The sequence below is a fragment of the Bombina bombina genome, chromosome 7, assembly GCF_027579735.1.
Source record: "Bombina bombina isolate aBomBom1 chromosome 7, aBomBom1.pri, whole genome shotgun sequence".
In the NCBI taxonomy this organism is placed as follows: Eukaryota; Metazoa; Chordata; class Amphibia; order Anura; family Bombinatoridae; genus Bombina; species Bombina bombina.
In genome coordinates, this window is record NC_069505.1 from 457,934,439 (window position 1) to 458,078,617 (window position 144,179).

The 144,179-nt window shown below is 39.9% G+C and overlaps 1 protein-coding gene across 1 annotated transcript; it reads right to left on the reverse strand.

Moving 5' to 3' along the window:
- Positions 1-12,722: 12,722 nt before the first annotated feature.
- On the reverse strand, positions 12,723-105,682 carry LOC128666706 (gastrula zinc finger protein XlCGF26.1-like). The gene is made up of 5 exons (XM_053721448.1): positions 105,571-105,682; positions 95,904-96,030; positions 84,802-84,942; positions 52,397-52,501; positions 12,723-14,312 (listed from the first exon to the last, which is right to left on the reverse strand). Exons 2-5 carry the CDS (start codon positions 96,022-96,024, stop codon positions 13,165-13,167), a joined length of 1,515 nt encoding a protein of 504 aa, XP_053577423.1. The 5' UTR covers positions 96,025-96,030; positions 105,571-105,682; the 3' UTR covers positions 12,723-13,164.
- Positions 105,683-144,179: the final 38,497 nt, after the last annotated feature.

Below are 144,179 nucleotides of genomic sequence, written 5' to 3' on the forward strand. Positions count from 1 at the left end.
TATGTTTAACCTTTCGCTTGAGCTTGGCAGGGCGAGGTAAAGCACTAAGGGCCTCAAACATCGCCGTTTTTAACTGTGCGGTAAAGTCTGATGGTAAAAGGCTCCCTCCAGATGGAGGATCAGGCGTGCTACGGGAAGCTGCATGTGATGAGGGAGATGATTAATGTGCAAGCACCTCACGGGACGGCAAGTCCTCAGAGGTGGACGACTCAGTTGTACTAAAGGGGTTACGTTTCTTAGACATAACAACCTTTTCGAGGCATGCGGAACATAGTTGAGAGGGCGGGCATACCAAGGCCTCCTCACAATATAAACAGGTATTACTATTTGGAATAGAGGAAGTACACTCAAGAACATCAGATACCTCCATAGCTTAAGCTAATGACAGTAAGACACAGGATAAAACGTTCTTTTATTTCTCACGAAAACGGCACCTTTATACTCCTAATAGCTGGGGCACTCACCACCTCCTGGACCCAGACAAGACAGAGAAAAAGCGTCTGCTCCAACAGCCACCTCAGTCAGGAAAGAGGAAACTAAGTGCGACCACACCCGGTCACGTCATGCGCAGGGTAGGACCGCCCCTGCTATGAGAAAAAGCGCTACAAGCTTCACAGCATTCAAAGTGAAAGTAAAAGCCTGTGTGTTCCAGCACCATAACTAACAGTCTATGAGCCCAATAAACCTCACACATAAAACAGCATAAAATCAAAGCATCACATTTGATTAATCCCAACTGTTCAATAATCACCCTCAGGAGATATTAACCCATGATTCTAGTAAGATAAAAGGAGCCACACTGTGACCCTGTCTTTTAGCGTTTTCAACATATGTAAAAAAATGAAATGATCTTACCAGGATCTCTGCTGTGGAGCAAAAACACAGCCTCTCAAGTGTGACAGTCTTGTAGCATCGCTTCTGACATGGACTTGAGTGAAGAAACGAGCAGGCAGTGAAACTAGTCAACACTGATTGCTTAAGGAGCTGTTAGCAAGCAGTCTGGATGGGTTCGCAGAAAGACACTCTCTCTGCATCTCCAGACTCTAACTTTTGTCTATGCTCTCACTGAGAGGCTGACAAGACTACTTAAAACTTCAGTCCCATATCAAAGGGCAGATAACCCTCCTAAGGAACTACTCCGAAATCTTCTGACACTTCTATGCCATCCTCCTGTGATGAAAGGCAAAGAATGACTGGGGGATTGGGGAAGTGGGAGCCTTTGGCTGGGGTGTCTTTGCCTCCTCCTGGTGGCCAGGTTCAGTATTTCCCAACAGTAAGGAATGAAGCCGTGGGCTCTCCTTATATTAAGAAGGAAAAGTTTATTTATTTCATGTAATTGGCAAGAGTCCATGAGCTAGTGACGTATGGGATATACAATGCTACCAGGAGGGGCAAAGTTTCCCAAACCTCAAAACGCCTATAAATACATCCCTCACCCAGGGCCGCCATCAGGGGGTGACAGGGGTGACTCCTGCCAGGGGCCCAATGGGCCAGGGGGGCCCAATGAGGCAAGGATTAAAAAAAAATTTTTGGCAGCCACCAGTGGGTACTACAGCAGAGTGCTAATTGAGTATGGGAAATGTTATTATAAGGAGTAAAGTATTAGCATTTGAGAGGATTTATGAGTGTGCACTAAACCACTATGCACAGTGTGAGACAGACTTGGCACTTTGTTTGTACAGTGTGTGCCTGAGTCAGACGGCAGATCACTTTCATTTGCAGAGGTAGGACTTACTTAGCAAATGTTTTTTTTTATTTCTTTGTGCAATTTTGGCTTGTAACTTCAGTGTGGCAGTAGTTGTATGGTGGGGCCAGGGGTCCATAAAAACATATTTTTTTTTAGCAGCAGTGTATTTATGAATATTTGGCAATGCTGTAGAAATTCTATATTTAAAACCATGCAGAAATATTTCCTCCTCAATACACAAATGGTAGGTGCCCTTTTGGCAGATATACATACATATATATATATATATATATATATATATATATTATTCCAAATGGATCCCACACAGCTTCCGGGGTGCACTTTAAATATTAGTATATCAAAATAAAGCAAGAAAGGCACTCTCCGTAATAAACACCAAACTTTACTTCAGGTGAACGTTTTCGGAGTTGCCCCCGTCCGAAAATGTTCACCTGAAGTAAAGTTTGGTGTTTATTACGGAGAGTGCCTTTCTTGCTTTATATATATATATATATATATATATATATATATATATATATATATATATATATATATATATATATATATATATATATATATATATATTTACATTTACATTCCAGTTTACCGCCCCTTTTTGCAAGGACTTTCCAGATGCAAGGAGGCATTTTATCTAAGATTTTTACATCTGCATAGCATGTTATACTCTTAGACTAAGATTGCTCAGTGTTTGAAATGAGACAGGTTAACTTAAAACTGTTCAGTTTACACTACAGCTGACTTAATTTTGAAATACATACCAACAAACCTAAATCCTGCATTTAACCAGATCTAATAGTATGAGTACCACAGCTTATGGTACCACCAAGACCATATAAAGTACAGCATTTTCAAAATCCATAAGTACAGCTGATAGATGGGAACATTTGTACACTATATTTGTGGTGCTCTTGGTTGCGGAAAATGGGGAAAAATCAAACAAACAACCTTTTAAAAGTACTTTTCTTCATCTATCCATCTACCCAGATCATTAATGTACAATTTTGAATTCACAGAATTATTTTTGTTTGCACATTTACAAATATGATTCTTTAAAAAGTGACCTCTTAATTTCTGCAATTTTTTTATCATGCATGTCACACACTGTTGATTTAGGGGATGCAAGGTGCATAAATGTTTCCTCCTGTGAGTGTTTCTGTGGGTGCTGTTTATTTATTTGTGCTTTGGTTTGTGTCTCTATGAGTGTGTATTTTTTTTCTGTGGGTCTCTCTGTGAGGGTGGGTGTGTATGTATTTGTGCATTTTCTGTGGATGTCTGTGAGGGTGTGTGCATATGTCTTTGAGCTTTTTCTATGGGTGTCTCTGTGAGGGTGTGTGTATGTTTGTCTTTGTGTATTTTCTCTGGATGCCTCTGTGAGGGTGGTTGTGTATGTCTGTGTTTTCTGTGGATGTGTCTGTGAGGGTGTGTGTGTGTGTATGTATGTCTGTGTTTTCTGTGGATGTTTCTGTGAGGGTGTGTGTTTTCTGTGGGTGTCTCTGTGAGGGTGTGTGTATGTCTTTGTGTGTTTTCTGTGGATGTCTCAGTGAGGGTGTGTGTATCTATGTCTTTCTGTGTTTTATGTGGTTGTCTCTCTGCGTGTGTATGTCTTTGTTTTCTGTGGGTGTCTGTGTGTGTTTGTGTGTTTTCTGAGGCTGTCTCTGTCAGTGTTTTCTTGGGTGTATGTGCAAGTTTGAGTTTGTGTGTGTGTGTGTGTTTCCATTGACTGTTCTTTTTAGGACATTTTGACCTTACTACTGATTATTCACATCTTTCTACAGATTTTGAGACTGAGACCTTTCCGGAAATCACCAATCTACCATTTAACCTTTAAATTATTGTTTAGGCAGTTCAGGGCCCTTCCTTTCAGCCACTGCATGCTGTTATCGTCATTTAGTTGGCATCTTCCTTTACAAAAAGATAATCAGAACTCCATATTTTGTTTTCTAAATTTCCTTTTTTTACAAAACTGTAGTTTACCTCATTACTTGTCAGGTCAATGTAAACAAGTACTGAGTGTCTGTTTGGGTGTCTGTGTCTGAGTGTGTTTCTTTGCGTGTCTGCTAGAGTGTCTATATGTGAATCCTTATGTGCGAGTGTGCGTGTGTGTTTCAGTGTATGAGTGTGTCTGTGTGTTTGTATGTTACTACCTTTACAACATTTCCAAGTTTAAATAGACACTTAAGAATAAAGTGCATATAAGTTTTAGTCACTTGGTCAAAAATTGCACAAGTCAAAGGAGGGGGGCCTGATCAATGGTTAAGTCAGGGGCCCCAAAATTTCTAGTGGCGGCCCTGCCCTCACCACACCCACAATTCAGTTTTACAAACTTTGCCTCCTATGGAGGTGGTGAAGTAAGTTTGTGCTAAGATTTCTACATTAATATGCGCTTCTCAGCATTTTTTGAAGCCCGATTCCTCTGAGTACAGTTAATGTCAGAGGGAGGTGAAGGGAGTATCACCTATTGAATGCAATGGTTTTCCTCACGGGGATCTATTTCATAGGTTCTCTGTTATCGGTCGTAGAGATTCATCTCCTACCTCCCTTTTCAGATTGATGATATACTCTCATATTCCATTACCTCTACTGATAACCGTTTCAGTACTGGTTTGGCTATCTGCTATATGTGGTGGGTGTCTTTTGGTAAGTATGTTTTCATTACTTAAGACACTCTCAGCTATGGTTTGGCACTTTATGTATTTATATAAAGTTCTAAATATATGTATTGTACTTATATTTGCCATGATTTAGGTTTTCAGTATATTTCCTTTTGCAGACTGTCAGTTTCATATCTGGGAAATGCTTTTTTATGAAAATGTATTTCTTACCTGGGGTATAGTCTCTTTTTCAAATTGACTGTCTTTTAAATTCACGGGCAGAATTAGGCTCGCGAGGGCGCAAAATGCCAAAGTTTATTGCGTCATTCTTGGCGCAATATTTTTTGGCGCAAAGTTACGTTCATTGGCGCAAATTAGTCATTTCCGGAGTCTTAGTTGACGCCAAGTCCTTCACAAGGTTGCGTCATCTATGACACGAGTGGGGCGTTTTTGGCGCCAAAAATATTTTTCTGTTTGTTATGCGTCATACTTGGCGCTAAATATTTTCATTATTTAAGACCCAATTTTTATTTGCCTCTTGCCTTTTTGCTATGTCAAACGGCTATGCTGTTTGCATTTTTTCACATTCCTGAAACTGCCATATAAGGAAATTGATAATTTTGCTTTATATGTTTGTTTTTTTCTCTTACATTTGCAAGATGTCTCAATCTGATCCGGTCTCAGAATTCAGTGTTGGATCCCAGCTGCCTGATAATAGTTCTACCAAAGCTAAGTGCATTTCTTGTAAACTTGTGGAGATTATACCTCCAGCTGTGGTTTGTAATAGTTGTCATGATAAACTTTTACATGCATTACTTTTACATTTACAAATGTATCCATCAGTAGTAGTTCATTACCTGTTGCTGTTCCCTCAACATCTAATGTACAAGATATACCTGTAAATTTAAAATAATTTATTTCTGATTCTATTCAGAAGGCTTTGTCTGCCATTCCGCCTTCTAATAAACGTAAAAGGTCTTTTAAAACTTCTCATAGAGTTGATGAAATTTCAAATGACTGGCAACATACTGATTTATATTTCTCTGATGAGGATCTAAAAGATAAAGAGAACAAGAGGGGCGCCTCATGTGCATATCAATATGCTATATAGTGATGCAAATCAAGTAAGCCAAGTGGGTGCTCACATGCGACTATAGTAGACTTATGTACTGATAGGTGCAGGCTGGAGTCTTAGGGTGTACCAGCTAACCCTTTCAGTAGAACCAGATGATCTCACAATGAAGCAATTAGTTAGGCTGCTCTCCTCCTCATAGACAAAGCCAGAGCTGTATGGATAATAATAAAGAACAAGAGGGGCGCCTCATGTGTGCATCAATATATCCATATATGTGAAATCAAAGAAAAAAAGCCAAATGGGTACTCGCAATTGGCCCAAGTACACTTATGTACTAGTAGGAGCTGGCTGGTATCTTCAGGTGTACCAGCTAAACCTCTCAAGGTGCAGAGTAGATAGTGCAGGGGGATCTTTGTCACAATATGTACTGATGGATAGTCAGAAGCAGTGTGTAAAACTGCTATAGAAGGTAATGAACCAAAGCTTGCATAAAACAAGTTCAATTTATTAAAACAAATATTGATAAGTTTAAAACAATAGCAAGCAAAATTTAAAATCATGCAACACGTTTCTCAACCTAGCATGGGTTGTTTCATCAGGCATAGTAACTGACAATCCATTTAAAAAGAGCTTGATCCAATAGTGAATCAGGACACACCCCTAATGGGTGTTACTAATCTTGTTATTAATTAGTGTATAGCAGGCTAATAACATCAATGTATACATATATAAATAAATCACAGTACTTAATAATATTGGCAATATGGATAGTTGTTCACCATAAGTGTTAACAATATTATATGCAAGCAAACAAAACCTAAAACAATATGAGACAGTGCTTATTGATATTAACAGGATATATAGTCCTCCAGCATGAGTACTTATTTTAACAGTTTAAAAGTCTGTGAATCATTTACTGTACTGTACTGCACCATAGCAGCTCCAGCCCAGCACCATTTGTATTTTCTTGCATAGATTGTACTGTGCATCGTTGTCCACATTTACTCACATTGGCATAAACACACAGGCGGGACATGAACTGTGGAGTGAAGCATTTACATTTCCTGTATTTTGCTGATTGATTAACCATTTGTGTACCTCCACTTTTGCACACCCCGCACATTTTGTTTGTACCAGCAAACTTTATCCCCACATAGTACATTTTCTCATGGGGATTTTTTGACGGGACATTGCTGCCTACTATTCCTTCCCACTTTTTTGTACTTATTTTAACAGAAATGCAATATATAGCTTTCAGTGATTCTAATCATATATATCATGAAATTATTGCTTATGGGTCTCCACAGTTTTTAGCACCAATGATCTTACAAATATAATTAGTCTAGAATATACATTTGGTTTAGATATGTGATATATTGTGATTACTAGCATTAATACACACTTCTATCAATTGTAGATGCAGTGTTTTCTTTGTGGTAAGTTTTTTTGTAATCCTCATTCCTCTAGATATTTAACACACATTTGGGATTTGGGACTGTTCTAAGTGCTTTTTATACAAACTGTTTCTTGTGAAAAACTTTCTATATGTTTAGAGTGAGAGGTTAGGTGGTGTGCAGTACAATGCATGTACTGGATGTTTATATGATATTTGTCCAATCACTGAGTGTGAACTTAGACACACCCTCTATTCAGACAATAGCTTAGTGAGGTTTTAGTAACATTATTTGAAATAGTATATAATAGGCTTAGTCTTTGCAAAGTATGTGGCTCCCAAATATATTGGTATTATTGTTACCCCTCTAAAGTGAAACACAAATGTAACTACATAGAGAGATAATCAGCTATGCTTTGGAGAAGGTAAAATCAATATGATCGATATTCGACCAATCACGGCTCGTTGTTGTTAACACACCCCCTGTGTGGCCAATCAGTGCATTTTAGACTCCATTGTAGACCAATCGGCATATCCAGCATAATAATAATGTCCCATAAAATTAACAAGTGAATTTGTGGGAAAAATCAGCAGCTGTGGCTAGGTTCAAACTCACAACCTTTGGGTTGGGAGACAGTGTACCTAGCCACATTAAGATATTCTCATTAGTGTATATAATAATAATAAATAAATCCTGTCAATATCAATAAGCACTGTCTCATATTGTTTTAGGTATTGTTAACACTTATGGTGAACAACTATCCATATTGCCAATATTATTAAGTATTGTATACATTGATGTTATTAGCCTGTTATACACTAATTAATATCAGGCTTAGTAACGCCCATTAGGGGTGTGTCCTGATTCACTATTGGATCAAGTTCTGTTTAAATGGATTGTCAGAAGGATCACTATGCCTGATGAAACAACCCATGCTAGGTTGAGAAACACGTTGTATGATTTTAAATTTTGCTTGCTATTGTTTTAAACTTATCATTATTTGTTTTAATAAACTGAACTTGTTTTTTGCAAACTTTGGTTCATTACCTTCTATAGCAGTTTTACACACTGCTTCTGACTACCAATCAGCACATATTGTGACAAAGATCCCCCTGCACTATCTGCACCTGGAGAGGTTTAGCTGGTACACCTGAAGATACCAGCCAGCTCCTACTAGCACATAAGTGTACTTGGGCCAATTGTGAGTACTGATTTGGCTTTTTTTCTTTGATTTCACATATATGGATATATTGATGCACACATGAGGTGCCCCTCTTGTTCTTTATTATTATCTGATGAGGATCTATCTGATTCAGAAGATCCTGCCTCAGATATTGACGCTGACATATCCTCTTATTTATTTAAAATGGAGTATATTTGTTCTTTATTAAAAGAAGTGTAGGATATGGAGGAAACTAGTCCTCTTGATATTAAAACTAGTAAACGTTTAAACTCTGTTTATAAACCTGTGGTTATTCCAGAGGTTTTTCCAGTTCCTTATGCTATTTCTGATATGATTTCTAAAGAATGGAATAGGCCTGCTACTTCTTTTATTCCTTCTCCAGCAGTTAGATTGGAGTTTTGGGAAAAGATCCCCAAAGTTGATGGGGCTATCTCCACTCTTGCTAAACGTACTACTATTCCTACGGAAGATAGTACTTCTTTTAAAGATCCTTTAGAAAGGAAACTTGAATCTTATCTAAGGAAGGCTTATTTATATTCAGTTCATCTTCATAGGTCTGCAATTTCTTTGGCTGATGTTGCAGCTGCTTCAACTTTTTGGTTGGAAACTAGCGCAACAAGTATCAGATCATGATTTGTCTAGCATTGTTAAGTTGATTCAACATGCTAATAATTTCATTTGTGATGCCATTTTTGATATCATCAAAATTGATGTTAGATATATGTGTTTAGCTATTTTAGCTAGAATAACTTTGTGGCTCAAATCTTGGAATGCTGATATGACTTCTAAATCCAGATTGCTTTCTCTTTCTTTCCAAGGTAATAAATTATTTGGTTCTCAGTTGGATTCAATAATTTCAACTGTCACTGGGTGGGAGTTTTTTTGCCTCAGGATAAAAAACCTAAAGGTAAATCTAAAGCTTCTAACTGTTTTCGTTCCTTTCGACATAATAAGGAACAGAAATCTAATCCTTCCTCAAAGGAATCTGTTTCCAATTGGAAGCCTTCCTCAAATTGGAATAAATCCAAGCCTTTTAAGAGATCAAAGCCAGCCCCCAAGTCCGCATGAAGGTGCAGCCCTCATTCCAGCTCAGCTGGTAGGGGGCAGATTAACATTCTTCAAAGATGTTTGGATCAGTTCGGTCCAAAATCATTGGATTCAGAGTATTGTCTCTCAGGGGTACAGAATAGGATTCAGAGTAAAACCACCTGCGAGAATATTTTCTCTCACGCATTCCAGCGAATCCAGTAAAGGCTCAGGCTTTCCTGAAGTGTGTTTCAGACCTGGAGTTATCAGGGGTAATCATGCTAGTTCCGTTTCAGGAACAAGGCCTGGGGTTTTATTCAAATATATTTATTGTCCAAAAGAAAGAAAATTCATTCAGACCAGTTTTGGATCTAAAGATTTTGAATCGATATGTAAGAGTACCAACTTTCAAAATGGTGACTATAAGGACTATTCTGCCTTTTGTTCAGCAAGGGCATTATATGTCCACAATAGACTTACAGGATGCATATCTTCATATTCCGATTCATCCGGATCACTATCCGTTCCTGAGATTCTTTTTTCTAGACAAGCATTACCAATTTGTTGCTCTTCCTTTTGGCCTAGCAACAGCTCCAAGAATCTTTTCAAAGGTTCTCGGTGCCCTACTCTCTGTAATCAGAGAGCGGGGTATTGCAGTGTTTCCTTATTTGGACGATATCTTGGTACTCGCTCAGTCTTTACGTTCTGCAGAATCTCACGTGAATCAACTAGTGTTGTTTCTTCAAAGACATGGTTTGAGGATCAATTTACCAAAAAGTTCTTTGATTCCTCAGACAAAGGTAACCTTTTTAGGTTTCCAGATAGATTCAGTTTCCATGACTTTTGGACGTTTGAACTTGGTTGCAGCCTGTCGGAACCTTCAGTCTGTCATTCCCTTCTTTAGCTATGTGCATGGAAGTTTTTTGTCTCATGACTGCAGCATCGGACGTGATCCCCTTTGCTCATTTTCATATGAGTACTCTCCAGCTTTGTATGCTGAACCAATGGTGCAGGGATTATACAAGGATATCACAATTAATATCCTTAAATCCCAATGTTCGACTTTCTCTGACTTGGTGGTTAGATCACCCATCGTATAATTTTAGGGGCCTCTTTCATTCGTCCAACCTGGACTGTGATCACAACAGATGTGAGCCTTTCAGGTTGGGGAGCTGTTTGGGGATCTCTGACACACTAGGGGTTTGGAAATCTCAAGAGGCGAGATTACCAATCAATATTTTGGAACTCTGTGCAATTCTCAGGGCTCTTCAGTTTTGGCCTCTGTTGAAGAGAGAACCGTTCATTTGTTTTCAGACAGACAATATCACAACTGTGGCATATCATCAGGGTGGGACTGACAATCTTCAAGCCATGAAAGAAATATCTCAGATACTTGTTTGGGCGGAATACAGCTCCTGTCTAATTTCCTGTCTAATTTCTGCGATTCATATTCCAGGTATAGACAATTGGAAAGCGGATTATCTCAGTCGTCAGACTTTACATCTGGGAGAATGGTCTCTTCACCCAGATGTGTTTTCTCAAATTGTTCAGATGTGGGGGCTTCCAGAAATAGATCTGATGGCTTCTCATCTAAACAAGAAACTTCCCAGGTACCTGTCCAGGTCCAGGGATCCTCAGGGGGAAGCAGTGGATGCGTTGACACTTCCTTGGTGTTATCAACCTGCTTATGTTTTCCCGCCTCTAGTTCTTCTTCCAAGAGTGATCTCCAAAATCATCATGGAGCAATCGTTTGTGCTGCTGGTGGCTCCAGCATGGCCTCACAGGTTTTGGTATGCGGATCTTGTTCGGATGTCCAGTTGCCAACCTTGGCCACTTCCATTAAGGCCAGACCTTCTGTCTCAAGGTCCGTTTTTCCATCAGGATCTCAAATCATTAAATTTTAAGGTATAGAAATTGAACGCTTAGTCATAGAGGTTTCTCTGACTCAGTGATTAATACTATGTTGCAGGCTCGTAAATCTGTTTCTAGAAAGATTTATTATCGAGTTTGGAAGACTTATATTTCATGGTGTTCTTCTCATTAATTCTCCTGGCATTCTTTTAGAATTCCTAGAATTTTACAGTTTCTTCAAGATGGTTTGGATAAAGGTTTGTCTGCAAGTTCCTTGAAAGGACAAATCTCTGCTCTTTCTGTTTCATTCCACAGGAAAATTGCTAAACTTCCTGATATTCATTGTTTTGTACAGGCTTTGGTTCGTATCAAGCCTGTCATTAAATCAATCTCTCCTACTTGGAGTCTTAATTTGGTTTTGAAGGATTTGCAGGCTCCTCCATTTGAGCCTATGCATTCTTTGGACACTAAACTACTTTCCTGGAAAGTGTTGTTCCTTTTGACCATCTCTTCTGCTAGAAGAGTTTCTGAATTATCCGCTCTCTCTTGTGAATCTCCTTTTCTGATTTTTCATCAGGATAAGGCAGTTTTGAATTCTAACAACATTAGTAGAGAAATTGTTGTCCCTTCTTTGTGTCCTAATCCTAAGAATTCTTTGGAGAGATCTTTACATTCTTTGGATGTGGTGAGAGCATTGAAATATTATGCTGAAGCCACTAAAGATTTCAGGAACACTTCTAGTCTATTCGATTTCTTTTCTGGTTCCAGGAAAGGTCAGAAGGCTTCTGCAGTTTCTTTGACATTGTGGTTAAAGCTTTTGATTCATCAAGATTATTTGGAGTCGGGTAAAGCCCCGCCTCAGAGAATTAGAGCTCATTCTACTAGATCAGTTTCCACTTCTTGGGCTTTTAAGAATGAAGCTACGGTTGATCAGATTTGCAAAGCAGCATCTTGGTCTTCTTTGCATACATTTACTAAATTCTACCATTTTGATTTGTTTGCTTCTTCAGAAGCAGTTTTTGGTAGGAAAGTTCTTCGGGCAGCTGTTTCAGTTTGATTCTTCTGCTTATGATTTAAGTTTTTATTTTTTGAGACTAAACTTATATTTGGGTTGTGAATATATATTTTTTCAGCGAAATGGCTGTTTTTATTTTGTCCCTCTCTCTCTAGTGACTCTTGCGTGGAGTTCCACATCTTGGGTATTGCTATACCATACGTCACTAGCTCATGGACTCTTGCCAATTACATGAAAGAAAACATAATTTATGTAAGAACTTACCTGATAAATTCATTTCTTTCATATTGGCAAGAGTCCATGAGGCCCACCCTTTTTTGTGGTGGTTATGATTTTTTTGTATAAAGCACAATTATTTCCAAATTCCTTTGATGCTTTTTACTCCTTTCTTTATCACCCCACTTCTTGGCTATTCATTAAACTGAATTATAGGTGTGGTGAGTGGTGTATTTATAGGCATTTTGAGGTTTGGGAAACTTTGCCCCTCCTGGTAGGATTGTATATCCCATACGTCACTAGCTCATGGACTCTTGCCAATATGAAAGAAATGAATTTATCAGGTAAGTTCTTACATAAATTATGTTTTTAGACCAAACGAATAAGCACAACACAAGTACTGTATTTAGTAATGTGTCCCTGGTCTATAAGCACAACTGTGTAGTTATAAGGTTTTAAATTGCCACTTCATTCTACACAAACATTACACTTATAAAGTTTACATATAGAGCTCAGCTGCATTACTAGTCTGTAAAGTAATATAAACCCTTAATATACATAATATACTGAATTAATCATCTATATAGAAACAGTGGCTGGAATGAGGATCATTCCAGGTGTTATATTTCCCATTTTTAAAGACAATGACAGAACTCTACAACAAAAGGGGAAATGCATATTTTATTACAATTTTAATAAACAAGGTTGCTGGAAAATAAAACAATGCTTTTCTATAGAAATTAGCAATTGAACAATTTTTTTTACCACAATGCATTTTATGTAGCTAGAGGGATATCCTATTCCAGACAAGTGCTTTTGGAGCCCTCTTGTATTTATGTAGGACCTCACCCTGTAAACCTATTCACCTGGTCAATTTAAATTCCAGCTAGAAAAACACTGTCACCTCAGTGATCACCTAACTATAATGCCATCAACATTACCTAAATTTCATCATATAAATAAGAGCTTTTTGTTATATTTATAACTTCAATACAAAGGGGCTCCAGGTGATCACTTGGCTATTAAAACCTATATAGGAACCCTTGTAAATGCTTGAGGTGCAGAAGGGGTATTAAAAAGCTCCAAATCTGCGCACCCCAGGGGATCACATGTAGTCATCATCCGCACTAGGTATTGTGTGGGTGACAATTCCAGGATTTCCTTTATTATGAGTTTTCTGGTGCTTAATAAGAGTCGATCTCAGAGTAAAACATTTCCCACAGTCAGTACATGCATATGCTTTCTCTCCTGTATGAATCTTCTGGTGGCCAATAAGAGTTGATTTCCGAGTAAAACATTTCCCACAGTCAGTACATGCAAAGGCTTTTTCTCCTGTATGAATCTTCTGATGATTAGTAAGAGTTGATTTCCAAGTGAAACATTTCCCACAGTCAGAACAAGAAAATCCTTTCTCCCCTATATGAATTTTCTGATGCATAATAAGATTTGATTTCTGATTAAAACATTTCCCACAGTCAGAACAGGCAAAGGCTTTCTCTCCTGTATGAATCTTCTGATGATTAGTAAGTGTTGATTTCCGATTAAAACATTTCCCACAGTCAGAACATGAAAATCCTTTTTCCCCTATATGAATGTTCTGATGCATAATAAGAGTTGATTTCCGAGTAAAACATTTCCCACAGTCAGTACATGCAAAGGCTTTCTCTCCTGTATGAATCTTCTGATGATTAGTTAGAGTTGATTTCCGATTAAAACCTTTCCCACAGTCAGAACATGAAAATGTTTTCTCCCCTGTATGAGTTTGCAGATGTGTAATAAGCTTTCTTTTACAACTAAAACATTTCCTACAGTCAGAACATGAAAATGATTTCTCCCCTGTATGAATTATCTGATGCTTCTTAATATTTTTTTTATGACTAAAACGTTTCCCACAGTCAGGACATGAAAATGCTTTCTCCCCTGTATGAATTTTCTGATGCTTCTTAAGACTTTTTTTACTATTAAAACGTTTCCCCCAGTCAGGACATGAAAATGGTTTCTCTCCTGTGTGACTTTTCAAATCTCTATAGAGATCTGATTTCTGGTTAAAACATTTCCCACATTCAGAACATGGAAATGCTTTTTCTCTTGTATGATTTTTCTGGTGACTAATAAGTTGTGATTTCTGAATATAACATTTCCCACATTCAGAAAATATATTTCCAACTTGGCTTCTTTGATTTTGAAGAAGATTTAAAGAAGCTTCTGCACTCTGATTATAATGGCTAGGATCATTGCAGTTTATGAATTCACCTGTCAATAAGAAACACAATGGAAGTAACGTTATTTATTAAAAGTACAGTAAAGTTAAAATAAACTTTCATTATTCAGAAAGAGCAGCTGTTTTAAATAAACTTTCCAATTTACTACCATTATCAAATTTTGCAGTATTTTTATACACACATTCTCAGGCACCAGCTCGTACTGGGCATGTGCACAAGCTCACAGGGTATACATATACTAGTCGGTGATCGGCTGCTTTCTGTCACATGAAACAGGAGGCCTTATAATTGGAAAAAAAATACTTCAGCTAGAATAAAAATAATCTTCTAATTTTAAATTCAGAGTGTTGTTGTGAGCGAAAAATAACCAGCCATGACAAGTGGCTGGTTATTGCTACAGCGAGCTCGCTGTAGCAATTAGCGCTGAGAAAATTAAACAGAAATCAGATCTCGGGTTAATTTTATAAATGTCCACCAAATGCCCCCAAAATACAGTGTAATATACTTTGTTAAAAAATAGACAGTAGCATCTTTATTTTTTTAATAAAGTAACCGCACTGCAGTTTTTGGGGGCTAAAGTTGGCGGCTGTAGGGTGTTTGCAGTGCCGATTTTTTTTTCTGTCTATGGGAGCTGTGTGTTCCCTGTAAATATATATGTGTATGTATATATATATATATATATATATATATATATATATATATATATATATATATATATATATATTCATGGGTTAGAAAGAAAGAAAAAATCCTGGACAATTAACCTGGATGAAAGACAGGGAATTCAGCACTCTTTTTTTAAAGAATTTTATTAGCTCTTAAGATAAGTAATGTATCCAACCTCTGCTTAGGTCACTGAGAGAGAAGGTGGTCATAAACACCCCATGTACTAAATCTCCCAAATACTTTAGCAGACAGATTAAAAGTGCAGATGGTACAAATGTGTGTATATTACCTGCAATAATTAATCAACATTTAAACCTGACCGGTCAGGGAACTGCGTAAGTACCAGTGAAAAAAATGAATATAAATACATATATCATAAGTATTAGGTAAAATCTCAATCATCAATAGGTATCAAAAGCAAGTATAGGCAACATTATGTACATATGCATGAAGTGTATATAAATGGGGAACAGCGTCCAGGCTACTACACCCTGCTGCATACGGCACCTTTTACTACAAGGCTATTTACCGGGCAGGTTTTAAACAGTGGGATCTAAGTAGGTACTGGGAGCGTGTCCCCAAAATATGTACATAAATTTAAGACAAGCGGCAATAATGCAGTATTAACAATATTAGCAATGTTTACTGTCAGGTTATCACTAGAAGTGCAGATGGTCGTTAGTAAGACTTGAGAATTCTTGAATCAAGCATGCAGGCAAGTAACAGTTATCAGCCTTAAAGCGAAAAAAAAAAAGCAAGATGCAGGGGAATGCAAAGCCAGCGTGTTAGTATGCGGTTCATATGCATCGAGCATCCAATGCACTTTCATTTTCTGATTCAAAGACAGAAGTAAGACCCCTCGACAGGGTAGCTAGATATGCATATGGAAATGCTTGCCTATCAATCAGGCAACAGTCATGAAACAATACGACCTTAATCCAGATGTTTAGATATCCAAGGTGTTAACTTGCTTAGAGCCGTCTTGACCTCCAGAAGTTATTATGCTTAAGTCCATTCATTAAGCGAAACTTGCAGACATAGTGTTAGCGAAGTTTGTTCACCGGCATAAACACAGTTCACGTGTTCCGGTCGGCTGGACCAATGCCATGGCTTTAAGGCTGCCAGTTTTAATATAGGAATCATGTTTGGGAAGTTTAGTTAAACTTTTTTCTTACCTGGGGTTCAGTCTTTTTCTAATTTGACTTTCATTTTTTTACGGGCAAATCTAGGCTTGCGAGGGCGCAAAATGCTGTTTTTTATTGCGTCATTCTTAGCGCAAATTTTTTTTGCCGCAAAGTTTCGCCTTTGATGGCGCAAATTTCGTAATTTCCTGTGTCTCTGTTGACGCTAGTTGTTTTAGCGATAAATTGCGTTTGTTATGACGCGAGTTGTGTCATTTCCTGGTGTTATTTTTACAGCAAAAAATTTTAGCTTCTTTTTGCGTAATGTGTCAGTCTTGGCACCAAATTTGAATAATTTTACCCCTCTCCCTCTATTGCTCGCTGTTTTCATTAACATTGAAAGCTATTATGCCTGCTTTTGTTTTTCTATCTACTGAAACTGTTACATTGTGGAAATTGAATGTTTTGCCTAATGTTTTCTTTCTTTTTCTGTTACATTTTGCGAGATGTCTCATTCTTATCCTGACTACTGTAGAAACTGATGCCCTGGAACACAATTCTACAAAGCTAAGTGTGTTCTTTTCATTATTAAGCTGTTATTTCTTCAGCTCAATTATGTGTCATTTATGTATCATGTTTTATGCTAGCAATGTTTCTACATGTACAATGACATTTACTGTATTTTACATATTCAGTTCATGTACTTGATTTCATCTGCAAACATCACATGTTGTTGCTTATATCATAAAAGGTTATTACTGCTATTATGCCTTTACGTAAACTTTTGAGGTCTTTTCAAAATTAAGATTTAATTAATTTTGTTCTGACCGACAGCATACTTAAGTTTATTCTACTGATGAAGGTTTTTTGGCTCAAAGGATCCTGTATCAGACAGTTTGTTAAAAAATTCTCCTTATTTTTCATTTGAACATTTTTTGTTCTTTAAGGAAAATTTTCTGTTTATAGCTTTTAGGAGTCTAGTCCTCCTATTAACCTCAGCTAGATTACGAGTTTTGCGTTATAAGTGAAAAAGCATTGTTCTGCTTCATAACGATGCTTTTTCCCTAACGCCGCTATTACAAGTCTTGTAGCTATAGGTGTACCACACACCTTTTTGGCCGTCACACAACGTCAGTACCGCACTTTTAAAAAAGTCCTTTTTCAATGGGACTCCTAAAGCGCTGGTATTACGAGTTTGCCTGGGAGGCCAAAAAGTGAGCGGTACACTCTATAACCACAAGATCCATACCGCCATCTAAAGTCAGTAGTTACAAAGCTGTAGCATAAAACTCATAACTAAAATGTTATTAACCCCTAACCCTAACGTAACCCTAAGTCTAGCCCTAACGTAATACTAAGCCTAACACCCCCTAACTTAAATATAATTAAAATAGAGCTAAATTAAAGTTACAATTATTAACTAAATAATTCCTATTTAAAACTAAATACAAACTTACCTGTAAAAAAAACCTAAGCTAGCTACAAAATAACTAATAGTTATATTGTAGCCAGCTTAGGTTTTATTTTTATTTCACAGCTAAGTTTGTATTTATTTTAACTCGGTAGACTAGTTAGTAAATAGTTATTAACTATTTAATAACTACCTAGTTTAAAATAAATACAAAATTACCTGTAAAATAAAACCTAACCTGCCTTACACTAAAAACTAACATTACAATAAATTAAATGATTAAAATACAATTTTCTAACTTACAAAAAAATAAACACTAAATTACAAAAAATTAAAAGGCGGAATTATCAAAAATAAAAACAAATTAATTTAATAGCCCTATCAAAATAAAAAAGCACCCCCCCCAATAAAAAACCCTAGCCTACACTAAACTGCCAATGGCCCTTAAAAGGGGGGGTGTTTGTATTTTTTTTTTTACAGGTAAAAGAGCTGATTTCTTTGGGGCAGTGCCCCACAAAAGGCCCTTTTAAGGGCCATTGGCAGTTTAGTGTAGGCTAGGTTTGTTTTGTTTTTTTTGGGGGGGGGGGCTTTTTTATTTTGATAGGGCTATTAGATTAGGAGTAATTCGTTTTTTATTTTTGATAATTTTGTTTTTTATTTTTTGTAATTTAGTGTTTATATTTTTTTGTATGTTAGAAAATTGTATTTTAATTATTTTATTTTATTGTAACGTTAGTTTTTAGTGTAAGGCAGGTTAGGTTTTATTCTACAGGTAACTTTGTATTTTTTTTAACTAGGTAGTTATTAAATAGTTAATAACTATTTACTAACTAGTCTACCTAGTTAAAATAAATACAAACTTAGCTGTGAAATAAAAATAAAACTTAAGATAGCTACAATATAACTGTTATTCTGTAGCTAGCTTAGGTTTTTTTTTTTACAGATAAGTTTATTTAGTTTTAAATAGTAATTATTTAGTTAATAATTGTAAGGTTTATTTAGATTTATTTTAATTATATTTAAGTTAGGGGGTGTTAGATTTAGGATTACGTTAGGGGTTAATATATTTTAGTGTTAGTGATGTTGGAGGCCAGGGTTTAGGGTTTAATAACTTTAGTGGCGGCGACATTGGGGGGCGGCAGATTAGGGGTTAATAACTAGGTAGGTGGCGCCGATATCGGGAGCGACAGATTAGGGGTTAATAGTTTAATTTAGGTGGCAGCGATGTTAAGGGTGGCAGATTAGGGGTTAATAATATGTAGGTTGCGGCGATGTCGGTGGCGGCAGATTAGGGGTGTTTAGACGTGGGGTTTATGTTAGGGTGTTAGGTTTAAACGTATTTCTTTCTTTCCCCATAGACATCAATTGGGCTGCGTTACGGAGCTTTTGTTTCTGCGATCACAGGTGTTAGGCTTCTTTTTTTGCTGGCTCTCCCCATTGATGTCTATGGGGAAATCGTGCACAAGCACATCAAAGCAGCGCTTGTATTTGGGTGCGGTATGGAGCTCAACGCCACCATATCGCCCGTACAAGCCTGCCTTTTCAAAACCTGTAATAGCAGCTCTATAGGGAGGTGAAATAACGCTGTTTTTGTGGCAGTCGTTAATTTCTCTATATCGCTGAAAACTCGTAATCTAGCTGTATGTTAATAATCCTTTACAAATCTGGATTTTAAAATTTTTGCTTTTGAGGTTTTTTCCTAATGAATATACTATCTGTACTATATTCTAGAGAATGGTTATTCTGATTCCCTCTTGGGACTTTACTACTATTTCTATGGAAATTAGTACTTATTTTCAGGATTCTTTAGAATTTTAATATAACCTTAGTAGATCATATTCATGTACTGTTTATAATTTTAGCTCAGCTTTATCTGTGGCTGACATTACTGTTCTCTCATCCTTTGTTGAACAGTTAGCATAAGCAGTTTCAGATTCTTAAGTATATAACTCTGTTTATTTACTTTAGATGTATTCATTTTATTATGTTTACTATATCTATTTTTATGATTTCCAATATATTTTATTATCTCGCTCTTGTTAGGATAATAATTTGTTTGATTTTTGGAGGTTTAGAGTTTTTTTCTGCCCTACTTTTAGTCTGGTGATGTAGCTCAGTTGGTGAATGCCCTGACTACAAATGCTTGTTCTAGATCCAAGGATCATAGATTCATTTCCCGGCAGAGTTATACAGCTCTTTGGTCTTTGAGGCCAATTTATTGTATACCATTTATTTGGGCAATAATAACTAATGTTTTTATCAGTTGCTAATTTGGTTAACTCAGAGTGTAAGCACTGAAGAAGCATTTTTGTGTATCCTTCTGGGAGAAAAACGCTTTATAATTACTAGTTATTGGACTACATAAAGGTGCGGTTCTCAAACCAGTCCTTCTGGTGGGGGGCAGATTAAATTGTTTTTGGATGAGCTCAGTCCAAATTCTATATTATTCTTAGGATTTGAATAGATTCTTTGAATGAAACCTCCTTTGGGAAGAATCTTTCGTTCTCAGTACACTCTGATTTTTTTCTGGAGTTATTATTATGCCAGTTCTTTTTGCAGGAACAGGATTGGGGTTTCTATTCAAATCTATTTTTTGTCCCTATGAAGAAAGGTTTATTCAGTCCATTCTTGGATCTGAAAACTTTTATATTGTTTTGTTAGAGTCTCAACTTTTAAATTGGCGATTATAAGGATTATTATGCCTTTTCTTTTACAAAGATATTTTAGTCCACAGATTTCATCCTTACTTGTGGGATATTAACCTCCTGCTTACAGGAAGTGGCAAAGAGCACCACAGCAGAGCTGTATATATAGCCCCTCCCCTTCCCCTCCACCCTCAGTCATTCTCTTTGCCTGTGCTATACTAGGAAGACATGGTAAAGTGAGGTGTTAGTTTTAGTTTCTTAAATCAAGAAGTTTTTTATTTTAAATGGTACCGGTGCGTACTATTTTCCTCAGGGGGTATGGAAGAAGATTTCTGCCCTGAGGTTTGATGATCTTAGCATTTGTAACTCAGATCCACGCTGGTTCCCACAAGAATTCTGAAGGTAACCATGAGACATCTTCAGTGTGGAAACCGGTTTCATGCTACAAGCAGCATTAGGGTATGTGCAGCCTTTTTTTCTGACTTGGTGTATCAGAACTGGCTGGCATTATTTCCCTGTATGGGAATGGGGTAAGCAGTAAAACCTATTTTAATAAGAGGGGTGTTACTGGAGTCCCTATATTTTATTTATCATTAGTTGATATTTGGGCATTATGTGACATGGGAGACAATATAAAAAACGATGTTTTATGTTTTTTATTTTTGGCACTTAAAACTTATTGGTTTTATGTTTGAGGGTTGTATTGTGTGTGTATTTTTACTTTAGTGCAAAACCACATTCCCATGCGGTGTTGTTTGGGCCTACTCTGACTTTTGACCTTAAGGTGCGGAGCCTATTTTGTTGCACTTCCTTCAGGCTTAGCAGCAGCAAACAGTAACTTGGTGGCTCCTGGACTGTGTAGCTGGTCTGAAGGGTTGGGAACTTGATTCGAAGTACCCTGGGGGCAGTGTATTTTTATCTTTTGACTACATGTTGATATAAGTACTTCTAAAGCCTTATTTCTGCCCTTGCTTCTGGGTGCAGTATTTTTTGGATTAACCAATGATATGAAGTTAAATTTGGGAATAATTTAACGTTTTCTGTGCATTTTGGAAAAATTGTTCACTTTTTCTTTTCTTAAAGGCACAGTACACGTTTTTTCTAATGTTTATTTTATGCTATAAATAAGTGTTTAAACGACTTTTGTGGTATTACTAGTCTGTTCAACATGTCTGACATTGAGGTTTCTCATTGTTCTATGTGTTTAGAAGCTATTGTGCAAACCCCTCTAACATTGTGTAACTTTTGTACTGAAAGGGCTTTACAATGTAATGAGCATATTTTAAATTAAGTAAGTGTGCCTAAGGATGATTCTCAGTCTGAAGAGAATCAGGATATGCTATCCAGTTCTCCCCAAGTGTCACAACCTTTAACGCCCACACAAGCGACGCCTAGTACTTCTAGTGCGTCTAATTACTTTACTCTGCAAGAGATGGCTGCAGTTATGTCAACTTACCTTACAGAGGTATTGTCTAAATTACCAGTGTTGCAGGGTAAACGCAGTAGGTCAAGTATTAATGTAAATACTGAATCCCTCTGATGCTTTATTAGCTATTTCCGATGTTCCCTCACAGTGCTCTGAGTTGGGGATCAGGGAATTACTGTCTGAGGGTGAAATTTCTGATTCAGGGAATGTTTTGCCTCAGACAGATTCGGATGCTATGTCATTTAAATTTAAGCTTGTACACCTCCGCCTGTTGCTTAGGGAGGTTTTAGCGACTTTGGATGATTGTGACCCTATTGTAATTCCTCCAGAGAAATTGTGTAAGATGGATATATGTCTAGAAGTACCTACTTACACTGATGTTTTTCCGGTTCCTAAGAGAATTTCGGAAATTATAAAAAAGGAATGGGATAGGCAGGTATACCGTTTCTCCCCCTCCTACTTTTTGTTTCCCATACCAGACCCCATTCGGGACTTATCAAACGGTCCCTAAGGTAGAGGGAGCTATATCTACCCTAGCTAAGCATACAACTATATCCATTAAGGACAGTTGTGCTTTCAAGGACCTTATGGATAAAAAATTAGAGGGTCTACTAAAAAAATTATTTGTTAATCACGGGTTTTCTTTTTCAATCGATGGCTTGCATTGTTCTAGTAACTACTGCAGCAGCTTTTTGGTTTGAGGCTCTAGAGGAGTCTCTCAAGGTTGAGACCCCATTAGATGACTTTTTGGATATAAGGCTCTCAAGCTAGTTAATTATTTTATTACTGATGCCGCTTTTCAAATTACTAAATTAGTGGCGAAGAATGCAGGCTTTGCTGTCTTGGCACGTAATGTGCTGTGGCTAAAATCTTGGTCTGCTGTCTCATCAAAGACTTAGCTTTTGGCTATTCCTTTTAAAGGTAAGACCCTTTTTGGGCCTGAATTGAAATCATTTCAGGAGGTAAAGGCCATGCCTTATCTCAGGATAAGTCTGTTAAGATGAGGGGTATACAAAACAATTTTTCGCTCCTTTCGGAATTTTAAAGGAGGACTCTCAACTTCCTCTTTTTCCACAAAGCAGGAAGGGAATTTTTCAACCAGAACTGGAGTAAGGTAAACAATCCAAAAAGCCCGCGGCTGCTACTAAAAAAGCATGAAGGGGCGCCCTTTCTTTCTTCACCTAGGCTTGGGCGAGAGATGTTCAGGATCCCTGGGCACTAGAAATAGTGACTCACGGGTATCATTTGGTTTTCAAGATTGTCTGTAGACTAGATAAAAGGAGAGGTGTTCTTACGCTGTGTAGAAGACCTCTCTACCATGGGAGTAATTTGTCCTGTTCTAAAATTGGAACAGGGATAGGGGTTTTACTCAAATCTTTTTGTGATTCCCAGAAAAGAGGGAACTTTCAGACCCATTTTAGATCTCAAGTGTCTAAACAGGTTTCTCAGAGTCCCATTATTCAAGATGGAGACTATACGAACAATCTTACCAATGATCCAGGAGGGTCAATATATGACTACTGTGGACTTGAAGGATGCTTTCATGTTCCTATCCACAAGGATCATCATCAGTTTCTAAGGTTTGCTTTTCTAGACAGACATTATCAGTTCGTGGCTCTTCCCTTCGGGGTGGCCACAGCACCCAGAATCTTCACAAAGGTTCTAGGGTCTCTTCTGGCTGTTCTCAGACCGCGAGGTTTAGCAGTGGCAACTTTTCTGGACGATATTCTAATCCAGGTGTCCACGTTTTCACTGACAAAATCTCACACGGACACAGTGTTGTCTTTTCTGAGAACTCACGGTTGGAAGGTGAACATAGAGAAAGTTCAATAGTTCCACAGACAAGGGTTCCTTTCTTGGGAACTCTGATAGACTTAGTAGCTATGAAAATATTTCTGACAGAGGTCAGAAAATCAAAGATTCTATATATTTGCCGAGCACTTTAGTCCATTTCTTGGCCATCAGTGACTCAGTGTATGGAGGTAATTGGATTAATGGTATCGGCAATGGACATCGTTCCATTTGCTCGCTTTCATCTCAGACCACTGCAACTGTGCATGCTCGGACAGTGGGATGGGGATTATGCGGATTTATCTCCTCAGATAAATCTGGATCAAGAGACCAGAAACTCTCTTCTTTGGTGGTTGTCGCTGGATCATCTGTCCCAGGGGGACTTGTTTCCGCAGACCCTCATGGGTAATAGTGATAACGGACGCCAGCTTTTTTGGACAGGGGTGCAGTCTGGAATTCCCTGAAGATTCAGGGTGTTTGGACTCAGGTGGAGTCTCTAATTCCAATTAATATTGGAATTGTGAGCAATATTCAATGCGCTTTAGGCGTGGCCTCAGTTGGCTTCGGCCAAATTCATCAGATTCCAGTCGGACAATATCACAACTGTGGCATTTATCAATCATGAGGGGGGAACAGGGAGTTCCTTAGCAATGCTAGAAGTATCCAAGATAATCCGTTGGGCAGAGGCCCACTCTTGTCATCTGTCAGTGATCTACATCCCAGGAGTAGAGAACTGGGAAGCGGATTTTCTATGTCGACAGACTTTTCATCCGGGGGAGTGGGAACTTCACCCGGGGGTATTTGCCTCATTTATTTTCAGATGGGGCAGACCAGAATTGGATCTGATGGCATCTCAATAGAATGCCAAGTTTCCAAGATACGGATCCCGGTCAAGGGATCCTCAGGCCGAACTGATAGAGGCCTTGGCAGTGCCTTGGTTGTTCAGCTTAGTTTTTGTGTTTCCACCGTTTCCTCTCTTCCCATGCGTGATTGCTCGAATCAAACAGGAGAGAGCTTCAGTGATCCTAATAGCGCCTGCGTGGCCACGCAGGACTTGGAATGCGGATCTAGTAGGACATGTCCTCTCTGCTACTGTGGAAACTTCCATTGAGGCAGGACCTTCTCATTCAAGGTCCTTTCCAGACATCCAAATCTAATTTCTCTGCAGCTGACTGCATGAAGATTGAACAGGAGAGAGCTTCAGTGATCCTAATAGCGCCTGCGTGGCCACGCAGGACTTGGTATGCGGATCTAGTAGGACATGTCCTCTCTGCTACTGTGGAAACTTCCATTGAGGCAGGACCTTCTCATTTAAGGTCCTTTCCAGACATCCAAATCTAATTTCTCTGCAGCTGACTGCATGGAGATTGAACGTTTGATTTTATCAAAGCGAGGATTCTCTGATTCGGTCATCAATACTTTGATACAGGCTAGAAAGCCTGTCTCTAGCAAAATCTTTCATAAGATATGGCGTAAATATCTTTATTGGTGTGAATCCAAGGGTTACTCATGGAGTAAAGTTAGGATTCCTAGGATTCTGTTTTTTCTCAAAGAAAAATTGGAGAAAGGGTTATTTGCAAGTTCCTTTAAGGGACAAATTTCAGCTTTGTCTATTCTGTTTCACAAACGTTTGGCAAATTTGCCAGATGTTTAGTCTTTTTGTCAGGCTCTATCTAGAATTAAGCCTGTATTTAGACTCATTACTCCTCCCTGGAGTTTGAATTTAGTTCTTTGAGTTTTTCAAGGGATTCCGTTTGAACCCATGCATTCCATAGATATCAAATTGTTATCTTGGAAAGTTCTGTTTTTGGTTGCTATTTCTTCTGCTCGAAGAGTTTCTGAGCTTTCAACGCTACAGTGTGACTCTCCTTATCTCATTTTTCATTCTGATAAGGTGGTGTTACGTATCAAACCTGGATTCCTTCCTAAGGTTGTTTCAAATAAGAATATTAATCAGGAAATTGTTGTTCCTTTCTTATGTCCTAACCCTTCTTTTAAGAAGGAGCGTATGTTGCATAATTTGGATGTGGTCCGTTCCTTAAAGTTTTACTTACAGGCAACTAAGGATTTCCGTTAATCATCGTCATTATTCATTATTTATTCTGGAAAGCGTAGGGGTCAGAAAGCTATGGCTACCTCTTTCTTTTTGGCTGAGAAGTATCATTTGCCTGGCATATGAGACTGCTGGACAGCAGCCTCCTGAAAGAATTACGGCTCATTCTACTAGGGCTGTGGCTTCCACATGGGCCTTTAAAAATGATGCATCTGTTGAACAGATTTGTAAGGCTGCAACTTGGTCGTCCCTTCACACTTTTTCCAAATTTTATCTTTGGGAGAAGGGTTCTTCAAGCAGTGGTACCTTCTGTTTAGGTTCCTGTCTTGTCCCTCCCTTTCATCTGTGTCCTATTGCTTTGGTATTGGTTTCCCACAAGTAAGGATGAAATCCATGGACTCGTCATATCTTTGTAAAAGAAAACTAAATTTATGCTTACCTGATAAATTACTTTCTTTTACAATATGACGAGTCCACGGTCCACCCTGTTATTTTAAGACAGATTTATTTTATTTTTTGAAAACTTCAGTCACCTCTGCACCTTTTAGCCTTTCCTTTTTCTCTTTCTATACCTTCGGCCAAATGACTGAGGGTGGAGGGGAAGGGGAGGGGCTATATATATACAACTCTGCTGTGGTGCTCTTTGCCACTTCCTGTAAGCAGGAGGTTAATATCCCACAAGTAAGGATGAAATCCGTGGACTCGTCATATCGTAAAAGAAAGTAATTTATCAGGTAAGCATAAATTTAGTGTTTGTGAAGGTCATTTCATGTGCACTACATTTTCCAGGATGTTTATCCTCATATCTTATTTCATTCAGACCACTTGTGGATTCTGAGTTTTTCTTTTAAACTTTACCAACTTGTTGCTTTTCCATTTGGTTTAGTGACCACTTTATGAATCTTTTCAAAGGTTCTTGGTGCCCTTCTTTCTGTCTTCAGACAGTAGGGTATTGTGGTGCTTCCTTATTTGGATGGTATCTTGGTATTAGCTTAAACTTTTATTTTATTTAAGCCAGACAGATAGCTCAGCATGCTAATGCACTGGGACTGAGCTCTGTAGCAACCTGAGGGTTGCCGGTTTGATTCCCGACGAGTTCCATTTAGCCTTTCATCCTTTCCGAGGTCGATTTAAATGAGCAGCGTCTTGAGTCCCTTACGGGTGATTAGACGCGCTTTACAAGTACCCAATACATACATATGAAAGAGCAGTATTCAAATATATGGACTTTTCTTTCTGTGGAATTCCTTTTGAATCAACTAAGTTTTGTTTCTTCAAGACATGGTTAGAGGATTTAATTTATCTAAGAGTTTTGTGATTCCTCAGACAAGGGTCACTTCTTTTTGTGTTTATACTGTAGATGGATTCTGCGTTCATGTTTTTGTCTTTATCAGACATAAGTCAAATGTAAGTGGCATTAGCCTGTCTAACTTACAGTCTAGAACATTCCTTTCAGTGGCTATGTGCATGGAAATTTTAGGTCTCATAACTGTAGCTTTGGGCGTGGTTCCCTTTGCTCGTTTTTTTTTCATCTGTGATCTCTTTTTGCTTTGCGTACTGAATCAATGATACAGGGGTTGTTTTTAGATATCAAAGTTGATATTTGTAAATCCTAACACTCTACTCTCTCTGTTTTGGTGATTAAATAGTCTATCATTTTATTCAGGGGGCCTCCTTTTGTTCGTCCTTCCTGGACTGTATTCTTAATGGATACAAGTCTTACAGGTTGGGGAGCTGTCTGAGGGTCTTTTGACAGCTCCCCTCTTTCAGGCCTGACCTCTTTTAGAAGAGAACGTTTTCATTTTTTTATTTCAGACCGACAATATCACAAATGTGGCATATGTCAATCAACAATAGGGACTCCATAGTTCCTTATCAATTAAGAAGTATCTTGAATACGTTCTTAGATGGAATTCATCTCCTGTCTATTTTCTACGATTTTAGACATTTGGGAAGTGGATTATCTCAATTTCCCAGGTACCTTTTCAGGTTCAGGGGTCCTCAGGTGGAGATGGTGGATGCATTAGTAGTTTCTTGGTTTTGCAACCTGTCTATATCTTTTCGCCTCTGTTTTTTTTTCTTCCAAAGGTGATGTCCAAGATCATATTGGAACAGTGTCACGTGTTTCTGATAGCATCAGCATGGCCTCACAAGTTTGATATGTGGATCTTGTTTGGATGTCCAGTTGCCATGCTTGGCCGCTTTCTCTTTGGCCAGCCCTCTTGTTTTAGGGGCTATTTTTCCATCCGGGTCTCAAATAACTAATTTGAATGTATGGAAATTGATTAGTGTTGAGTCATAGAGGTTTCTCTGACTCAGTTTTTATCGCTATGTTGCAGGCTGATAAGTCTGTTTCAAGTAACATGTATTATCAGGTTTGTTCTTCTCATAAATTCTCTTGGCATTCTTTTAGAATTCCTAGGATTTAACATTTTTTCAGGATGGTTTGGATTAGTTTGTCTGCAAATTTTAACTTCCTGATATTCACTGTTTTGTTCAGGCTTTGGTTGGTTTCAAGCATGTTCATTTATTAATTTCTCCTTTTTGAAGTCTTATTTGGTTTAAAGATTTTGCAGGCTCTTTTCTTTTGAGACTATATTTTATTTGAAGATTATCTACTTTCTTGGAAAGTGTTGTTTCTTTTAACTATCTCGTCTGCTACAAGAGTTTCTGATTTATCAGCTCTCTTGTAAGTCTCCTTATCTGATTATTTTTTTCATCTAGATAAGTTGTTTTGTGGACTTCTTTTTTTCCTAAGGTTGTGAATTTGAATAACATTAGTAGAGAAATGGCTGTTCCTTCTTTGTGTCCTAATCCTAAAGAATTCTTTGAGAGTTCTTTACATCCTTTGGATGTGGTAATAACTTTATAATTCTATATCGAGGTTACTAGGATTTCAGAAGACTTCTAGTCTATTTGCTATTTTTCTGGTTCCAGAAAAGGTTAGGAAGCCTCTGCCATTTCTTTGGCATCATGATTAAAGCTTTTGTTTTTCAAGGCTTATTTCGAGGCAGGGCAGGCTCCGCCTCAGAGTTTTACAGCTCATTCTACTAAGTTCAGTCGCCTTTTCTTGGGCTTTTTCAGAATGAAGCTTCGGACGATCAAATTTGCAAATCAGTAATTTTGTCTTCTTTGCATACTTTTATTGTTTTTTACCATTTTGATGTATTTGCTTCTTCTGAAGCAGTCTTTTGTAGAAAAAGTTCTTCAGGCAGCTGTTTCAGTTTGATTCTACTGCTTTTGATTTAAGGTTTTTAAGAAAAACTTAATTATTGTGTGGATTTAATTTCTCAGTGGAATTAGCTGTTTTTATTTTATCCCTCCCTCTCTAGTGACTCTTCTGTGGACTTCCACATTTTGGGTATTTCTATCCCATACATCACTAGCTCATGGACTCTTGCCAATTACATGAAAGAAAACATAATTTATGTAAGAACTTACCTGATAAATTAATTTCTTTCATATTAGCAAGAGTCCATGAGGCCCATCCTTTTTATGGTTGTTATGATTTTTGTATAAAAGCACAATTATATTTCCAGTTCCTCTTTTTGTATGCTTTTTTACTCCTTATTTTATCACCCCACTACTTGGCTATTCATTAAACTGAGTTGTGGGTGTGGTGAGGGGTGTATTTATAGGCATTTGAAATTTGGGAAACTATGCCCCCTCCTGGTAGGAATTTATATCCCATACTTCACTAGCTCATGGACTCTTGCCAATATGAAAGAAATTAATTTATCAGGTAAGTTCTTACATAAATTATGTTTTACGTGTTGATGTGTCTATACGACAAATAACCAGAGACAGTCCTGAGACAGAGAATTACAGTTAAGGCCTCTTATTGTATATATGCATTCAGGCCTTTATACACTTAAATATGTAGAAATAGTTATTAGGAGGAGTCAAATGCCGGAGTATAGATGGTAGTAGTAATAATTAATATATAAAATGCCAGTAATACTGGAATTCTAGTGTTCAAATCTTGGCTTACCCTGCTTCAATCAAGACGACCCCTCCACATAGCGCCAAAGCGTGGGCATTGGGGGTATTTACTGCCGCCAGGAAATACTCTCTTTGCAAAGTGCGAGCCAAAGGTTCAGAGATCCTTGTAGATTCAGGGGGATCAACCGGATCGCACCGGGTCCACACACCTGTGATTCTCCTTTCAAGTCGGCTCCCTTCTCCGTCTGTGCACGCGGGCTAAGCACTGATACTCCAAACGCCGTTCCAGGTGACGCCAAGACGTGGGCGTATCGTAGTGCCGCTGCAGTCTCCAATCAATGGGTCCGTTTCAGGAGGCTTGGCTCAAGATCCAATCAGGGGGCGCTCCTCTCCGGCAACAAACAGGCTCTACTCCTTGCAGGGGCGAAAGGCTCAAAACATGCTGGACACAATATCAGATGAAAATAAAAGAGAGAACTGAGCCAATCCGTAGAGTTAAAACGTAGCATTTATTTAACCCCAAAGGGTAGATTAAAAGTTCAAATCCATCACCATAAAATACACAACAGTGTAAAGTTCAAAAGTAAGCTGTGTTAAGCATACGCGTTTCAGCAAGAAGCCGTAATCATAGCTTAACCTAAACACACATACTACTAGATTTTATTACCATAATAACACAGCCATTGGATAAAACAAAATTGGTCATAGCTTAATCAAACTAATTAATATATATATATATATTATACCGGCCCTCTGTTTAAGACAACTCCTAGTAAGGGAGGAACTTATGACTGTTTAACACTTTATAACACTGTGATTACTCCATTATTTACACTGATATTAACTGGTAGTTTCTTAATTGTGACTTATTGCAGTAAGTGTAACCCAAATGGATTAAATTGTGTGTTATCAATTCACAAAAATTCACTCAGTAATCTGAAACATTCCTATGATACTTATTGCTAAAGAATTATTAGCATCTTATCAAAAGAGATAAAAAGGTAAAAAATTATTATTGTTAGTATAGAGTAGCTATCTGGGGAATCGAACTCTCAACCCCTTGTCTCAAGGTAATGGGGACTACCACTAGTCTATGTGGGAAACTTGTTTTGAACAGAGTGAATAACTCAGTAATAGGCCATAATGTCCAAAACCTACTGATTTACCATATCAAGTGACATATTTTCCAAACCTTATGCTTAGGATAAAAATACACTGACTAAACTCTGTATTAAACTGAGTTAAAGAAACATGATTGTGTAGTGGCTCATTAATAAGAACTATGCCCCACAATAGGTACAAATTCAAATAGGAGGATGATAAACCCAGGCTTTAGAACTAACAAGTTTCCAAGTTTACCTAGTCTAGCCTCTAAAGCAAATGCACATGCAAAATGAAAATAAAGAGGAAATTCTAGTGATTTAGAGACCAAAGAGAATTGAACACATTATCTTCTGGTTGATAAGTGATAGATTTAATCCCCTAGACCATATCTGAAGTAGATGTTAAATAATTGACTCTGTAGAGAAAAATTAACTATGTAGAGACATTCCAACCGAACTAAATGGACTTAGTGAACATAATAAGATACCTAGCTATCTACGCATTAAACCTGCCAACCCCTTTGGGGTTAAATAAATGCTACGTTTTAACTCTACGGGTTGGCTCAGTTCTCTCTTTTATTTTCACTTGATGTGTCTATACCCATATAAACATAAATATATATGTATATATTCATATACATTTACAATTTGATTCTCATTCCTGCAAGGCATACCCCCTTCGCTGTGCTAGTTCTCATGCCGTGTAACTGTTTTTAAGTACCACTAAGTCAAAGACTAAATTAAATTGAAATTCATGTTGTTGTCATTTTGTACCTAAAGTATTTAGACCTTTCAAAATTGTGTTCACAGAAATTTTAGTAATACAATTATTTCAGTCCAAAAATAATCTTTATAAACTACTGCTTGTAGATAAAACAAGGACGATTCTAAAACAACAAAACAAAGGCCCCAGGTGGTATAGTATATAAAAGTAATATATAAAATCTTTAATTGAGAAAAAAATCTCACATAATGGGTGTCACTTTACCAAGTGTCAATGACACCTTCTGGGATAATTAACAGCTCCCCAGCTAGCTGTATTACTCAGGCAATTCTGTTATACCATACGGATGATAAGGATTGGTTACCTGGAAAGACTTAAAGAGACCCCAATACTGGTAAAACCAAAAGGGTATCAACTTGTGCAAAATTCTAAAATAATAAAATGTTTTTTTACCTGATAAATTATTTTCTTTCTTGGAAGTGAACAAATACTTAAATTCTGCTTACCTGATAATTTTCTTTTCTTCTGTACGGGGAGAGTCCACAGCTGCATTCATTACTTTTGGGAAATACAGAACCTGGCCACCAAGAGGTGGCAAAGACACCCCAGCCATAGGCTTATATACCTCCCCCACTTCCCTCATCCCCCAGTCATTCTGCCAAGGGAACAAGGAACAGTAGGAGAAATATCAGGGTGAAAAAATTATCAGGTAAACATAATTTAAGTTTTTCTTTTTAAAATGGGGAGAGTCTACAGTTGCATTCATTACTTTTGGGAAATCAATACCCAAGCTCATAGAGGACACTGAATGCAAATGGGCGGGAACAAAAAGGCTGCCCATTCTGATGCCACCACAGCCTGACACAACCCGAATTCCCGATAAAAAACTACTTCAACAAAAGCAGGAAGAACAAAAATATGGAAAGAGGACAAGGTAACTGCCCCTCAATTAGAACCATAAGGATACCAGTCAGAGATCACTCTAAATCATGGACTTCACTGAGCACAAAAGCCTCTGAGGAGACAAAAGTCCCACTCTCTAGAAGCACACAAATGAAAACATCTCCATGAACAATGGCAAGGGAAACGACAAACTCTCACACCACATTCTCCTCAACCGAAAGAAGGGAAGAATCTGATAAGAATGTTTCGAAAGAACCTCCAGAAACAATCCCTGAAGATTCAAGGACAAAACAGAGAGAAGCCCCTAGCATAACTCGAAAAAAAGAGCAGCTACCAGGCTGCAAGAGGACAAAGTCCCGTAGAAAAACTCTACCGACGGAGAAGAGCAAAGAAAGGAAAAATTCCAGATCACCTCCTACATGGATCTAAAAGGAACCAATATAAAGTCTTAACCAGAACCGAAGTCACAGAAGGTAGAACAAGACTACATTACCATAGACAGCTAACTAGCACAGAGAAACTGAACACCCGTAGGTCAGAAAAAACCCTGGGAGCAGAATAGGAACTGAATAGTAACATCCGTTTATGCCACAAATGAAAGCTGCAGGCTTCCATTGGATAGGCAGTCAGACTAAACGTCAAACATTAGTAACTAGACCGAGTAGCTAGCAAACTTGCACCAGTACATTCCTGGAAAGGAACAAGAGAAAAAACTCAGAAAGCAGGGTGGACCAGCTCCCCCCTACTAGAAAATGGGGAAAGGGAGGACAACACCCTGACCAATAAGGAAGAACCAACTACCCGCTAAGGGAAGGTTCCCAAACCAACTGCAAGGCCTCCCAACCTAAGTAAGGATCCTTCGGGAGACATGATACGTGGCCAATGCCTAACAGAGCAGTCAGAATTCCTGACCCCGACTCCGATCGAACAGTCCTATAACAGAAGCAACTGTCAATGTTCCAAAGGACAAGAGAGATTAAAAAAATCCCAGCATCGACAAGGCCCAGAGATCAGAAAACGAAGCTCCAGCCATGAGTTCCCAAGGAAAAGAAGCAGGAAAGAGGCACCGACACCCAGAGAGACTAATTTGGGATCCAGGATACCTATCCTCATTACCCCTCAGAAACCTGAAGGGAAGGTACACTGCAGACAAGAGGAACCCTCAGCCCACTGAGCTGCTGGAGTCAGATGAAGAAAACTACCTCAGGAGGAGCCAACTGGATAGGCGCAGTAGACCAGATCCTTCCAAATAGAAGGAAAGTGAAGAAACCCAGGAATATTCCAGTAAAGAAATTCCCAGGAAAAACTTCTCCAGAAGAGAGAAAAGAACCGCCCCAGTAGGAACAAGGAGATTTCCCCAGGACTGGGAAAACAAGCCTACTACTGAACGCCAGACAGATCGAAGACTATTAAAATCTGGAAAACAGATTAACCAAAATGCCAAGTTAAAGACAAGAACTAGGTTAAAAAACCGGACCCCCAAAACCAGGTGCAGGATCAAAACCAAAAACCATGCAGAACATCCACAAAGTTACCTGGAAATTAAATATGCACAAAATGTGATGCATGTCATACCCCCAAGGGGTCTTGAACTCTGATCTCTCATGATGTATCCCAGTGGCTGTCCACTCAGCCCCAAAAGGCTTCTAAGATAACACCCACAAAGTCTGAAGACAAAGGAAGGACCCAAAAGAGATCAGAAATCCATGATTGAGAAAATATGACAGTCTCTAAAGATCCAGTCTGGATCAACCCTCAGAAAACCTACAGCTCAAGGAATTAACGAATGAACGAGCATCCTAAAACTAACAGTTAATGGCAAGAGAGACTTCATAACAACCCCCCAGATCCCCAAGTATATAGGTTCAAAAAGAGGATACTGCAAGGAAAAATGGTCCCTAAGAACTGAGTCTCCTCAACCAGATGACCAAAAGTCCTACCCCAAAAGGCAAGAGGAAGCGAAAACTACAGCAATCCTCAAAAAGAGGAGAGAAACACTGGCAAAGGAGATGTGAAAATCGAACAATTCAATCCACCAGGAGTACCAATAGGGGGGAATAATCGCCTACCCCAGGTACCAGAGATCTCCATGCAGTCATCTGATCCCCCCCCCCCCTTGGAAAGGAGAACTCTAGCTTCTGTCCAAAGGACCTCAGGAACTACTATACTGCCATAGCAGAATTCGTAATCCCAGCAAACCACATAAGCTAAAACACTTACGCCTAGATTTAGAGTTTGGCGTTAGCCGTCAAAAGCAGCGTTAAGGGGTCCTAACGCTGCTTTTTACCGCCCGCTGGTATTTAGAGTCAGCCAGGAAAGGGTCTACCGCTCACTTCCTTTCCGCGACTCCAAGCTACCGCAGATCCCCTTACGTCAATTGCGTATCCTATCTTTTCTATAAGATTTGCCTAACGCTGGTATTTGGAGTCTTGGAAGAAGTGAGCGGTAGAGCCTCTACCGACAAGACTCCTACCGCCAAAAAAGTCAGTAGTTAAGAGCTTTATGGGCTAACGCCGGAATATAAAGCTCCTAACTACTGTGCTATAAAGTACACTAACACTCATAAACTACCTATGTACCCCTAAACCGAGCCCCCCCCCCACATCGCCAACCCTCTAATAAAAAATTGTAACCTCTAATCTGCCGACCGGACACCGCCGCCACCTACATTATAGCTATGAACCCCTAATCTGCTGCCCCTAACATCGCCGACACCTATATTATATTTATTACCCCCTAATCTGCCCCCCCAACGTCGCCGCTACCTAACTACACTTATTAACCCCTAATCTACCGACTGGACCTCGCCACCACTATAATAAATGTATTAACCCCTAAACCGCCGCACTCCCGCCTCGCAAACACTATAATAAATTGTATTAACCCCTAATCTGCCCTCCCTAACATCGCCGCCACCTACCTACAATTATTAACCCCTAATCTCCCGTCCGCAACGTCGCCGCTACTATAATAAAGTTATTAACCCCTAAACCTAAGTCTAACCCTAACACCCCCCTAACATAAATATAATTTTAATTAAATTAAATAATATTCCTATAATGAAATAAATTATTCTTATTTAAAACTAAATACTTAACTATAAAATAAACCCTAATATAGCTACAATATAACTAATAGTTGCATTGTAGCTATTTTAGGATTTATATTTATTTTACAGGCAACTTTGTATTTATTTTAACTAGGTACAATAGCTATTAAATAGTTTAATTTAATAGTTCCAATCAGCCAATAGAATGCAAGCTCAATACGATTGGCTGATTGGATCAGCCAATCGGATTGAACTTCAATCTGATTGGCTGATTGCATCAGCCAATCAGATTTTTCCTACCTTAATTCCGATTGGCTGATAGAATCCTATCAGCCAATCGGAATTGAAGGGACGCCATCTTGGATGACGTCACTTAAAGGTACCGTTATTGTGTACGAAGACTCCGGATGAAGAGTATGGCTCCGCGTCGGCTCCTTGGAAGGTGGCTCCGCTACGCTCTGGATGGATGAAAATTGAAGACGCCGCCTGGATGAAGACTTCTACCGGATGAAGGACCTCCTCTGCGCACCTTGGATGAAGATTTCGGCCCCGTTGGGTGAAGACGACTCAAGGCAGGGAGATCTTCAGGGGCTTAGAGTTAGGTTTTTTTAAGGGGGGTTTGGGTGGGTTAGAGTAGGGTTTGTGGGTGGTGGGTTTTAATGTTGGGGGGGCGTTGTATTTTTTTTTTACAGGTAAAAGAGCTGATTACTTTGGGGCAATGCCCTGCAAAAAGCCCTTTTAAGGGCTGGTAAAAGAGCTGATTACTTTTGTAATTTAGAATAGGGTAGGGCATTTTTTTATTTTGGGGGGCTTTTTTATTTTATTAGGGGGCTTAGATTAGGTGTAATTAGTTTAAACTTCTTGTAATATTTTCTTATTTTTTGTAATTTAGTGTTTGTTTGTTTTTTGTATTATAGATTAGTTTATTTAATTGTATTTTAGTTTAGCTAATTGTAGGTAATTTATTTAATTTAATGATAGTGTAGTGTTAGGTGTATTTGTAACTTAGGTTAGGATTTATTTTACAGGTAATTTTGTACTTATTTTAACTAGGTAGCTATTAAATAGTTATTAACTATTTAATAGCTATTGTACCTAGTTAAAAACATAATTTATGCTTACCTGATAAATGTATTTCTCTTGTAGTGTAGTCAGTCCACGGGTCATCCATTACTTATATCTCTTCCCCAACAGGAAGTTGCAAGAGGATCACCCAAGCAGAGCTGCTATATAGCTCCTCCCCTCACATGTCATATCCAGTCATTCGACCGAAACAAGACGAGAAAGGAGAAACCATAGGGTGCAGTGGTGACTGGAGTTTAATTAAAAATTTAGAACTGCCGTAAAAGACAGGGCGGGCCGTGGACTGATTACACTACAAGAGAAATAAATTTATCAGGTAAGCATAAATTATGTTTTCTCTTGTTAAGTGTAGTCAGTCCACGGGTCATCCATTACTTATGGGATACCCATACCAAAGCTAAAAGTACACGGATGATGGGAGGGACGAGGCAGGAACTTTAAACGGAAGGAACCACTGCCTGTAGAACCTTTCTCCCAAAAACAGCCTCCGAAGAAGCAAAAGTGTCAAATTTGTAAAATTTTGAAAAAGTGTGAAGTGAAGACCAAGTTGCAGCCTTGCAAATCTGTTCAACAGAGGCCTCATTTTTAAAGGCCCAGGTGGAAGCCACAGCTCTAGTAGAATGAGCTGTAATCCTTTCAGGAGGCTGCTGTCCAGCAGTCTCATAGGCTAAACGTATTATGCTACGAAGCCAAAAAGAGAGAGAGGTAGCAGAAGCTTTTTGACCTCTCCTCTGTCCAGAGTAAACGACAAACAGGGAAGAAGTTTGACGAAAATCTTTAGTTGCCTGCAAATAGAACTTCAGGGCACGGACTACGTCCAGATTATGCAAAAGTCGTTCCTTCTTTTAAGAAGGGTTAGGACACAGTGATGGAACAACAATTTCTTGATTGATATTCCTGTTAGAAACTACCTTAGGTAAGAATCCAGGTTTAGTACGCAGAACTACCTTGTCTGAATGAAAAATCAGATAAGGAGAATCACAATGTAAGGCAGATAACTCCGAGACTCTTCGAGCCGAGGAAATAGCCATCAAAAACAGAACTTTCCAAGATAACAGCTTGATATCAATGGAATGAAGGGGTTCAAATGGAACACCTTGCAAAACGTTAAGAACTAAGTTTAAGCTCCACGGCGGAGCAACAGTCTTAAACACAGGCTTAATCCTAGCCAAAGCCTGACAAAAAGTCTGAACGTCTGGAACTTCTGCCAGACGTTTGTGCAGAAGAATAGACAGAGCAGAAATCTGTCCCTTTAACGAACTAGCATATAAGCCCTTTTCTAAACCCTCTTGTAGAAAAGACAATATCCTAGGAATCCTAACCTTACTCCATGAGTAACTCTTGGATTCGCACCAATGTAAATATTTACGCCATATCTTATGGTAAATTCTTCTGGTAACAGGTTTCCTAGCCTGTATTAAGGTATCAATAACCGACTCCGAGAAGCCACGCTTTGATAAAATCAAGCGTTCAATCTCCATGCAGTCAGCCTCAGAGAAATTAGATTTGGATGGTTGAAAGGACCCTGAATTAGAAGGTCCTGCCTCAGAGGCAGAGACCATGGTGGACAGGACGACATGTCCACTAGGTCTGCATACCAGGTCCTGCGTGGCCACGCAGGCGCTATCAGAATCACTGATGCTCTCTCCTGTTTGATCTTGGCAATCAATCGAGGAAGCATCGGAAATGGTGGAAACACATAAGCCATGTTGAAGACCCAATGTGCTGTCAGAGCATCTATCAGCACCGCTCCCGGGTCCCTGGACCTGGATCCGTAACAAGGAAGCTTGGCGTTTTGGCAAGACGCCATGAGATCCAGATCTGGTTTGCCCCAACGATGAATCAGTTGAGCGAAGACCTCCGGATGAAGTTCCCACTCCCCCGGATGAAAAGTCTGGCGACTTAGAAAATCCGCCTCCCAGTTCTCCACGCCTGGGATGTAGATCGCTGACAGGTGGCAAGAGTGAGACTCTGCCCAGCGAATTATCTTTGAGACTTCCAACATTGCTAGGGAACTCCTGGTTCCCCCTTGATGGTTGATGTAAGCCACAGTCGTGATGTTGTCCGACTGAAATCTGATGAACCTCAGAGTTGCTAACTGAGGCCAAGCTAGAAGAGCGTTGAATATTGCTCTTAACTCCAGAATATTTATTGGGAGGAGTTTCTCCTCCTGAGTCCATGATCCCTGAGCCTTCAGGGAATTCCAGACTGCGCCCCAACCTAGAAGGCTGGCGTCTGTTGTTACAATCGTCCAATCTGGCCTGCGAAAGGTCATCCCTTTGGACAGATGGGGCCGAGAAAGCCACCATAGAAGAGAATCTCTGGTCTCTTGATCCAGATTTAGCAGAGGGGACAAATCTGAGTAATCCCCATTCCACTGACTTAGCATGCACAATTGCAGCGGTCTGAGATGCAGGCGCGCAAATGGTACTATGTCCATTGCCGCTACCATTAAGCCGATTACCTCCATGCACTGAGCTACTGACGGGTGTGGAATGGAATGAAGGGACGGCAAGCATTTAGAAGCTTTGATAACCTGGCCTCCGTCAGGTAAATTCTCATCTCTACAGAATCTATAAGAGTCCCTAGGAAAGGAACCCTTGTAAGTGGCAATAGAGAACTCTTTTCCACGTTCACCTTCCACCCATGCGACCTCAGAAATGCCAGAACTATCTCTGTATGAGACTTGGCAGTTTGAAAACTTGACGCTTGTATCAGAATGTCGTCTAGGTACGGAGCCACCGCTATGCCTCGCGGTCTGAGTACCGCCAGAAGTGAGCCCAGAACCTTTGTAAAGATTCTTGGGGCCGTAGCTAACCCGAAGGGAAGAGCTACAAACTGGTAATGCCTGTCTAGGAAGGCAAATCTTAAGTACCGGTAATGATCCTTGTGAATCGGTATGTGAAGGTAGGCATCCTTTAAGTCCACTGTGGTCATGTATTGACCCTCTTGGATCATGGGTAGGATGGTTCGAATAGTTTCCATTTTGAATGATGGAACTCTTAGGAATTTGTTTAGGATCTTTAAGTCCAAGATTGGTCTGAAGGTTCCCTCTTTCTTGGGAACCACAAATAGATTTGAATAGAATCCTTGCCCGTGTTCCGTAGAAGTTACCTCACCCCTCAGAATGTGTGAGAACAGCCAGTGGATCTTAGTTACGTCTGCTAAGATCATAGAAAACGCAGGCAGATTCTTCTAATGCTGCCTGAGAACAAACAGCACACTCCGGTGCCATTTAAAATAACAAACTTTTGATTGAAGAAATAAACTAAGTTTAAAAACATCACAGACCTCTCACAACGACCTATCTTTAGTTAGGTTGCAAGAGAATGACTGGATATGACATGTGAGGGGAGGAGCTATATAGCAGCTCTGCTTGGTTGATCCTCTTGCAACTTCCTGTTGGGGAAGAGATATAAGTAATGGATGACCCATGGACTGACTACACTTAACAAGAGAAATAAATACAAAGTTGCCTAAAAATAAATATAAATCCTAAAATAGCTACAATGTAACTATTAGTTATATTGTAGCTATATTAGGGTTTATTTTATAGGTAATTATTTAGTTTTAAATAGGAATAATTTATTTCATTATAGGAATATTATTTTGTTTAATTTAAATTATATTTATGTTAGGGGGGTGTTAGGGTTAGGGTTAGACTTAGGTTTAGGGGTTAATAACTTTATTATAGTAGCGGCGACGTTGCGGGCGGGAGATTAGGGGTTAATAATTGTAGGTAGGTGGCGGCGATGTTAGGGAGGGCAGATTAGGGGTTAATAAAATTTATTATAGTGTTTGTGAGGCAGAAGTGCGGCGGTTTAGGGGTTAATACATTTATTATAGTGGCGGCGAGGTCGGGTCGGCAGATTAGGGTTTAATAAGTGTAGTTAGGTAGCGGCGACGTTGGGGGGGGGGGAAGATTAGGGGGTAATAAATATAATATAGGTGTCAGCGATAGCGGGGGCGGCAGATTAGGGGTTAATAAGTGTAAGTTAAGGGGTATTTAGACTCGGGGTTCATGTTAGGTGCAGACTTAGAAAGTGTTTCCCCATAGGAAACAATGGGGCTGCGTTAGGAGCTTAACACTGCTTTTTTGCAGGTGTTAGGGTTTTTTTCAGCCAGCTCAGCCCCATTGTTTCCTATGGGGATATCGTGCACGAGCACGTTTTTACAGCTTACCGCTACCGTAGGCAACGCTGGTATTGAGAGTTGAAGGGAAGGTAAATTATGCTCAACGCTCCCTTTTCTGAGCCTAACGGAGGAGACATCAAAGTCAAGGTCACCTGTGAAAGCAAAAGGAGTGTGCGATTGGGAAGACGCCTCCTGAGGAACAGAGCTCCCGGAGGCCGATGGCTCAGCAGACCCAAGATCCCCCAAGCCCAAGGGACCCTGCAAACCATGCAGGCACAAGAGACAAGAGTGGTAGACTTGCGACAATAGGGCCAAATGACAATCCTCATCCGACTCATAATCTGATAAGACAATAGTCCCGGCATCAGAATCCTCCATGGCTAGGGCTAATATAAATGCACAATATAGGAAAAAACGACTGGCTCCTGACACACAATGGCTGGGGCACTCAACACCTCCTATGACCAGACCTCAGCAGAGCAGACTCTTTCCTCAGTCGCCACTCTGTCAGGAATGCGGAAGGGGAAGAAACGCTGCCCAAGCGTAAACACGCATGGTCAGCAGATGCCCCGCGAAATCCAAAAAGCACAACTAGGCCCACCTAAAAAGATAAGTAAGTCTAAACCAACAGGCATATACTCATAACCCAAAGGTTTTTAGTCCTAGGCTGTGCAATCACAAGCCCAGAAAAAAGCCACTATGCACCGAATAAAGTTACACTTCATGTCTCAGCCTCAGAGCCCATACACACATACCCAATGTAGGTTGAATCACATAAGAAACATGATAAGAGACCCCCTCCCCGTTCACTAATCCACCCTAAGGAGGAAATATCCCTTGATTCCAAGATCTGTACTGAAGGTGCCTCAGCGAGGCCCATACTATACTGTCATAATAAATCACATTACAGACAATGTAATAAAATGAAACGATCTTACCGGAATCTACGCCGTGGTACAGGAACACGGCCCTTCAAGTGTGACGAATAGTGGCAGTGCCTCCGTCATGGACTCGAGAGAAGACAGCAGGTAGAGATGGTGTTGCAGGGGAAGCTCCCACTGCATCTCCGAACTATAACTTTTGCCCAGGCCCTCCATGAAAGGCTAACAGGACTACTTAAAACTCCTGTCCCATGTCGAAGGGTAGCACCCTCCATAAGAGACATTAACATTAAATACAAGTATAAAAAATGGAAATAAAACTTCTGAGACTTCTCTGCCAATCTCCTGGGATGAAAGGCAAAGAATGACTGGGGGGGATAGGGGAAGTGGGAGGAGTATTTAAGGGTTTGGCTGGTTGGTTTTTGTCTCCTCCTGGTGGCCAGGTTCTTATTTCCCATAAGTAATGAATGCGGCTGTGGACTCTTTCCCATTAGGAAGAAAAGACAATTTACAAAATATCATACAAATATGTTCTGTACAATAATGAACACCAGGAGAGATACTAATAGCAAAAGAACAGCTTGCAAGCTTACTAACATTTAAGCACAAATACAGCAATAGGGCTACTTAGCTCAAGTATAGGCATAAGCTGCAATAACAAAGGTAGTGTCCTCTTTGAATCAGAGAGTTTAATTCTTAACCACCTATATGGAATAGTCCTCCTTGCGTGTTGTGGTGAAATCTTTGTTCGGTAAAGAAGAGGGAATCCTTCCCTTAGAAGCTGTTCAATAATCTCTGTATAGGTTCTTATAATGTTCAATTATCTGATATGGCAGCCCTAGGGGAGTGAACAAAATCTCAAATGTGGTCGGCAGCTAAGAAATCTTAACCGATCCAAACCATAGAGAAGTCGGGGTAAGTGGCTGATGCCTACTCCCACATCGGGCTCTCAGATATATTATCATTGATGGATGCAAAGATTAGTACTATACTAACTACACAGCCAAAGATGACTGCTTGTAGAGCACCAAATCTTCGTGACAGCCTAGTACATAGTCACTATGTCTGACCCAATCAACTGGTTACAAAAATCTAAAATTGATCCTGGTTGTTACCCTTGCAGATTGTGCAAAGCATGCAATCATATTGAGCATGCAAAATACTTTGCAGCAAAAAATCTTATGGGATATATAAGTAGGGTGACCATATTGCCGCTTTAAAAAAGAACACATATGAAAAATACATATGTCAGGGTTCTTATATAAAACATTTCTTTAAACAGCTGTAACGGCACCCCCAAGCATAAAAGGGCTAAACCGCCGTTTAGTAGATCTTCCCTCCCTCCCCCCAAGCATGAGTCAAAGCTCCATGGTGAGGGTCAAACAGATATCAGCCAGAGCTGTGGGTTTATTGTTCTTATATACACATTTTTACACATTAGTACCACCCACAGGGTTTTGTAAAACAACCAATAAACACATACAATACTCTCAGACACTCCCACACAAAATCCTCCCCTCTGCCTGATGCAATTACCTTACACAATGGGTGATGCAATTACCTTACCCAATGGTTGATGCAGTTACCTTACACAATGGTTGATACAATTACCTTACACAATGGTTGATGCAGTTACCTTACACAATGGTTGATACAATTACCTTAAACCAGTTCCACAGAGTCTTCTATCCTGGAGATAATTGGGAAGTAATACAATTATCACCAAGGACAGAGGCAAAACTCAATTGAACACATGGTAGCAAAAGACAATAATATACATAAAAATATATAACTGTGCAGCTATTGCATAAAACAGGTACAAATCCCCAAATAGCCTAGATCTGAGCGCACATTATTACTGAATGGCGCTCAGGTCACACACATACAGTTCAATTGCCATGGAGCCAAAGTCTTTCGTTATACAAATGGGCTACATGGCATAGCTATCTGGGGTATCACTGTTCAAATAGGGCAAGTACTGAATGACCCGGCTTTTGTGTCTTTGCAGGGGAAAAGTAAGCGTTTCAACATGGGGCCATAGTGTAAAGGCAGCAGGCGGGCAACCAGGCTCCTCCAATGCACAGTGGCGAGATTGGTCTCGTCACAACAGCCATGACATATGTATTTTTCATATGTGTCCCTTTATAAGGCGGCAATATATTCACCCTATATATAAGATACGTGAAAAAATTACTTGTAGAACACAGGGACTTGTATATTTAGCAAAATGCAGTTGCTCCCTGTTCTACATAGGTAAAACGACACAACCACTACGTGACAGAGTCTTAGAACACCTTAGAGACTTAGAAGGAAGTAGATAACTCAAGCATTGCACAACACTTCAAAATGACCCACAACTCAAATCCTCATGACTATAAAGTAATAGGCATAGATTGGGTTAGATTAGGTATTAGAGGTGGGGATCGAGAGAGAATCATTCTGCAACATGAGAGTAGGTGGATTTTCGATCTAGACAGACTTAGTCCCATAGGCTTAAATGAAGAATTAAACCTAGGGCATTTCCTCTAAATAGAAAGTAAAAACAATGCTTCTTCCCAAATGTCTAATTGCTGTCTACTAATGTTCTATTTATTTAAAATATTTTGTTTTTGTAAATAGCAAATTTTGTTCTATTTAAAGTTGTACCAATACTGCTGTAGCACTTTGTAATATAATTATAAAGTAATTGTAAATGATCTGTACTTTACTTTTAAGCACAAATAGTTATACCACATATAACAATGTTACTTTTTGGACTCATTTTAGCTTTCCTACATCAAATAAGAACCTATATTCACCGGCATACTGGAGGAGAAGCTTTGAAGTCCAGAAGATATCCCTGAGATATGATCTCCAACGCCCAGGGATCCTGGACATCTCTTGCCCAAGCCTGGGCAAAGAGAGAAAGTCTGCCCCCCACTAGATCCGTTTCCGGATAGGGGGCCCTCTCTTCATGCTGTCTTAGGGGCAGCAGCAGGTTTTCTGGCCTGCTTGCCCTTGTTCCAGGACTGGTTAGCTTTCCAGCCCTGTCTGTAACGAGCAACAGCTCCTTCCTGTTTTGGAGCGGAGGAAGTTGATGCTGCTCCTGCCTTGAGGTTACGAAAGGCACGAAAATTAGACTGTTTGGCCTTTGATTTGGCCCTGTCCTGAGGCAGAGCATGGCCCTTACCTCCCGTAATGTCAGCGATAATTTCTTTCAAGCCGGGCCCGAATAAGGTCTGCCCTTTGAAAGGAATATTAAGCAATTTAGATTTAGAAGTCACATCAGCTGACCAGGATTTAAGCCACAGCGCTCTGCGCGCTTGGATGGCGAATCCGGAGTTCTTAGCCGTAAGTTTGGTTAAATGTACGACGGCATCAGAAACAAATGAGTTAGCTAGCTTAAGTGCTTTAAGCTTGTTCATAATTTCATCCAATGGAGCTGTGCGAATGGCCTCTTCCAGAGACTCAAACCAGAATGCCGCCGCAGCAGTGACAGGCGCAATGCATGCAAGGGGCTGTAAGATAAAACCTTGTTGAACAAACATTTTCTTAAGGTAACCTTCTAATTTTTTATCCATTGGATCTGAAAAGGCACAACTATCCTCCACCGGGATAGTGGTACGCTTAGCTAAAGTAGAAACTGCTCCCTCCACCTTAGGGACCGTCTGCCATAAGTCCCATGTGGTGGCGTCTATTGGAAACATTTTCCTAAATATAGGAGCGGGGGAAAAAGGCACACCGGGTCTATCCCACTCCTTGCTAATAATTTCTGTAAGCCTCTTAGGTATAGGAAAAACGTCAGTACACACCGGTACCGCATAGTATTTATCCAGCCTACATAATTTCTCTGGAATTGCAACCGTGTTACAATCATTCAGAGCCGCTAATACCTCCCCTAGCAATACGCGGAGGTTCTCAAGCTTAAATTTAAAATTAGAAATCTCTGAATCCAGTCTTCCTGGATCAGATCCGTCACCCACAGAATGAAGCTCTCCGTCCTCATGTCCTGCAAATTGTGACGCAGTATCGGACATGGCTCTCCCATCATCAGCGCGCTCTGTCCTTAACCCAGAGCAATCGCGCTTGCCTCTTAATTCTGGCAATTTAGATAATACTTCTGTCATAACAGTAGCCATGTCTTGCAAAGTGATTTGTATGGGCCTCCCTGTTGGCGCCACAATATCACGCACCTCCTGAGCGGGAGGCGAAGGTACTGACACGTGAGGAGAGTTAGTCGGCATAACTTCCCCCTTGTTGTCTGGTGATAATTTCTTTACATGTAAAGATTGACTTTTATTTAAAGTGACATCAATGCAATTAGTACACAAATTTCTATTGGGCTCCACATTGGCCTTTAAACATAGTGAACAAAGAGATTCATCTGAGTCAGACATGTTTAAACAGACTAGCAATGAGACTAGCAAGCTTGGAAAAAACTTTCAAATAAATTTACAAGCAATATAAAAAACGCCTTTAAGATGCACAAAAAGCTGTCACAGTTGAAATAACAATGAACCAAATTAGTTATAGCAACCAAATTTTCATAGTAAATGTATTAAGTTAGCAGAGCATTGCACCCACTTGCAAATGGATGATTAACCCCTTAATACCCAAAAACGGATAACAATGATAAAATTAACGTTTTTATCACAGTCAAACACACTGTCACAGGTCTGCTGTGACTGATTACCTCCCTCAAAACGAATTTTGAAGACCCCTGAGCTCTCTAGAGACGTCCTGGATCATGGAGGATGAAGTAGGAAGATTGTGACTGAAATTTTACTGCGCAAAAAAACGCTAAAATAGGCCCCTCCCACTCAGATTACAACAGTGGGGAAGCTCAGTAAACTGTTTCTATGCAGAAAACAAAGATAGCCATGTGGTAAAAATCATGCCCCAATAAGTTTTATCACCAAGTACCTCACAAAAAACGATTAACATGCTAGTAATAGTTTTAAACATATATTTTAAAAGCTATGAAGTGTTATTAATAAGCCTGCTACCAGTCGCATTTACTGCAGTGAAGGCTCACACATTACTTCAGTATTAACAGTATTTTCTGAGTGAAATTCCATTCCCTAGAAAAATACTTCAGTGTACACACACTCATCAGCCTAATACCAGTCGCTACCACTGCATTTAAAGCTGAACTTACATTACATTGGTATTAGCAGTATTTTCTCAGTCAATTCCATTCCTTAGAAAAATAATTTACTGCACATACCTCGTTTGCAGGGGGGGCCCTGCATGCTATTCCCCTCTTTCTGAAGTTACCTCACCCCTCAGAATGTGTGAGAACAGCCAGTGGATCTTAGTTACGTCTGCTAAGATCATAGAAAACGCAGGCAGATTCTTCTTCTAATGCTGCCTGAGAACAAACAGCACACTCCGGTGCCATTTAAAATAACAAACTTTTGATTGAAGAAATAAACTAAGTTTAAAAACATCACAGACCTCTCACAACGACCTATCTTTAGTTAGGTTGCAAGAGAATGACTGGATATGACATGTGAGGGGAGGAGCTATATAGCAGCTCTGCTTGGTTGATCCTCTTGCAACTTCCTGTTGGGGAAGAGATATAAGTAATGGATGACCCATGGACTGACTACACTTAACAAGAGAAATAAATACAAAGTTGCCTGTAAAATAAATATAAATCCTAAAATAGCTACAATGTAACTATTAGTTATATTGTAGCTATATTAGGGTTTATTTTATAGGTAATTATTTAGTTTTAAATAGGAATAATTTATTTCATTATAGGAATATTATTTTGTTTAATTTAAATTATATTTATGTTAGGGGGGTGTTAGGGTTAGGATTAGACTTAGGTTTAGGGGTTAATAACTTTATTATAGTAGCGGCGATGTTGCGGGCGGGAGATTAGGGGTTAATAATTGTAGGTAGGTGGCGGCGATGTTAGGGAGGGCAGATTAGGGGTTAATAAAATTTATTATAGTGTTTGTGAGGCAGGAGTGCGGCGGTTTAGGGGTTAATACATTTATTATAGTGGCGGCGAGGTCGGGTCGGCAGATTAGGGTTTAATAAGTGTAGTTAGGTAGTGGCGACGTTGGGGGGGGGGAGATTAGGGGGTAATAAATATAATATAGGTGTCAGCGATAGCGGGGGCGGCAGATTAGGGGTTAATAAGTGTAAGTTAAGGGGTGTTTAGACTCGGGGTTCATGTTAGGTGCAGACTTAGAAAGTGTTTCCCCATAGGAAACAATGGGGCTGCGTTAGGAGCTTAACACTGCTTTTTTGCAGGTGTTAGGGTTTTTTTCAGCCAGCTCAGCCCCATTGTTTCCTATGGGGATATCGTGCACGAGCACGTTTTTACAGCTTACCGCTACCGTAGGCAACGCTGGTATTGAGAGTTGAAGGGAAGGTAAATTATGCTCAACGCTCCCTTTTCTGAGCCTAACGGAGGAGACATCAAAGTCAAGGTCACCTGTGAAAGCAAAAGGAGTGTGCGATTGGGAAGACGCCTCCTGAGGAACAGAGCTCCCGGAGGCCGATGGCTCAGCAGACCCAAGATCCCCCAAGCCCAAGGGACCCTGCAAACCATGCAGGCACAAGAGACAAAAGTGGTAGACTTGCGACAATAGGGCCAAATGACAATCCTCATCCGACTCATAATCTGATAAGACAATAGTCCCGGCATCAGAATCCTCCATGGCTAGGGCTAATATAAATGCACAATATAGGAAAAAACGACTGGCTCCTGACACACAATGGCTGGGGCACTCAACACCTCCTATGACCAGACCTCAGCAGAGCAGACTCTTTCCTCAGTCGCCACTCTGTCAGGAATGCGGAAGGGGAAGAAACGCTGCCCAAGCGTAAACACGCATGGTCAGCAGATGCCCCACGAAATCCAAAAAGCACAACTAGGCCCACCTAAAAAGATAAGTAAGTCTAAACCAACAGGCATATACTCATAACCCAAAGGTTTTTAGTCCTAGGCTGTGCAATCACAAGCCCAGAAAAAAGCCACTATGCACCGAATAGAGTTACACTTCATGTCTCAGCCTCAGAGCCCGTACACACATACCCAATGTAGGTTGAATCACATAAGAAACATGATAAGAGACCCCCTCCCCGTTCACTAATCCACCCTAAGGAGGAAATATCCCTTGATTCCAAGATCTGTACTGAAGGTGCCTCAGCGAGGCCCATACTATACTGTCATAATAAATCACATTACAGACAATGTAATAAAATGAAACGATCTTACCGGAATCTACGCCGTGGTACAGGAACACGGCCCTTCAAGTGTGACGAATAGTGGCAGTGCCTCCGTCATGGACTTGAGAGAAGACAGCAGGTAGAGATGCGAAGTTCGACAACACCAAGTGCTGAAAGGAACTGTTATAACGAGTCGAGATGGTGTCGCAGGGGAAGCTCCCACTGCATCTCCGAACTATAACTTTTGCCCAGGCCCTCCATGAAAGGCTAACAGGACTACTTAAAACTCCTGTCCCATGTCGAAGGGTAGCACCCTCCATAAGAGACATTAACATTAAATACAAGTATAAAAAATGGAAATAAAACTTCTGACACTTCTCTGCCAATCTCCTGGGATGAAAGGCAAAGAATGACTGGGGGGGATAGGGGAAGTGGGAGGAGTATTTAAGGGTTTGGCTGGTTGGTTTTTTGTCTCCTCCTGGTGGCCAGGTTCTTATTTCCCATAAGTAATGAATGCGGCTGTGGACTCTTTCCCATTAGGAAGAAAAGACAATTTACAAAATATCATACAAATATGTTCTGTACAATAATGAACACCAGGAGAGATACTAATAGCAAAAGAACAGCTTGCAAGCTTACTAACATTTAAGCACAAATACAGCAATAGGGCTACTTAGCTCAAGTATAGGCATAAGCTGCAATAACAAAGGTAGTGTCCTCTTTGAATCAGAGAGTTTAATTCTTAACCACCTATATGGAATAGTCCTCCTTGCGTGTTGTGGTGAAATCTTTGTTCGGTAAAGAAGAGGGAATCCTTCCCTTAGAAGCTGTTCAATAATCTCTGTATAGGTTCTTATAATGTTCAATTATCTGATATGGCAGCCCTAGGGGAGTGAACAAAATCTCAAATGTGGTCGGCAGCTAAGAAATCTTAACCGATCCAAACCATAGAGAAGTCGGGGTAAGTGGCTGATGCCTGCTCCCACATCGGGCTCTCAGATCTATTATCATTGATGGATGCAAAGATTAGTACTATACTAACTACACAGCCAAAGATGACTGCTTGTAGAGCACCAAATCTTCGTGACAGCCTAGTACATAGTCACTATGTCTGACCCAATCAACTGGTTACAAAAATCTAAAATTGATCCTGGTTGTTACCCTTGCAGATTGTGCAAAGCATGCAACCATATTGAGCATGCAAAATACTTTGCAGCAAAAAATCGTATGGGATATATAAGTAGGGTGACCATATTGCCGCTTTAAAAAAGAACACATATGAAAAATACATATGTCAGGGTTCTTATATAAAACATTTCTTTAAACAGCTGTAACGGCACCCCCAAGCATAAAAGGGCTAAACCGCCGTTTAGTAGATCTTCCCTCCCTCCCCCCAAGCATGAGTCAAAGCTCCATGGTGAGGGTCAAACAGATATCAGCCAGAGCTGTGGGTTTATTGTTCTTATATACACATTTTTACACATTAGTACCACCCACAGGGTTTTGTAAAACAACCAATAAACACATACAATACTCTCAGACACTCCCACACAAAATCCTCCCCTCTGCCTGATGCAATTACCTTACACAATGGGTGATGCAATTACCTTACACAATGGTTGATGCAGTTACCTTACACAATGGTTGATACAATTACCTTACACAATGGTTGATGCAGTTACCTTACACAATGGTTGATACAATTACCTTAAACCAGTTCCAAAGAGTCTTCTATCCTGGAGATAATTGGGAAGTAATACAATTATCACCAAGGACAGAGGCAAAACTCAATTGAACACATGGTAGCAAAAGACAATAATATACATAAAAATATATAACTGTGCAGCTATTGCATAAAACAGGTACAAATCCCCAAATAGCCTAGATCTGAGCGCACATTATTACTGAATGGCGCTCAGGTCACACACATACAGTTCAATTGCCATGGAGCCAAAGTCTTTCGTTATACAAATGGGCTACATGGCATAGCTATCTGGGGTATCACTGTTCAAATAGGGCAAGTACTGAATGACCCGGCTTTTGTGTCTTTGCAGGGGAAAAGTAAGCGTTTCAACATGGGGCCATAGTGTAAAGGCAGCAGGCGGGCAACCAGGCTCCTCCAATGCACAGTGGCGAGATTGGTCTCGTCACAACAGCCATGACATATGTATTTTTCATATGTGTCCCTTTATAAGGCGGCAATATATTCACCCTATATATAAGATACGTGAAAAAATTACTTGTAGAACACAGGGACTTGTATATTTAGCAAAATGCAGTTGCTCCCTGTTCTACATAGGTAAAACGACACAACCACTACGTGACAGAGTCTTAGAACACCTTAGAGACTTAGAAGGAAGTAGATAACTCAAGCATTGCACAACACTTCAAAATGACACACAACTCAAATCCTCATGACTATAAAGTAATAGGCATAGATCGGGTTAGATTAGGTATTAGAGGTGGGGATCGAGAGAGAATCATTCTGCAACATGAGAGTAGGTGGATTTTCGATCTAGACAAACTTAGTCCCATAGGCTTAAATGAAGAATTAAACCTAGGGCATTTCCTCTAAATATAAAGTAAAAACAATGCTTCTTCCCAAATGTCTAATTGCTGTCTACTAATGTTCTATTTATTTAAAATATTTTGTTTTTGTAAATAGCAAATTTTGTTCTATTTAAAGTTGTACCAATACTGCTGTAGCACTTTGTAATATAATTATAAAGTAATTGTAAATGATCTGTACTTTACTTTTAAGCACAAATAGTTATACCACATATAACAATGTTACTTTTTGGACTCATTTTAGCTTTCCTACATCAAATAAGAACCTATATTCACCGGCATACCTTTCCGGAGGGCAACACACCTGGATCTCCTTTATGAGGAGGAGCTTACAACATGATGATACAAATGCCCGGAAGAAGCCTTTTCAAAGGTGAAATGTACGTTGGCTTTATCCTCACACCAAGTAATATACAAGGAGTATACACTCATTTATCTGTTTAATGCTGAAGCTTTTCTACTTAGGTGTTGTATATACCCCTGTTAACTCAGTCCGAGGTGGGAGAAGGCATTGGGCTATTTAACCCGACAACTCAGCATATTTGTTTAGGCAGGGGAAACCCTGCTATGAGATTTAGCACACTCCAATCACCGACGGGACTGGCAGCACACACTTTCATTCCTAGTCTATCTGCTGTCTTCAAAAACTGACAGAACATTGTGGGAGCAGGCGTCGGCCACTTACCCCGACTTCTTCGTGGTTTGGATAGGTTAATATTTCTTAGCTGCCTACCAAGAACCTATACAGAGATTATTGAACAGCTTCTAAGGGAAGGATTCCCTCTTTACTGAACGAAGATTTCACTGCAACATGCAAGGATGACTATTCCATATAGGTGGATAAGGGAATTGGACTCTATATCAGACGTGGAGACAATACAACACTAGTATTCCAACAGCACCTCTACCTGCCATGGGGACAATACAGCACTAGTATTCCAACAGCCCCTATACCAGACATGGAGACAATATAGCACTAGTATTCCAACAGCATCTCTACCTGCCATGGGGACAATACAGCACTAGTATTCCAACTGTCCCTTTACTAGACAGTACAGTGCAATATTGTTAACATGTTTTATTGCTCAGAACTGTATGTAAGATACTCGTTACTATTACTTGTGTGTACAAATGATGTTTTATTTCTTTATATTGTTGTACTTTTAACGGTACCTTTATTGGCAACTTCATTACAACTGATGAATTAAACTACATCTAAAATATCACTAATAGTCTGGATCTGATTTAACAAAGGGGAGAGTTAACAACCCTAAGCTACACACTAAAATGTATCTGCCGTGTCTGAGCAAATTTAACTGTTAATTACATGAGGCCAAATTGGTAACAAATTGGTAACAAAAGTAAATTGGAAAGTTGTTTAAAATTGTATATTCTGATTCCTGAAAGAAAAAAATAGGTTTCATGACCCTTTAATTAGCGCTAATCACCTGTAGAGGTAGTTATAGGAACTTCATCCTCCTCAGTCTTCACCTGATCACACGTAAACAGATCTTCTGTTATCTCAACTTTCACTACATCAGTGTTTTCTGCGTCTGTAAAAATAAAGCACATTCCATTTTTATATCACATGATGTAGTGTTTATATCACATGGTCTAGTGCTTATATCACACAATCTAGTGTTTATATCACATGACCTAGTGTTTATCATATGATCTAGTGTTTGTATCCTATGATCTAGTTTTTATATCACATGATCTAGTCTTTATATCACATGATCTAGTCTTTATAACTTTACCATAAAACAGTTTGTGCATTTCCCAGACAGACAATAGCACCAAATACACACTGTGGTACTTCACCTCTTTACTTTTTTAGATTAAAGGGACATGAAACCCAATTTGTTATCTTTCATGATTCAGAAAGAACATACAGTTTCAAACATCTTTCCAATTTGCTTCTATTACCTAATTAGTTTTTGTCTCTTGGTATACTTTGTTAAAAAGCATACTTAGGTAGGCTCAGGAGCAGCAATGCAGTACTGGGAGCTAGCTGCTGATTTTGGGTTTCATTTCCCTTTAAGCCACACATAAAGTAATTGCCGTAGGATTTTGTGGCTTCTACACAGAACTTTAGATTCCTCAGTACATGAAGGTTGTTAAGAAGTCACTTCTAAGTATTCCTAGAAGCTGGGCACATGGAAGGAACCTCAATTTCCTAATTAGGTTCAAGTGGACGGGCTTGAAAATTCCCTAACCCAGTTTAAGACTCCAAGGAGGAATAACTGGCAGATCACAAGCTTTATTCTAATCAAGGCCTGAACAAATGTCTGAGCATCAGGAATTTTGCAAATTTTATTGTGATACAGAACAGATATGATCTTAAGAGTACTGGCTGAATTCCAACACTGTTTTTATACACAAAGCCAAAAAAGTTTTCCATACGTTTTGTCAGATACTCATCAACAGTTATGGCTTTAAATATCACCTCTATGCTGATGACACCCAGATCTACCTCTCCACCCCTGCTATCTCTCCCTCTGTCCTTGTCTCATGTCAGCAACTGCTTATCTGGTATTTCTTCCTGGATGGCCTCTCACCACCTAAAAATTAACATGTCCAAGACTGAGCTCCTTCTTATACCCCGCTCAAGCTCTACGCTTACTTGTGACTTCTCTATCCCTGTTGACGGCATTATCATTTCCCCATCGCCTCGGAGTTACACTTTATTCAAATCTATCCTTCGTCCCCTATATCTAATCGCTTTCTACATCCTGCCGCAACCATCTACGCAATATTTCCAAAATCTGACCTTTTCTGTGCGCTAACACCACAAAGCAAATAATCCACTCCCTTGTTATTTCTCGACTTGACTACTGCAATAATCTACTTAATGGCCTTCCTCTTCCCTGCCTGTCCCCCCATTCAATCCATCCTAAATGCTTCTGCTAGGCTGATCCACCTTTCCTGTCGCTCTGTATCTGCTGCACCTCTCTGCGAGTCCCTTCATTGGCACCCCATTCACAGCAGAAATACATTCAAAATTCTCACCCTTGCATACAAAGAGCTCACCAACACCGCTCCCCTCTACCTATCCTCTCTAATCAAAAAGTATACTCCAGCCTGCCCACTAAGATCCAACAATGACCTGCTCCTTGCATCTGCGACTATCACCTCAATTAAATTGCAGCAGACATATCCTATATTATAAAAGGCCAGGTATGTTTGTCCAATGCAGTCATGTGCAGTAGAGAGTGCAGCGCGAGAAAAACATACCTGGACATAAGGAAGGATCAGCAATGACCGCTGTGAGGATTAGACGGCAAAGAGGGTTGGCGGGAGCGGGGCGGGCGTGGCCGGACAGGCCTGCTGCACTGTAGAAAATGGCCCGTGTACACAGTCTTTAGGACTAGTAATCAATAATTTGCTATTATTAGCACTGCAGAATCTGTTGGCGCTCTACAAATAACCGATAATAATAATAATAAGAGATACTTTTAGAACAGGTTGTTTTATTGTAACTGCAGATGTACAGAATGTTTTGGGTCTGTGTTTCTCAGCCTTTTTGTAGCAAGTACCCATTTTACATTAGCAAAAAACAGAAATTATGCTTACCTGATAATTTTCTTTTCTTCAGATGGAAAGAGTCCACAGCTGCATTCATTACTTTTGGGAAATAAGAACCTGGCCAGCAGGAGGAGGCAAATACACCCCAGTCAAAGGCTTAAATACTCCTCCCACTCCCCTCATCACCCAGTCATTCTGCTGAGGAACAAGAAACAATAGAAGAAATATCATGGTGAAAAGGTGCCAAAAGAATAAAAATACAGACGCCCCACATAAAAATTAAGGGTGGGGAGCTGTGGACTCTTTCCATCTGAAGGAAAGAAAATTATCAGGTAAGCATAATTTGTTTTTCTTCATAAATGGAAAGAGTCAACAACTGCATTCATTACCCAAGCTATAAAGGACACTGAATGCCAAGACGGGAAGGTATAAGAGGCGGCCCATTCTGAGGACACCAGGCCTGAAACCACTACCCAACAAAACCCTGCTTCGTCCGAAGTCGAGAACATTGAAAGGAAAAGGCCCCAAGGACACTGACCCACAGATAGTCCGGAAGCCTAGCTAGAGACCGCAAAATCAGACTCAACTGAGCCAACAGTCCTCCAGGAGACGCGGTCGGCCCCCAACCACACACCCCTTACTAGCGAAGGGAACACCAGTCCTAAAACTCCCAAAGGGACAGGGCAAGAAAAAATCAAAGGAAATCAAAAGGACACCACAAAATTCCATAAAAGAAAGACCCCCAGAACGAGCCCAGCTCATAAAGACCCAAATGGGTCCAAGACAAATAGGACCGGGCATCCAAACAGCGATTTTTATTCTCAACGTCGAGAGGAAGCACCAAAACGACAACTGAAGACTTATCCCTCAAGTCATCAGCACTCAGAATACTAAAGTATTCAACACAACTACGTGTAGCAGACCCAGAAGAGGTAAACACCCGAGTCAAGAACACACATCCGTCATCAGGACGACCCAGAGAGAGAATACTTACTAAGAAGTAAAATGCAGCTAAACAAGATATCGGATTGTAAAAACTCAAAGACAAAGGGCACCCTCTAGGCAATCCCAGCCGCCAGACCAACACATAGGTCTCAAAAAGGGGAGAAGTATAGAACCTCAACTAGGCCCATTACACCCCCGATGAACAACAATCTCAGGACCTACTACAAGCCTCAGTAGGTCTGAAACAGGGGAACAGAAGAACCCCGACACCCGCTCATAAAGGAGTGGAAAAATGGCTTCAGCCATCCCACAGAGCTTGGGAACCCCCCGAAACTCCATAAAGACAGTCGACAAGGCCGAAGACCCAGAAGAGTCTAGCAAAGGCTACTGTGATCAGATCTACTAGCCAGACCAAAGGTCATAGCCCGAGTTCCTGGAACAGTAGAACCCGCCCTAGATCCTGAAAAGACCGGTAACAACCCACAACGGGATCCACAAGGGAAAACGCTGAGCAAAAGCCTCAGCAACCGGAAGAACCAGGGTGATGACAGGTCCGAGCCCTCAATTATTTAAAACAAACAATTTCCCAGGAACTGAAACACCCCGTCTGATATAGAAAACAGACCCACAGGGAGATATTAATGTAATAGCCAGGAGAACCCGGAGAACTAGAACACCTCGCAAGTCCCGACCCAAGGAAGAGACCACCCCATGCCGAAGTCCAACGCTCCAAAGGAGCTAGGCATCTTGAACCAAGACATTAGAGCACATAGGCGTTCGACTGACACCAGATGTCCAAAGCAAGGGAATACCACGAGGACAAGGCTACTCGATCAAAGGCTAATCTCCACCTCACCATACGAGACAAAGGAGTACCTGAAAACAAGGATGCAAAGCATCCCCAGATCCCCAGAGAGTCCAAAGGAACTCTCTCAAAGGGAAAACTAGATCTCCAAAGGAGACCCAACTCACATGGAGGAATGGACAAAATCCAAAGGGTCTCAAAGAAGAGAACAACCATCTCCTGAAGGGAAACCCCGACCCCATAAGGAGACCTAACCCACATGGAGAAACGGATTAGTCCCAAGGTCTCACTGACCATGGAAGAAACAAGTCCAAAAGGACAAATTCTAGAGCCTCAGAAAGGCCAAACCGCCCTAAACCAGCGGTAAGGAGGCGCTAAACCCCCAATCCTCCCACGTGAGGAAGAATACTCTAGGTCCCGAGAGAATTGGAAGCAAAAGGATTGACGCAGCGGAACGCTGCTGACCCAGTCAACCAGCTTGGAGGCTAAATAAGGACTGAAACAATCCTTCCTGCCTCACGGAACCACGAGTCCTCATTAGAATGCTTAGCTGAAACTTGTAATTAAAACAAGAAACACAAATAATAAAGTAAGCACTCGGCGCCTCGAATGGACCAGCCAGGCAGAACAGGCGCCACGTGTCTGAACAGGCCACGAGACAGAAGATCTGAACCCAAGCAGGACCAGCCTGCAAACAGGGCCATAACTGTCAAGCTGCCTAAATCCTCCCTCAGAGGGGAAGAGAATAACAGACCAAACATAGGACTAAAATGTCCCTTAACAAGCTTCCACAAAAGTAAACATTGAGAATCAATCCCAGAGAAAGTTCCCAAAGGAAACATATAATCAAAATAAGACATCCTAACCGGATAAAAGAAAATATAAGGCAACCCGTAGGCAAACGCCTAAAAAGAAACAGGTGTACCCGTAGGACCAGCCAAACGGAACCCTGATCTTCCAACAAAAACTGGGAAGGATCTCAACAACTGACAATCAGGAGATTACGCCATCCCCACATGTCTAATGAGGTGAGTAGAATACTGCAAATTCCCGTATCCGTTAAGGATAGGATCCTCTAATAACTCAAAAATGTGTCTGAGTAAATGCGAAGGCGCGCTATTCTGTAACGAAAGGCACAACACTCAGGGACAGCTACACCCCAGGGAACTTTATAGGCCCACCCAAGACCGGGAGACCTGGGACAATTGCGCACAAGCACAAATGCAAATAAAACATCTGGGCTTTGCAGACACATAATCGCCAAAAATATGTGAAAGTAAAAAGGAGCTTCAACCTCCAGGGGGAACAAGCAGCCCTGCAAGGAGGTATAAACATAATCTGGATTACCCGCATGTATAGTAGTAGGGAGCGGTAGGGAACTCACCTCTTGGAGGACAGAACCCCCAGAGGCGGATGGCTCAGCGGACCCTTGATTCCCAGAGCCCGAGGAATAAGGCGCTCTAATATGGCATATTGAACATAACCGATTGACCTGTGTCAACGGGGCCAATTTTCATTCTTCACAAGACGAAGAATCTGAATCTGAAATTTGAACAGTCTCAGCATCAGAATCCTCCATAACTGGATAGAGAATATAATAATACGGACTAAAGAACTAAATGGCACCTGACACCCCCAATGGCTGTGGCACTCACCACCTCTTAGGACCAGACACTAAGCAGACCCGAATTATTCAGTCACCACACGGTCAGAAATGCGGAAATGGAAGTTCAGAACGTAAACATGTCCAGTCACAAGGTGAACCGTACAGTCCAAAAAAAGCGTGCCCAACCGTAAGGTCGCGTCACTTCCAAAGGCCCCTATGTTCTAAGCCAAGAGCCCAGTTAACACTATACATAAGCAGATTGAATCACATAACAAACATGATTAAAAAAAAAACCCTGTTCAGTAACTCCCCTCGGGAGATATTAACCCTTGATTCCAAGATACCAAAGGAGCCTCACTGAGGTCCTATATATTATACTTAATAATTCCCGCAGGATAGTACCTTACAAGAAACAAATAATATACAGTGCAATCTGATGAAGTAACATGAAATGATCTTACCGGAATCTACGCCATGGAACAGGAACACAACCCTTCAAGTGTGACGAATAGTAGCAGCGCCTCCGCCATGGACTTGAGAGAAGAAAGCAGGCAGCAAAGCGAAGTTTGACAATGCCGATTGCTTGTGGAGCTGTTAATATGAGTTGGGATGGTTTAGCAGAAAGACTCTCCCTGCATCTCCGGACTCTAGCTTTCATCCAGGCTCTCACTGAGTGGTTGACAGGATTACTTAAAACTCCTTTCCCATGTCAAAGAGTACTACCCTCCATAAGAGACAAAACAAACTTCTGACACTTCTCTGCCAACCTCCTGGGACTAAAGGCAAAGAATGACTGGGGGATGAGGGGAGTGGGAGCAGTATTTAAGCTTTTGGCTGGGGTGTCTTTGCCTCCTCCTGGTGGCCAGGTTCTTATTTCCCAAAAGTAATGAATGCAGCTGTGGACTCTTTCCATTTTTGAAGAAAATGGATATCATATGTATCACTTGATTTCACAAGCTTGTATCAGATATATTAATGAAGTAAATATATTGGGATCAGATTATTTTTTATGTTTTATATTTATGTTTCTAATATTTTGCAATATTAAAACACAGATGTATAGTCCATTGATATTAATAATTGTATGCAATTAGAATGCTTCTTACATTTAATTATTATTATTATTCTTTATTTATAAAGCGCCAACAGATTCCGCAGCGCTGTGTTGATACGTCTCAGGAGTGTCCTCCAGTAATTTTGGTGTATTTATCTGCAGAAATTGCCACTAACGTGTTATGTATTATAAATATGAATATTAATAAATGAATAGCAGTATAAAATTATTGTCAGCCATATCTCCAAATAATATAGCAGAATCTTGTCAATACAGTTCAGTAAGATGCTAAATCTCTGTAGTGTACCCCAAAATAAACACTATTGAGATATCTATAAATTTGGCAACAAAATTTGTATTAAAAATTAATATTAATATTTGATCTCAATATATAATATTCCTAAATTCTGATCAGTTAATCTTTATATACACTTTGATTATATTTATGTAGCAACTGAACATCACCTATGACCAGTTATATCTATCAATTGATCAACACAACTTTAAAATATTAAGCAGGCTATAGAGATATTTAGATTAATTACTATTCAATAGATATTGTCTATTATCCTGTAAATGGAAGAAATATTTCTATAAATTAAACATCAGATATTACCATTAAACTTACACGACAATTTGTAATTAGCCAGCAGCACTAGTCCAATGCCAAAATATGGATAACTAACTTACAATGCTTAATTAACAGCAACTAGAGATTTAACCACAATAATAAATGCAATTTTTAAAATATATCACAGTAGCTCCAACAAATTAATAAATATTAATGCCTAACCCTTTTCTCAATAATAATTGCCTTAGCGCTAGTATAGTTAATATATGAAATACATTTGTCTATTTAATACTAGCGTTGCAACTATAAAATACCTCTTTAAATACCAGCTTTAATTAAACCACAGCAATAAAGAATATTTTTGCTTTAATACATTAAATTATAAAACACTGGGGGGGGGGGGGCTATAGTTGAAGAGGCAGGATGTGTTATTGAAGAGCCCCTGGCTTTATATTCTATTTTCAGCGATATATCACTATTTTATCAGTAGTTTTATACCACAGAAGGCTTGAAAGATACAGGAAAGCATTCCTAAACTCTGTGCCTGACCTATGCTCTTCAACTAAACTTTTCAACTGTCAAAAGACCTATATAGCAATGTGGCCTGTGAGGCCTACTCTGTTGATGAGACACGGTAGAGTTGGGGCTACCACATATTAACCCCCCCCCCCAGATCTTTGGGTTACAAGCTCAGACTGAAGCACTACTTATAGGATGGAATCCTTTGAAGCTACCTTAATGGCAGAGATCAGGGACATTCTGATGATACATTTGTCACAGCTTGAGCGCCATTTACTTGCAGCGTGGTGTACTGCTGGCGAGCATGAACAGCAGAGTAATGCTATCACAGATGACAGTGATATAGGCAGTACTGAGGAACTAGGAAGCCGCTTTGTACTTGCGAAACAGCTGTTTGAGGATTGAGCGTGGTGGTACCTATACAAAACTTTGTTTTACAATCAACTGCTTGTGTCTATTACATGGATCATTTTATTTTATTTGGGGACGGTAACGGGATTTGAGGAGTCTCTGGAATCTGTGAGTGGAGACCTCTAGAACTATAGTGAGACACTTAAACTGGATTTCCAGACCGAGTGAGCTGTATTTGAGAGCTGCAGCAAATTTGCCTTGAGAGACCCATCAGCTGGTCCCCAGTGCTTTTACCATACCTCACACGTTTGAGGTTCTATCTTGTGAGTGAGAAATTGTATTGTCTAATAAAATCTGTTTGAAACGTACATATTACACTTAGAGGGGATGCGCCCTGCTTCTGTTCTTTTTCTTTTGTTAATCCTGTTCCAGAACCGTGTATCAGTGGTGGCAGCAACCCATTTATGAGATTTGTGAAAAGAATCTTTGGAATTTGGATGTTATTCACTAAACATATATCCTTTTATTGTTACACTTGATGTTCAATTACTGTGAGCATTGGTGTAGAGTGTGGGGCACTTTGTAGTGTGTTGTATTCCTTAGATAAAAGTCTAAAATTTTGCCTGGTCTAGTATTTAAACTTTTTTGTTTAAGCCATATAGATGTGTCGTTATCTGTTTAAAACGGTCTGGCACTAACTTGCCAAGCTAGCTGGATGCTCCTAATATTTATTTAAACATATTCTGTTTTTATTCCAGTTCATTAGAGTTTATACACATTTGATATAAATATAGCCACTAGATGGCGCCAGCTACCTAGTAGATAAAGCAGGAAAAAGACATCCAAACTTCAAGCTGTTGAAAAAGCTGATACTCCTTCCTCAAGCTCCGGTATTGTAATTTGTCTTCGCTACTTATTAATGAGCTTGTCAAGCTCCGGTATTATACTATGTCTTCACTACCCATTAATGAGCTTGTCAAGCTCCGGTATTATACTATATGTTTTCACTACCCATTAATGAGCTTGTCAAGCTCCGGTATTGTATTTTGTCTTCACTACTTATTAATGAGCTTGTCACGCTTCGGTATTATACTATATGTCTTCACTACCCATTAATGAGCTTGTCAAGCTCCGGTATTATACTATGTCTTCACTACCCATTAATTAGCTTGTCACGCTCCGGTATTATACTATGTCTTCACTACTTATTAATGAGCTTGTCAAGCTCCAGTATTATATTATGTCTTCACTACTTATTAATGAGCTTTTCACGCTCCGGTATTATACTATGTCTTCACTACTTATTAATGAGCTTGTCAAGATCCGGTATTATACTATGGCCCCTAGTTATCAAGCCGTCAACCTCAAATACGCTGGAATTCCACAGCGTATTTGTGGCGAGGCTGATTCGCCTTAGTTATCAAGCCCTAGACACCGGCAAAAGTAGAATTTTGTGACGTAAGCTTTGATCCGCCGGACTCAGTCAGACACAGATCGATGCTTACGTCACTACAGATGTTCCGCACACAAGTGCGGCACAATCTGACTACTTTTGCTAGTTATCAAAAAACTAGCAGGTACGCTCGGCACTTTTCTGGCCCAGCGTACCTGGTTTTCAAACCGCCACCATGGAGGCGGCGGATCCCATAGGAATCAATGGGAGTCTGACCATAGCGAAAGTTCATGTTCGCTGCTGCCAGACATCCCATTGATTCCTATGGTAGTTTCTACACCTAACACCCTAACATGTACCCCGAGTCTAAACACCCCTAATCTGTCCCCCCCTACACCGCCGCAACTAAATAAATGTATTACCCCCTAAACCGCCGCTACCGGAGCCCACTGCAAGCTATAATAAATATGTTAACCCCTAAACCGCTGCTCCTGGTCCCCGCCACAACTATAATATATCAATTAACCCCTAAACCGCCGCTCCCGGATCCCACCGCCACCTATATTAAAACCTATTAACCCCTATCCTGCCCCCCTACACCGCCGCCACTATAATAAAGTTATTAAACCCTATCCTGCCCCCCCTACACTGTCGCCACCTATAATAAAGTTATTAACCCCTATCCTGCCCCCCTACACCGTCGCCACCTATAATAAATTTATTAACCCCTATCCTGCCCCCCCTACACCGCCGCCACTGTAATAAAATTATTAACCCCTAAACCTAAGTCTAACACTAACCCTAACACCCCCCTAACTTAAATATTAATTAAATAAAACTAAATAATATTTCTCTTATTAACTAAATTAATCCTATTTAAAAATAAATACTTACCTTTAAAATAAACCATAAGATAGCTACAATATGATTAATAATTACATTGTAGCTATTTTAGGATTTATATTTATTTTACAGGTAACTTTGTATTTTTTTTAGCTAGTTAGAATAGTTATTAAATAGTTATTAACTATTTAATAACTACCTAGCTAAAAGAAATACAAAATTACCTGTAAAATAAATCCTAACCTAAGTTACAATTAAACCTAACACTACACTATCATTAAATTAATTAAATAAATTAGCTACAAATAACTACAATTAAATTAACCCTTTAAGGACACAGCTTTCAGTTTGCTCAATTGTTTTATGACGGAAAAATTCCGTCATATGTCCTTAAGAGGTTAAATAAACTAACTAAAGTACAAAAAATAAAAAAAATAAGTTACAAACATTTAAAAAAGATTACAACAATTTTAAGATACTTACACCTAATCTAAGCCCCCTAATAAAATAACAAAGCCCCCCAAATAAAAAAATGCCCTACCCTATTCTACATTAAAAAGTTACCAGCTCTATTACCTTACCAGCCCTTAAAAGGGCCTTTTGCGGGGCATGCCCCAAAGAAAACAGCTCTTTTGCCTGTAAAATAAAAATACAACCCCCCAACATTAAAACCCACCACCCACATACCCCTACTCTAACCCAAACCCCCCTTAAATAAACCTAACACTACCTCCCTGAAGATCATCCTACCTTTAGCCGTCTTCAGCCAGCCCACCACCGATGGAACCAAAGAGGAGATCCGGAGCGGCAGAAGTCATCATCCAAGGGGCGCTGAATAAGTCTTCCATCCGATTGAAGTCATCATCCAGGCGGCATCTTCAATCTTCATCCATCACTTATATCACCTTGTTAATATATATATATTTTTATTTCTAATGATTTGAATAGTGACATGATGTGAAGAGTATAATCATTTGAGATTAAAAATTATATGCTTGTGACTGAAATTGAATCCCCATAGAATCATAATCATTTGAGATTATAAAATGCTCCGTTTGTGACTGAAATAGAATCTCATTCCTATTACTATGTTTACAGTGTCTGATGTCAACCATGAATATACATAACACTAGAGAGCATATATGCTCCGCTTTCCGTTTTTGACAATCCGTTTTTGACAATTGCTTTGACACTTGTTTTGTTTTGTTGTAAGACCCACAGCCGCTCCCCCTATAAACTGCAATTCGTCTCTGTTCCTGGTCATGTGACATTAACTGACCAATTATGGGAGGACACTCTCTATTGGTTCACACGGAGGTGTGAACTATCTACACAATTTGATTGGCTACTTGCCCTATATATGCTATGTGGCTACAGTCAGTCCGGTTAGCCTTTGAGAAAGCCAAGCCAGGCGAAATGTACATCAGGCACTCTTCCTACGGCTGTATCAACCACTAAGTGTAACTATGCAAGTCACATTTCACTAGTCAATGTGTTTATTATAACATATCTATAGAATCATATTACCTTTCATTCATCGTATTTTTGGTTTAATTTGTGTTTGTGAACACTTCACTCTTGCCTATATAAATGGGTCTGTGTAATATGCTGAATGTATGGACTATGTGAATTTTGCTACCTACACTTCCCCTCTTAGTCACTATACTAATTTTGTCATAGGGAATATTTTGGACAGACCTACAACGGTCCAGTATTGCACTAGATAGTATAATTTTGTTTGAGGTCAATCCTCTTTTTTAGATAGATTTTGGTGCAATCCGTGAACCATTTTTTGGTGTATATCTGCCTAAAAATCCCTCCTACTCTATTCTGAGTTTCTATGGTATACATTCTGGGGTCATTGTGGATATACAGCCGTTTACTATTTGTTTGTGTTTTAATCTAAGTATTAATCACTACTTATATAGTAGTTTTTTATCATTTTTTTTGAATAATAAATGTTAAGTTTTAATATTATATACCCACTGAATAGCCACTTATACTAGTCTCCCTTTGTGAGTGCTCTACTTTCTGTTTGCTTGTCTCCTATTTTTTCTACATTTACTTGAACAGTGAGCACCCTCCCCTGGTATTACTAGTCTATACTTCATTATATCAGATATTAGTATTATTGTCCCCAATTTGGGTGACTACTTTTATTGGTTAAATTGTGGTAAGCTAATACTTGACGGGGAATCATTAAATACAACTTCCATTACCACTATCCCTATCTTTATTATATAACCTATAATTAAGTTATCCTTGTTTTAACTAGTATACTGCTCGGCTTATAACTGAAATGAGTTTTACCACTAATTGTTAATAACAACAAGGCTTAGCTGATTAAAATAGAGGAGAGACAAAGCTCTCCAAGAGGACCCCTGACGCGCGTTTCACAAAAAATGCTTCCTCAGAGGAGGTGCGAGCCGCTGCTATTGCCAAATATTTATGAGTCTAGTAGACCCTCCTAGTGTTGTGATTGGATTACAACATACCTAAGGATTGCACAACAAGCATGTCATTTAACTGAGTTCACCAATAGAATCATGTATCCAAAGGTTCCTGAATAGCCGTCATGATCAGTGTCATAGGAGGGCGTGCACCTGTCAAATGACGTATGATGGGTATTCTCTATTGGACGATTCTATTTACTTTCTATCCGGCATAGAGTAAGTCTAGAGATAACAATTACTGATAGGTGTAAGATCGGAAAAATCCACTATTGTATTCTTGGCTCTGCGAGTATATTATCGGTCACATCTGGATTCCTTTATATATGAACCTAAAGGTTATGTAAATCAAAGTGAATTACGGGACTTTAATATTATCATAGCCTTCAATTGTATACAGCGATTACGATGGAAAGAGTGATGTGTTTATAGAGGTGCACTTAAACATAGCGATGATCGCAATAGAAACATATTTACAATTTACAAGGCATATTAGATAGTAGCGCCTATCAGTACCAATAGATAGACATATGATAATTCAATACACTATTGAAATCATATTAGTATCATGAACAGATGTCAGAAACGGGTCACTCCATCTATGCACTCCCTATGTTAAGTATAGATAATAAATTAGAGATAAGCTGAATATCCCTGAGCATTACTCGTTATTAGCTATAAGTATTGTTACGGTTACCCTTAGTCTCGCTGAGAGATGGACCGCTTAGTAGCCTGGATCCCTATTGCTAAAGAGGGGAGAAGCTGCTTTCCATAGTATTCTATATGAGTCTCGCAAATATAGAATAATCTCCCTTAGCTGCAGTACAGCTAGGATACCCTTCTGCCCACAAAAACGAGTCAACGCTGCGATTGAGGGTCAAACAAGAACTCAGGACTGGGATGCCCAGCCTGCTTTTTATTAAGGTTACATGCACACAGGGCACTCCCAGGGGGGGGGGGGAAAGCACAAAATCCCCCATCACACAGTTAGATAGAGAGCAATGTCCTTTGACAGGCCACAATAGGATTACAGTACTTAAGATAACAAGTTTACAAGTTCATCTTATCAATTAGCAGTCTGGCTCCAGAGGTGATTAGACAATAGTTTCTAAAAGCTGAAAAAAAGTTAACTCTTTATGAAATGATACTTGTTACGGTTTTCTTGGAGCCCTTCTTAGGCGCTGGCTTGGCTGGTTCAGGCATTGCTGCTGGGAAATAAGCTCTTCACAACAAAATAACTAATGCTTCTGTAACAGTGCTCCCTTTCTGTGGAACACTCTGGCAGACACGGTCTGACCCCTTTTCGGGGCAGACTAAGGCTGTCCAGACCGCTGGTTATGCGGGGCTGAGGTCGGTTTGTCTGGACAACCCGTCGGCGTTGCCATTCTGTTTCCCAGGTCTGTAAGTAATGGTGAAATTGAAGGGTTGCAACGATAAGCTCCAACGTAATAGCCTGCCGTTATCTCCAGAGACCCGGTTCAGCCACACCAACGGGTTATGGTCGGTGACCAGGGTGAACTCCTGACCATATAAATAGGGAGTCAATTTCTTTAATGCCCACACCAAAGCCAAACACTCCTTTTCGACCGCTGCATAGCTGACTTCGCGGGGCAGGAGCTTCCGGCTGATGTAGGCAACTGGATGCTCCCCTCCATCTTCGCCTACTTGGCTGAGGACGGCTCCCAGCCCGAACATGGAAGCATCTGTATGGACGATAAAACGTTTGTTAAGGGCTGGGGCCGCCAAGACAGGAGCGTTAATTAGAGCATTTTTGAGAGCCTGGAAAGCCGTTTCACAGTGGGGAGACCACAGGACCTGTCGAGGTAAGTTCTTCTTGGTCAAGTCAGTCAGGGGTTTGGCAAGTGTGCTGTAGTCTGGAACGAACCGTCTATAGTACCCTGCCATGCCCAGGAAGGCTAGGACCTGAGTCTTAGTGATGGGGGTGGGCCAATTGGCAACAGCTTCTATTTTGGCCGGCTCTGGTCGCTGCTTTCCACACCCCACCCGGTGACCCAGGTACTGTACCTCGGCCATCCCAAAGTGGCATTTTTCTGGCTTCAGAGTCAGGCCAGCAGCCCGGATCTGATCCAGAACCATTCCTACATGAGCTAAGTGGTCCTCCCAGGACTCACTGTGGATCGCTATGTCGTCCAGGTAGGCGCAAGCAAAACTCTGGAAGCCAGGAGCCTATCCACCAAGCGCTGGAATGTAGCTGGGGCATTCTTCATCCCAAACGGCATTACCCTAAACTGATATAAGCCGAATGGGGTGACGAATGCCGACTTGGGGATAGCTTCCGGGGCCAGGGGAATCTGCCAGTAACCTTTGCAGAGGTCAATAGTGGTCAGGTAATTTCCCCTGGCTATACGATCGAGTAGCTCGTCTACCCTGGGCATAGGGTAAGCGTCCGTCACGGTTTTTTCATTGAGCCTCCGATAGTCTACGCAGAACCGGGTGGTCCCATCTTTCTTGGGCACCAAGACAACTGGGGAGGCCCAGGGACTATCGGAGGGCTCAATTACCCTGAGCTGGAGCATCTCATCGATCTCCTTCTTCATTCCTGTCCTAACTGCTTCGGGGATTCGGTACGGAGCCTGGCGCAAGGGAGCTTGTCCCGGAGTATCTACCTGGTGGGTGGTTAAAGTAGTGTACCCTGGCTTCGGGGAGAAGGTGAGGTGTTTGGACTGGAGGAGTTGGCTGAGCTGCTCCCTTTCAGTGGGGCTAAGTCGGTCTCCTATCTGAACCTGAGCCACTATACCTGTGGGGAGACTCTTTTCTAAGAGGTCTGGAATGGGTAGACTGTCGGGGTCTTCCTGAGGGGAACAACATACGGCCGTCACGTTCTCTGGTCGCTCAAAATATTCCTTGAGCATGTTTACATGGAATGTCTTTCTAAGATTGTTGTCATGGCAGCTAGCTATCACATAAGTGGTGTCTCCCCTTTTCTCTACGATCTGGTAGGGACCCTGCCAGGACGCCTGCAATTTGTCTGTCTTCACCGGCTTAAGTACTAACACCTTTTGTCCTATGGTGAAGATTCTCTTTCGGGCCCCCCGATCGTACCATACTTTCTGTCTTCTCTGGGCCAACTGGAGATTAGCCCGCACGGATTTGGCTAATTGCTCCATTCGGTCCCTGAGTTCCAGCACGTATGGCACAATGGGGACACCGTCAGCCTCCATCTCTCCCTCCCAGTGCTCCCGGATCAGGTTTAGGGGTCCCCGTACCTTTCTTCCGTAGAGCAACTCGAAGGGAGAGAACCCTGTCGTTTCCTGGGGCACCTCCCGATAAGCAAATAGGAGGTGCGGCAGGAAGCGTTCCCAGTCTCGGTATTCCTGAGTGAACGTCTTGAGCATTTGCTTGAGGGCCCCATTGAACCTCTCACACAGCCCGTTCGTCTGGGGGTGGTATGGGGAGCTCAGGAGGGACTTAATTTTGCAAACCTGCCAGAGTTGTTGGGTCAATTCAGCCGTAAATTGGGTGCCTCGGTCGGATAGGATTTCTTTTGGAAATCCTACCCGGGAGAACACCTGTACTAGTGCATTCGCTACCGTATCCGCTTGTATGTTGGATAGGGCGACAGCCTCTGGGTACCTGGTAGCGTAGTCCACTACGGTAAGAATGTAGCGCTTACCGGAGGGACTAGGGGTAGCCAGTGGTCCCACTAGGTCAATAGCAACCCGGCTGAAGGGTTCCTCTACAATGGGCATATTTACTAGATGGGCTTTAGGGTGATCGCCTCGCCTTCCTACTCGTTGACACACATCGCAGGTGTTACAGTAAGTTCTAACGTCAGCGTGCACCCCTGGCCAAAAGAACGTGTGAGTAATGCGGTGTAGGGTAGGGTTACGGCTAGGTGGCCTGCTAAGGGGATGTCGTGGCCTATCTTGAGGATTTCTTGACGGTATTTGTGGGGCACTACCAGCTGTCGCCTACGCTGTCCCCTTTTCTCTGTCCAGCGGTATATTTTCCCTTTTTCCCATAAGAATGTTTCGTTATCTGCCCCGCCCCCTCCGGTCTCTGCTCGTTCCCGGTACTTTTGTAAAGTCGGGTCAGTCTTAGACTCTGTCTCGAAAGCATCTGGGGTGTCCCAGGGTATGGGGCCTAACATGTCAGGCAAGGTCGGGGTAGGTCTTACCTGTGTCTCCCGCACTGGTGAGAGCTCTCGCTCCATCCGGGCTTGGGCCCGTGTAGTCACTGGGTCCGCCTCGTTGTTGCATACTGGAGCATAGGCAGAAGTCATGGGGCCCAAATCGTTGCCCAGTAGTACTTCGGCAGGTAAATTATCCATTATGCCCACGTTCACAGCCCCCTTTCCCGCTCCCCAATCAAGATGCACTTGAGCTGTTGGAATTTTGTACACATCCCCCCCCGCCACTCTAACGGCCACAGTCTGTCCGGATCGCTTGTGCTCTGGCACCAAATGACTCTGTACCAGCGTGATAGTAGCCCCTGTGTCTCTCAATCCCTCTGTAGATCGCCCCTCGAGCCATACCTTCTGCCGATGGTGCTGGCGGTTATCTGAGGCAGCATATACAGGGTCCACCTCGTGAAGCGGCCCCACATATCCCTCCATAGGGGCCTCTTGGTTAACACAGAGGGCCCGGGCCGGACGATAGGACCCAGAGGGGTAATTGTAATTCCTGGGTGTCTGGTGCGTATTAAGGGGGCAGCTAGCCATGAAATGCCCTGGTTGCTTGCATCGGTGGCAAGTCGGTCTGGGACGCTCAGAGCTGTTATTGTGTGGTCCTGAGTGTCGGACGGGCCCTGTGGGCACCGGGGCTCGGAATTCAGCACGAGGGGGTGCACGGTAAACCTCTCTGGGTTCGACCCGTGCTGGAGCTCGGTAGTTCATGGGTTCGTGAAGACGGGAGTCATAATGTTCATCGGCCAATTTGGCTGCTTCTTCTAAGGTAGAAGGCCGCCTGTCTCGCAGCCATTCCTTCCCTTGCTGTTCCATGCCATTATAAAAATGTTCTAAGAGAAACAATTGTAAAATTTCCTCACCAGTCACCGCTTTACTTCCGCTCAGCCAGTGATTTGCCGCTCTCCGCATTCGGTGCGCCCATTCCATATGGGTATCGTTAGGCTTCTTTTTCATGCCCCGAAACTGTCGGCGATACGTGTCCGGAGTTACAGCGTACCGTCGCAACAGTGTCTCCTTAACTAGCTCATACTGTGTCACTTCCTCAGCACCCAGAGTATGAAAGGCTTCCAGGGCTCGCCCGGATAGTTTCCCAGACAATATCGTGGGCCACTCTCTGTTGGGAATCTGGTGCAGGGCACATTGCCTTTCGAAGTCCGCCAAATATTCATCAATCCCTGTCTCGCTCTCTAGGAAGGGTCGAAATGCCGCATAGGGTATCTTGGGCCTCCCAGCATTTTCGACAGGGATGATTACCTGCGGGGCTTCAGCATTGCGGTGTGCGTTCGCTAGGTTGAGTTCGTGGGCTCGAGTCTCTCGTATATCCTCGTCCGCCTCCGCCATCAACTGCTGTACCAATTCCATGGAGGGGTTCGGCCCGTATAATGAGAGCCTTTCCCGAACAATCCTGGTTTTTTCGTCACTAATCGTGGTCGGTGTTTCCGCCATTGTGAAGCTCTGATCCAGTTCGGTCAATTCTGCGATCAGCTCTCTCCTCGGCCGGTTGCTGGCGTACCCCCCTCTGCTTTCAAGTAAATCCTTTAGGGTTGTACGCTTCAATTTTTCGTAAGCGCTCTCCATCCGTTCTGTACCTCTCCTAGGAAATCCAGGAAAATCCCGCCGCTGCCGCCACTGTTACGGTTACCCTTAGTCTCGCTGAGAGATGGACCGCTTAGTAGCCTGGATCCCTATTGCTAAAGAGGGGAGAAGCTGCTTTCCATAGTATTCTATATGAGTCTCGCAAATATAGAATAATCTCCCTTAGCTGCAGTACAGCTAGGATACCCTTCTGCCCACAAAAACGAGTCAACGCTGCGATTGAGGGTCAAACAAGAACTCAGGACTGGGATGCCCAGCCTGCTTTTTATTAAGGTTACATGCACACAGGGCACTCCCAGGGGGGGGGGGAAAGCACAAAATCCCCCATCACACAGTTAGATAGAGAGCAATGTCCTTTGACAGGCCACAATAGGATTACAGTACTTAAGATAACAAGTTTACAAGTTCATCTTATCAATTAGCAGTCTGGCTCCAGAGGTGATTAGACAATAGTTTCTAAAAGCTGAAAAAAAGTTAACTCTTTATGAAATGATACTTGTTACGGTTTTCTTGGAGCCCTTCTTAGGCGCTGGCTTGGCTGGTTCAGGCATTGCTGCTGGGAAATAAGCTCTTCACAACAAAATAACTAATGCTTCTGTAACAAGTATGAACGATTCACTGTGTTTGTCTGCGCTCCTCCCGCAGTCCTGTGTAGTGAACAGAGCCCGGCACAATGGAGAGTGGGCGGGGGACACACCCCTTATGTAGTCCAATCAGATAGGCAGCCACTTCAGGCGTGTCTGCCACACACGCCCCAAACAGTAATAGAATACAAGGTGCAGAGATGGCGCTCTGATAGAAAGGAAAGTTATAATGTAGGCGCAATAAAAAATGCTAAATACACAATGAGGGATTCCAGGCAGCAAAGTAAAAAGTAAAAAACGAACTTTATTCCATAAGCTTAAAAAGGACAAAACCAGGATGTCCTATACAGAGCCAGCAGTGACTCTATCAATCAGGCAAGTGAGCAGATCCCCATGCAGACATGTTTTGTGCACCAAGTGCACTTGTTCACTGCTTACCTGGGGATCAGCTCATCCGCCCCTTTAAGGCTGAGCTAAATCATGACATCGCAGTAATTAAGTACCTGATTGGATACCTATATCCACAGGACAGGCAAACAAGTTTTTCAACATTTTCAAACAATTTCAAAAATACATGTTAACAGTGGATAAAATCCTATAATCATTTAAATATTCATCCTCTCCCTATTTTACTAGAGGAAACATTTACAACTTAATAAAATCATAGGATTTCTACATGATGAAAAGTATTCACAAATGAAACATAAAATGAGCGCAACTTATCATACAGTCACTAAAAAAGAAACAGTATAGATTCTAAGTGAAAGCAATATATAAATGCAGCTTCTTAATGTCAATTTAATTTATGGACTTTAAGTTGATGTTTTTAAGCAAACACTACTCTCAGTGGCCTATGTTCATGTTATAGACTTAAGTAAACACATCTAGATCACGTCTGATATTTAGCCCCTCTGGTTCACTAGTTTGTAATCTAAACATCCAAAAAATCTCCTTCTTGTTTAACTGTGTTTCCCTATTGCCTCCTCTCTTCCATTTAGTGACATGATCAATTGCCTGTATTTTAAGAGAAGAGACATCTGAATTGTGTTTTGTTTTGAAATGTCTTGACACAGGTGTGTCGCTATCTTCATCCTCAATAGACCTAAGGTGTTGCAAAAACTCTTTTAGGGACCTTTTGGTCTTCCCTGTGTATTGAATTTTACAAAGATCACAGGTAAGAAGATAGACGACATGTGTTGTGGCACAATTGATGAAAAATCTAATATCATACTCCATATTAGTTATACTGGATACAAATTTATCGCCCTCATGTATAAAACTACATGTCTTGCATATGGGACGACGACATTTGAAGCATCCCTTCTTCTGTTTCAACCAACATTTGTTTTTTGTAGGTTTTATATCTGAGGGCGACAGATAGTTGGCTAAAGTTTTCGCTCTCTTAGGAATAAATTCACAACCTGAATCTAGAATTTCTTTGATGATTGGATCAGAGTACAAAATGGGAAGAGATTCCTTGATTATATTACATATTTTAGTGTATTCTACACTATATGTAGTGATAAATTTGATCTTACTCATATCATCCTTATCACCTTTGTGTTTCTTGGGCTTATATTGAAGTAACTGTTCTCTGGGAATCTGATCCACGTCTTCTTTTGCTGTTAGGAGTATACCATCTCGATACCCTCGCTGTTTAAATCTGTTTGTAGCCTCACTAGCCTGGTGCTGATATTCACCTTCTTTAGAACAGTTTCTCTTAATGCGGATGTATTCCCCTTTTGGTATCCCCCTCAAAACATGACGAGGATGACAAGATTCAAATTATAGCAGGGTATTACCCGCTGTTTCCTTTCTATACATCTTGGTTTGTATGGAAGACCCAATTTCACCACCCTGGACAGTGAGATCTAAGAAATCCACACTACTTTGACTGTGTGTACCAGTAAATTCATATGCCCGCAAAAATAACATTATCACCCAATCTGTTGAGGAAAAATTGATAGTGTCACATCCGGTGACACCAATTTTTCATCAGTTGCCTAAACTTCACAAGGATCCCCTGTCCCCGCCTGGAAGACCTATTATTGCGGGTATAGGGTCTCTAAATGAAGCACTCTCTGAACTTGTTGACACATTTTTGCAGCCGTTGGTATGTCAGTTGCCTAGTTATATACCACATCTTTCATAAATAAGATTGCTAAAGTTAAATGGAAAATCACCTATAGACTTATGGTCGTGGATGTTACCTCATTATATACATCTATAGAGCATTCTAAAGGCCTTAAAGCTATAGAATTCTTTATTAATTCTATGTGTAACTTTGAAGAAGTCACCAAGACATTTTTGATGAGAGCAATTGAATACCTGCTAACACATAATTATTTTATGTTTCAAACAGAGTACTATCTCCAAAGGCGTGGGACAGCGATGGGGGCAAAATTTGCCCCTTCCTATGCCAACCTATTTATGGGCTGGTGGGAGCTGTCCCACGTCTTTGGAGATAGTAACCCATTTAAAGAAGAGATAATCCAATATCATCGCTATATTGATGTTCTGTTCTTCATCCTGGACTGTGACGCTACCTTGGCAGATCTTTTCTGTCAATACCTCAATTGCAACCAGCAAGGCATTGAATTACTGGTACACACAGTCAAAGTAGTGCAGATTTCTTAGATCTCACTGTCCAGGGTGGTGAAATTGGGTCTTCCATACAAACCAAGATGTATAGAAAGGAAACAGCGGGTAATACCCTGCTACAATTTGAATCTTGTCATCCTCGTCATGTTTTGAGGGGGATACCAAAAGGGGAATACATCCACATTAAGAGAAACTGTTCTAAAGAAGGTGAATATCAGCGCCAGGCTAGTGAGGCTACAAACAGATTTAAACAGCGAGGGTATCAAGATGGTATACTCCTAACAGCAAAAGAAGACGTGGATCAGATTCCCAGAGAACAGTTACTTCAATATAAGCCCAAGAGACACAAAGGTGATAAGGATGATATGAGTAAGATCAAATTTATCACTACATATAGTGTAGAATACACTAAAATATGTAATATAATCAAGGAATCTCTTCCCATTTTGTACTCTGATCCAATCATCAAAGAAATTCTAGATTCAGGTTCTGAATTTATTCCTAAGAGAGCGAAAACTTTAGCCAACTATCTTTCGCCCTCAGATATAAAACCTACAAAAAACAAATGTTGGTTGAAACAGAAGAAGGGATGCTTCAAATGTCATCGTCCCATATGCAAGACAGGTAGTTTTATACATGAGGGCTATAAATTTGTATCCAGTATAACTAATATGGAGTATGATATTAGATTTTTCATCAATTGTGCCACAACACATGTCGTCTATCTTCTTACCTGTGATCTTTGTAAAATTCAATACACAGGGAAGACCAAAAGGTCCCTAAAAGAGTTTTTGCAACACCTTAGGTCTATTGAGGATGAAGATAGTGACACACCTGTGTCAAGACATTTCAAAACAAAACACAATTCAGATGTCTCTTCTCTTAAAATACAGGCAATTGATCATGTCACTAAATGGAAGAGAGGAGGCAATAGGGAAACACAGTTAAACAAGAAGGAGATTTTTGGATGTTTAGATTACAAACTAGTGAACCAGAGGGGCTAAATATCAGACGTGATCTAGATGTGTTTACTTAAGTCTATAACATGAACATAGGCCACTGAGAGTAGTGTTTGCTTAAAAACATCAACTTATAGTCCATAAATTAAATTGACATTAAGAAGCTGCATTTATATATTGCTTTCACTTAGAATCTATACTGTTTCTTTTTTAGTGACTGTATGATAAGTTGCGCTCTTTTTATGTTTCATTTGTGAATACTTTTCATCATGTAGAAATCCTATGATTTTATTAAGTTGTAAATGTTTCTTCTAGTAAAATAGGGAGAGGATAAATATTTAAATGATTATAGGATTTTATCCACTGTTAACATGTATTTTTGAAATTGTTTGAAAATGTTGAAAAACTTGTTTGCCTATCCTGTGGATATAGGTATCCAATCAGGTACTTAATTACTGTGATGTCATGATTTAGCTCAGTCTTAAAGGGGCGGATGAGCTGATCCCCAGGTAAGCAGTGAACAAGTACACCTGGTGCACAAAACATGTCTGCATGGGGATCTGCTCACTTGCCTGACTGCTAGAGTCACTGCTGGCTCTGTATAGGACATCCTGGTTTTGTCCTTTTTAAGCTTATGGAATAAAGTTCGTTTTTTACTTTGCTGCCTGGAATCCCTCATTGTGTATTTAGCGCTTTTTATTGCGCCTACATTATAACTTTCCTTTCTATCAGAGCGCCATCTCTGCACCTTGTATTCCATTATTAGCTATAGATCACAACATAAACGTCTGCAATTTAGCATGATACAGAGTATTGATATGTGTTAGTTAGCCGTCATGATCAGTGTCATAGGAGGGCGTGCACCTGTCAAATGACGTATGATGGGTATTTTCTATTTGATGATTCTATTTACTTTCTATCCGGCGGAGTGTAAGTCTAGAGATAACAATTACTGGTAGGTGTGAGATCGGAAAACCCACTATTGTATTCTTGGCTCTGCAAGTATATTATCGGTCACATCTAGATTCCTTTATATATGAACCTAAAGGTTATGTAAATCAAAGTGAATTACGGGACTTTAATATTATCATAGCCTTCAATTATATACAGCTATTACGATGGAAAGAGTGATGTGTTTAGAAAAGTGCACTTAAACATAATGATGATCGCAATAGAAACTTATTTACAATTTACAAGGCATATTAGATAGTAGCGCCTATCGGTACCAATAGATACACATGATAATTCAATACGCTATTGAAATTGTATTAGTGTCATGAACAGATGTCAGAAACAGATGTCAGAAATGGGTCGCTCCATCTATGCACTCATATAAAGTATAGATAATAAGTTAGAGATGAGCGGAGTATCCCTGAACATTTCTCATTATTAGCTATGGATCACGACATAAACGTCTGCAATTGAGCATGATACAGAGTATTGATATATACAATATACAGAGTATTGATATGTTTTAGTTATGTTTTAGTTAGTATGTTTCTAATTTGATATATATTATTAAAAAATATATTTATTATAGGCTATAATAAAGAAATCCTCTTCTAGAATGGCACATGTGTACCAATGATCTTATATCTGTAATTTATCCACCAGAGATGTTAACAGGGAAAAGGATAAGTATTCACTCCTGAGCTTCAATAGTTTAAAGGAGAATATGTACATCGATTAAATAGTGGAGTATAAACTCAGGCCATTATATAAAAAAACAAATTATTACATTATCTAATTATATAAAGATTAGTGAAAAATATCAAAGTATATTTCAAATAAAAATAAATATCATAATAAATATAAAAATGAAGTGTGATTCTCCAGGTCAGACTATAAAGCTGTTATCTGAAGCATAAATAAGTGAGGGTGAAAACACAAAAAAAGAAAAAAACATAAAAAACAATGTGTGTGTAGAATGATGATAGTGACAAGTTAATAAAATGATAACAGTAATAATAAGTGACGTATGATCCCATATCAAGTAAATACTATTTCAGAGGGAATAATCATAAATTAAATAAATTATAATGAATGAAATCGGTGACTAATGTGAGAGGTGATAAAATGTGAATTATAAATATACGAAAAAGTTATTAAAATCATTCATACCATTTGGTTTCACTGAGTTTAATAAATATATCCACTTGCACTCCATTTTAAGTAGAACTTTCTCAAGGTTACCACCTCTAAAGATGCTCTCTGAATGACCATATATTTTAAGCCTGTGGAAGTGCTATTATGAAGTTGCTGAAGATGTTTTGCAACAGATGTCAATTTTTTGCCTCTAGCTTCATCTCTCTTTGCGTTTTTAATATTGTTGGCATGTTCAAGGACACCTGACGTCACGTGTAGTCATTCCAACGTAAATCATTTGGCAAGAGCAAAATAATGCATATATGACTCCTATAGATTTTACATGAAAAGTGCGAAGTTAGTGTATACTTGGCCAGTTCTTTCGGTAATGGTTTTAGTTTTTAAGACATATTTACATGCAGAGCACATGCCACAGGGAAACATCCCTGGGTCAGTATCCTTTTTCCTAACGTGTCTTACAAAATGGCTAGATACCAATTTGTCCCTATGGCTAATAGGTCTCTTGTATCCTATAGATATCCTATTACCTATTGTAGCACTTAGCACAGGGTCATTCCGTAGTATACTCCAATGTTCATTAATAATTTTAATTACTTGTGACATTTGTGGGTTATATGTTGTTATCAATCTCGGATGTACTTCAGTAGAGGTCTTATTCTTAGGGACTAATAACTGATCTCTTTTACTATAATATAAATAAATCCCAGCCAAGGAGTCTTAGAAATTTCAACACAAGAGAATTTTAATAATGTATATGACTACATACTCTAAATAGGAGAAGACCAAAAATGTGAGCTCACTCACATCCACACATACCCCATCCACCAAACATATCCGTACCATATACAAAATAATAATAATGTATTTCAAACATACAAAATAATAAAAATCAGCGTAATCTGAAATGTACAAACAACACCCCCCCCCCCCTGGGTGTCCCCAGGGAGTGAAGACTCACAACACCTGTCAAAAATCAATGACAGTATAGCTTTAAGGCAAGACAAGGATATTAAGCAGGAATGTTCTCAATCTTTAGACGCAACGGTATTGCATCAATTGTATCCAAGGTAAAAAAAGAAACAAAGTTCTATTGCATCAATTGTATCCAAGATGAAAAAAAGAAACAAAGTTATTATACATAGTTCAGGATGCTGTGAAAAAAATCAAACTGTAGTAATTTACACTTGTATCTGATAGCCTGTGGATATGGTATCATTAGACAGTCCAAGGATACTTATAAGTGCTGTTATTGTTTATAGTCCATGTCTTGTCATGTCATGAAGAGATCACAAATGGAAAATGGCACTCGTGAGAATATGGTACATTGCTAATAAAGACAATATTGTGCCTCTCAGTGTCCCTCCAAACAAACTGTTGTATGACTAGCCACAGTAGTGAGATGCAAATGGCTGTACTGAAGCGAGGTATACTCGCATAGCAAATCCAACCTCACACCCTTTATATTAGTTTCACTCACGGTATACTTATAACACAGCAAATAGTAACTCTGTTATCCCAATCTGGTTCATGACACAACATGAAATCTTAGCCATAAATACCTTATTTTGTAGTAAGAGTAACAATTTCTTCGATGCAGCTGAGATCAATAGAAAGGGGCAGTGTCACCTGGAACAGCTAGATGCTGGTATGTATGGTGTTACCGTGAGACTTGTCACTGACGTAGCCTTCGGTGTGGAAATGGACTGCTGTCACGATATACCCATCTCGCTCCTTCCGTCTAGCAAGCCGTTGCAAAAGTTTAGCGTGCAATGTGGCTCAGGCAACACAGGTAAGTTCAGCTGATGGTGTCTTTACTGGTTTCGACGCGCGTTTCGGGGACTCCGCCCCTTTGTCAAGGAATGTCCAGCTGTTAGTAAGGAGGTGTTATTTAAACAAATGCTACAGATTGCCTATTGGATCATACCTTCACACTCCCCCTAATGTCACATCATCTTCGTACACATAACTTATATTCATACTGATATGGAAAACGGATTTGTAAAACACTCACAAATACACCACACACACACAATATGTTCTGTAGATTAACTCTAAATATGCTCAGATAAATAAGTCACACACACGGTGTATTCTATAGAAAAAAAACAAGCAATCTACGCTAAATATATTCACTTATGAATTAGCCTGCAATTATTTAAATTCGCTTGAAGTTTAAATTAATCTGATGTGTACTTAATGTTCATATATATACTAGCCTATAATTAATTGAAACAAACAATCTAGTTTATCAAGTACGTATTAATATCAAAAATGTAACTAAACCAATAAATAATCCAGTGAACCTAACGACTCTAAGGGGATCATAACATTCGATAACCTGTGAAGTCAGAAGTACCTCTACACCAGATGGAGGTTAACTCCTGACTGTACCTACTGCTACACCAAGAATAAAGGAAAAATCATCCCATCTAAATAAAAGAAATAAAATTTGTAATGGATTGCCCAGATACAACCACATGACTGTATTATAGTTCATGCAAGAGATATGTGTACTCTCACAATAGGTATCTAAGGTGAACATTAGCGATGTTACTAGAAAAAGACAGAGATAGTATAAGTCATATGCTGGTTAGATAGAGTTCATATTAAATGGTCCCAGTCTATGAGTCAACATATTGTCTAACCATATTGGTGACATTGATCCAACCTAAGTAATCTAGTAATGCGGTCCCAACATGGGGTCCCTTATTGTGACTATTAGGTGTCATGACACACGATAATAATGTAGTCATAGCGAAATATCTGCGACATCACAAATACAGAATAGGATTATGACTCACTTATGAGTGGGGAGTTATTGTACCTACTCCCTGTCATAGGACCTAAATCGCCTATAAATGTAATTTAAATAGACCCCAGTGCTATCAACCCATCCAAATGAAGTGAAGGTAACCAATTAAATGAAGTTGCCCCAGGAAATATCTCTATTTAAACCTTTTGGTACCATAGTATCCAGTTTCCTGATCCACTGGGCTTCTTTCCTGAATAATAGTTTCTGTCTATCCCCACCTCTACGCAGAGGGGGTACCCCATCAACTATTTGGAACCTCAATTGGCTTTTGTTATGTGCAAATCTCGTGAAATGGTGTGCTACTGGAGCATCTTCATCATTCTTACCTATCGCTGCTTTATGTTGACGTATCCTATCTCTGGCCATTTGGGTGGTCTCGCCTACATAGGCTAGGCCACATGGGCATTTAATGACGTATATAACGTACTTGGAAGTACACGAGAACCGACCTTGAATAGGAATCCTTTTACCAGAGAGTGGATGGGTAATGCTGTCTCCTTGTTGCATTGAATGGCACAAGGCACAGTTTATGCAGGGGAATGAGCCTTTCTTAGCTATTTCAGTTGGTTTCTTTTTGGGGCCCCAATCAGCACGAATCAATTCATCTCAAAGATTTCTATTTCTTCTATATGAAACTAATGGAGTGTCAAGAAACATATTACCCACTTGGGCATCATCCCTCAGTAAATGAAGTATCAACCTCTTAAGATTTCTACTATGAAATCCAAAGTGACTAACAAATGGAACTGAAAACTTCTTGGGATCAGGATTCTTTTTAGATAATAGACTCTGTTCAAGAATTTTTTAGACATCTCATCTAATCTCTTAAGGCAAATTTCCGGATCATCAACTATTCTTTTTGTTCTTAATAATTGACCCAATGGGAGGTTCTTGATCAAAGAGGGTGGATGGAAGCTCTCATAAAGTAAAGTGTTGTTTCTATCTGTTTCTTTAGTGAATAAATCGCTTCTCAAGCAATGGTCCACAACAGATATCATGGCATCTAAAAAACTCACTTTTTCCTCTGTAGTCTTCCTTGTAGGACCCTTATGGTCATTCCTCGCTGTTTCCCTTTGTTTAGGGTGCTGTTGGTATTTATAGGTTAGATATATATTGCTCTCTTATGGTATATAACCCTCTCTATGAAGGGATATAGAGAGGGTTATATACCATAAGAGAGCAATATATATCTAACCTATAAATACCAACAGCACCCTAAACAAAGGGAAACAGCGAGGAATGACCATAAGGGTCCTACAAGGAAGACTACAGAGGGACAATATACTAATACAGGAACTGTATATATGTATACCCTAACACCTCTCTGGGAAACACACAATTTTATATAAGCTTTGATAGCCAAATCTTACCATTCTTAAAACCTATGGCAAATTTTTATAATAATTGTCACCTTGAAGTAGAGAATAGTAGATTATGTAGCAATGCATAGTAATTAGTAAATATACTAGCATTAATTACAATGTCAGTTTGTAACATGTATTGATGTAATTGCCGTATGATTGGTGTAATACTGTCATTAAGTGTGGGTCAATTTAATACCAAAGTATGATTGCATACTGTGTAGTGCCAATACATTACACCAGCAGAGGGGCTACAGTGTTTTTTAGAAAACATGTAGGCATATGTTATGGAATGCCATTCATACATATGAGACTAGTAGCAGATCCCCACGCCAAATAGTTCCGGCCGGCTACGGTCACTATGACAACCGGAATAACAAATACAGAAACCGGAACGGATCCTGTAACATATAACTTATACCCAGCACACGGGTAATATAATGAGGATCACAGTAAGTAGGTTAGATTGCCGATGAGAGTTAACATTAAATGTTATGATCGGGCAATTACATACACAAGAAAGGAGGTTTGACAAGCACAAGCACAGGGGATATGAACACCGATAGTGCACTTATAGTAAATAAGAATGGATGGCTTAAACACAAGAGGTATTGTGAACACTTGCACACATGTCATAAAGACTAGCACATTTACTTTAGATAAACACAGATACAAATATATATATTATTTGACTTTATTCACCGGAAGTGTCATTGATAGATACTTCCGGTCTAGCACAGATGGAACGCAAGCTATGCGTTCCACATAGCAGTTTGCCGCAAATTTTCACTGAGTGAACACAGGTATGAGTTGTTTGTTGATTGCACATATGTATATAAATTTCAATGTTTTTGCCTCACTTTGTTATGCTGATGAAGGGGAAGAAATCCCTGAAAACGTTACATTAAAGAAAGCTTTGTTTTTCACCCTAAGAAAGACCTGTAAGTGCATTTGTTTGCAAGGAGTATTTAATTCATCTCTGCACCCAGGCAGTTGTCCCTAGGAGGGTGACACGGTACAGTGGACGGTATTTATATATATATATATATATATTCCACTCCATACTCAATACAGCAGACACTTATCTAATATAGTATATCATGCATAAAGGTATATCTCCCAGACCTATTATATATATATATATATATATATATATATATATATATATACACACATATACATATACACATATGTATATATGTCGTATGCAGAAGATTAGGCACCACTGACAATTTCCATCATTTTCATTTATAAATAATTGGGTGTTTGGATCAGCAATTTCATTTTGATCTATCAAATAACTGAAGGACACAGTAATATTTCAGTAGTGAAATTAGGTTTATTGGATTAACCGAAAATGTGCAAGATGCAGCAAAACTAAATTAGACAGGTGCATATATTTGGGCACATTATTTACAGACCGGCTAACAAAAATGGGAAGGCAGATGCCTCATCACGAAAGGAACCTAAGCCTTTAATCCGTCAAACCCCCTCCGATATCATTCCAAGTGATCGTTTCATCTGTGTGACTACGAATCAAGGACTCAAAGATGAAATACGTCTTTCATTATTAAAAGACAAAGAGATCCCTCACTCCGAATTAACACTGAATGCAGATGGACTTTATTATCATCAGGAACAAATATATCTACCACATGATTTACTACCCCACATACTTCAAACCTATCATGATTAACCTATATCAGGACATTTGGGTATCAATAAAACACTAGAGAACGTCTCAAGACACTTTTGGTGGCCATCAATGAGAAAGTCTATTTCAGAATACAGAGCAACTTGCACAATATGTACTGCCTCAAAGACCGAGCGACAAAGACCTTATGGATTTATTATGCCAATAAAGACTCCAGAGAAGCCCTGGCAACATGTAGGTATGGACTTTATCATTGAACTTCCAACCTCCGAGAATCAAAAAACTATTTTAGTAGTGATTGACCTATTCACTAAAATGGCACATTTTATTCTGTATCACACAGAAACTGCAGAACTCTTCATGAAACACAAGTTAGGCTTCATGTGATTCCACCAACTCTGACCACGGATTGTGGTACACAATTTACTTCGAATTTCTGGAGGAAGTTGTGTGAGATACTCCAAATAGAGCACAGATACTCCACTTCCTTCCACCCACAAACAAACGAACAAGCTGAAAAACTAAATCAATGGTTGGAGCAATATCTCCGCTGTTATTGTTCTCATCACCAACACGATTGGGTTCAATACCTCCCACTAGCGGAATTTGCTTTCAACAATTCCGTTCTCTCTACAATAAATTGACCCCGTTTTTCGCTAACTACGGATACCACCATAAGATACTGTTAACAAATGATAATACTTCAGCTTCACCCCTCGTAGATGAATTCCATAATTCTCTCCTCTACCTTTTAGAATATCTCCATCAGAATATCCTGGCAGCACAATCTTCTCAAAAGAAGAATTATGATTTACGACGACGCCTAGCTCCATCCTATCATATAGGAGACCAGGTTTGTCTTTCTACCAGAAATCTGAAGTTACGTATACCTAGCAAGAAACTATGTGGTTTATTTATCGGACCTTTCTCTATATCCAAGATAATCAATGATCATGCAGTAATCTTGGACCTCCCGTCTTCTTTGAAAATTAATCCGACATTTCATCGCTCCTGACATGGACTTGAGTGAAGAAAAAGCAGGCAGTGAAACTTGTCAACACTGATTGCTTAAGGAGCTGTTAGCAGGCAGTCTGGATAAGTTGGCAGAAAGACTCTCCCTGCATATCCAGACTCTAACTTTTGTCAATGATCTCACTGAGAGGCTGTCAAGACTACTTAAAACTCCAGTCCCATATCAAAGGGCAGATACCCCTCCTAAGGAACAACTCCGAAATCTTCTGACACTTCTTTGCCTTCCTCCTGTGACGAAAGGCAAAGAATAACTGGCGGATAGGGCAAGTGGGAGAGGTATTTAAGCCTTTGGCTGGGGTGTCTTTGCCTCCTCCTTATGGCAAGGTTCAGTATTTCCCAACAGTAAGGAATGAAGCAGTGGACTCTCCTTATATTAAGAAGGAAAAAAAACACAATCTAGGTTCCATATAACAGAAAGCCGTCAACTCCAGTTACTATAAGAAACACATAAATAAAGTGCCCAGATATTTGCACTAGTAAATAAATAAATAAGTTACTACATACTGTATATAACATATTGTCAGCCCAATAGCACTAACTGTGCATCTTATTAGGAGAGCAGAACAAAAAGAATAACATCAGGTATCAGGAGAGGCTCTGGGGTTCTGTCCTTCCTCAGTAAAAGGGAACAACTCTTTGTTGGTGAGTGCTATTAGGGGGATACAAGATATATGGCCCTCAGTAAAAGGGAACAACTCTTTGTTGGTGAGTGCTATTAGGGTGAGACAAGATATATGGTCCTCAGTAAAAGGGAACAACTCTTTGTTGGTGAGTGCTATTAGGGTGATGCAAGATATATGGTCCTCAGTAAAAAGGGAACAACTCTTTGTTGGTGAGTGCTATTAGGGTGATGCAAGATATATGGTCCTCAGCAGATCAGTTTACTAAACAAGAAAAGTTACTTTATGGTAAACTGTCACATAGGAATTTATTACTCACCTCTGGTAATAGGAAAACTGCTCACGTATGGCTCCTCTCTGTGCTCAATCTGTCTAACAAGTAAAGGTCTCTCAGGGACATATCCTGTAGGGACATAAATCGCAATCTGTGTAACAAGTAAAGGTTTCTCAGGGACATATCCTGTAGGGAGATAAATCACAATCTGTGTAACAAGTAAAGGTCTCTCAGGGACATATCCTGTAGGGAGATAAATCACAATCTGTGTAACAAGTAAAGGTTTCTCAGGGACATATCCTGTAGGAACATAAATCACAATCTGTGTAACAAGTAAAGGTTTCTCAGGGACATATCCTGTAGGGACATAAATCACAATCTGTGTAACAAGTAAAGGGGTGACAGTTTTGTCAGTGTTTAGGAAGAGTTTGGGAAGGACTTCCGGTGGGAGGAGTTGTGCAGATTACCTGCATGCCGGTGTGGTGAGAGGACGCCGACACCATCAGCTCCCAGCTCTCCGCCACTTACCTGGAAGCTTGCCCAGGTTTGGAGTGTGGCGCTTGGCAGGGGTCAGACCTGCGCGAGAGAGGGAAGTCTTCAGTAGCCGGTCACGGCTCCAACTGTACCGCAGTTGGTTATCTTTTATTCCTGCTTTCGGCAAGCTGCACTTGGAAAGGGGTGTAGGAGGAATACGCCGGCGACTATTAAGTGAGTCCTGTGGCTCGGCAACCTGTCGTTTCAGGGGTCAGAATCTAACTCCTTGGTGCTACGTTACACTTGGCTGGGGTGCCCAGAAGGAGAACTCCGGGATAGCTTTGTTCCTGTGAGGCTGGTCCCTAAAATAGACCTAACCTGGAAGCTCAATGCCGCTGAAAAGACCCGTGTGCGGGTAAATAGATAGATGGCCGGAGTGAGGCTGGAGGTATACACAAGCACAGCATAAGCGACGGAGCATACACGGAGCTGCTTCACTATAAGGCTTGGTCCCGGATTACCGGTCATTCCCCCCTGGTGGGGAGCTGATCAGCGTGGAAAGGAGTAGTGGAGCAGTGCAGCTTCTGTACAGATGCCTTTGATCCTCGGTGTGCCGGCTTTGTTCAGGTGAAAGACGAGACTGTGTCACAGAAATCTGCAGCAGCCGAGTTTCGCTAAGAAGGCGGGCCGGCTTTATTCCCGGCTGTCTAGAGACTCATCGTTGGAAAACAGGGTACTTTATGTGTTCTTTCTACCCTGGTTGATGTCACTTGGTCATCCGGTTATTTGCAAAAGTTCCTCAGTGCCTATACTCCCTATCTAGTACTATAAGGCTGTGGTGTTCAGAGAGCCTGGCTTGTAGTAGTGACACTCCATCCCAGCCAGAATGTTAATGCCTTGCTAAAATGAGTTGCATTCTCCTGTGATATTTGGCTCTGGACTAGTGTGTGTGGGAAATTTATGATAGTTCCTTGCTCATTATAACTCTTTATGTGGGAGACTGCTTAAGCTAATTTCTTTTGCTTAGACAGCTACAGAGAGACGGATCCGGATGTCTATGGACCCACAACATTAATGTTACATGCACTTGATCAGTATTATGGCATAGTTTGTGTTCTGCCTCAAAATTTTCTTTATTGGTAGATGTCATTGTAAAGCAACTGTTATATCTTTGAATGCTTTTGCTTGACTTGGTGACAGTAAGTTACCTGGGTAATGAATGACTGTTGCACTGTCTTTTTCTGGAAAAAGTGCCTTCTTTATTTAAACTATTGATTGGAGAGTGAAGTGTGTATAGTTCTTTATTGGCAGGCACACTCTTTTGATAGGAGGTTTATTCTTAACTTAGTTTAGTTCAGGGTTTCCATCTAAAGGTTGCTCTTTGGCTAGTTGTGGTACGAATCTTATGGTTAATTAGTTCCAGGACACAAGAATTTATTAAAATCAGGCTAGGCTGTATTTGTGTAAGGGTAAAGTCGGTAGAGAGATTGCTCCCCTGATACAAGGGTGGTTTCTTGTTAAGTATTAAAGGCAGTTTCTGTAACCAAAATTATTTGAGGGCTCTGCCGGGCTGGTCAGAGTTGAATTTTTTGTGGCAGTTGTATTAACTCATTCATATAACGTTTCCTTTGTAAAGGGGTCTTAATTTTTTTTTTTTTTTTTTTTGTTTTTTTTTTTTTTCTGGTCCCCTTCCTATGCACTTTGTATGCACGGACGCATACTCTTAAAAAGTATGGGCCCTATTTTCACTTAACCAAGGAGGGGCACGGGCCCCCCCTCAGATCTTGTACTGTGTGGCTTGTTTTCTTTTTTTTTTTTTTTTTCCCTCTCTTCACTTTTTCACAGTTTGCACCTTCAATCCCCCAGGGTTTCCTAGGGCTTTATCTTTGTTGGCACAGGAGGGTCAGGTATTTTACCCTTACCTTTATTTTCACGCGTGTAATTTTCCTTTCACCCCACTTTGTGTTCTTTCTGGTCTAATGCCATTTCACATAAAGTTATATGGATAATCTTCTCCCAAAATGCCGGTCAAAGCCAAGGATAAAAAAGCTAAAGCCGCTGAGCTTGGCTTAGACACTTCAGTAGAACCTGTGACCAGCGTGGTGGACTCTCACTCACTATTTTCGCAGCTGTCTGAATTATTTTCACCGCAATTTGACCTAATTAGAAAGGAGTTAGGATCTATTTCATCTGAGATCACTGCCCTGTCAGTGGAAGTAAGACAGTTCGCACATAGAATGCAAGAGGCAGAAAACAGGATTTCTGACCTGGAAGATCAAGTTAGCACACAGGAAAATATAATATCCCAACAGGATATTAAAATTACCAATCTTCAGGGTCGTCTTGACGACCTTGAGGACTGGGCGAGACGTAACAACATTCGAATTGTGGGTCTCCCGGAAGAGGCGGAGTTTGAAGATCTACTGAAGTTCGCTTCGGTCACGCTCCCGCAGAAACTTGGTGTCCCACAATCAATGTTACCGATTATAATTGAGAGAGCTCATAGAATTGGGGTTAAAAAAAATGTAGGTACAGGATACAGTAGGAGTAGGATGTGTATATGCAAAGTGTTGAATTTTCAAGATAAAATTGAAATGATGAAACTGTTTAAGAAACTGCATGAACCTCTAATGTTTGGGAACAGTAAAGTTTTACTGTTTCAGGATTTCTCTGTTGAAACCTCAACGAAGAGAAGGATAATGGCCCCCCTCTGTACCCAAATTATTGATAAAGGAATCAATGCGCGGATGGTTTATCCGGCCAAAATAATAGTTGAGTACAGGGGAGCTCGCCTAGTCTTTACGGAGCTGGGAGAGGTGAAAGAGTTTCTCAAAGACAAATGAGAGCTAGTTCATTCCCTCTCACCTCAGATTATATAAGTATGGTTCGGTACATTAAAATGTGTTGCGCTTTCGTTTCCGGTACTCTCTTACATGTTTTTTTTATTCCCCCACCCCTTTTCATTTTCTTTTCTTTTCCTCTTTTTTTTTTTTTTCTCTTTATGTCCCTCCTGCTTTTCTCCCCCCCTCAGGATTTCTAGGTTTTTTTTTTGTGTTGTAGTACATGGAATTTAAGTTAACGTCGTGGAATGTGGGGGGGATCTCTTCACCCGCTAAACGCAAATTAATTGTAAAACTCCTAGCTAAACATAAACCCAACATTTCTTTCCTCCAGGAAACCCACCTAGTAGAACGGGAGGCTAAAAAACTTAAGATTAAATGGGTAGGTGAGGTGGTCTCCACTAACGCTGGAGCTAGGAAATGTGGGGTAGTGTTTCTCATAAATAAGAACCTAGATTATAGGATTACTCACACAGAAGTGGACCCAGAAGCCAGATTCATTATTTTGCACATCCATATAAATAGCATAAAATTTGTTCTCTGTAATATTTATGGTCCTAATAAATATGATAGGAAATTTTGGGACAAGATTAAGGGGAAATTGTTTCCGTTGGTAAAAGAAAATTTGGTCATTGGAGGTGATTTCAACATGACTTTACATCCGGAATTGGATCGGCTGGTAGGCAGAAATTTTCTAGAGAATAGGAGAAGCGCAAAACTTTTCCAATGTTTCTGCCAGAAGTTACAGGTTCATGACATATGGCGCAGGCTGAATCCAGATTTGCAGAACTTTACATGCGAATCCAGAGCCCATAGAACGTTTTCACGTATAGATTTATTTTTAGTTGCAGAGTCTCTACCAGCGGTTAAAATGGAAGCTGAGATTGGTGAGATCTTGGTGTCGGACCACGCTATCATCTCTTTAGGTATTTCTTTCCAGGATAGGAGGGATATTTCATCTCCCAGATTTGTCTACCCGAGGTATCTCTATAACGATCCAAGATTTTTGTCCTGGTTATTAGTTAAGTGGAAGGAGTTCTGTGGGTTCAATTCGGGGCACCTGTATAAAATCGAGGTTTTTTGGGAAACGGCCAAGGCTGTGTTAAGGGGTGATATTAAAGGGTATATGATCACGAGGAACAGGAAAGCGCGGTGCAGGGATATTCAGCTGTCTAATCAAGTTAGAAATGCCTTTGAGAAATACTGCAGGGATCGGTCTAAGGATAATTGGAATGTTTATGTAGATAGCAGGAGAGAAAGAGATGCCTTCCTGCATCAAAAACACCAGCAAGAGGAGACAAAAATTAATATGCGGTTTAGGGGTATTCATGGTAGCTCTGCTAAACACTTAGCCAGATTGGTTAAAGCTAGGAACAAGAAGAATCTTATCCCAGTAATACAGACAGAAAATGGTTGTACCTCGGATATTGATGAAATTTCCGGAACCTTTTTCCGATTTTATCAGCATTTATATTCTGAAAGGGAATTTAGCTTAGATAATCAGTTGGAATTTTGGTCCTCTATTTCAGTTCCCAAAATCCAAAAAGAGGAATTAGAAGTGCTAAATGCACCAGTTACGGCGGAAGAAATAAGTAAAGCTATTGCACGTGCCAAACTTAACAAAGCGGCGGGTCCAGACGGATTTCCGTCTGAGTTTTATAAAAGTCTTTCTGATCAGGTTATACCCATTTTAGAGAGATTGTTTAATAATTATTATATATCAGATAACACTATTTCTTCTCTCTTCGCCGCGGCCAACATCTCCCTGATCTTAAAAAAAGGGAAAAATCCGGAGGATCCAGCCTCCTATAGGCCTATCTCTGTCCTCAATGCGGACTATACAATCTTAGTGTCCATTATAGCCCAGAGACTAGTGTCATGTTTGGATAGGTTGATCCATGTCGATCAGGTGGGTTTTATGGCAAACCGTAGTTCCTCTAAAAATATAAGAAAACTAACAACCCTAGTGGACTATACATGGAATATAGAACAACCGGAAGAGAAGCCGGAATTTAAGGACATAGCGGTCCTTACATTAGATGCGGTCAAAGCGTTTGACTGCATCTCTTGGAGACATCTTTTTGCGACTCTAACGAGATTTGGTTTTGGGGGTAGCTTTTTTAATTTTGTTGCCAAAATATATCAGAATCCGGTGTCTTACTTGCTAGTGAATGGCAGGACTTCCCCTGGCATTCGCTTGCAGAGAGGTACAAGGCAGGGATGTCCACTCTCGCCTCTCTTGTTTAATATTGTCCTAGAACCATTGGCGATTAGATTGCGAGAGGTCCTGCCCGGGATCCCGTTAGGTGGGCAGAACTTGAAAATTCTTCTCTATGCTGACGATATTTTGCTATTTTTGAATAAAACATCAGTTATCATCCCGAGAATTGTTGACACGATAAAGCTTTTTAGTACATTTGCGGGTTATAAGATTAATATGGGGAAGAGTGACTTGATGTGGCTCGGGCGTCAGCATAGGGAGCGCCCCAATACACTATTTCGTAATGTCAATGCCATTAAATATCTTGGGCTAGAAATTAATAAAAACCCGAAACAGTGGTATCAGGCCAATTTTAGGACACTTTTTCAGAAAATTCAGGAGGATCTTAAGCTCTGGGCGGCTTTTCCCTTATCGTTATCAGCTTCGGCCAACCTAATTAAAACTATAATTTTCCCCAAAATCCTTTACTATTTGCAGAATTTACCTCTTATGATACTCAATAGGGATTTGAAGAATTTATCTTCTTGGTTTTCGAAGTTTCTTTGGAAATCGAAGAAACCCTGAATATCGATTAATAGGCTAACCCAGAAATATATAGAGGCAGGCGTAGCCCTGCCCAGTATTAAATTATACAATTGGGCAGCCCTGATTAAAATAGCATTGGATTGGATTGCTCAGTCCAACTTGGTTACTACATACGAATTGGAATCGCATATGGTTAAACCATGGTCCCTAGTGGCGCTCTTGCATTGCCCGCTGAAGGCTTTACCGACGAAGGTATCCTCCCTTAGTTCAGTTAGGAATATAGTGGTGATATGGCATAAATTTTGCAAACTGGCTAAAATAGACCCCTCTTTTTTGGACTTTCTGCCTATTAGTGGGAATCCCCTTTTTCGACCAGGAATAGATCATAAATGTTTTCAGGTTTGGATGGCTGGAGGGCTTGAATATGTGTATCAACTACTCGATAACGGTCTGCAGATACTCCCGTGGGAGACCATCAGGGAGAAATTCTCTCTACCCAGTTCTAATCGATTTGCTTATTTTCAAATCCTCCATTTTCTTTGCGCTCAAAGTTGGTATGCGTCTAGAGGATGGGAGTGGCCCGAGATCAAGATCTGTATCAGAAAATTTATTGGAGGGGATGCATCAATCTCTCTTCTATATGACATTATGCTTTCCAAACAAGGTATAGGAGAGAAGGATAAATTGAGTCAATTCTGGCGATTTTATTTCCCAGCCCTAGAGTTTGAGTTAATATCCAAAAGCCTGGCAACAGTTGTCAGATACCCGGTGGTAGAGAGTTGGAAAGAATCTCATTTAAAATTATTAAACAATTCGTATTATTCTCCGGCAACATTAACTAAATATTACCCTGGTAAACTATTTATATGTGAACACTGTTCGTATGTCCGGGCGGATATCTGTCATATGTTATGGACCTGCCCTAAAATTTTTCAACTATGGCAGAAGGTACAATATTGGTATAACAGAGTATTCGAAAGTACTATTTCCCTGTCCTTTAAAGAGGTAGTGTTACTATTTATAGAGGAGGGAACTAGTCTTACGCGGCGGGTCGTAAACACTATTGTAATGACGGTGAGATATAATATTTTCAAAAAATGGAGGTCAAAGTCTCCCCCCTCTCTTCCTTCAGTGTTGAGAGATATCCAAGCTCATATCATTTTCGAATCTTTTCATTTGCAGCAGGTATCTGAAAAAAGAATTAGAGAATTTTTGGTAGGCTGGGCGCCGGTAATTAAAACCTACACTCCTAGTCTCCAGAAGCAGATCTTATTGCCTTTTCTGTCCTCAGTGAGTTTTGCAGAGCTGGTTATACTGCAGGTATTTCCGGAGACATGGCTTAGGAATGCTCGTGATATAGATTAAGTGGGGTTTATAGATACTTTATAAGATATCGATTTACGAGGGGGGGGGGCACCCCTTTTTCTTTTTCTCTTTTTTTTTTTTTTTTTCTCTCTCTCTCTCCCTCTCTTTTTCTTATTGCTTTTTGTGTTATAGGGTTGTTTTTGTTTCATGGTGTCTTAATGGTTGTTTATATGCTTATAAACTATTAGCCATTATGATGTTAGTTGATGTGGAGTTCTGGACATGGCCAAATTATAGGCCGAAAACTTTCTTTTACTCAGTATTATAAGTGCATTATTTACATTTCATCTGAAATATTTTTTCATTTGTTGAAATCTTGACTGTCCTGCGTGACAGTAACCATGTTCAGAATTTGGTAATTTCCTCTGTGTTTTGAATGGCTAAGCTTAAATAAAGATTTAAAAAAAAAAAAAACAAGTAAAGGTCTCTCAGGGACATATCCTGTAGGGACATAAATCACAATCTGTGTAACAAGTAAAGGTCTCTCAGGGACATAAATCACAATCTGTGTAACAAGTAAAGGTTTCTCAGGGACATATTCTGTAGGGACATAAATCACAATCTGTGTAACAAGTAAAGGTCTCTCAGGGACATATCCTGTAGGGACATAAATCACAATCTGTGTAACAAGTAAAGGTCTCTCAGGGACATATCCTGTAGGGACATAAATCACAATCTGTGTAACAAGTAAAGGTCTCTCAGGGACATATCCTGTAGGGACATAAATCACAATATGTGTAACAAGTAAAGGTCTCTCAGGGACATATCCTGTAGGGACATAAATCACAATCTGTGTAACAAGTAAAGGCTTCTCAGGGACATATCCTGTAGGGACATAAATCACAATCTGTGTAACAAGTAAAGGTTTCTCAGGGACATATCCTGTAGGGACATAAATCACAATCTGTGTAACAAGTAAAGGTCTCTCAGGGACATATCCTATAGGGACATAAATCACAATCTGTGTAAGAAGTAAAGGCCTCTCAGGGACATATCCTGTAGGGACATAAATCACAATCTGTGTAACAAGTAAAGGTCTCTCAGGGACATATCCTGTAGGGACATAAATCACAATCTGTGTAACAAGTAAAGGTCTCTCAGGGACATATCCTGTAGGGACATAAATCACAATCTGTGTAACAAGTAAAGGTCTCTCAGGGACATATCCTGTAGGGACATAAATCACAATCTGTGTAACAAGTAAAGGTCTCTCAGGGACATATCCTGTAGGGACATAAATCACAATCTGTGTAACAAGTAAAGGTTTATCAGGGACATATCCTGTAGGGACATAAATCACAATCTGTGTAACAAGTAAAGGTCTCTCAGGGACATAAATCACAATCTGTGTAACAAGTAAAGGTCTCTCAGGGACATATCCTGTAGGGACATAAATCACAATCTGTGTAACAAGTAAAGGTCTCTCAGGGACATATCCTGTAGGGACATAAAGCACAATCTGTGTAACAAGTAAAGGTTTCTCAGGGACATATCCTGTAGGGACATAAATCACAATGTGTAACAAGTAAAGATTTCTCAGGGACATATCCTGTAGGGACATAAATCACAATCTGTGTAATAAAAGGTCTCTCAGGGACATATCCTGTAGCAGTGCAAGGGAAGGTACACAGGGCAGGAGCAGTACAAGGGAAGGAACACAGGGCAGGAGCAGTACAAGGGAAGGTACACAGGGCAGGAGCAGTACAAGAGAAGGTACACAGGGCAGGAGCAGTACAAGGTAAGGTGCACAGGGCAGGAGCAGTACAAGGGAAGGTGCACAGGGCAGGAGCAGTATAAGGGAAGGTACACAGGGCAGGAGCAGTACAAGGGAAGGTGCACAGGGAAGGAGCACAACAAGGGAAGGTGCAAAGGACAGAAGCAGTACAAGGGAAGGTACACAGGGCAGGAGCAGTACAAGGGAAGGTACACAGGGCAGGAGCAGTACAAGAGAAGGTACACAGGGCAGGAGCAGTACAAGGGAAGGTGCAGAGGGCAGGAGCAGTGCAAGGGAAGGTGCACAGGGCAGGAGTAGTGCAAGGGAAGGTGCACAGGGCAGGAGCAGTGCAGTGCAAGGGAAGGTACACAGGGCAGGAGTAGTGCAAGGGAAGGTACACAGGGCAGGAGCAGTGCAAGCGAAGGTACACAGGGCAGGAGCAGTACAAGGGAAGGTACACAGAGCAGGAGCAGTACAAGGGAAGGTACACAGGGCAGGAGCAGTACAAGGGAAGGTACACAGGGCAGGAGCAGTACAAGGGAAGGGTACACAGGGCAGGAGCAGCACAAGGGAAGGTACACAGGACAGGAGCAGCACAGAGGAAGGTACACAGGGCAGCAGCAGTACAAGGGAAGGTACACAGGGCAACAGCAGTACAAGGGAAGGTACACAGGACTGGTGCAGCACAAGGGAAGGTACAAAGGGCAGGAGCAGCACAAGTGAAGATACACACGGCAGGAGCAGCACTAGGGAAGGTACACAGGGCAGGAGCAGCACTAGGGAAGGTACACAGGGCAGGAGCAGCGCAAGGGAAGGTACACAGGGCAGGAGCAGCGCAAGGGAAGGTACACAGGGCAGGAGCAGTGCAAAGGAAGGTACACAGGGCAGGAGCAGCGCAAGGGAAGGCACACAAGGCAGGAGCAGTACAAGGGAAGGTACACAGGACAGGAGCAGCACAAAGGAAGGTACACAGGGCAGCAGCAGTACAAGGGAAGGTACACAGGGCAAGAGCAGTACAAGGGAAGGTACACAGGATTGGTGCAGCACAAGGGAAGGTACAAAGGGCAGGAGCAGCACAAGTGAAGATACACACGGCAGGAGCAGCACTAGGGAAGGTACACAGGGCAGGAGCAGCACTAGGGAAGGTACACAGGGCAGGAGCAGCGCAAGGGAAGGTACACAGGGCAGGAGCAGCGCAAGGGAAGGTACACAGGGCAGGAGCAGCGCAAGGGAAGGTACACAGGGCAGGAGCAGCGCAAGGGAAGGCACACAAGGCAGGAGCAGTGCAAGGGAAGGTACACAGGGCAGGAGCAGTGCAAGGGAAGGTATACAGGGCAGGAGCAGTACAAGGGAAGGTACACAGGGCAGGAGCAGTACAAAGGAAGATACACAGGGCAGGAGCAGTACAAGGGAAGGTACACAGGGCAGGAGCAGTACAAAGGAAGGTACACAGGGCAGGAGCAGTACAAGGGAAAGTACACAGGGCAGGAGCAGTACAAGGGAAGGTACACAGGGCTGTATATCTCATTTATTATTTTATTATGTAACAAATGTCTGTAATAACAACACACAGATTTTATAGCTGTTTAACATAAGATTATGTGTCACTTATATGTGTTTAACACTAGATTATGTGTCACTTATATGTGTTTAACACAAGATTATGTGTCATTTATATGTGTTTAACACTAGATTAGGTGTCACTTATATGTGTTTAACACTAGATTATGTGTCACTTATATGTGTTTAACACAAGATTATGTGTCATTTATATGTGTTTAACACTAGATTAGGTGTCACTTATATGTGTTTAACACAAGATTATATGTCACTTATATGTGTTTAACACTCGATTAGGTGTCACTTATATGTGTTTAACACTAGATTATGTGTCACTTATATGTGTTTAACACTAGATTATGTGTCATTTATATGTGTTTAACACTAGATTATGTGTCACTTATATGCGTCTTTGTCCCATTCCCTGTAGAGTTATATAAATTATTACCTAGAGACCTGAGGGTCTGGTAATTGTCCATCATCACATCCTTATAAAGCTCTTTTTGTTCTTCAGTTAAACAGCCCCACTCCTCCTCCGTGAAATAAACTGCAACTTCATCAAACTCCATTGGTTCCTTAAAAATAAAACAGCAAAAAAACTGGATATCATTTGTTTGCTGATGACACCCAAATCTACCTCTCTGCACCAGCCCTGTCTCCTTCCTTGCTAACCCGTGTCACTAACTGTCTCTCATATCTCATCCTGGATGTCCTCTCACTACCTTAGGTTAAATCTCACCAAAACCGAGCTCCTTATTTCCCCCCTTCTTTCAAAATCTCCACCACCCCCATTTTTCTATAACTGTTGATAACTCCATCATTACCCCTACCCCACATGCCGGATGTTTTAGGGTCACACTTGACTCAAATTCTTTTTTCACTCCTCACATTCAGTCTTTGGCCAATTCCTGCTGCTTCCACCTTAAAAACATTTCTGAAATTAGACATTTCCTTACATAAGATACAACTAAGAATTTAATCCATTCTCTTATCCTTTCCCGCCTCGATTACTTCAACTCTGTGCTCTCTGGTCTCCCCAGCTGCCGCCTAGCTCCTTTACAATCCATAATGAATGCCTTTGTGTCCCGCTGCGGCGTTGCTAGGGGCGCAGCATCTTTCCCATGCTCGTTGCCTAGGGCTGTGTCGGCTCTGGATGCGTGCGGCACTAACGTCATCGCCGCACGCTCCTGATGCTGGCCGGTCCTGTGGCGCCAATCATCTGCCTATTTAAACGGACAGAAGATGATCAGTCACTGCCCAAGTATAGTTACTACTTCTTGTGCTCCTGGGAGTGACAGATCGTCTGCTGAACTGATATTTTGTTGCTGAATCCTTGCCTGTCTTACTACGCTACCTGGTTAACCCCTAAACTGCTGGACTGATACTTTGTTGCTGAACCCTTGCCTGTCGTACTACGCTACCTGGTTAAGCCCTTATCTGCTGGACTGATCCTTGTTACCTAACCCTGCCTGTCTCACTACGCTACTTGGTTATTCCCTAACTTGCTGGACAGACTCCTTGTTGCTGAACCCTGCCTGTCTCACTTTGCTACCTGGTTAACCCCTTTATTACCGGCCTGACTTTCTGTTGTCGGATCCTGTCTGCCTATTTGCCTTGTGCTGTCCAGCCTGTGGTGAGTGCCGCTCTCCTCGTTTGCCTGAAACTCTCTGCTCTGGGATATTTCCTATCTTTCCGACTCAACGCCGGGATAACAAGACTACTGGCCGAGTTCGGTCTGATATAGGAGTATCCCACGAGTCTTACACTTTGCCAGGCTCATCTTCTTTTTTTTATCAGCTTTATTTATGTACAAAGAAGTAAATACAAAGAGGTCTATTAATTAAAGGTCTTGCGGACTTGATCCGACAGTGGGGATCAGGTCCGCAAGACCTCGCTGAATGCGGCGAGCAATACGCTCTCTGTATTCAGCATTGCACCAGCAACTCACAAGAGCTGCTGGTGCAACGCCGCCCCCTGCAGACTCGCGGCCAATGGGCCACCAGCAGGAAGGTGTTAATCAACCCGATCGTACTCGATCGGGTTGAATTGTGGCAATTCCTGTCCGCCTGCTCAGAGCAGGTGGACAGGGTTATGAATCAGCAGTCTTTAGACCGCTGCTTTATAACTGCTGTTTCTGGCATTCGGAGCTTGATAGATAGGCCCCACTGTCATGATGCGCAGCTCCAACATTACATAAGCCAAAGCTAATTCCATTTTTCTCTTTAAAGTTACTGTAACAAACATGCATGTAAACTTGTCACACAAAATGTAAAGGTCTTTGAATATTAAGACTATGTTTGATTCATAAGTTGTGACGCAAGAAAAGTAACAGTGTAGTAACAATAATAATAGAAATAAAAGCAAAATTAAAAATAAATAAGTAACTAACTAAATGACTGGTAGTCGCCACTTGTATAGTGTATTTTGTGGGTCTCAGTTTCAGGCAAATTATCTCAAAGAAAAGGGGATAATCAGATAGTTATGACGGTAGGTCTGTTAACGTTTGGGTGTTGTAACTCCTTAAAGTAAATGTCAATTTTGATGCTAAAGTGCCCGGTTTTTAAAAATTTGATTAAAAACAGGGGCACTTTAATTCATCATAATTTACATTTCACTCCTGTTGAGAGAAAAAACTTACCTTTTAATCTTCACAGCAGCTCTAGCTTCTTCCGGTTGTTGCAAGCCATTTCTGATGTCAGAAATGATGGATAGGTCATCCTCCAATCACGGCTTCCCCCCCGGGGGAATCAGTGTCTGATTCAACACTATGATTGGAGGAAGCCGGATTCCTCATTTTAGATCCAGGAAGACGCTTTGCGACGGGGGAGGAAGCTGGAGCTGCTGTGCAGATTAAAAGGTAAGTTTTTTTCTCTCAACAGGAGTGAAATGTAAATTTTGATGATTTTGATTTTGAATGTTTATGGGGTGGTGTATTTCTCCCAGCTAATTATCAATTCAGCGTAAATATCCATTTTATCAATTTTCAGGTAATGATACTCCTCTAGATCCAAGCATTCGGAGACACTCAGTATCCACATGGTTACGTGTGGTACTTCTCTACTTTTCCAATTTTTTGTGATAAAAAATGTAACACTCTTGGTCATTATATGGAATAGTTGGAGGTGTGGTTTATACTTGATCTTTGGTGGTTTGTTTAATAGCCAGATTAAATGATCTAATGGAAATTGTGTCTCTAGGATTTTTTCTATTTCTTTTATCACACCTCTCCAGAAATTATGAAAAGAGGAGCACCACCACCATATATGAGCCATGTCACTACCCACATGGCTAAATCGCCAGCAGGCTTTGATAGAATTAGGGAATAGTCGGTGCAGTCTACGGGGGGTAAAATACCATCTGTGTAGGATTTTTATGTTGAGTTCTACTATTGACGAGGAAGATGAGGATTTCAAAGTAGAGTATAATTTGTGAGCTTGTTTGTGGTAAGATTATCAGTCCTATGTCTTTTTCCCGTCTCTCTACGTAAGGTTGGGTATGTCCTGGTTGTGATTGAGTTAGTAGTTTATATATGACCGAGATAGTGTGTCTTGGTGTGGGAGTTCTGGTAAATAATTGTTCAAAGTTTGTTAGTGGTCTGGTCATGTTTCTAGCTTGTGGATGTGTAGTAAGAAAATTATTTAACCTATGATATGTAAACCATTGTTTGAAACAATCAAGACCTTGAGTGATTAAATCATTTTGTTGCTTAATTTGTTCCTTTTCAATAAGTAGATATATTGGGGGTTTTTTGTTAAAATTTTTTTTATTGAGGTTAATATACAGTAACAGAAAAGCAAAAATAAGCCATGTCAATTCTCTTACATGACATAAACATAATCATTCTGTTACAATACAAAAATAAAGTTATTTCAAAAGTTAACCTCTTTTTATCTAAAAAAAAAAGTAGATATATTGTTAAGTCAGTAGGAATTGAGGATGTTTGATATACTCTTAGCTGAGGGCCAAGATCTAAAACTCTGTTTTCTACTAATGATGTTAGAAATGACGGTCTGGATGAAATGAAGGGGAACTGTATTAGGTTTTTTCCTAGTTTTTAAGAGTTTCTATGAGTAGTGGGTTGGCTGTGGTTATATTAGTTTTTGTTTAAAGTGAAGGTCAATTTCGATGAATTAGGGCACTTTAATTCATTAAAATTGACATTTCACTTGTTTTCTTCAAAAACTTACTTTTTAATCCTGACAGCCGCTGCATCGCTTCCTCCGCCCTTTGCAAGCCCTCTTTGTGGGTCCAAAATGACGAATCCGGCTTCCTCCAATCACAGCGTTGCCTCAGGCCATGATTCCCCCGGGGGGAAGCCGTGATTGGAGGAAGCCGGATTCGTCATATCTGAGGTATGAAGAGGTTTTCGAAGGCCGGGGGAATCGCTGGAGTGGCTGTCAGGATTAAAAGGTAAGTTTTTGAAGAAAACAAGTAAAATGCCAATTTTGATTAATTAAAGTGCCCTTGTTTTTAATAGGATTATTAAAAACAGGGCACTAATTCATCGAAATTGACCTTCACTTTAAGTGCCCAACAAATTGTGCTGGAGTGTTTAGTCTGTAACAAGTCTAGTTCTATTGTGATCTAAGTTTTGTGGCAGTTGTGGTTATACCAATCTAGCATCTGCCAGGCTCATCTTTCTTACACGTCGCTCTTCATCTGCGGTACCTCTATGCCAATCCCTTCACTGGCTTCCTCTTGCCTCCAGGATAAAACACAAAATCCTCACCCTGACATACAAAGCCCTCAACTGTACTGCTCCCCCTACATCTCAGACCTTGTATATAGATAAATAATATTATAGAGAGATTCCCTCTGTCTCACACACACAGCCCCTCCCCAGTACCTTATTTACAGATAAATAATATTATAGAGAATCCCTCTGTCTCACAAACACAGCCCCTCCCCAGTACCTTATATATAGATATATAATATTATAGAGAGATTCCCTCTGTCTCACACACACAGCCCCTCCTCAGTACCTTATGTACAGATATATAATATTATAGAGAGGTTCTCTCTGTCTCACACACACACACAGCCCCTCCCATGTACCTTGTGACGAGACCAATCTCGCCACTGTGCATTGGAGGGCCTGTTATGGAACATTCTTTGGGCTGGAGGTACATGGGCTTAAGGATACACAGAGACTGCATGGAAATATGGAATTTTATATGCTGGACACCCCATGTACTTTCATAACTCTGTCTTATGTCCATGTCACCCTGTATCCATAAATACAGGATGGGTACAGGGTGTGAGTGCACCTTGTGGGAGCTATGTGACAGACCCTTCTGTCAGTACTGAGAGAGTTAACTTTGTTCAGCTTTAAGAAGCTATTTTCTAAATACAAGGTTGCTGGCATCAGCTATTGTGTGTTTTAATTAAGTTGAAGTGATAAACATTCCCATTGTTTAATCACCTCCAGAGTCAGACTGTTGGTGATAAGGATTGTTTTCTTGTGTCTAAATTTTTATCTGCTTAAGTAATGTAATTCTATTGTGGCATGCCAAAGGGCGTTTTCCCTCTATCTAAATGTACAATATTCTTTCAACCCCCCAGCTGGGGTCAGACCTGCATAAATACTAGGCATATAGCCTTTAATAAATGGCATTCTGTTTTAACCTGCAAATGTGGAGCCTGGTCTCATGTTTGAGGAGGGGAATTAGCTGGGTTGTGAGTTGTTGATCTCACATTCAGGGCATCTTCCATCTGGTATTAACCCTTGGTATCTGTTGGTACCGTAACAATTGGTGGCAAGCGACGGGATTGTTCCCACAGCCAGAAGGACAGCTACAGGAGACACCATTCCCTGGATTTACAATTTGGGGGCAACGCATGTCCCAGTACAGCGACCCTAAAAGCAACAGAATGGAACCAGCAGTTTTATACAAGGAGGAGGACCTGGATGGCCGGGATGCATTAAGGAAAGGCATCTGGTACCAGGCCCTGGATAATGTACAATACCAGCAGGGTAAGAGTCTCCCCAGTGAAGAGCAGCGGTTGCAGAAGCAAGTGGCCCTGCGGATGCCCTTCCTGGGAGAGCAACCCCTGGAGGAATGGGTGAAGGAACTAGAGCACCGGGTATGGCAGGAGCTATGGCTGGAGGATGCCTACCAGGCGCTCTGGTGGTATATGGCACAGTATATACCCTGGACAGCTGAGCATGACAAGCCAGAGGGAGAGGAATTTGATGGTCCTGGCTTGTTATGGGACTCCTTTGCAGAGCCTGACTTTGAGAGCTCTGCGCAGACCAGACTTCAGGACATTTTCTATGAGAGGGAGGCTAGGCATGACTGGGCTGACCCCCATGAGGTAGAGCCAGACCTGGCTCACTTAGCAGCCCTGGAGTGGGAACTGGAGCAGGACTACCGATATCTCTTCCACTCCATTGGGAAGGCTCAGCAGGACAGCAAGGTAAAAGACCCAGATCCTGACCCATTCAGCTGGGAAGATATTGTGGAGATTTACTGGGAAGGACCCCAGGTGGCCGGGGGAGATGGGACCGAGGTCTCTCCACCGGTCCTGCAGGGAATTGGGAGCCCAGACTCCATTCCCCAGCGGCAGGCTGAGTTACAGGGGGCAGAGACAGTTGGTCTTGTCCCCCAGCAGCAGAGGAATATGCAGGGAATTGGGAGCCCAGACTCCATTCCCCAGCGGCTGGAAGTATGTATGGGAGAGGAGCTTGTTACCCCCTCTCCCTAGCGGCAGCTTAACGCATCAGAGGGAGACAGTAAGCCCCACAACTCTGCAGATGGGACTGTGGTCTCTGCACTTACAGCACAGGGGGCGGAGACAGTTGGTCCTGTCCCCCAGCAGCAGAGGAATATGCAGGGAATTGGGAGCCCAGACTCCATTCCCCAGCGGCTGGAAGTATGTATGGGAGAGGAGCTTGTTACCCCCTCTCCCCAGCGGCAGTTTAACGCATCAGGGGGAGACAGTAAGCCCCACAACTGTGCAGATGGGACCGTGGTCTCTGCACTTACAGCACAGGGGGTAGAGACAGTTGGTCCTGTCCCCCATCAGCAGAGTGAGATGCAGTGGATTGGGAGCCCAGTCTCCATTCCCCAGCGGCTGGAAGTATGTATGGGAGAGGAGCTTGTTACCCCCTCTCCCCAGCGGCAGCTTAACGCATCCGGGGGAGACAGTAAGCCCCACAACCGTGCAGATGGGACCGTGGTCTCTGCATTTACAGCACAGGGGGTAGGGACAGTTGGTCTTGTCCCCCAGCAACAGGGCTGTTTAGCCAAAGGGGAGACGATTGGTCTCCCCCTCCAGCAGCACAGCTATGTATCCAAAGGGGAGACAGTCGGTCTCCCCCTCCAGCAACCAGGCTCCCACCAGGCTACTTCCATGGTAGTGCTGGCACCCGGGCAAAGTACAGCTGGTGTCTGCCCACCTCGCAACCCACCAATTCAGCGTACCAGTCCCCCACACAGCTGTGGTGAGGCACCTGGACATGGACAAGTTTTCCCCGTACTCAGGTGTAGTAACCATTTATTGTGGGTGGGCTGTACTACTAATTGTGTTTTATGGGTGGGTTGCTGGACTAACCAGGGCACTGACCGGCAGGAGGTCAGATACCCTGTTAGTCTGTTTGGAAAAGGGGAGAGATGTGACGAGACCAATCTCGCCACTGTGCATTGGAGGGCCTGTTATGGAACATTCTTTGGGCTGGAGGTACATGGGCTTAAGGATACCCAGAGACTGCATGGAAATATGGAATTTTATATGCTGGACACCCCATGTCTTATGTCCATGTCACCCTGTATCCATAAATACAGGATGGGTACAGGGTGTGAGTGCACCTTGTGGGAGCTATGTGACAGACCCTTCTGTCAGTACTGAGAGAGTTAACTTTGTTCAGCTTTAAGAAGCTATTTTCTAAATACAAGGTTGCTGGCATCAGCTATTGTGTGTTTTAATTAAGTTGAAGTGATAAACATTCCCATTGTTTAATCACCTCCAGAGTCAGACTGTTGGTGATAAGGATTGTTTTCTTGTGTCTAAATTGTTATCTGCTTAAGTAATGTAATTCTATTGTGGCATGTCAAAGGGCGTTTTCCCTCTATCTAAATGTACAATATTCTTTCAACCCCCCAGCTGGGGTCAGACCTGCATAAATACTAGGCATATAGCCTTTAATAAATGGCATTCTGTTTTAACCTGCAAATGTGGAGCCTGGTCTCATGTTTGAGGAGGGGAATTAGCTGGGTTGTGAGTTGTTGATCTCACATTCAGGGCATCTTCCATCTGGTATTAACCCTTGGTATCCTGTTGGTACCGTAACATACCTTATATACAGATAAATAATATTATAGAGAATCCCTCTGTCTCACAAACACAGCCCCTCCCCAGTACCTTATATACAGATATATAATATTATAAAGAGATTCCCTCTGTCTCACACACACAGCCCCTCCCCTGTACCTTTTGTACAGATATATAATATTATAGAGAGGTTCCCTCTGTCTCACACACACACAGCCCCTCCCCAGTACCTTATATACAGATATATAATATTATAGAGAGGTTCCCTCTGTCTCACACACAGCTCCTCCCCAGTACCTTATATACAGATATATAATATTATAGAGAGGTTCCCTCTGTCTCACACACACAGCCCCTCCCCAGTACCTTATATACAGATATATAATATTATAGAAAGGTTCCCTCTGTCTCACACACACACACAGCCCCTCCCCAGTACCTTATATACAGATATATAATATTATAGAGAGGCTCCTTCTTTTTCACACACACACACAGCCCCTCCCCAATACCTTATATACAGATAAATAATATTATAGAATAGTTTCCTCTGTCTCACACATACAGCCCCTCCCCAGTACCTTATATACAGTATAATATAGAGAGGTTCCCTCTGTCCCCCCCCCCCCCCCCCCACACACACACACACACAGCCCTCTCCCCAGTACCTTATATACAGATAACTAATAGTGATGTCCGGTTCATGAACGAATCGTTCTTTTGAACCGGATCTTTTCACTGAACTGCATGAATCAGTACATCAGACTGAACTGATTCGTTTGAAACAGTTCAGTTCCTGAGTCATCAGCAGCCCTGGTAATACGATTCTAGAGTGAGTTCTGCTCTGCTAACTCCTCCTTTAATGAATCACACAGCAGAATCTCACTCTAGGATCATATTACCAGTGTTGTTGAATCAGTGAACTGTTAGCTAACTCATCTGCAATGAATCAGTATGTTAACAGTTCACTGATTCAAAAGAAGTGAACTGTTAGCAAAGACTCAGTGTACTGTTAACAGACTGATTCATTGCAGACGAGTTAGCTAACAGTACACTGATTCAAATATCAGGTACAGACCCCTGCATTTACCCCCTAACTGCAACTTACAATAACCCATTCAGCATCCCATGTTTGTTTATATATATATATATATATATATATATATATATATATATATCCCATTCAGCATCCCATGTTTGTTTATATATATATATATATATATATATAAAACCCATTCAGCATCCCATGTTTGTTTTTATATTTATATATATATATATATATATATATATATATATATATCCCATTCAGCGTCCCATGTTTGTTTTTATATATATATATATATATATATATATATATATATATATATATTAAATTTGTTGTTCTTCCTCTATATCTAAGCTAACTTTTACTTAGCAACAGCTACAAATTATATATATAGAGCTTGGAGTCGGACTGTCAGTGACTCATGATTCAGGAATGAATCAGCACTGCAGAAAACGAATCTGCGGCTCTACAGTTCACCTACTGAACATGAGGTAGAGCCTATACCTCATGTTCAGTAGATGAACTGGTGAATCGGTTCATGAACCGGTTCAGTTAATCGAACCGTCCGAAATGAACCGATTCACCCAGAAGAACCGAACTTCCCATCACTAATAACTAATATTATAGAATAGTTTCCTCTGTCTCACACACATACACCCCCCTCCTCAGTACCTTATATACAGATATATAATATTATAGAGAGGATCCCTGTCTCACACACACATACAGCCCCCTCCCCAGTACCTTATATACAGATATATAACACAATACAAAACTGTATATCTGCTAATATAGATACCTTCCTGAATCTGCGGTTTGAGACAATAACGTGTTCCCTTCCAGCTAAAGGACCTGTCACGTCCCAGTGGTCACATGACTGTAGACGAGAAATAGGACAGAAGGAAATAACTGGGCAGATTAGATCACTGTGGTCATGTGACTAGTGACATCAAGGGTCTTGAAACAGAAGAGGAACTAGCTTTTACCATCTCAGTGATCTCACCAATAGTGGGTTGAGGAAGTGGCTGTAAACAATAATGTGCTTGGGCTCTGTATATATCTGTGTATAATTAATGTACTGGTGCTGTGTATAGTGTTATATATCTGTGTATAATGTGCTGTGTATAATGTTATATATATATATATGTGTATAATGTGCTATGTATAGTGAAATATATCTGTATATAATGTGCTGGTGCTCTGTATAGTGTTATATATATATGTGTATAATGTACTGGTACTGTGTATAGTGTTATATATCTGTGTATAATGTGCTATGTATAGTGTTATATATCTGTGTATAACGTGCTTGGGCTCTGTATAGTGTTATATATATGTGTATAATGTACTGGTACTGTGTATAGTGTTATATATATGTGTATAATGTACTGGTACTGTGTATAGTGTTATATATCTGTGTATAATGTGCTGGTGCTGTGTATAGTGTTATATATCTGTGTATAATGTGCTGGTGCTGTGTATAGTGTTATATATCTGTGTATACTGTGCTGGTGCTCTGTATAGTGTTATATATCTGTGTATACTGTACTGGTGCTGTGTATAGTGTTATATATCTGTGTATAATCTGCTGGTGCTGTGTATAGTGTTATATATCTGTGTATAATGTGCTGGTGCTGTGTATAGTGTTATATATCTGTGTATACTGTACTGGTGCGGTGTATAGTGTTATATATCTGTGTATAATGTTATTTATCTGTGTATAGTGTTATATATATATGTGTATAATGTGCTGGTGCTGTGTATAGTGTTATATATCTGTGTATAATGTACTGGGGATATGGTGTGTGTGTGTCAGAGGGAACTACTACATAATATTATATATCTGTGTATAATGTACTGGGGATATGGTGTGTGTGTCACAGAGTGAACTACTACATAATATAATATATCTGTGTATAATGTACTGGGGATATGGTGTGTGTGTGTCAGAGGGAACTACTACATAATATAATATATCTGTGTATAATGTACTGGGGATATGGTGTGTGTGTGTGTGTGTGTGTGTGTGTCAGAGGGAACTACTACATAATATTATATATCTGTGTATAATGTACTGGGGATATGGTGTGTGTGTGTGTGTGTGTGTGTGTGTGTGTGTCAGAGGGAACTATAACATAATATTATATATCTGTGTATAATGTACTGGAGATATAGTGTGTGTGTCACAGAGGGAACTACTACATAATATTATATATCTGTGTATAATGTACTGGGGATATAGTGTGTGTGTCACAGAGGGAACTACTACATAATATTATATATCTGTGTATAATGTACTGGGGATATGGTGTGTGTGTGTGTCAGAGGGAACTACTACATAATATTATATATCTGTGTATAATATACTGGGGATATGGTGTGTGTGTCACAGAGGGAACTACTACATAATATTATATATCTGTGTATAATGTACTGAGGATCAGGAATAGGCAAGGTGTCCGTACACGGACACTGGTGTCCGTGACTAGACCTTGCAGTGTCCGCCACAACCTTACTATGTATTTTCTTTCTGATTAAATAATAGGAATAAAAAAAAATATGTGTTGTGTATAAAGTTAGTGGCTTGTCAAGAGACTGCTAGCGATATTGGGTGATAAGTTATGGAATAAATCAAGTCTGAGTGAAATACTGGATGTGTATCTACATCTGTATAACACCCAGCTCTATACAAAGACACAGTAGTGACACTGGCACATATGTATAGCCAGACAAGGGCTGGTTATAGGATCAGTGGTATCTGCATCAGTATAATAACACCCAGCACTAAATAATATTGTTTTTAAATTTTAAATGTACCTTGGTGTCCTTCACTAAGGTCTGTACTTTGGAAAATGTCCGCCACAGCCTTTGTCTGTGCCTATCCCTGCTGAGGGAACTACTACATAATATAATATATCTGTGTATAATGTACTGGGGATATGGTGTGTGTGTCAGAGGGAACTACTACATAATATTATATATCTGTGTATAATGTACTGGGGATATGGTGTGTGTGTCAGAGGGAACTACTACATAATATTATATATTTGTGTATAATGTACTGGGGATATGGTGTGTGTGTCAGAGGGAACTACTACATAATATTATATATCTGTGTATAATGTACTGGGGATATGGTGTGTGTGTGTCACAGAGGGAACTATAACATAATATTATATATCTGTGTATAATGTACTGGGGATATGGTGTGTGTGTCACAGAGGGAACTACTACATAATAATATATATCTGTGTATAATGTACTGGGGATATGGTGTGTGTGTGTCAGAGGGAACTACTACATAATATTATATATCTGTGTATAATGTACTGGGGATATGGTGTGTGTGTCACAGAGGGAACTACTACATAATATATATCTGTGTATAATGTACTGGGGATATGGTGTGTGTGTCAGAGGGAACTACTACATAATATTATATATCTGTATATAATGTACTGGGGATATGCTGTGTGTGTCAGAGGAAAATGCTACATAATATTATTTATCTGTGTATAATGTACTGGGGATATGGTGTGTGTGTGTCAGAGGGAACTACTACATAATATTATATATCTGTGTATAATGTACTGGGGATATGGTGTGTGTGTGTGTGTCAGAGGGAACTACTACATAATATTATCTATCTGTGTATAATGTACTGGGGATATGGTGTGTGTGTCACAGAGGGAACTACTACATAATATTATATATCTGTGTATAATGTACTGGGGATATGGTGTGTATGTGTGTCAGAGGGAACTACTACATAATATTATCTATCTGTGTATAATGTACTTTGGATATGGTGTGTGTGTGTGTGTCAGAGGGAACTACTACATAATATTATCTATCTGTGTATAATGTACTGGGGATATGGTGTGTGTGTCACAGAGGGAACTACTACATAATATTATATATCTGTGTATAATGTACTGGGGATATGGTTTGTGTGTCAGATGGAACTACTGCATAATATTATTTATCTGTGTATAATGTACTGGGGATATGGTGTGTGTGTGTGTCAGAGGGAACTACTACATAATATTATATATCTGTGTATAATGTACTGGGAAAATGGTGTGTGTGTCACAGAGGGAACTACTACATAATATTATATATCTGTGTATAATGTACTGGGGATATGGTGAGTTTTAGAGGGAACTACTACATAATATTATATATCGGTGCATAATGTACTGGGGATATGGTGTGTGTGTCAGAGGGAACTGCTACATAATATTATATATATGTGTATAATGTACTGGGGATATGGTGTGTGTGTCACAGAGGGAACTACTACATAATATATATCTGTGTATAATGTACTGGGGATATGGTTTGTGAGTGTCAGAGGGAACTACTACATAATATTATATATCTGTGTATAATGTACTGGGGATATGGTGTGTGTGTGTGTGTCAGAGGGAACTACTACATAATATTATCTATCTGTGTATAATGTACTGGGGATATGGTGTGTGTGTCACAGAGGGAACTACTACATAATATTATATATCTGTGTATAATGTACTGGGGATATGGTGTGTATGTGTGTCAGAGGGAACTACTACATAATATTATCTATCTGTGTATAATGTACTTTGGATATGGTGTGTGTGTGTGTGTCAGAGGGAACTACTACATAATATTATCTATCTGTGTATAATGTACTGGGGATATGGTGTGTGTGTCACAGAGGGAACTACTACATAATATTATATATCTGTGTATAATGTACTGGGGATATGGTTTGTGTGTCAGATGGAACTACTGCATAATATTATTTATCTGTGTATAATGTACTGGGGATATGGTGTGTGTGTGTGTCAGAGGGAACTACTACATAATATTATATATCTGTGTATAATGTACTGGGAAAATGGTGTGTGTGTCACAGAGGGAACTACTACATAATATTATATATCTGTGTATAATGTACTGGGGATATGGTGAGTTTTAGAGGGAACTACTACATAATATTATATATCGGTGCATAATGTACTGGGGATATGGTGTGTGTGTCAGAGGGAACTGCTACATAATATTATATATATGTGTATAATGTACTGGGGATATGGTGTGTGTGTCACAGAGGGAACTACTACATAATATATATCTGTGTATAATGTACTGGGGATATGGTTTGTGAGTGTCAGAGGGAACTACTACATAATATTATATATCTGTGTATAATGTACTGGGGATATGGTGTGTGTGTCAGAGGGAACTGCTACATAATATTATATATATGTGTACAATGTACTGAGGATATGGTGTGTGTGTCAGAGGGAACTACTACATAATATTATATATCTGTGTATAATGTACTGGGGATATACTGTGTATGTCAGAGGAAAATGCTACATAATATTATTTATCTGTGTATAATATACTGGGGATATGGTGTGTGTGTGTCAGAGGGAACTACTACATAATATTATATATCTGTGTATAATGTACTGGGGATATGGTGTGTGTGTGTGTGTGTGTCAGAGGGAACTACTACATAATATTATATATCTGTGTATAATGTACTGGGGGTATGGTGTGTGTGTGTCACAGAGGGAACTACTACATAATATTATATATCTGTGTATAATGTACTGGGGATATGGTGTGTATGTGTGTCAGAGGGAACTACTACATAATATTATCTATCTGTGTATAATGTACTTTGGATATGGTGTGTGTGTGTGTGTCAGAGGGAACTACTACATAATATTATCTATCTGTGTATAATGTACTTTGGATATGGTGTGTGTGTGTGTGTCAGAGGGAACTACTACATAATATTATCTATCTGTGTATAATGTACTGGGGATATGGTGTGTGTGTCACAGAGGGAACTACTACATAATATTATATATCTGTGTATAATGTACTGGGGATATGGTTTGTGTGTCAGATGGAACTACTGCATAATATTATTTATCTGTGTATAATGTACTGGGGATATGGTGTGTGTGTGTGTCAGAGGGAACTACTACATAATATTATATATCTGTGTATAATGTACTGGGAAAATGGTGTGTGTGTCACAGAGGGAACTACTACATAATATTATATATCTGTGTATAATGTACTGGGGATATGGTGAGTTTTAGAGGGAACTACTACATAATATTATATATCGGTGTATAATGTACTGGGGATATGGTGTGTGTGTCAGAGGGAACTGCTACATAATATTATATATATGTGTATAATGTACTGGGGATATGGTGTGTGTGTCACAGAGGGAACTACTACATAATATATATCTGTGTATAATGTACTGGGGATATGGTTTGTGAGTGTCAGAGGGAACTACTACATAATATTATATATCTGTGTATAATGTACTGGGGATATGGTGTGTGTGTCAGAGGGAACTGCTACATAATATTATATATATGTGTACAATGTACTGAGGATATGGTGTGTGTGTCAGAGGGAACTACTACATAATATTATATATCTGTGTATAATGTACTGGGGATATGCTGTGTGTGTCAGAGGAAAATGCTACATAATATTATTTATCTGTGTATAATATACTGGGGATATGGTGTGTGTGTGTCAGAGGGAACTACTACATAATATTATATATCTGTGTATAATGTACTGGGGATATGGTGTGTGTGTGTGTGTCAGAGGGAACTACTACATAATATTATATATCTGTGTATAATGTACTGGGGATATGGTGTGTGTGTCACAGAGGGAACTACTACATAATATTATATATCTGTGTATAATGTACTGGGGATATGGTGTGTATGTGTGTCAGAGGGAACTACTACATAATATTATCTATCTGTGTATAATGTACTTTGGATATGGTGTGTGTGTGTGTGTGTGTGTGTGTGTGTCAGAGGGAACTACTACATAATATTATCTATCTGTGTATAATGTACTGGGGATATGGTGTGTGTGTCACAGAGGGAACTACTACATAATATTATATATCTGTGTATAATGTACTGGGGATATGGTTTGTGTGTCAGATGGAACTACTGCATAATATTATTTATCTGTGTATAATGTACTGGGGATATGGTGTGTGTGTGTGTCAGAGGGAACTACTACATAATATTATATATCTGTGTATAATGTACTGGGGATATGGTGTGTGTCACAGAGGGAACTACTACATAATATTATATATATGTGTATAATGTACTGGGGATATGGTGTGTGTGTGTCAGAGGGAACAACTACATAATATTATATATCTGTGTATAATGTACTGGGGATATGGTGTGTGTGTGTGTCAGAGGGAACTACTACATAATATTATATATCTGTGTATAATGTACTGGGGATATGGTGTGTGTGTCAGAGGGAACTGCTACATAATATTATATATATGTGTACAATGTACTGAGGATATGGTGTGTGTGTCAGAGGGAACTACTACATAATATTATATATCTGTGTATAATGTACTGGGGATATGCTGTGTGTGTCAGAGGAAAATGCTACATAATATTATTTATCTGTGTATAATATACTGGGGATATGGTGTGTGTGTGTCAGAGGGAACTACTACATAATATTATATATCTGTGTATAATGTACTGGGGATATGGTGTGTGTGTGTGTGTGTGTCAGAGGGAACTACTACATAATATTATATATCTGTGTATAATGTACTGGGGATATGGTGTGTGTGTCACAGAGGGAACTACTACATAATATTATATATCTGTGTATAATGTACTGGGGATATGGTGTGTATGTGTGTCAGAGGGAACTACTACATAATATTATCTATCTGTGTATAATGTACTTTGGATATGGTGTGTGTGTGTGTGTGTGTGTGTGTCAGAGGGAACTACTACATAATATTATCTATCTGTGTATAATGTACTGGGGATATGGTGTGTGTGTCACAGAGGGAACTACTACATAATATTATATATCTGTGTATAATGTACTGGGGATATGGTTTGTGTGTCAGATGGAACTACTGCATAATATTATTTATCTGTGTATAATGTACTGGGGATATGGTGTGTGTGTGTGTCAGAGGGAACTACTACATAATATTATATATCTGTGTATAATGTACTGGGGATATGGTGTGTGTCACAGAGGGAACTACTACATAATATTATATATATGTGTATAATGTACTGGGGATATGGTGTGTGTGTGTCAGAGGGAACAACTACATAATATTATATATCTGTGTATAATGTACTGGGGATATGGTGTGTGTGTGTGTCAGAGGGAACTACTACATAATATTATATATCTGTGTATAATGTACTGGGGATATGGTGTGTGTCACAGAGGGAACTACTACATAATATTATATATATGTGTATAATGTACTGGGGATATGGTGTGTGTGTGTCAGAGGGAACAACTACATAATATTATATATCTGTGTATAATGTACTGGGGATATGGTGTGTGTCACAGAGGGAACTACTACATAATATTATATATATGTGTATATTGTACTGGGGATATGGTGTGTGTGTCACAGAGGGAACTACTACATAATATTATATATCTGTGTATAATGTACTGGGGATATGGTGTGTGTGTGTGTGTCACAGAGGGAACTATTACATAATATTATATATCTGTGTATAATGTACTGGGGATATGGTGTGTGTTTCACAGAGGGAACTACTACATAATATTATATATCTGTGTATAATGTACTGGGGATACGGTGTGTGTGTGTCACAGAGGTGACTACTACATAATATTATATATCTGTGTATAATGTACTGGGGATATGGTGTGTGTGTCAGAGGGAACTGCTACATAATATTATATATATGTGTATAATGTACTGGGGATATGGTGTGTGTGTCACAGAGGGAACTACTACATAATATATATCTGTGTATAATGTACTGGGGATATGGTTTGTGAGTGTCAGAGGGAACTACTACATAATATTATATATCTGTGTATAATGTACTTGGGATATGGTGTGTGTGTCAGAGGGAACTGCTACATAATATTATATATATGTGTACAATGTACTGAGGATATGGTGTGTGTGTCAGAGGGAACTATTACATAATATTATATATCTGTGTATAATGTACTGGGGATATGCTGTGTGTGTCAGAGGAAAATGCTACATAATATTATTTATCTGTGTATAATGTACTGGGGATATGGTGTGTGTGTGTGTGTCAGAGGGAACTACTACATAATATTATCTATCTGTGTATAATGTACTTTGGATATGGTGTGTGTGTGTGTGTCAGAGGGAACTACTACATAATATTATCTATCTGTGTATAATGTACTGGGGATATGGTGTGTGTGTCACAGAGGGAACTACTACATAATATTATATATCTGTGTATAATGTACTGGGGATATGGTTTGTGTGTCAGATGGAACTACTGCATAATATTATTTATCTGTGTATAATGTACTGGGGATATGGTGTGTGTGTTTGTGTCAGAGGGAACTACTACATAATATTATATATCTGTGTATAATGTACTGGGAAAATGGTGTGTGTGTCACAGAGGGAACTACTACATAATATTATATATCAGTGTATAATGTACTGGGGATATGGTGAGTTTTAGAGGGAACTACTACATAATATTATATATCGGTGTATAATGTACTGGGGATATGGTGTGTGTGTCAGAGGGAACTGCTACATAATATTATACACTGTGTGCAGAATTATTAGGCAAATGAGTATTTTGACCACATCATCCTCTTTATGCATGTTGTCTTACTCCAAGCTGTATAGGCTCGAAAGCCTACTACCAATTAAGCATATTAGGTGATGTGCATCTCTGTAATGAGAAGGGGTGTGGTCTAATGACATCAACACCCTATATCAGGTGTGCATAATTATTAGGCAACTTCCTTTCCTTTGGCAAAATGGGTAAAAAAAAAAGCTTGACAGGCTCAGAAAAGTCAAAAATAGTGAGATATCTTGCAGAGGGATGCAGCACTCTTAAAATTGCAAAGCTTCTGAAGCGTGATCATCGAACAATTAAGCGTTTCATTCAAAATAGTCAACAGGGTCGCATGAAGCGTGTGGAAAAACCAAGGCGCAAAATAACTGCCCATGAACTGAGAAAAGTCAAGTGTGCAGCTGCCAAGATGCCACTTGCCACCAGTTTGGCCATATTTCAGAGCTGCAACATCACTGGAGTGCCCAAAAGCACAAGGTGTGCAATACTCAGAGACATGGCCAAGGTAAGAAAGGCTGAAAGACGACCACCACTGAACAAGACACACAAGCTGAAACTTCAAGACTGGGCCAAGAAATATCTCAAGACTGATTTTTCTAAGGTTTTATGGACTGATGAAATGAGAGTGAGTCTTGATGGGCCAGATGGATGGGCCCGTGGCTGGATTGGTAAAGGGCAGAGAACGCCAGTCCGACTCAGACGCCAGCAAGGTGGAGGTGGAGTACTGGTTTGGGCTGGTATCATCAAAGATGAGCTTGTGGGGCCTTTTCGGGTTGAGGATGGAGTCAAGCTCAACTCCCAGTCCTACTGCCAGTTTTTTGAAGACACCTTCTTCAAGCAGTGGTACAGGAAGAAGTCTGCATCCTTCAAGAAAAACATGATTTTCATGCAGGACAATGCTCCATCACACGGGTCCAAGTACTCCACAGCTTGGCTGGCAAGAAAGGGTATAAAAGAAGAAAATCTAATGACATGGCCTCCTTGTTCACCTGATCTGAACCCCATTGAGAACCTGTGGTCCATCATCAAATGTGAGATTTACAAGGAGGGAAAACAGTACACCTCTCTGAACAGTGTCTGGGAGGCTGTGGTTGCTGCTGCACGCAATGTTGATGGTGAACAGATCAAAACACTGACAGAATCCATGGATGGCAGGCTTTTGAGTGTCCTTGCAAAGAAAGGTGGCTATATTGGTCACTGATTTGTTTTTGTTTTGTTTTTGAATGTCAGAAATGTATATTTGTGAATGTTGAGATGTTATATTGGTTTCACTGGTAAAAATAAATAATTGAAATGGGTATATATTTGTTTTTTGTTAAGTTGCCTAATAATTATGCACAGTAATAGTCACCTGCACACAGATATATCCCCCTAAAATAGCTATAACTAAAAACAAACTAAAACCTACTTCCAAAACTATTCATCTTTGATATTAATGAGTTTTTTGGGTTCATTGAGAACATGGTTGTTGTTCAATAATAAAATTAATCCTCAAAAATACAACTTGCCTAATAATTCTGCACTCCCTGTATATATGTGTATAATGTACTGGGGATATGGTGTGTGTGTCACAGAGGGAACTACTACATAATATATATCTGTGTATAATGTACTGGGGATATGGTTTGTGAGTGTCAGAGGGAACTACTACATAATATTATATATCTGTGTATAATGTACTGGGGATATGGTGTGTGTGTCAGAGGGAACTGCTACATAATATTATATATATGTGTACAATGTACTGAGGATATGGTGTGTGTGTCAGAGGGAACTACTACATAATATTATATATCTGTGTATAATGTACTGGGGATATGCTGTGTGTGTCAGAGGAAAATGCTACATATTATTATTTATCTGTGTATAATATACTGGGGATATGGTGCGTGTGTGTCAGAGGGAACTACTACATAATATTATATATCTGTGTATAATGTACTGGGGATATGGTGTGTGTGTGTGTCAGAGGGAACTACTACATAATATTATATATCTGTGTATAATGTACTGGGGATATGGTGTGTGTGTCACAGAGGGAACTACTACATAATATTATATATCTGTGTATAATGTACTGGGGATATGGTGTGTATGTGTGTCAGAGGGAACTACTACATAATATTATCTATCTGTGTATAATGTACTTTGGATATGGTGTGTGTGTGTGTGTGTGTCAGAGGGAACTACTACATAATATTATCTATCTGTGTATAATGTACTGGGGATATGGTGTGTGTGTCACAGAGGGAACTACTACATAATATTATATATCTGTGTATAATGTACTGGGGATATGGTTTGTGTGTCAGATGGAACTACTGCATAATATTATTTATCTGTGTATAATGTACTGGGGATATGGTGTGTGTGTGTGTCAGAGGGAACTACTACATAATATTATATATCTGTGTATAATGTACTGGGAAAATGGTGTGTGTGTCACAGAGGGAACTACTACATAATATTATATATCTGTGTATAATGTACTGGGGATATGGTGAGTTTTAGAGGGAACTACTACATAATATTATATATCGGTGTATAATGTACTGGGGATATGGTGTGTGTGTCACAGAGGGAACTACTACATAATGTTATATATCTGTGTATAATGTACTGGGGATATGGTGTGTGTGTGTCACAGAGGGAACTACTACATAATATTATATATCTGTGTATAATGTACTGGGGATATGGTGTGTGTGTGTGTGTGTCAGAGGGAACTACTACATAATATTATATATCTGTGTATAATGTACTGGGGATATGGTGTGTGTCAGAGGGAACTAATACATAATATTATATATCTGTGTATAATGTACTGGGGATATGTTGTGTGTGTCACAGAGGGAACTACTACATAATATTATATATCTGTGTATAATGTACTGGGGATATGTTGTGTGTGTCACAGAGGGAACTACTACATAATATTATATATCTGTGTGTAATGTACTGGGGATATGGTGTGTGTCAGAGGGAACTACTACATAATATTATATATCTGTGTATAATGTACTGGGGATATGGTGTGTGTGTGTCAGATGGAACTACTACATAATATTATATATCTGTGTATAATGTACTGGGGATATGGTGTGTGTCACAGAGGGAACTACTACATAATATTATATATCTGTGTATAATGTATTGGGGATATGGTGTGTGTGTGTCACAGAGGGAACTACTACATAATATTATATATCTGTGTATAATGTATTGGGGATATGGTGTGTGTGTGTCACAGAGGAAACTACTACATAATATTATATATCTGTGTATAATGTATTGGGGATATGGTGTGTGTGTGTCACAGAGGAAACTACTACATAATATTATATATCTGTGTATAATGTATTGGGGATATGGTGTGTGTGTGTCACAGAGGGAACTACTACATAATATTATATATCTGTGTATAATGTACTGGGGATATGGTGTGTGTGTCACAGAGGGAACTACTACATAATATTATATATCTGTGTATAATGTACTGGGGATATGGTGTGTGTGTGTCAGAGGGAACTACTACATAATATTATATATCTGTGTATAATGTATTGGGGATATGGTGTGTGTGTGTCACAGAGGGAACTACTACATAATATTATATATCTGTGTATAATGTATTGGGGATATGGTGTGTGTGTGTCACAGAGGAAACTACTACATAATATTATATATCTGTGTATAATGTATTGGGGATATGGTGTGTGTGTGTCACAGAGGAAACTACTACATAATATTATATATCTGTGTATAATGTATTGGGAATATGGTGTGTGTGTGTCACAGAGGGAACTACTACATAATATTATATATCTGTGTATAATGTACTGGGGATATGGTGTGTGTGTGTCAGAGGGAACTACTACATAATATTATATATCTGTGTATAATGTACTGGGGATATGGTGTGTGTGTGTCAGAGGGAACTACTACATAATATTATATATCTGTGTATAATGTACTGGGGATATAGTGTGTGTGTGTCACAGAGGGAACTACTACATAATATTATATATCTGTGTATAATGTACTGGGGATATGGTGTGTGTGTGTCAGATGGAACTACTACGTAATATTATATATCTGTGTATAATGTACTGGGGATATGGTGTGTGTGTGTCAGAGGGAACTACTACATAATATTATATATCTGTGTATAATGTACTGGGGATATGGTGTGTGTGTGTCAGAGGGAACTACTACATAATATTATATATCTGTGTATAATGTACTGGGGATATGGTGTGTGTGTGTCAGAGGGAACTACTACATAATATTATATATCTGTGTATAATGTACTGGGGATATAGTGTGTGTGTGTCACAGAGGGAACTACTACATAATATTATATATCTGTGTATAATGTACTGGGGATATGGTGTGTGTGTGTCAGATGGAACTACTACATAATATTATATATCTGTGTATAATGTACTGGGGATATGGTGTGTGTGTCAGAGGGAACTACTACATATTATATATCTGTGTATAATGTACTGGGGATATGGTGTGTGTGTCAGAGGGAACTACTACATAATATTATATATCTGTGTATAATGTACTGGGGATATGGTGTGTGTGTGTCAGATGGAACTACTACATAATATTATATATCTGTGTATAATTTACTGAGGATATGGTGTGTGTGTCAGAGGGAACTAGTACAGAATATAATATATCTGTATAATGTACTTGGGATATGGTGTGTGTGTAACAGAGGGAACTACTACATAATATTATATATATGTGTATAATGTACTTGGGATATGGTGTGTGTGTGTCAGAGGGAACTACTACATAATATTATATATCTGTGTATAATGTACTGGGGATATGGTCTGTGTGTGTCAGAGGGAACTACTACATAATATTATATATCTGTGTATAATGTACTGGGGATATGGTGTGTGTGTGTGTGTGTGTCAGAGGGAACTACTACATAATATTATATATCTGTGTATAATGTACTGGGGATATGGTGTGTTTGTGTCAGAGGGAACTACTACATAATATTATATATATGTGCATAATTTACTGGGGATATGGTAAGTGTGTGTGTGTGTCAGAGGGAACTACTACATAATATTATATATCTGTGTATAATATACTGGGGATATGGTGTGTGTGTGTCAGAGGGAACTACTACATAATATTATATATCTGTGTATAATTTACTGGGGATATGGTGTGTGTGTGTGTGTGTCAGAGGGAACTACTACATAATATTATATATCTGTGTATAATGTACTGGGGATATGGTGTGTGTGTCAGAGGGAACTGCTACATAATATTATATATCTGTGTACAATGTACTGAGGATATGGTGTGTGTGTCAGAGGGAACTACTACATAATATTATATATCTGTGTATAATGTACTGGGGATATGCTGTGTGTGTCAGAGGAAAATGCTACATAATATTATTTATCTGTGTATAATGTACTGGGGATATGGTGTGTGTGTGTCAGAGGGAACTACTACATAATATTATATATCTGTGTATAATGTACTGGGGATATGGTGTGTGTGTGAGTGTGTGTGTGTGTGCGTGTGTCAGAGGGAACTACTACATAATATTATATATCTGTGTATAATGTACTGGGGATATGGTGTGTGTGTCACAGAGGGAACTACTACATAATATATATCTGTGTATAATGTACTGGGGATATGGTGTGTGTGTCAGAGGGAACTGCTACATAATATTATATATCTGTGTATAATGTACTGGGGATATGCTGTGTGTGTCAGAGGAAAATGCTACATAATATTATTTATCTGTGTATAATGTACTGGGGATATGGTGTGTGTGTGTCAGAGGGAACTACTACATAATATTATATATCTGGGTATAATGTACTGGGGATATGGTGTGTGTGTGTGTGTCAGAGGGAACTACTACATAATATTATATATCTGTGTATAATGTACTGGGGATATGGTGTGTGTGTCACAGAGGGAACTACTACATAATATTATATATCTGTGTATAATGTACTGGGGATATGGTTTGTGTGTCAGATGGAACTACTACATAATATTATATATCTGTGTGTAATGTACTGGGGATATGGGGTGTGTGTGTGTCAGAGGGAACTACTACATAATATTATATATCTGTGTATAATGTACTGGGAAAATGGTGTGTGTGTCACAGAGGGAACTACTACATAATATCATATATCTGTGTATAATGTACTGGGGATATGGTGAGTTTTAGAGGGAACTACTACATAATATTATCTATCTGTGTATAATGTACTTTGGATATGGTGTGTGTGTGTGTGTGTGTGTGTGTGTCAGAGGGAACTACTACATAATATTATCTATCTGTGTATATTGTACTGGGGATATGGTGTGTGTGTCACAGAGGGAACTACTACATAATATTATATATCTGTGTATAATGTACTGGGGATATGGTTTGTGTGTCAGATGGAACTACTACATAATATTATATATCTGTGTGTAATGTACTGGGAATATGGTGTGTGTGTGTGTCAGAGGGAACTACTACAAAATATTATATATCTGTGTATAATGTACTGGGAAAATGGTGTGTGTGTCACAGAGGGAACTACTACATAATATTATATATCTGTGTGTAATGTACTGGGGATATGGTGTGTGTGTCAGAGGGAACTACTACATAATATTATATATCTGTGTATAATGTACTGGGGATATGGTTTGTGTGTCACAGAGGGAACTACTACATAATATTATATATCTGTGTATAATGTACTGGGGATATGGTGTGTGTGTGTGTCAGAGGGAACTACTACATATTATATATCTGTGTATAATGTACTGGGGATATGGTGTGTGTCAGAGGGAACTACTACATAATATTATATATCTGTGTATAATGTACTGGGGATATGGTGTGTGTCACAGTGGGAACTACTACATAATATTATATATCTGTGTATAATGTACTGAGGATATGGTGTGTGTGTGTGTGTGTGTGTCAGAGGGAACTACTACATAATATTATATATCTGTGTATAATTTACTGAGGATATGGTGTGTGTGTGTGTGTGTGTGTGTGTGTGTCAGAGGGAACTAGTACATAATATTATATATCTGTATAATGTATTTGGGATATGGTGTGTGTGTGTCACAGAGGGAACTACTACATAATATTATATATCTGTGTATAATGTACTGAGGATATGGTGTGTGTGTTACAGAGGGAACTACTACATAATATTATATATCTGTGTATAATTTACTGAGGATATGGTGTGTGTGTGTGTCAGAGGGAACTAGTACAGAATATTATATATCTGTATAATGTACTTGGGATATGGTGTGTGTGTCACAGAGGGAACTACTACATAATATTATATATCTGTGTATAATGTACTTGGGATATGGTGGGTGTGTGTCAGAGGGAACTACTACATAATATTATATATCTGTGTATAATGTACTGGGGATATGGGGTATGTGTGTCAGAGGGAACTACTACATAATATTATATATATGTGCATAATTTACTGAGGATATGGTAAGTGTGTGTGTGTGTCAGAGGGAACTACTACATAATATTATATATCTATGTATAATGTACTTGGGATATGGTGTGTGTGTGTGTCAGAGGGAACTACTACATAATATTATATATCTGTGTATAATGTACTGGGGATATGGTGTGTGTGTGTGTGTCAGAGGGAACTACTACATAATATTATATTTCTGTGTATAATGTACTGGGGATATGGTGTGTGTGTCACAGAGGGAACTACTACACAATATTATATATCTGTGTATAATGTACTGGGGATATGGTGTGTGTGTCAGATGGAACTACTACATAATATTATATATCTGTGTATAATGTACTGGGGATATGGTGTGTGTGTCACAGAGGGATCTACTACATAATATTATATATCTGTGTATAATGTACTATGGATATGGTGTGTGTGTCACAAAGGGAACTACTACATAATATATATCTGTATATAATGTAGTGGGGATGTGGTGGGGACAAAATAAATGACAGAATATTAAAGTTCCTTTTCACTCCTTAGCTGCTGAACCATTTCACACCCTGTGCTAAGCTGTTTTGGAGCGTTTAGCTGCTGAACCATTTCACACCCTGTGCTAAGCTGTTTTGGAGCGTTTAGCTGCTAAACCATTTCACACCCTGTGCTAAGCTGTTCTGGAGCCTTTTGCTGCTGAACCGTTTCACACCCTGTGCTGAGCTGTTTTACAGCATTTAGCTGCGGACCCAGAGGCAGAACTTTTTTCATTTTTTGCAATGGGATTTTTTTTTTAGTGAAAAATTTTCTGCAGTGTCTCTGAGGTGCCAGTGTTGCTGTGTTCTTTGCCCTTACTCAGTGTGCATGCGGAGGGGTTCATGTACAGCCTCGCTGATGTCTGCAGTCTGCTTGGGAACTTGCTGTACTGTACTGCTGGGGTCTATATGCTTATTTTGGAGGGGCTGCTGCTCCATGCTTACACTGCTGATGTAAACTATATGGAAGAAGATTTCTTCCCTGAGGTTTGATGATCTTAGCTTTTGTAACTAAGATCCACGCTGGTTCCCACAAGACTTCTGAAGGTAACCATGAGACATCTTCAGTATGGAGACCGGTTTCATGCTACAAGCAGCATTAAGGTATGTGCAACCTTTTTTCTGAGGAGACTTGGTGTATCAGAACTGGCTGGCATTATTTCCCTGTATGAGAATGGGGTAAGCAGTAAAACCTATTTTAATAAGAGGGATGTTACTGGAGTCCCTATATTATATTTATCATTAGTTGATATTTGGGCATTATGTGACATGGGAGACAATATAAAAAACAATGTTTTATGTTTTTTATTTTTGGCACTTAAAACTTATTGGTTTTATGCTTGAGGGTTGTATTGTGTGTGTGTGTATTTTTACTTTAGTGCAAAACCGCATTCCCATGCAGTGTTATTTGGGCCTACTCCGACTTTTGACCTCAAGGGGTGGAGCCTATTTTGGCGCACTTCCTTCAGGCTTAGCAGCAGCATACAATAACTCGGTGGCTCCTGGACTGTGTAGCTGGTCTGAAGGGTTGGAAACTTGATTCGAAGTATCCTGGGGGCAGGTAGGTGCCACAGCAGAGCTGTGGCGAGGTGCAGAGGGTATTTTTATCTATCTTTTGACTACATGTTGATATAAGTACTTCTAAAGCCTTATTTCTGCTCTTGCTTCTGGGTGCAGTAATTTTTGGATTAACCTACGATATTAAGTTTAATTTGAGAATAATTTAAAATTTTTTGTGCATTTTGGAAAAATTGTTCACTTTTTCTTTTCCAATCCAATCATCTGGGACAGCTCCTGTTAATAGTGACTGATTAAACAGATCAGTTAATGGGACAGTTAGCACTGCTCAAAGTTCTTTTAAAACCCTTGGATGAATATTATCAGGACCCACAGCCTTTTTAACATTTATTTTTGATAATGCTAACAAAACCTCGTCCTCTGTAAAAAGATTACTGTTAAGCTTGTTTCTATTTTTCGTAGCATCCCTTAATGTAGACATTGTATCTTCACAATATTTTGTGAAAACAGAACAGAAGTAATCATTGAGACAGTCTGCAATCTACTTATCTCCTTCTATTATTCTACCATCAACTGATTTCAATTTTACTATTCCTACCTATATTTTTCTTCTTTCACTGATATATCTAAAGAATGTTTTGTTCCCATGTTTTACTGACTGTGCTATCTTCTCTTCTGCATGAGCTTTAACCTTCCTAATTAACTGCTTAGTCTTTTTTTGTTGGAGTCTCCATATTTTCATATCATCATCTGCTTGTGTGTGTCTGTAATTTTTATAAGCTATCTTTTTTGTCTTTACAGCATGTGCTACTTCTTTGGAAAACCAAATTGGTTTCCACTTTCTTTTACTTTTACAGACATGTCTAATACAGTGTGCGGTTGCATCTAAAATGGCACCTTTCACAAATTCCCACTGTTCTTGAACCCCTGTAATAAGAGTTTTCCCTTTTAAATAGTTTTTTAGGTATTCTCCCATTAATGAAAAATCTGCCGTCCTAAAGTCTAAAACTTTTGTTTTAGTCTGGGTGGACAGTTCCCGCACATGAATACTAAACCAAACAGATTGATGATCACTGGATCCTAAGTTCTCACCTACAGACACATCTGAAACTGTATCACTGTTTGTAAGTATTAGATCTAATATAGCTTCCTTACGAGTTGGTTCCTTGACTAATTACTCAAGTGATTCCCCTAGCAGAGATTCAAGAATATACATGCTTCTAGCTGATCTAGCAGAAGGAATCTTCCAGTCTATATCTGGCAAATTAAAGTTCCCCAGTGCAAAAACCTTACCCTTTATGGTCATTTTGGTTATTTCTTCTAATAACAGATTGTCCAGTTTTTCATCCTGCAATGGAGGCCTATATACAACCCCTATTCTAAACACATTTGTATCTCCAATTTCCAAAGTCACCCAAATACTTTCCACTTTATCATTTGTTCCTACAATTTCAGTAACCTTTATATTTTCATTTACATACAGAGCAACTCCTCCACCTTTCTTTCCTACTCTGTTCTTTTTAAATAACTTGTATCCAGGTATGACTATGTCCCACTCATGCAAATCATTGAACCATGTTTCTGTTATAGCTACTAAATCCAAGTTGTCCCTAGTCATTATTGAAATGAGTTCAGGTAATTTATTTCCTAAGCTGCGAGCATTTGTGCTCATGGCACAAAGATTTTTTCTACTAGAATTTCTAGAATTGTTACTTGGACTAACAGTTTTGGCATGCTGTGGGCGGTTGGTGGATATATTAATGCTACCCCCCTTTATTAGTTTAAATGATTTCTAATAAAGCATTTGAACTCCTCTCCCAGATACTCTGTTCCTTTAACATCCAAATGCAAGCCATCTCTCCTAAATATCCTAGTATCTTTCCAAACAGAGCTATAATGGCCAATAAAACCAAATCCTCGTTCCCTGCACCACTTATCTAACCAAGAATTAAATGTTGTTATCCACTCCATCTTTCCTGCTTCCTGCCATATACAGGTAAAATAGCAGAAAATGATAGAGTTGATGCCACATTCTCTAAATGATTACCTAGGTCACAAAACTCTTTCTGAACAGCAGCAACATGATTACTAGCCAGATCATTTGTTCCTAAATGAACAATCACATCTAACTCACTTCCCTTTCCTGCTGCCTTAACAATTCTCAAAATATGATTCTTATCCCTGTGAGCAGTAGCTCCTGGAAGACATCTAACCTCCCTTGCTTCTCCTTTACTTTCACCTAAATACACATTCCTCAAAATAGAGTCACCCACTAACAGTCTTTTCCTCAAAAACACATCTGCAGTTCTTTCCTGTGTTATGTTACCTGGAGAATCAGGTACCAATAGATTTAAATTACCTGTTACAGCTTCAGAGGACTCAGAAACAGCAATCTCCTCATCACAAGTGTGTTTGGCAAGAGCAGCATAGGAGTTTTGCAATGGCAGAGGTTGTGGGCAATGCTTCTGGTCTACTGTTCTAATTCTTCCTGAGCCTACAGTGATCCATCTGCCTCTCATTGCTGTTCTCTGGGGTAGAGGGGCTTCTTTCTGAGGCAGCTTTGTAGAGGTAACAGGTATGTTACTTACCATAGCTTGAAGTTTAGCTATTTCTTCCCTTAAGAGGTAAAACTACTTACAAACAGGACAGCCCCTAAATCTCCAAAAAGTAGCACGATTAAAAAGTGCAAAACACCCATTGCACTGTATCTGAGACATTTTAAACTATGCAACACTTTAACAATAAGAAAAATATAAGTATTCTTTACTACTGAATAACCCTGAATAACTCAAATATCCTTATTTATTTGATCCTTTTTTAGCTTGATCCCTTTGCTAAGAAGCAGAGCTAAACAGATCTCTTTAAATACCCTCAGAAAGAAGGGTGGGGTCCCTCCTAATTGCTCACCTATGCAAACAATCTAATTGTTATCTAATTGCAATACTAAAAACCAGAATACAAAAGCATGTAAATTAACTCAAACCTTTAACTATTCAATTTCTGTAGTGAAACTAATTCACAGTTCAGGTCTACCACCTATAAAAAACAAAAACAGAAAACAGTAAATATAAAGTTAATAGAAATACAAAATAGATTATCTGAAAGTACAAACTATTCAAGTAACAACAATTTAAAAGAGAAATGTTATATACCTTTCTGAAATAACTCAAATATCCTTATTTATTTGATCCTTTTTTAGCTTGATCCCTTTGCTAAGAAGCAGAGCTAAAAGGCACGTTTTTTTCTAATGTTTATTTTATGCTATAAATAAGTGTTTAAACGACTTTTGTTGTATTACTAGTCTGTTCAACATGTCTGACATTGAGGTTTCTCATTGTTCTATGTGTTTAGAAGCTATTGTGCAACCCCCTCTAACATTGTGTAACTTTTGTGCTGAAAGGGCTTTACAATGTAAAAAGCATATTTTAAATAAAGTAAGTGTGCCTAGGGATGATTCTCAATCTGAAGAGAATCAGGATATGCCATTCAATTCTCCCCAAGTGTCACAAACTTTAACGCCCACACAAGCAACGCCTAGTACTTCTAGTGCATCTAATTCCTTTACTCTGCAGGAGATGGCTGCAGTTATGTCAGCTACCCTTACAGAGGTATTGTCTAAATTACCAGTGTTGCAGGGTAAACGCAGTAGGTCAAGTATTAATGTAAATACTGAATCCTCTGATGCTTTATTAGCTATTTCCGATGTTCCCTCACAGTGCTCTGAGTTGGGGATCAGGGAATTACTGTCTGAGGGTGAAATTTCTGATTCAGGGAATGTTTTGCCTCAGACAGATTCGGATGCTATGTCATTTAAATTTAAGCTTGAACACCTCCGCCTGTTGCTTAGGGAGGTTTTAGCGACTCTGGATGATTGTGATCCTATTGTGATTCCTCCAGAGAAATTGTGTAAAATGGATAAATATTTGGAAGTTCCTACTTACACTGATGTTTTTCCGGTTCCTAAGAGAATTTTGGAAATTATTAGTAAGGAATGGGATAGACCAGGTATACCATTTTCTCCCTCTCCTAATTTTAAGAAAATGTTTCCTATATCAGATACCATTTGGGACTCATGGCAAACGGTCCATAAGGTAGAGGGAGCTATATCTTCCCTAGCTAAGCGTACTACTATACCCATTGAGGATGGTCGTGCTTTCAAGGACCCTATGGATAAGAAATTAGAGGGTCTACTAAAGAAATTATTTGTTAATCAGGGATTTCTTTTACAACCCACGGCTTGCATTGTTCCAGTAAATACTGCAGCAGCTTTTTGGTTTGAGGCTCTAGAAGAGTCTCTTAAGGTTGAGACTCCATTAGATGACATTCTAGATAGAATTAAAGCTCTTAAAGCTAGCTAATTCTTTTATTACTGATGCCGCTTTTCAAATTGCTAAATTAGCGGCAAAAAATGCACGATTTGCTATTTTAGCACGTAGAGCATTGTGGCTCAAATCTTGGTCTGCTGATGTGTCATCAAAACATAAGCTTTTAGCTATTCCCTTTACAGGTAAGACCCTTTTTGGGCTAGAATTGAAGGAGCTCATTTCTGATATTACAGGCGGTAAGGGCCATGCCCTACCTCAGGATAGGTCGGTTAAAATGAGGGGTAAACAGAATAATTTTCATTCCTTTCGGAACTTTAAAGGAGGACCCCCCGCTTCTTCTTCTTCCATAAAGCAGGAAGGGATTTTTTCCCAATCTAAGTCAGTCTGGAGACCCAATCAGAACTGGAAATAAGGGTAAACAATCCAAAAAACCCACTGCTGGTCGTAAGACAGCATGAAGGGGTGGCCCCCGATCCGGGACCGGATCTAGTAGGGGGCAGACTTTCTTTCTTTGCTCATGCTTGGGCAAGAGATGTTCAGGATTCCTGGGCACTAGAAATAGTGACCCACGGTTATCAATTGGAATTCAAGGATTTTCTCCCAAGAGGGAGATTTCATCTTTCAAAATTATCTGCAAACCAGATAAAGAGAGAGGCGTTCTTACGCTGTGTAAAAGACCTTTTTACTATGGGAGTAATCTGTCCTGTTCCAAAATTGGAACAGGGACAGGGGTTTTACTCAAACCTATTTGTGGTACCCAAAAAAGAGGGAACGTTCATTTCTAAGAGTTCCATCATTCAAGATGAAGACAATTGGAACGATTTTGCCAATGATCCAGGAGGGTCAATATATGACTACCGTGGATTTGAAGGATGCTTACCTTCATATTCCAATCCACAAAGATTATCATCGGTTTCTAAGGTTTGCCTTCTTGGACAAACATTATCAGCTCGTGGCACTTCCTTTCGGGTTGGCCACAGCACCCAGAATCTTCACAAAGGTTCTAGAGTCTCTTTTGGCGGTTCTCAGACCGCAAGGGACAGCGGTGGCGCCTTATCTGGACGATATTCTGATTCAGGCGTCAACATATCATCTGACAAAATCTCACACGGACACAGTGTTGTCTTTTCTGAGAACTCACGGCTGGAAGGTGAACATAGAGAAGAGTTCACTTGTTCCACAGACAAGGGTTCCTTTCTTGGGAACTCTGATAGACTCGGTAGCCATGAAAGTATTTCTGACGGAGGTCAGAAAATCAAAGATTTTGAATACTTGCCGAGCACTTCAGTCCATTCCTCGGCCATCAGTGGCTCAGTGTATGGAGGTAATCGGATTAATGGTAGCTGCAATAGACATCGTTCCGTTTGCTCGCTTTCATCTCAGACCACTGCAACTGTGCATGCTCAGTCAGTGGAATGGGGATTATGCGGATTTATCTCCAAAGATAATTCTGGATCAAGAGACAAGAAACTCTCTTCTTTGGTGGTTGTCGCTGGATCATCTGTCCTAGGGGACTTGTTTCCGCAGACCCTCTTGGGTGATAGTGAGAACAGATGCCAGCCTTCTGGGCTGGGGTGCAGTTTGGAATTCCCTGAAGGCTTAGGGTGTTTGGGCTCAAGTGGAGCCTCTACTTCCAATCAATATTTTGGAACTGAGGGCAATATTCAATGCGATTCAGGCGGGCCTCAGTTGGCTTTGGCCAAATTCATCAGATTCCAGTCGGACAACATAACGACTGTGGCATATGTCAGTCATCAGTGGGGGAACAAGGAGTTCCTTAGCGATGATAGAAGTATCCAAGATAATCAGTTGGGCAGAGGCCCACTCTTGTCATCTGTCAGCGATCTACATTCCAGGGGTAGAGTACTGGGAAGCAGATTTTCTAAGTCGACAGACTTTTCATCCGGGGGAGTGGGAACTTCACCCGGAGGTATTTGACTCATTAATTCTCAGATGGGGCAGACCGGAATTGGATTTGATGGCATCTCATCAGAATGCCAAGCTTCCAAGATACGGATCCCGCTCAAGGGATCCTCAGGCCAAAATGATAGATGCCTTGGCAGTACCTTGGTTGTTCAGCCTAGCTTATATGTTTCCGCCGTTTCCTCTCCTCCCACGCGTGATTGCTCAAATCAAACAGGAGAGAGCTTCAGTGATCCTGATAGTGCCTGCGTGGCCACGCAGGACTTTGTATGTGGATCTAGTGGACATGTCCTCTCTGCCACCATGGAAACTTCCGTTGAGACAGGACCTTCTCATTCAAGGTCCTTTCCAACATCCAAATCTAATTTCTCTGCAACTTACTACGTGGAGATTGAACGCTTGATTTTATCGAAGCGAGGATTCTCTGATTCAGTTATCAATACTTTGATACAGGCTAGAAAGCCTGTCACTAGAAAAATCTATCATAAGATATGGCGTAAATATCTTTATTGGTGTGAATCCAAGGGTTACTCATGGAGTAAAATTAGGATTCCTAGGATTTTGTGTTTTCTCCAAGAAGGATTGGAGAAAGGGTTATCAGCAAGTTCCTTAAAGGGACAAATTTCAGCTTTGTCAATTCTGTTTCACAAACTTTTGGCCAATGTATCAGATGTTCAGTCTTTTTGTCAGGCTCTATTTAGAATTAAGCCTGTATTTAGACCTATTACTCCTCCCTGGAGTTTGAATTTAGTTCTTCGAGTTCTGCAAGGGGTTCCGTTTGAACCTATGCATTCCATAGATATTAAACTATTATCTTGGAAAGTTCTGTTTTTGGTTCGCCTTATCTCATATTTCATTCTGATAAGGTGGTTTCCTTCATGTAATTGGCAAGAGTCCATGAGCTAGTGACGTATGGGATATACATTCCTACCAGGAGGGGCAAAGTTTCCCAAACCTCAAAATGCCTATAAATACACCCCCCCCACCACACCCACAATTCAGTTTTTACAAACTTTGCCTCCTATGGAGGTGGTGAAGTAAGTTTGTGCTAGATTTCTACGTTGATATGCGCTTCTCAGCGTGCTGAAGCCCGGTTTACTCTCAGAGTGCAGTGAATGACAGAGGGATGTGAAGGGAGTATTACCTATTGAATACAATGGTCATCCTAATGGGGATCTATTTCATAGGTTCTCTGTTATCGGTCGTAGAGATTCATCTCCTACCTCCCTTTTCAGATCAACGATATACTCTTATATACCATTACCTCTACTGATTCTCGTTTCAGTACTGGTTTGTCTATCTACTTTATGTAGATGAGTGTCTTTTGGTAAGTATGTTTTCCTTTTATTTAAGACACTCTCAGCTATGGTTTGGCACTTTATATGTAAAGTTCTAAATATAATGTTTGTAATTATATTTGCCATGATTCAGGTAAATCAGTATATTTCCTTCTTACAGATTGTCAGTTTCATTTTTTGGGAAATGCATTTCTAAATATATATATTGAGAAAAAAAGAAAAAGAAAAGAAATAGAGAGAAAAAAATTTTCTTACCTGAAAATTTTTCAAATGGACTTTCTTTCTAAATTGCGGGCTGTTAGGCTCACGGGAGCGCAAAATGCTACAATTTATTGCGTCATTCTTGGCGCAAGACTTTTTTTGAATTACGTTTGTTGACGCAATTTCGTCATTTCCGGCGTCTTAGTTGTCGCCGAGAGTTTTCACGTAGTTGCGTCATCTATGACGCTCGTGTTTGTTGCAGACATTCTTGGCGCCAAAAAATATTTTATCAGTTGTGCGTCATACTTGACGCCAGATTTTTGACATTATTTAAGTCCTTATTTAATTTTGCTTCTGGTTTCCAGAGGCTTATTTTGTTTGCATTTTATCCCATTCCTGAAACTGTCATAAAGGGAAATTGATAATTTTGCTTTATATGTTATTTTTTCTATTACATATTGCAAGATGTCTCAAGCTGACCCTGTATCAGAATCTACTACTGGAAACCTGCTACCTGATGTCGGTTCTACCAAAGCTAAGTGCATTTGTTGTAAACTTGTGGTAACTGTTCCTCCGGCTGTAGTTTGTGCTAGTTGTGCTAGTGCTAGTCATGATAAACTTTCAAAAGCAGACAATATTTCCATTAGTAATAATCCATTACCTGTTGTTATTCCTTCAACATCTAATGTTCTGGATATTCCTGTTTATGTGAGAGAATTTGTTTCTAATTCCATTCAGAAGGCTTTGTCTGTCATACCACCTTCTAATAAACGTAAAAGGTCTTTTAAAACTTCTCATAAATTTGATGAATTTTTAAATGACCAACAGCATTCTGATTTATCTATCTCTGATGAGGATCTATCTGGTTCAGAAGATTCTACCTCAGATATTGACACTGACAAAGCCTCATATTTATTTAAAATGGAGTATATTTGTTCCTTATTAAAAGAGGTGTTGATTGCATTAGATATGGAGGAGACTAGTCCTCTTGATATTAAAACCAGTAAATGTTTAAATTCGATTTTTAAACCTCATGTAGTTATTCCAGAGGTTTTTCCAGTTCCTGATGCTATTTCAGATGTAACTTCTAGGGAATGGAATAGACTGGGTTCTTCTTTCACTCCTTCTTCAAGGTTTAAGAAACTGTATCCTTTGCCAGCTGATGGAGTGGAGTTTTGGGAAAAGATCCCCAAAGTTGATGGGGCCATCTCTACTCTTGCTAAACGTACTACTATTCCTACGGCAGATAGTACTTCTTTTAAAGATCCTTTAGATAGGAAACTTGAATCTTTTCTAAGGAAGGCTTATTTATGTTCAGGTCATCTTCTTAGGCCTGCTATTTCTTTGGCTGATGTTGCTGCTGCTTCAACTTTTTGGTTGTAAACTTTAGCACAACAAGTACCAGATCATAATGTGTATAGCCTTGTTAAGTTAATTCAACATGCTAATAATTTCATTTGTGATGCCATTTTTGATAACATTAGAATTGATGTAAGATATATGTCTTTAGCTATATTAGCTAGAAGAGCTTTATGGCTTAAATCTTGGAATGCTGATATGACTTCTAAATCAACGTTGCTATCCCTCTCTTTCCAAGGTAATACATTATTTGGTTCTCAGTTGGATTCTATTATTTCAACTGTCACTGGGGGGAAGGGAGCTTTTTTGCCTCAGGTTAAAAAACTAAGGGTAAATTTAGGGTTGCTAACCGTTTTCGTTCCTTTCATCAAAATAAGGAACAGAAATCTGACCCTTCCCCTAAGGGAACGGTTTCTAATTGGAAGCCTTCTCCAGTCTGGAATAAATCCAAGCCAGTTAAAAAATCTTGTTCTCTTTTCTAGACAAGCATTACCAATTTGTTGCTCTTCCTTTTGGCCTAGCAACAGCTCCAAGGATCTTTTCAAAGGTTCTCGGTGCCCTACTCTCTGTAATCCGAGAGCGGGGTATTGCGGTGTTTCCTTATTTGGACAATATCTTGGTACTTGCTCAGTCTTTACATTCTGCAGAATCTCACACGAATTTTCTTCAAAGACATGGTTGGAGGATCAATTTACCAAAAAGTTCCTTGATTCCTCAGACAAGGGTAACCTTTTTAGGATTCCAAATAGATTCAGTATCCATGACTTTGTCTCTAACAGACAAAAGACGCCTGAAATTGATTTCAGCTTGTCGAAACCTTCAGATTCAATCATTCCCTTCAGTAGCTATGTGCATGGAGGTTTTAGGTCTCATGACTGCAGCATCAGACACGATACCCTTTGCTCGTTTTCACATGAGACCTCTTCAGCTTTGTATGCTGAGCCAATGGTGCAGGGATTATACAAAGATATCACAATTAATATCCTTAAATCCCAATGGTCGACTATCTCTGACTTGGTGGTTAGATCACCATTGTTTAGTTCAAGGGACTTCTTTTGTTCATCCAGCTTGGACTGTGATCACAACAGATGCGAGTCTTTCAGGTTGGGGAGCTGTCTGGGGATCTCTGACAGCGCAGGGGGTTTGGAAGTCTCAAGAGGCGAGATTACCAATCAATATTTTGGAACTCCGTGCGATTCTCAGAGCTCTTCAGTTTTGGCCTCTTCTGAAGAAAGAACCATTTATTTGTTTTCAAACAGACAATGTCACAACCGTGGCATATGTCAATCATCAAGGTGGGACTCACAGTCCTCAAGCTATGAAAGAAGTATCTCGGATACTTGCATGGGCGGAATCCAGCTCCTGTCTAATTTCTTCGGTCCATATCCCAGTTATAGACAATTGGGAAGCGGATTATCTCAATCGCCAGACTTTACATCCGGGAGAGTGGTCTCTTCACCCAGATGTGTTTTTTCAGATTGTTCAGATGTGGGGGCTTCCAGAAATAGATCTGATGGCTTCTCATCTAAACAGGAAACTTCCCAGGTATCTGTCCAGGTCCAGGGATCCTCAGGCGGAGGCAGTGGATGCGTTGTCACTTCCTTGGAGTTTTCAACCTGCTTATATCTTTCCGCCTCTAGTTCTTCTTCCAAGAGTGATTTCCAAAATCATAATGGAGCGTTCATTTTTACTGCTGGTGGCTCCAGCATGGCCTCACAGGTTTTGGTATGCAGATCTTTTTCGGATATCCAGTTGCCAACCTTGGCTACTTCCGTTAAGGCCAGACCTTCTATTTCAAGGCCCATTTTTCCATCAGGATCTCAAATCATTAAATTTGAAGCTTTGGAGATTGAAGGCTTAGTGCTTGGTCATAGAGGTTTCTCTGACTCAGTGATTAATACTATGTTGCAGGCTCGTAAATCTGTATCTAGAAAGATTTATTACAGTTTGGAAGACTTACATTTCATGGTGTTCTTCTCATAAATTCTCTTGGCATTCTTTTAGAATTCCTAGAATTTTAAAGTTTCTTCAGAATGGTTTAGATAAGGGTTTGTCTGCAAGTTCCTTGAAAGGACAAATCTCTGCTCTTTCTGTTCTGTTCCACAGAAAAATTACTAATCTTCCTGATATTCATTGTTTTGTACAGGCTTTGGTTCGTATCAAGCCTGTCATTAAGTCAGTCTCTCCTCCTTGGAGTCTTAATTTGGTTTTGAGGGCTTTACAGACATTAAATTACTTTCTTGGAAAGTATTGTTCCTTTTGGCCATTTCTTCTGCTAGAAGAGTTTCTGAATTATCTGCTCTTTCTTGTGAGTCTCCTTTTCTGATTTTTCATCAGGATAAGGCGGTTTTGCGGACTTCATTTGAATTTTTGCCTAAATTTATGAATTCCAACAACATTAGTAGAGAAATTGTTGTACCTTCATTGTGTCCTAATCCAAAGAATTCTCTGGAGAGATCTTTACATTCTTTGGATGTGGTTAGAGCTTTGAAATATTATGTTGAAGCTACTAAAGATTTCAGAAAGGCTTCTAGTCTATTTGTTATCTTTTCTGGTTCTAGGAAAGGTCAGAAGGCTTCTGCCATTTCTTTGGCATCTTGGTTAAAGCTTTTAATTCATCATGCTTATTTGGAGTCGGTTAAATCCCTGCCTCAGAGGATTACGGCTCATTCTACTAGGTCAGTTTCTACTTCATGGGCTTTTAAGAATGAAGCTTCTGTTGATCAGATTTGCAAAGCAGCAACTTCGTCTTCTTTGAATACTTTTACTAAATTCTACCATTTTGATGTTTTCTCTTCTTCAGAAGCAGTTTTTGGTAGAAAAGTACTTCAGACAGCTGTTTCAGTTTGATTCTTCTGCTTATAATTTCAGTTTTTTTCATTATAAAGATTAAAACTTTTGATTTGGGTTGTGGATTTATTTTTCAGCGGAATTGGCTGTCTTTATTTTTATCCCTCCCTCTCTAGTGACTCTTGCGTGGAGTTCCACATCTTGGGTATTTGCTATCCCATACGTCACTAGCTCATGGACTCTTGCTAATTACATGAAAGAAAACATAATTTATGTAAGAATTTACCTGATAAATTCATTTCTTTCATATTAGCAAGAGTCCATGAGGCCCACCCTTTTTTATGGTGGTTATGATTTTTTTGTATAAAGCACAATTATTCAAATTCCTTGTTGATGCTTTCGCTCCTTTCTTATCACCCCACTTCTTGGCTATTTGTTAAACTGAATTGTGGGAGTGGTGGGCGGTGTATTTATAGGCATTTTGAGGTTTAGGAAACTTTGCCCCTCCTGGTAATAATGTATATCCCATACGTCACTAGCTCATGGACTCTTGCCAATATGAAAGAAATTAATTTATCAGGTAAATTATGTTTTTACGTACCAAACCTGGGTTCCTTCCTAAAGTTGTTTCGAATAAGAATATTAATCAGGAAATTGTTGTTCCTTCCTTGTGTCCTAATCCTTCTTCTAAGAAGGAGCGTCTGTTACATAACTTGGACGTGGTCCGTGCCTTAAAGTTTTACTTACAGGCAACTAAGGATTTCCGTCAATCATCTTCATTATTCATTGTTTATTCTGGAAAGCGTAGGGGTCAGAAAGTTACGGCTGCCTCTCTTTCTTTTTGGCTGAGAAGTATCATCTGCCTGGCATATGAGACTGCTGGACAGCAGCCTCCTGAAAGAATTACAGCTCATTCTACTAGGGCTGTGGCTTCCACATGGGCTTTTAAAAACGATGCATCTGTTGAACAGATTTGTAAGGCTGCGACTTGGTCATCCCTTCACCCTTTTTCCAAATTTGATACTTTTGCTTCTTCTGAGGCTATCTTTGGGAGAAAGTTTCTTCAAGCAGTAGTGCCTTCTGTTTAGTTTCCTGTCTTGTCTCTCCCTTTCATCCATGTCCTATTGCTTTGGTATTGGTTTCCCACATGTAAGGATGAAATCCGTGGACTCATCATATCTTTGTAAAAGAAAACTAAATGTATGCTTACCTGATAAATTACTTTCTTTTATGATATGACGAGTCCACGGCCCACCCTGTTCTTTTTAAGACCGTTTTTCTTTATATTTTTTTGTAAACTTCAGTCACCTCTGCACCTTTTTAGCCTTTCCTTTTCTCTTCCTATACCTTCTGCCGAATGACTAAGGGTGGAGGGGAAGGGAGGGGCTATATATACAGCTCTGCTGTGGTGCTTTTTGCCACTTCCTGTTAGCAGGAGGTTAATATCCCATAAGTAAGGATGAAATCCGTGGACTCGTCATATCATAAAAGAAAGTAATTTATCAGATAAGCATATTTTTTTTTATTATTATTATCATTATCTTTTATATATTCACATTGATTAAATTATATCCACATTGTATTTATTTAGTATACGACGATTATAAGTTATTAAATTTATGCTAATATATTAGCAATCAAGTTGTGTCCATGTATCAAGGGCTGTTTTTTGTTATAGAGGCTTCTGTTTACTAAGCACTTATATAGTAGATAGTTTGGATGTATTTATATATATATTTATTTATTGTTATAGGTCCAATGTATATTGTAACTGCTGCATGTATGGGAGTATAGTCTACAGACGTGATCAATAGTTATCAATTTATAGTGATTTGTTATTGTAATATACATCACGTCATTATTGTTTGACTCACATTATTTTATATTGTTTAAATAATTCTGTTATTATTTATGTATTGTGAAATTGCTATATTTTATGTTTGGTTATATGTCACAAATAATTTTATTCTGTAAGAAGTTATTTACATCAATGTTTTTATGGTAATGGTCTCTGTGTATCAATCACACCCTCGATAGATAAACATGATCCGCTGTTGGCCAAACAGTATAAGAGCTTACGTAACACTTGTGGGTGTGTGATATTCAGAGCCTTTGATTGGCCAGCTGAGGCTTTTAAATAGAGCAAGGTATTAGTAGACAATATGTAGCCTGATGAAACAGTGTATTGAGCCGAGAAACGCGTTGCTAAGCAACATTTTTTAAACCTGTTTTAATAAAACTTTTAATATAGCTGTACCTTGCTCTTGGATTATTCACATCACACTCCTTTGGAATTCGTATTGTGGGGATATTCTGTTAGCGTCTCTCCACCTAACCATCCAACCGGCTATAGCACACTTTGACACCGGAAGTCGTGATTCTACCAGGAGACGAGACCCTCTCGCAGCTCATTTGCCACTGGGGAGTCAGCCAAATGGCTCTGAAGTTTCGGCTTGTCTATTATTGCACTAGATGTGCATCTATATTTGTGAGTACCTGATCATTATTATATGATACCGCTTTGCATACCTAGAAGTTGCTGCATTAAGGGCGCCTCTTTTTGTGTCTTTTAGGACTCGACGACATATATATATATATATATATATATATATATATACACACACACATACATATATATATTTATATATACATACACACACATATACACACACACAAACCTCTGTGCTGAACTGTTTCCTTCTTAATATAAGGAGAGTCCAAGGCATCATTCCTTACTGTTGGGAAATACTGAACCTGGCCACCAGGAGGAGGCAAATACACCCCAGCCAAATGCTTAAATGCCTCTCCCACTTCGCCCATTCCCCAGTCATTCTTTGCCTTTCGTCACAGGAGGATGGCAGAGAAGTGTATCAGATTTCGGAGTAGTTCCTTAGGAGGGGTACTTGCCCTTTGATATGGGACTGGAGTTTTAAGTAGTCTTGTCAGCCTCTCAGTGAGAGCATTGACGAAAGTCTGGAGATGCAGGGAGAGTTTTTCTGCGAACCCATCCAGACTCCTCAAGCAATCAGTGTTGACAAGTTTCACTGCCAGCTTGTTTCTTCAATCAAGTCCATGGGGTGTATTAATCAAGCTCCGAATGGAGCTTGATGTCCCGTGTTTCTGGCAAGCCTTCAGGCTCCCCATAAACATAAGTTATGAAGCAGCGGTCTAAAAACCGCTGCTCCATAATCTGTCCGCTTGCTCTGAGGCGGCGGACAGACATTGCTGAAAATCAACCAAATTCAATACAATTGGGTTGATTGACACCCCCTGCTGGCTGCCTATTGGTGCAATGATAAATGCAGACAGCGTATGCTGTCGTCATTTTTCGATGTGCGGCGGAAATGGTTCACTATAGCGGATCATGTCCGTCCGCACAATGATAAATGGACCCCCATGTCAGGAGCCATGTTGCAAGACTGTCACACTTGAGAGGCTGTGTTTCTGTTCCACAGCGTGGATTCTGGTAAGATTGTTTCAATTTTTACTTATGTTGAAAACGCTAGAAGACAGGGTCACAGTGTGGCTCCTTTTATCTTAATAGAATCATGGGTTAATATCTCCTGAGGAAGGTTATTGATATAAGAGAAAGTATAAATAGAACAAGGAAAGCTACCTTAATATCAAGCTGGAGAGAGTCACAAGTTAAAATATTACATCATGCATATTTAACCCCTTATGTTTTGGCTAAGTGGGACAATTCCCATGACAATTTTTGTAAGAGATGCAGCAGATATGAAAAAGCAGATATAGTACACTGTATGTACTCATGTCCTAAAATTAACACCTTCTGGTTAAAAATAACTTATTGGTTGAAAAAAAAAAAAGTAAAATCAACGTGGACTTTACTCTGAAGGAAGTTCTTTTCCTAGCAAAGGGTTCGGCTTATGGGATGTCAACTCGCCTATTAAACACGATCATTTTAATTGTCAGAAACATGATATTATGTGATTGGAATTCTAAAAAGAGTTTGAGTATAAAGATGTTTTTTAGGCGAATACAACAACAAATGACCTATGAGCAATTCGACACAGATAATCAATCGGAAAAACAAATTGCAAAATGTATGTCTAAATGGGAGTTATATATAAGATCACTAGATCTCCCAATGCAACAAATCATTATTAAGCCATTTGAAAACTCCATATATATTCATGAGGAACAACTCAGGGGGAGTTGGTGGATGTAAGGGGGGGAGAGGGATGGGAGCTGTGGGTTTAAATGTTTATTTTATTAAATTTTTCTATTTATTTAATTTTCTCTTTTTTTTTTTTTTTTTTTTTGCTATCTATATGAGATGGAAAATTCAGTTAGTAGCTAAACTCATTAGAGAATAGGATGTGATATTAAGTTTTCCTTTGTTAACATATCAGAAAAATAACTAAGTTCTTATATATTTAAAAAGAGAATGGTTTAACTAAAACACATTAATGATGTGGTACATGTTAACAAGATAGATGGCAGGTCTCTGGCAGATGTGGATGTTTTTTTTTTTTTTTTTAAGTTTTCAAAAGCTTTATTGAAGTTGAATCAAAGATACAAAACAAGGGGTTATCAAAAAGAGGAAGGGAAGCCAAGCTTCCCCCATTACATCGTAGTACTACAATGTTTAAATGGCACCATACTGCAAATAACAATGTCAAGTTCAACGTATAACAGATAATGCATAAGGTAATAATCACTTAGTGTAAGGGGGCTCTAAAACCCCTAAGTACTCTAACCAAAAAGAGAAAGAGGTATAGAAGTGGAGAAGGGGGGGGATTCCAGAGGGAGATTATCCGATAACAAGGGTTGTCGAGAGTGAGATACACCCGTCTTGTGTCAGATGTGGATGTTTTAGCGTGTAACATTTTGGGCTGCAAAAATCTACAAAGTAAATACTGTATGTACTGTGCCGATATGAAACATTTGTATATTATTTATAGACGTAAATGGAAAATGCTGCAACTTAATATGTATTTTAAAGCTGGATGTACCAATCTGTTTGTGAGATTGTAACTTAAACTATTCTCAATAAAAAAGATTGAAACCGATCTAGCGTTTATATCACATGATCTAGTGTTTATATCACATCATCTAGTGTTTATATCACATGATCTAGTGTTTATTTCACATCATCTAGTGTTTATATCACATCATCTAGTGTTTATATCACATGATTTATGTTTGTGTATTTCTCAGACACACAATAGCACCAAATACACAAACTGTGGTACTTTCCTTCTGTTCTTTTACTTTTTAGTTTAAGATTGGATCAGCCAATAGAATGCGAGGTCAATTCTATTGGCTGATACAATCAGCCAATCGGATTGAACTTCAATCCGATTGGCTGATTAAATCAACCAATCAGATTTGTCCTACCTTAATTCCGATTGGCTGATAGAATCCTATCAGCCAATCAGAATTCGAGGGACGCCATCTTGGATGACGTCATTTAAAGGACCAGGCATTCGGTGTTAGGACGTCGTTGGAAGAAGATGGCTCCGCGTCGGCTGGATGGAAGATTGCTCCGCTCCGGATGATTTAAGATAGAAGACGCCACATGGATGAAGACTTTGGCCAGATGGAGGACCTCTTCTGCCCCGCTTGGATGAAGAATTCGGCCCGGCTGGGTGAACACGGCTCAAGGTAGGGTGATCTTCAGGGGGTTAGTGTTAGGTTTTTTAAGGGGGGTTTGGGTTGGTTTTAGAGTAGGGGTGTGTGGGTGATGGGTTGTAATGTTGGGGGGGTTGTATTTTATTTTACAGGTAAAAGAGCTGATTACTTTGGGGCAATGCCCCGCAAAAAGCCCTTTTAAGGGCTGGTAAAAGAGCTGATTACTTTGTAATTTAGTATAGGGTAGGGCATTTTATTATTTTGGGGGGCTTTTTTATTTTATTTGGGGTCTTAGATTAGGTGTAATTAGTTTAAACTTCTTGTAATTTTTTTATTTTCTGTAATTTAGTGTTTGTTTTTTTGTACTATAGTTTAGTTTATTTAATTGTATTTAAGTTTAGGTAATTGTAGTTAATTTTTTTTAATTAATTTAATGATAGTGTAGTGTTAGGTGTATTTGTAGCTTAGGTTAGGTTTTATTTTACAGGTAATTTTGTAATTATTTTAACTAGGTAGCTATTAAATAGTTATTAACTATTTGATTGCTATTGTACCTAGTTAAATTAAATACAAAGTTGCCTGTAAACTAAAAATAAATCCTAAAATAGCTACAATATAATTATTAGTTATATTGTAGCTATCTTAGGGTTTATTTTACAGGTAAGTATTTAGTTTTAAATAGGAATAATTTAGTTAATTATTGTAATATGTATTTAGATTTATTTAAATAATATTTAAGTCAGGGGGGTGTTAGTGTTAGACTTAGGTTTAGGGGTTAATAAGTTTAATATAGGTGGCGGCGGGGTCCGGGAGCGGTGGTTTAGGGGTTAAACATTTAATTTAGTTGCGGCGGGGTCCGGGAGTGGCGGTTTAGGGGTTAAACATTTAATTTAGTTGCGGCGGGGTCCGGGATCCGCAGGATATGGGTTAATAACTTTAATATAGGTGGTGGCGGTATAGGGGGCGGCAGATTAGGGGTTAATAGGTATAATGTAGGTGGCAGTGGGGTCCGGGAGCGGTGGTTTAGGGGTTAATATATTTATTATAGTTGCGGCGGGGTCCGGGAACGGCGGTTTAGGGGTTAAAATCTTCATTTAGTTACGGAGGGGTCTGGGGGCGGCGGTATAGGAGGTAAAACAGTACAGTATAGTGTGGGTGCTTAGTGACAGGGGTATCAATAAAACTGGGAAAAAGCCGATGAGCAGCGAGATCGATGACTGATAAATAACACAGTCCGCTGCTCATCGCTCCGTACTTGGTGCACGGCTTTTTGACAGCTTTATTGATAAATTTGACAAGCGTATTCAGGTCCGCGGCAGCGAGGTTAGACGAACTTAGGCAGGCGTATTGGGGCCGGCGAAGGCAGGTAAGTACGGAGCTTCATAACTAGAGGCCATTTTGTGCACAGCCCCAGCACTTATAAACCAGACAGTAAACTACATGAGAACAGTAGGTAACTGTGTGCACAGCCCTAGCACTTATAAACCAGACAGTAAACTACATGAGAGAGCAGTAACTGTGTGCACAGCCCCAGCATATATAAACCAGACAGTAAACTACATGAAAGAGCAGTAAGTAACTGTGTGCACAGCCCTATCACTTATAAACCAGACAGTAATCTACATGAGAGAGCAGTAAGTAACTGTGTGCACAGCCCCAGCACTTATAAACCATACAGTAAACTACATGAGAGCAGTAACTGTGTGCACAGCCCCAGCACTTATAAACCAGACAGTAAACTACATGAGAGAGCGGTAAGTAACTGTGTGCACAGCCCCAGCACTTATAAACCATACAGTAAACTATATGAGAGAGCAGCAAGTAACTGTGAGCACAGCCCCAGCACTTATAAACCATACAGTAAACTACATGAGAGAGCAGTAAGTAATTGTGAGCACAGCCCCAGCACTTATAAACCAGACAGTAAACTACACGAGAGAGCAGTAAGTAACGGTGTGCAGAGCCCCAGCACTTATAAACCAGACAGTAAACTACATGAGAGCGCAGTAAGTAACTGTATGCACAGCCCCAACACTTATAAACCAAACAGTAAACTACATGAGAGCAGTAAGTAACTGTGTGCACAGCCCCAGCAATTATAAACCAGACAGTAAACTACATGAGAGCAGTAAGTAACTGTGTGCACAGTCCCAGCAGTTATATACCATACAGTAAACTACATGAGAGAGCAGTAAGTAACTGTGTGCACAGCCCCAGCACTTATAAACCAGACATTAAACTACATGAGAGAGCAGTAACTGTGTGCACAGCCCCAGCACTTATAAACCAGACAGTAAACTACATGAGAGAGCAGTAAGTAACTGTGTGCACAGCCCCAGCATTTATAAACCAGACAGTAAACTACATGAGAGCAGTAAGTAACTGTGTGCACAACCCCAGTACTTATAAACCAGACAGTAAACTACATGAGAGAGCAGTAAGTAACTGTGTGCACAGCCCCGGGACTTATAAACCAGACAGTAAACTACATGAGAGCAGTAAGTAACTGTGTGCACAACCCAAGTACTTATAAACCAGACAGTAAACTACACGAGAGAGCAGTAAGTAACTGTGTGCATAGCCCCAGCACTTATAAACCAGACAGTAAACTACATGAGAGAGCAGTAAGTAACTGTGTGCACAGCCCTGGCACTTATAAACCAGACAGTAACCTACATGAGAGCAGTAAGTAACTGTGTGCACAGCCCCAGCACTTATAAACCAGACAGTAAACTACATGAGAGAGAAGTAACTGTGTGCACAGCCCCAGCACTTATAAACCAGACAGTAAACTACATGAGAGCAGTAAGTAACTGTGTGCACAACCCAAGTACTTATAAACCAGACAGTAAACTACATGAGAGAGCAGTAAGTAACTGTGTGCATAGCCCCAGCACTTATAAACCAGACAGTAAACTACATGAGAGAGCAGTAAGTAACTGTGTGCAAAGCCCCGGCACTTATAAACCAGACAGTAAACTACATGAGAGAGCAGTAAGTAAATGTGTGCACAGCCCCGGCACTTATAAACCAGACAGTAAACTACATGAGAGAGCAGTAAGTAACTGTGTGCACAGCCCCGGCACTTATAAACCAGACAGTAAACTACATGAGAGAGCAGTAAGTAACTGTGTGCACAGCCCCGGCACTTATAAACCAGACAGTAAACTACGTGAGAGCAGTAA

Bases quoted from the DNA above. Each gene is read 5' to 3' on its own strand.
- LOC128666706 (XM_053721448.1), bottom strand. From the start codon at position 96,024: ATGGAGTTTGATGAAGTTGCAGTTTATTTCACGGAGGAGGAGTGGGGC. The intron at 52,502-84,801 runs GTGAGTAATAAA...TTATTTTTACAG, and splicing joins CAGTTTTCCTATTACCAGAG to ACGCAGAAAACACTGATGTA. The intron at 14,313-52,396 runs GTGATTAGCGCT...TCTTATTGACAG, and splicing joins TCCTATAACTACCTCTACAG to GTGAATTCATAAACTGCAAT.